This window comes from Macaca nemestrina, chromosome 7 (assembly GCF_043159975.1).
Source record: "Macaca nemestrina isolate mMacNem1 chromosome 7, mMacNem.hap1, whole genome shotgun sequence".
NCBI lineage: Eukaryota > Metazoa > Chordata > Mammalia > Primates > Cercopithecidae > Macaca > Macaca nemestrina.
In genome coordinates, this window is record NC_092131.1 from 31,635,009 (window position 1) to 31,749,390 (window position 114,382).

The 114,382-nt window shown below is 40.9% G+C and overlaps 1 protein-coding gene across 20 annotated transcripts; it reads right to left on the minus strand.

Moving 5' to 3' along the window:
• Positions 1-3,592: 3,592 nt before the first annotated feature.
• Positions 3,593-87,813, minus strand: LOC105495870 (G-patch domain containing 2 like). Of its 20 annotated transcripts, XR_011625707.1 has the most exons (15): positions 87,659-87,813; positions 84,606-85,277; positions 72,323-72,387; positions 66,689-66,865; positions 65,098-65,177; positions 61,995-62,062; positions 60,647-60,701; positions 57,791-57,876; positions 42,622-42,716; positions 23,934-23,984; positions 9,970-12,855; positions 9,569-9,644; positions 8,758-9,440; positions 8,410-8,473; positions 3,593-4,910 (listed from the first exon to the last, which is right to left on the minus strand). XR_011625707.1 is itself a non-coding variant. In XM_011765756.3 (10 exons), the coding sequence occupies exons 2-10, from the start codon at positions 85,265-85,267 to the stop codon at positions 36,674-36,676; spliced, it is 1,449 nt and encodes a 482-aa protein (XP_011764058.1). In that variant the 5' UTR covers positions 85,268-85,277; positions 87,659-87,813; the 3' UTR covers positions 36,482-36,673. The 20 variants fall into 20 exon arrangements, 6 of the variants coding, with proteins under 6 accessions (XP_011764058.1, XP_011764059.1, XP_070955919.1 ...); XR_011625709.1 differs by lacking the exon at positions 9,569-9,644 and having other exon boundaries at positions 8,758-8,848; positions 12,795-12,855; XR_011625708.1 differs by having other exon boundaries at positions 8,758-9,644; positions 12,795-12,855.
• Positions 87,814-114,382: the final 26,569 nt, after the last annotated feature.

Below are 114,382 nucleotides of genomic sequence, written 5' to 3' on the forward strand. Positions count from 1 at the left end.
AAAATTCAACACTGGTCAGTATAGAATGCACATGCTCGTAAAGTCTAAATATTTGCTTCCTCTTGACTCCCATGTGAGTTGCTTAGGTAGATTTCTGGCTTGGGTTCAGAATGAAACTAAAAGTACAAAGAGCATCTTTGCCTGGCTCAGGATGTTCTCAGTTTTTAATGAGATGGGAACTCCCAAATGGACTACAACTGGTTGTCCAACCTAGGATGGTTTAAGGGAAAGGAAAGGAAGTTTCTTTAGAACAGTGGTTCTCAATGATACCGAGACCAACAGCGACAGCACCACCTAGAACCCTGTTAGAAATGTAAATTCTCAGTCCCACCTGGAACTACAAAATCAGCAGCTCCAGGGTGAGGCCCAGCAATCTGTGTTTTAACAAACTTTTCTAAAATATGCTTGAGTTTGAGAAACACTGCTTCAAAAAAAAAACACAGCTCATTGCATGTGATTTAATAATAACTCAGTAAAGTAGCTGGGCTGGATACTTTCACTTATTATTGTTCATGCATAAACACACCAGCACAGAAACTGCACAGAGAGATCAGGACACAGGACACACATAGCACAATGAATGGCATAGACAACCATTCATAGGTTAAGTACCAAAGCCCAAACCCCCTGACCCCTGAGAATGGAAAATGTCTAGTGTCCTTTCAAGAAGGGTAAGGGCTCATGCCTGTAATCCCAGCTCTTTGGGAGGCCAAGGCAGGCAGATCCGTTGAGCCCATGAGTTCGAGACCAGCCTGGGCAACATGGTGAAACCCCATCTCTACAAAAAATACAAAAATTAGCCGGGCATGGTGGCACACTCCTATAGTCCCAGCTACTTGGGAGGCTGAGATGGATCACTTGAACCTGGGAGGTAGAGGCTGCAGTGAGCACCACTGCATTCCAGCCTGGGTGACACAGTGAGTCCCTGTCTCAGAAAAAAAGAAAGAAGGGTAAGGAAGAGAATGGGAAAGGGGAGAGACAGAGTAGAGAAATAGGAGAAGGAGGAGGAAGAAAAATGATAAAATACAGTGTATTTTCAAACACGATTTCATGAGACACACAGTCTTTCTAAAGACAATCAGAATTCAAATGCCAGTGATCTTCACAGGAATCTTAATAAGAAAGTTAAAAATTTTTAATAATTGTATGGCTCATGAAACTCTTCATGACTGAGGGTGTTGCTCACATCCTTAAAAGGATAAACATCCCACTAGAGATGCATCTGGCACTTCAGAACTTTCTCCCAAACAGCTCGTTTGCTTTTATCTCGTGGACACTGTGAAGGGAATTGTTGATTATGTTTCCTTCTTCCAGAAAACGCAGACTCAAATTAGCAAGTGAACATCAATCAGCCTTTGGTATGAGAGCCTCACGTGGCTTTGCCTCATGTTTCCTGCCTTTATTTCCCCTGCCTGGGTGTCCTCCTTTGCTGCACTGTTTTTGTTTTTGTCAGATATTTCCAATCCTTTTAGGAATGAGGCTGACAATAAGGAAATACATTTAAAAGTGGGGGAGAAAAGAGAAAGGCTCTCTCCCCAAGCAAACTCGAAACCTGGGAGGAAGGGCAGTCAAGGCATGACAGCCATGGGTCCAGTTAGGTGGAGAAGCCCAAGGGGGCTGGTCGATGCTGTGGGCCAGTGGGCGCGAGGCAGCTTCTTTGCCTCTGGTGGAAGGTGGATGGGCGAGCCTGAAGGCAGGAGCAGAAAGGGGAAGGACAACTATTAGTGGCTGAAAAGCTCTTTGCTCAAGTTGTTTCCTGGGGTTAGGAAAAGGGAGTATGGAGAAGGAATTTGTGTCTTTTTTCTATTTTTTTTCAAGACGGAGTTTCGCTCTGTCGCCCAGGTTGGAGTGCAGCAGTGCAATCTCAGCTCACTGCAATCTCCACCTCTCGGGTTCAAGAGATTCCCCTGCTTCAGCCTCCCGAGTAACTGGGATTACAGGTGCCCACCACCACAGCTGGCTAATTTTTGTATTTTTAGTAAAGACAGGATTTCACCACATTGGCCAGGCTGGTCTCAAACTCCTGACCTCAGGTGATCTACCTACCTCGGCCTCCCAAAGTACTAGGATTACAGACGTGAGCCACAGCACCCAGTAGAATCTGTATCTTATAGATCGGCTGATCTCTGTCTTCCTTAGCCTTCTCCCTTTGAGACTAAGTCAATATCCATACAGGATTGGTCAGCCTGATGCAGGCACTGCAGATCCAAGCATTCCTCCCTGTTGGTGTAATGCACCAGGTACAGATCCAGACCACCCTGGTTCCACTCTGCTCAGAGTCCCCAGGGAGATGGGCCAATGGCATTAGAGCAGATGATTAGAGCACCTGTTCAGGTCTGGTGCAAAATCTGAGAAAATACTTGGTTTGATTTCCTATCTGGTTTGGAATGGGTAGAAGGGTATTTTCCTTGGATAGCTATGTTGGAGGGACTTATTTCAGCTCTAAGGTGGTCTGGTTGGACAGAACCTGGGAATCAACCACAAGCACGGGCTGTTTGGAGCTGCCCTTTCCACCAGCCAGCAGTGCCTCCCAGGAAAACTTCCATAAGCAGCTCCATCAGGACTGCAGTGCCAACCTTGACCAGTCACTTCTGAGTCCAGTTACATCCATAATGACATTTCTCCACTGCCCCCTTCATCCCCGGAGCATGACAGATGAGGGGCTTCAAGGAACAAGTCCCCGAGCTGTGATGGGAATCTGTCTTGCTCCGCTGCAGAAAGAATATATATCCCTGAACAGCTGTGAGGAATTCTTTTATTAGTCATCTGCATCTTACTGCTAGTCTTCGCTTCCTCTTTTTAGAATAAAAAATGAAAACAGATTAAATGTCATATTCTGACAATGATTGTTTTCAAACACCCAGGCTAGGAAAGGAGAGGTGACAGAGAGAACACTAGAGAGAGCGAACAGAGCCATGGGCCATGGAGACAAAAAGGGAAAACTGTCCCTGCATGGGGCGGGGGGCACAAGGGAGGGTCCCAGGGTGGACGGATCTGCACAGTGACCACATAGGCTCAGCTCAAGGCTGAATGCTTATGTTCTAAAGCTTTTTGTTGGGAGCAATTTACAACCATTCAGAAATCAGACTGGAGAAGCTATGTGGAGAGGAGAAAGTAAATTACACCATAAACAGAAATATTCACAGGGCAAAGAAAGTGCAGACAGACACCCAAAGATCATATACTCAGCGTTGTCCACATTGGAGAAGAAACTGCAGGGTCTGTTGAGAAGGTATACACCCTTTGGCGGGTCTCACATGAAGACGCTTGCCTCTCCAGAAAATCACCCTAAGGCTAGTGTGGGCAGGCTGCAAGGAGATCATGGGGGAAGGTGAGAGGAGGTGAAGCAATTGTCAGAGAATGCCACAATCAGCCTGGCTGGAAGGAGGGCCTGACCACCTCAACTAGTGCTGACGTGGGTCACAAAACCACCTCAGAAGCAAAGGATAGTGAAGTTCAACCATCTGGTCAATGACCAGAGGACTCATTCAGCTAAAAGCACAGTGTCTGATCCGGTCTTAACTAGCCTTCACGTTTGGTCGTTATATTAGTCCATTTTTACACTGTTAATAAAAACATACCCAAGACTGGGTAATTATAAAGAAAAAGAGATTTAATGGATTCACAGTTCCACATGGCTGGGGAAGACTCACAATCATGGCAGAAAGCAAAGGAGAAGCAAAGGCATGTCTTACATGGCAGCAGGCAAGAAAGCTTGTCCAGGTGAACTCCCATTTGTAAAACCATCAGATCTCATGAGACTTATTCGAGTTAAGTCTACCACAAAAATAGTATGGGGAAAACCGTCCCCATGATTCAATTATCTCCACCTGGCCCCACCCTTAACACATGGAAATTATTACAATTCGAGGTGAGATTTGGGTAGGGACACAGCCAAACCATATCAGTCATTCAATTCAATATAGTTTAGTGAATGTCTACTGTATTCATTTTTTTTTCTTTTCTTTTTCTTTTTTTTTTTTCTTTTTTGAGATGGAGTTTCACTCTCGTTGCCCAGGCTGGAGTGCAATGGTGCGATCTTGGCTCACCGTAACTTCCACCTCCCGGGGTTCAAGCATTTCTCCTGCCTCAGCCTCCCAAGTAGCTGGGATTACAGGCATGCACCACCACACCCTGCTAATTTTGTATTTTCAGTAGAGACGCAGTTTCTCCATGTTGGCCAGGCTGGTCTCGAACTCCCGACCTCAGGTGATCTGCCAGCCTCGGCCTCCCAAAGTGCTGGGATTACAGGCATGAGCCATCACTTCCTGCCTACTTTATTCATTTTCTGTGCTGCTTAACTACCCACCACAAACTTAGCAGTTCTAAATAACACACACTCATTATCTATAGTTTCTGCAGGTCAGAAGTTTACACACAGCTTGGCTGGCTTCTCTGCTGAAGGGTTTTACCAGCTGCTATCCAGGTAACAGCTGGGGCTGCAATCTCATCAGAGGCTCAACTGATGAAAGATCTGCTCCAAGCTTCTTCAGGTTGTTGGCAGAATTTATTTCCTTGTGGCCGTCAGACTGAGGGTTTCAGTTTCTTGCTGAAGTCTACCCTCAGCTCTTAGAGACTGCTGACAGTTCCTTGCCACATGGGCTTCTCCAACATGGTCATTTATTTCATGGAAGCTTGTTCCTTCAAAGCCAGCAACAGGGAGAGGGAGAAAGAGAGAGTGATAACAAGACAGACTCCTCTGTAACATAACCATGGGCATGACATCTCATCACCTTTGCCACATCCTATTGGCCAGAAGCAAGCCACAGCCAAGGGGAGGGGATTACACAAAGCTGTAGACTCCAAGAGGCAGCAATCATGGGACATCTTGAAATCTGTCTGCCACACCTGCTGTTTTAGGCACCAGAGGTACAACAGTGAACATTAAGCCATGTCTTACACGAAAGCAGCTGGAGAGAAAGAGACAGAGAAAGAAACCATAGATTAAAGAATTAAGGACATCTATTACATTAAAAGACATATCTATGAATCTCCATGAATCTCAATATCTGGTCCTCATTGGGATCCTAATTTATTTTTTATTTTTTAGAGACAGGTTCTTGCTCTGTTGCCCAGGTTGGAGTGCAGTGGCACAATCAGAGCTCATTGCAGCCTCAAATTCCTGGGCTCAAGTGATCCTCCTGCCTCAGCCTCCTAAGTACCTAGGACCGCAGGTGTGTCCACTGTGCCTGGCTAACTTTTCCTTTTTCTTATTTTTGTAGAGAGGAGGTCTTGCTATGTTGCCTAGACTAGTCTCAAACTCCTGTCCTCAAGTGATCCTCCTGCCTTGGCCTCCCGAAGTGGTGGGATTACAGACATGAGCCACAACACCTGGCCTGGACCCTAATTGTTTTTAATGTAAAAAAAAAAAACCCTGTTATTTACGAAACAATTGGAAATTTAAATACTAACTGGGTCTATGATGACATTAAGGACTTATCATTAATTTTTAAAGTATGATCATTGTGTTTGTGAATGTTTAATGAAGAGTCCGTATCTTTCAGAAATTCATACTGAAATATTACAAATAAAATGATGTGTCCAGGAGATTTTCTTCAAAAACACTATGACAGTGGGAGAAGAAAGTGGGGCTACAGATGAGGTAGAATTCCCAGGAGCTGATCGATGGTTGTGGAGCTGGGATGATGGGCATGTGGGAATTCATCAAACTATTCTATCAGCTTTTATGGGTGTTCAAGATTCTCCACAAGAAAATCTTTAAAGATGGGCAAGTATTTGCCCTCATTTGTAATCAGAAATGCAAATGAAAATTATTTGAAACCACCCCTTTGTATCTATCAAATTGCTAGAATTTTTTAAAAAATGGCAATGCCCATTGCACGTGAGGGAGTGATAAAACGGATGCTCTGATACCTGCTGGGTGGGGGTGGAGAGGAATGGAAGACAAATTGGTCTAGTCTTGGGAAGCATCTTGGCAATATGAATCAACGACCTTTAAAATATTTATGTCCTTTGCTCCAATAATTCCACTTCCGATGATACCCTAAAAATTAACCCTCCAAATGGAAAATGCTTCTGCACAAAGATATTTGTCATAGGCTGTGTAGTAAAGAATCCACCTTACCCAAAAAGCAGTCTGGCCTTTGTTCTCTGCTGCAGGAAGGTGAGCTTTGGGCCCTTGGCATGTCCTGCCTGATAAGAGTGCCTTTGTTTGCCTGGGGCCTTGGCCACTGGACAGTTTCACAGTGATTTATGATGGGGACATTGGGCCATGCAGTATCCATTTTACCTCTGGAGAGGCTGGAGACTAAAGATCAGCTGCACGGGCAGTCAACTGTGGAGCCCCAACAAAATCTCAGGATGCCAAGACTCGAGTGAGCTTCCCTGGTTGCCAATATTCTGTGTGCATTGTTACACATCAGTGCTGGAAAATAACACTGCCCAGCACTCCGTGGGTAAAGGACAACTGGAAACTCCATGCCTGCAACCTTCCTGGACTCTGCCAATTGCACCTCTTTCCTTGGCTGATTTTAATGTGTGCCCTTTAGCTGTAATAACCCATAACTGTGAGTACAACAGCTATCAGTGAGTTCTGTGAGTCTTTCTAGTGAATTATCAAAGCCCACAATGGTTTTTGGAACACCCCCGGACTTGCAATTGGTGTCAGAAGTGAGGGTGGTCTTGTGCACTGTGCTCCCGCTAACTTCGAGCAGAGTTATTTATAAAAGAAAAAAGGGCCGGGGGCAGTGGCGGGCACCTGTAATCCAAACTACTCATGAGGCTGAGGCAGGAGAATTGCTTGAACCCGAGAGGCAGAGGTTGCCGTGAGCTGAGATCGCACCATTGCACTCCAGCCTGGGCGGCAGAGTAAGACTCTGTCTCAAAAAAAAAGAAAAAAAAAAAAAAAAAGGCCTGGGAACAACTGCAATGTTCAATAAGAGGAACACTGTGTGTTTGATACAGCCATTAAATATAGCACTTATAAAAATATATACTAACATGAAAGCCTGGTGCGGTGGCTCATGCCTGTAATCTCAGCATTTTGGGAGGCTGAGGAAGGAGGATCGCTTGAGCCCAAGAGTTCGAGACCAGCCTAGGCAACATGATGAGACCCCATTGCTACAAAAAATACAAAAATTAGCCTAGGGTGGTGGCGCACGCCTATAGTCCCAGCTACTTGGGGGGCTGAAGCAGGAAGATTGCTTGACCTGGGAGGTTGAGGCTGTAGTGAGATGTATTTGCCCCACTGCACTCTATCCTGGGTGACAAAGTGAGACCCTGTTATATATATATTTATGTGGGAGGATGGCTACGTAACACATCAAACACAAAATGTTGGAGGCATAGTATCATTACTATATACATGTAGAATTCAAAACACATGTAGAATAACATCCACAGAAATTATAACAAAATGCAAATGAGTATCTGTTTGGGGGTGGTAATACATATGATTTTATTTTTGCATTTTCTACTTCTGTATATTTTTCAAATGGTCTACAATATGCTGATACACGTAGCTTAGTTTGATAACCAGAGGAGTGTGTGTGTGTGTGTGTGTGTGTGTGTGTGTGTGTGTCTGTGTGTGTGTCTGTAGTTTCTAATTTTAGCCATACTAGGGGCGATTCCATAGCATAAAGAAAGATGGTTCATGACTAGGAACTCCTCAAAACCTCAAATCTGATTCTGTCACTAAAAATGTCACCAAAAGGAAAGAAAGGGAGATGGGATGTAAAGAAATCTAGGCAGCTGCAGAAGGAACTCTGATGGGCACCACTAAAAAGGGGGAAGGACAAATATAAAGGGTCGGAAGAAGAAACAGAAAGCGAGGGCCTACACAGAAGGTCACATGAAGCCCTGAGCCGGGCGCCAGGCAGCTCCAGGAAAGAGAGGGTCATGATGACGGATGATGTGAGTCGATAATGGGGGGCTTCAGCCTGGCAAACCCTTTGAATCACTCCCTGATCAGTACCAACAGTGAGGGCTTCATTCCTTGAATCAGGCAAGGGGGTTTTGAGTTGATACCATGCCCAAAACACTTTCCTAAATATTGCCTCTATTCTCATGGGCTTCTGTTATTGGCAGAGTGGAATGTGAATTAATAAATAAGCTGACTTTGGGTTAAAGAGTGTCAGAAGTCCGAAGCCAGCAATGAGTTGAGACTTGCAAAAAGAGCCCAGGGCATCACAAATGGCTCCTGCTTTTTAAAGTTAAGTTTAGGGCAAGTATAAAAAAAGAAAACACAGGCCACTATTTAGGATCAGTAGTGATTATCAGAAAGAAGGTAGAAGCCCCCCACCCTTAATTTACTTGTCGTTTCTGTCAAATAAAGTCTTTTACCATGAAATGGGTAATACAAATGTTGGTGAGGGAATTAAAGCTCCAAGAGGAGAGGTGATAAAAAGTGCTCCTGCTCTCTAGCCATGCTAATGAATTAAAGCTGCTTACCTCGATGAATTGCTTTCCAGATGCTGATAACCCTTGAAAATGGGACTGGTAAATTGTCAGTGATCTTGGAGGCAACCAAGAGAACAGAAGATTTTAGAAGATGAGGGTTGGTGCTCTTATAACAAACTACAGCCTAGACATAAAGCACTGCATTTTACTAAGTATTTTTACACAAATTCTTGTTTGTTCTTCCCAACAAACAAGTATAGTTGGGCCAAAGTATAGAGGATCAATGTGACTACAAGTGGTAAGGTCCCACCCAGAGGCTTGCAGGTATGATCAGTGGGATCAATAAAATTATTCCATCCATTTTACAGTTGAGGAAGTTGAGGCCCAAGTTAGACTCACCAAAGGTCCCACCGAGAATTCATTCTGCAAATACAGGAGCTACTCATGACTGCCAAGCAAGAATCTCAGATCCTAAATAACCTCTGAGCATCTAGAAAACAAAATGGTGATTACAGTGATGCCGCATGGGTTCATTTACAACACACACACGCTACATCCAATTGACATCATTTCTGTCTTTGCCACATTAGACTCTTGGATGTGGTCCATCTGTATTTCAGCAAAGGTCTTCTTACTCCCCTTCTGTGTCAGCCACAAGGCTAGGCTGTCCCTTAATGGATGGTTGAAGCATGAGGTGCCCACCAGGAAACCAGGAGAGCTGTGTCAGTGAGGCTAACGTGAGTCAAGGCGGGCCGGCCTCAGAGCCTGGTTACTGTTGAAACCTGCACTTTGTTTTACATTGAGAGTTATATTGCTATAGGCAATAGACTATAACTCTCATACATTGAAGGGAAACTGGACTTACCTGGGAAAAGACTGGAGAATTCATAACACTGATGGGAAGGTGGAGGGTCCAGGCAAGGGTGGCCAGAACTGTCTTGTCAGGGCACTCTTGCTGGAATACATGCCTCTGAGTGTTGTCTCAGGGCAGGGGGGCTGTCCTTCTACCACCAAATCAAGATTGAAAGTTCAGGACAGTGAGTCCCACTGCGTAGCTTTAGAAATTGTGCCTACCTATCGAGCTTGGAGAAAGGAGGGAGAGAGATGTCATTAAACCTCATGACATGAGAGTGGAGGAAGGCAGATTCTCCAAAGAAAATTGGGGTTATTGCTGGAAATAAGGCAAGCGAGCCACCTTATTGACACTTACGCAGGGCCATAGAGGGCAGCTTCTTGGGAGAACGCACCTCTGTTTCCAGGGCCCGTGTTAACATGTGGAGGGACTACTGCGAGAAAAACACCAGAAAATAGATTTTGGTAAAGTATAAGAAAACACTTGCTAAGAGTTGAGCTTTCTGACAAACAGATGAGCAATTATAGGAGGCAGCAGTGGTGTTCAGACAATCATTGGGTTTACCAGGAAAGTTGTAGTGAACTCATATATCAGATGGGGAATGGGGCTGGACCGCAGAGCAAAGTCCCTGTCAATTCTGAATTTCTGATTCTATCATGAAACAGTGAATGCATGGCCTGGTTCGACAGCATGAGCAGTATCTAGCATAAGAGGGAATATCAATCCTTTACAAAACTCAGAAATTAAAGTTCACTCACACCACTCCTAAGCTGCCATATTTCATCATCAGCCAAGCTCCTGACACAGGGGTTCAAAGAAATTAAAGTCTTGTTTTTCTTGATGCCCACGGAGAGTTTGCAGTCACCTGGCTGTGGGCTGCAGCCCTGTGGATGGAAAGCACATCTGAGTCAGTGCCTCTGTCAGGAGACAGATGGAAGCGGCCACATGACCCCTGGTCCCACATCCATTCCACCAAATGGAGAGACATGACAAGCCTTTTATTTTCAGGACAGGGCGTCATTGATTATTCCCTGTTAATGCTTCCCTGTCGATGGCGGGCAGGGACTAGAGGGAAATGGAAGGATGTGATATCCGGGCCCCCCAAAGGGAAAATCAATGTGATATGGTTTGATATTTCATCCTAGGATAACCTCTTTCTCTGAGCTCCAACCCACAGGCCACTGTTTCTCTCCCCACCAACTCTACCAGACACTGTCACCCCCTCTCACAGTCATCGAAGGACACAGAGGGAGGAGACAGATGAGGAGTGGGCACCAAAAATGATTAAACTCTGCTTTTGTTTTCTTTTAGGAATGTATAGCAACAAAACAGTCTACGAGCTGTGCTGGGACTTCCTCAGCAGCATCAAATCAGAAGGGAAGAGTCTACTAAGTCAGCTGAAGAAACCCTTGTCTGACTTATTACAGATGCAACCCACAGAACACTAATCTCAAAGGACGACCTTGGAAAACCGACAACCTAGAAACTGCCTGCCCCCTGGCACAATGAGGAAAGTTACAAGTTCAGAGCAAGAGGCAAAGACTTGTAATGCAGGGAAGTGAGAGGGAGAAAGCAACCTCTTTGTGTACACACACGCACACACACACGTGCGCACGCACACATACACACACACACATCAAACACCAAGTATTTATGTTCCCCCTCCCCCAAAAGAATCCAACATTCAAAACAAAACTCTCATGAATCTTGTATGTAACAGAAAGGGGAATTTTTGTTCCTTCTGGGGTTTCAGGGTAAAGAGGAAACACCACCACTTTATTATCTTTTAAATGGGGATGCAAAACAATAATATCCAGATACTTAGAGCTATGCTCACCCTTTGGTTCCAGACAAGGCATCTTGTTAGCATTTAACCTCATCAGCGCTGTAGCCACACAGATCCAGAAACTGTGTTAGTTTATTTTGTGCTGCTTAGTTTATTTTGCAGTGTTGCTTCTGGAAAGCTCCAGGTTGTTCACTGCTTTTTCCCTTTCACGTAGGAGTTGCGCTGGGAGAAATGAATAGTGGTTTTCCCTGCTTTCCTTGCTCCCTGGGGACAGGAATCAGGGACTGAGCCCTCTGCCTGGGAAAGGCTGAACCAGGTGAACTGCAACAGGCTTTTCCAACTCTGATTCTATGTAGGGTTCCTGTGGTACAGACTCATGGGGCTGAGCCAAGGAGTCTGTTTTCTGCCTGTTGGGGGAATTGGGCAACTCATGTTTTACATACCGATGCAGTGTGGATATCAATTCTACTGGAGTTCTTGTAAGTACTACTTTATCCAATGCATTCGTAAATGTATACGATTATATCTGTGTTACTCACAGGAGCTACTGTTTAATATCTTAAACTAAAAGCATGTGTCTTCACAGGAACATGATTCATTTCGGTTATGCAATTCACAAATAACCTGCAAGGATGCTGCCACTGAAGCTGTGGGTTGCAAACATCCTACACAGTGTTGCTGCACATCCCTGGATTCGTCTCTCCACAGGGAATCAACTTCACACTTTGGGTTCTACCCCATCGACTGGTCACAGTCATTCCTGCCTGAGTCACTCTCCCCTGGACTCTGGTACACCATTAGTCTCATTTCCCTGCGGCCTGGGGTCTTTCCTCCACCCCACACTGGCCAGTGAGGGGCTCAGGTCTTTTGAGGTTAGGAGAAGAGGGAGAAACAAACACTGGCAAGCACTTAGTCCCACACCAGTGATATGGTATAGGAGGGTGAGTATCCTAATCAGAACAGATACTGGCCAAAAGACTCAGGGTCAGAATCCCAATGTGTCTGATGCTGTGGAAGTTTCTTTTCAAACAATGTGGAGAATATACATGGCCTGATAGCCTATTTGAAAAGAAAATGCCATGGGCCCTCAAGGATCCCCAAACTGCAGGAGGGTTGGAGCTCGCGGACAGTCCAGGAGGGAAGGACTCTGTGTAATACTTCCTGCTGAGGCTCTGGGCTTAAAGGGGAGCTGGGACTGCACATGCCCTCCCCTCAGCTCTCAGATATCCGCTTACACTCAAAAACACCTTTCCATGCTCATACACTTTTTTAGGCTTTCATTTGCCTTGTTTCATTGAATAAAATACGCTTCGAGAAAAATGCACAATCATAAGTGTACAGCTCCATGTACACTCTCTTTTACAAAGAGAACTGTCTTAGTTTATTTCGTACTGCTGTAACAGAACACCTGAGACTGGATAATTTACAAATAAGAGAAGTTTACTTTTCACAGTTCTGGGGGCTGGGAAGTCCAAGATCAAGGCATCAGAATCTGATGAGAACCTTCTTGCTGCATCCTCACACAGCAGATGGTGGAAGGAGGTGAACCCACACCCATGAGCCCTTTTTATAGCATCATTAATTCATTCACGAGTCTTCAGTGAACTTTAATTTCTGAGGTTTGTAGGGGATTGGTATTCCCTCATATGCTAGATGTTACACTTGCTGTCAAAACCAGGCCATGCATTCACTCTTTCATGATAGACTCGGGATACAGCAAGAACACATCCTCTAAACAAAGACAGAACATGACCACAATTTCCACAGGCCCTTCTTCTCCCTCCAGTGACTACTCACATCTACAGCAAGCACAATCCTGATTTGTAACAGCAAAGTTCCGTTTTGCATCTTCTCAACCCTGTATAAATGGAATCATATAATGCATTCTCATCTTTGACTTCTTTTGCTCAACACTGTAATTCTGAGATTCATACATGTTGCTGCATACAGTTTGTTAATCCTCATTTCTGTACAGTGTTCTGTTCTATGAATATACCACCACTTAGGAATTCATTACCCTATTGATGGGTACTGGTATCATTTCCAGTTTTCACTGTTATATGTAGCACTGTTGTGTACATATGTTTTGATGCATATATGGATGTATATGTATATTTCTATGCGGTTTGTACTTCCCAGTGGAATTTCTGGTAGATTGGGTTTGTGTATATTCAGCTTTAATGAACATTGTCAAATAACTTTCCAAAGTGGTTGTACAAATTTACTCCCTGACAGTAGTTTATGAGGGTGTTCACTGTTCCATATCCTTACTTAGTAGTTGGCGTTATCTTTTTAAATTTAGACTTTCTGTTGAATGTGTAGTAATATCGCATTGGGTTTTCATTTGCATTTCATGGATGACTAATGACATTTAAGCACTTTTTGATGTGTCTATTGGCCATTCGGATATTCTCTTTTGTGATGTTTTCTTCAAGCCATTTGCCCATAATTTCACTGGATCATCTGTTTGTTTTAATTGATTTGTAGTACTTTTAAAAATAGATTCTGAATGCAAGTCTTTGTCAAATATTTGTGTTACAGGTATAATCTCCTTTTTTATGGCTTGCTTTTTTACTAATGGGGTCTTTTGATATATAGAACATTTCAACTTTAATATAATTCAATAATTATAGTAATCATTTTCTTTCTCTTCCTAGATAGTGCTTTTGGTATTTTATTTTTTAAATCTTTACCTACTTCAAGTAAATGAAGATACTTTCCTTTTTTTAACCATAATCTTTACTTTTTTATACTTTGATCTTTTTTTTTTTTTTTTTTTTTTTTTTTTTTTTTTTTTTTTTTTGAGACGGAGTCTCGCTGTGTCTCCTAGGCTGGAGTGCAGTGGCGTGATCTCGGCTCACTGCAAGCTCCGCCTCCCGGGTTCACGCCATTCTCCCGCCTCAGCCTCCCAAGTAGCTGAGACTACAGGCGCCCGCCACCACGCCCAGCTAGTTTTTTGTATTTTTTTTAGTAGAGACGGGGTTTCACCATGTTAGCCAGGATAGTCTCGATCTCCTGACCTCGTGATCCACCCGCCTCGGCCTCCCAAAGTGCTGGGATTACAGGCTTGAGCCACCACGCCCGGCCTATACTTTGATCTTTATGATGCAATCTATATGGACTTGGTTTTTTTCAAGCTGTGAAAACAGGGATCAAGATGTATATTACCTGTGAACATCCAACTAAGTCAGCACCATATATCGAACAGCTCACCCATTCCTTGCTGCACTACATCATTACCTTTGTCCTTAGTTAAGTGACTACGTGTTTGGATCAGCTTCTAGACTCTGTTCTGTTTCACTGTTTTATTTGTTTATTCTTGCACCAATACCACATGGTATTAATTACTGTAACTTTATAAGAAGTCTTGATAGCTAGCAGTGTGTCTTCCAGCTGTGTTCTTTAAACACTCTTCTCTATTCTTGGTCTCTAATGTTTCCATATGTTTCAGAATCAGCTTAATTTCCCCCAAGAAATCTGCTGTGATTTGGACTGGAATTGCATTAACTCTGTAGACCAGTTTGAAAATAACTGACATCTTTACAATACTGAGGCTTTCAATTCATGAACACAGCAGATCTCTCCATTTATTTAGACCTTATTTATTTTTCCTCTGTAATGCTTTCCATATAAAGATTATTTTCTCTCTTTCATTAGATTTATTATCAGTTTATGTCTTTGATGCTATTGTAAATATTTTTAAATTTCATTTTTGAACTGAATATTGCAGATATATAAAAATATCCTTGATTCTTGTATAGTAAACTTGAACCCAGTAGCCTTGCTAAATTTACTTATTTCTAATAAATTTGTTGACCATAGATTCTTTTGAATGTTCTACATAAACAATCATATGCTTTGCAGTCTGTAACTTTTTTTCCTTGCCTTATTGCAATGGTTAAGATCTCTAGTACAATGTTTAATAGAAATAGTATTTGGAAATATTCCTAATCTCAGGGTGAAAGCTTTTAATATTTCACTATTAACTATGATATTTCCTGTAAGATTTTTACTGATGATCTTTACCAATTTAAAGATGTTTCCTTCCAGTCCTAGTGTGTTAAGTGTTAACGATGAATATGTATTTGATTTTATCAAATGCTTTTTCTGCATCATTCTATTGAGATATGTTTTCTGCCTTATGATGCTAATATAGTGAAATACACTAATATTTAAATGGAAACATAATTCATATATCTTAAAAATCATAATTTTAAAGAGTACAATTCAGTGGTTTTTAGTATATTCACAAAGTTGTGACCTATTACCATCATATAACTCCAGAACATTTTCATCACTCCAGAAAGAAACCTCATACCTACTAGCAGTCCTTCCCCATTTCCCTTTTCCCCTTGGCAGCTACTAATCTACTGTCTGTCTCCAATATCTATCTCTATGGATTTGCCTATTCTGAACATTTCATGTGAGTGGAATATGGCCTTTTGTGTCTGGCGGTTTTCAACTAGCATAATATTCTCAAAGTTAATCCATGTTGCCACATGAATCAGTACTTCAGTACTCTTCATGGCAGAATGATGTTTTATTGTACAGATACACTACATTTTGTTTACCATTCATCAGTTGATAGGTACTTGGGTGGTTTTCACTTTTAGTCTATTGTAAATAAAGCTATAATGAACATTTGTGTACAAGCTTTGGGGGGTACATAAGTTTTTAACTGTCTAGGAGTGGGCGTAAAGTGGCATCTTGTAGTTTTAGTATTTCTTCAGTGACTAATGATATTGAGCATCTTTTCATGTGCTTGTTGGCCATGCATACGTCTTCTTTGGAGAAATGCTTACTCAAGTCTTTTTGCCCATTTTTAAATTGGATTGTTTACCTTTTGGTTGTTGAGTCATAAGAGTTCTTTATATATTCTGGATATCAGACCCTTATCTGATATATGATTTGCAAATATTTTCTCCCATTCTGTGGTCATCGTTTCATCTTCTTGACAGTGTCTTTTTGAAGGACAAAATTTTAAATTTTGACAAAGTCTTACTTATCTATTTTTTTTTCAATTGCCTGTGTGTGTGGTGTCATATCTAATAAACCATTACCTCATCCAAGGTCATGAAGATTTATGTGTTTGTTTTCTTCTCAATGTTTTCTAGTTTTAGCTCTTACATGTAGGTCTTTGATATGTTTTGAGTTAATTATGCATATTGTATAAAGAGAGATCCAACTTCATTATTTTGCATGTGGATATCCAGTTGTCCCAGGTAGTTTGTCAAAAATAAATCCAGTTGAATGGGTTGAAAACACTGATTTTGTGATGTTAAGCCAAAATCTTGCATTTCTAAAATAAATAATTCACTTAACTTTACTTTCTAATATTTTCTTTAAAATATTTATAAGTATGTTCATTTGATATAGTGACCTATAATTTTCCTTTCTTGTAATGAACCTGCCACCCTTTGGTATTAAAATTATGGTAGCCTCAAAGTGAATTGGGAATTATGCTTCTTTTTCTATTATTTCAAACAGTTTGTATAAGACTAGTGTCAATTCTTTAAATGTTTAAAAGAATTTGCTGGTGAAGCAAAAATCTGGACTGGGGATTTGTTTATGGGAAAGTTATAGTTATAGATTCAACTTTTTTTTTTTTTTCTTTTTTTTCTGAAACACAGTCTCACTCTGTCATCCAGGCTGGAGTGCAGTGGTGTGATCTCGGCTCACTTCAATCTTCACCTCCCAGGTTCAAGCGATTCTCATGCCTCAGCCTCCTGAGTAGCTAGGATTACAGGAGCATGCCACCACGACCAGCTAATTTTTGTATCTGGTCTCAAGCTCCTGACCTTAAGTGATCCACCTGCCTCAGCCTCCCAAAGTGCTGGGATTACAAGTGTGGGCCACTGTGCCCAGCCCAGATTCAACTTCTTAAATAGATATAGACAATTCAAATTTTCTATTTATTCTTTTGGGTGGTTGTTGTTGTTGTTGTTGTTACAGGGTCTTACTCTGGTTGCCCAGGCTGGAGTGCAGTGGCAGCATCTCAGCTCATTGCAGCCTCGACCTCCTGGGCTCAGGTGATTCTCCCACCTCAGCCTCCTGAGTAGCTGGGTTCACAGGTGCACGCCACCACGCTCAGCTAATTATTTGTATTTTTAGTAGAGATGGGGTTTCACATGTTGGCCAGGCTGGTCTTGAACTCCTGGACTTAAATGAGCCCCCCACTTTGGCTTCCCAAAGAGCTGGGATTACAGGCATAAGCCACCATGCCCAGCCTTCTATTTACTCATGAGCTGGTAAATTGTGTTTTCCTAGAAATTCCATTTCATGTGGATTTTCTGATTTGCTGACATAAAGTTCTTCATATTATATTCTTAGAATACGAAGATTTGGGGTTTTTAAAAACCTCGGGCTTTTTCTAGGGTTTTATATTGGTAATTTGTGCCTTTTTTCTATTTTTAAAATAGAGTTTAGAGTAGTTTTAGATTCACAGCTAAATTGAGCAGAAGGTACAGAGAGTTCCCATATACCTTCTTCCCCCACACATGCACAGCCTTCCTCACCAGAGTGATACATTTGTTACAATCAATACATTATCATAACACAGTGACACATCTTTATCATCCAAAGTCCATAGTTGATACACTAACGTTCACTATTAGTGTTGTACATTCTATGGGTTTTGATAAATGTATAATGGCATTTAGCCATTATTATAGTATCATACAAAGTATTTTCACTGCCCTAAAAATCTTCTGTGCTCTGCTTATTCATCTCTCCTTCCCCTCTAACCCTTGGCAACAATTCATCTTTTTACTGTCCCCGTAATTTTGCCTTTTCATATAGATGAAATCATACTGTATGTCTCCTTTTCAGATTGGCTTCTTTCACTTAGCAATATGCATTTAAATTTCCTCTATGTCTTTTCATGGCTTGATAGATCATTTCTTTTCAGAGTTAAAAATAATATTCCATTGTCTGTATGTACCAGATTGTTTATCCATTTACCTGCTGAAAGACATCGTGGGCAATTACAAATAAGTCTGCTACAAACATCTGTCTGCAGTCTTTCTGTGGACATAAGTGTTCAGCTCATTTGGATAAATACCAGGAAGCATGGTTGCTAGATTGTCTGGTAAGAGTATGCTTAGTTTTGCAAGAGACTGCCAAACTGTCTTTCATCATAAGCTGTGCCATTTTTCATACCCATTAGCTAATTCCCATTAGCGTTCCTGTTGCTCCATGTGCTCACCAGCATTCAGTGTTGTCAGTGTTTTGGAAAATCACCATTGTAATAGGTATGTCATGATATCTCATTATTTTATTCTGCAGTTCCCTAATGACATATGATGAGCATCTTTTCATATGCTTATTTTCCATCTGTATATCTTCTTTGGTGAGGTATCTGTTCAGATCTTTTGTCCACTTTTTAATTAAGTGCTTTTTTTTTTTTTTTTTTTTTCTTATTGTTGAGTTTTAAGAGTTCTTTTTACAGTTTGGATGACAGTCCTTTGTCAGATGTGTCTTTTGTAAACATTTTATCCCAGCCTGGGACTTATGTTCTCATTTTCTTTTTTTTTTTTTAGATCAGTCTTGCTAGGGGTTTATCAATATTATTAGTCTTTTCAGAGAACCAATCTCTGGGTTTGTTGCTATCCTTTTTATACTTTTTGAGACTGCCTTTAGACTTTTTAATGCAAGTTTTGATGTCATTTAAAAATTGCCCTAGTTCAAAATACTGTCTAACATCTATTGTAATTTATTTTTGAACTGTCAGTTATTTAGAAGTATAATGCTTAATTTCTAAATATTTCAGGCTTTTCTGGGGTTTTTAAAAAATTCATTTTTAGAGTAATTTTACTTTGGTCAGAGAACATATTTTAGATGATTTACCCTTTGGAATTCGTTGGGACTTAAAGACCAGCATATGATAAATTTTGGTAAAAATTCCGTGGGTACTTGGAAAGAATACCTCTTCTGACACTGCTGGTTATAGTATTCTACAGACATCAGTTAGGTTAAATTTATTATTCATTTTGTTGTAATCGTCCATATTATTAATGACTACTTGTACTATCAGGTACTTCTAGGTCTGTAATTTTGTTTTCTATATTTTGAAGCTATATTATTAGTTGCATTAAAATACAAACTACATCTTTCTGGTAAATTTATCTTTTTATCTCTATGAAATGTTCCTCTGTGTCCTTAGTAATGCTTCTTGACTTACATTTATCTCAACTGATATTTGTATAGCTATACCAGCCTTTTTTGGTTGGTGTGTTTTTATCGTCCTTTTACTTTCAATCTTTCTCTTAACACTCAAAGTATGCCTCTTGAAAGCCAGATATAGTTAGGTTTTTAAAATATTTACCCATGTGTTAGGCAGCCTCTAACCTCTAATAATGAGGTCATTAAGATGACCTCAAATGACCAACCTCTTGGCATTAAAGCCTTTTGTAATCGCCTTCCTTGTGTGAGGACTGAACCTGACTAACCTCTAGTGAATTCTAATGGTTAGTTTCGCTCATGCAAAGTGGAGTCACTTGTGTCAAACCCTGACAAAATGGAGCCAGGGAAGGCTATGAAAGGAGGGATTTTGTGCACGATTTGCCTGATAACAGAAGCGAATCAAAGCTTACCATTTAAGTCACACAAAGACAGCAGGACAGCTAATCACTTTTGTAAGAACACTTGCCCAACACACTGACTCATATGCAAGGCCAATCGAACAAAATATAATTTTAAGATTACAAATTTCAGCCAACAACTGCGGCCACTGACAAATCACCACTTGCCAGCTCCCAAAAGACACTATCCCCAATGACTTTCTTTCAAAACAACTTGTATAACCTCCTGTTTCCCCAATAAAACCCTAACATTTTCCTTTCCTCTGGACATACTGGAGGACACCTTGGTCTGTATGTATGACCTGGTTTGCAATCCCACATCTTGTGTATTATTCCCCAATAAAACCTTTTTACTTAGAGATTCATCTTTCTATACATTTTTATGTTGACACACATTATTTTGCATGTATAGATACAATTATCTCTGTAGGGCAAATTCCTAGGATTGATGGGTTTAAAAATGTAATGTACCTTTGTAATTTTAATAAGATAGTGTCAACCCTTTATAGTTTGCACTAGTTTATACAATGTATGAGACAATCTAACTACACACTTGCCATTATAGTGTGTTAACACACTTTAGTATTTTTGGTAGGTGAAAAGCTTCTATTATTAAGCATTTTCATATGCTTTAAAGTCATTTGTATTTTCTCTTCTATTAACGTCTCTGTTAATCTCCTTTGCCCATTTTTATATTGGATTGCTAATCTGTTTTTTTATTGATAGGGACTCTTTCTGTTTTAGATAACTTAGTCCCTCATCTTGGCAGAGTTACACATTTCTTGCCCAGGTTCTCATTTGCATTTGCTTATGGTGCTACTGTCACGATGAAATTTTTTATGTCTATGAAGTCTAATCTAGCAGTCTTTTCTTTTATGGCTTCTGGGTTTTGTGTCATACTTAGAAAGGCCTTCCCCACTCTTAGGTTATAAAATAACTTTTCTTTTTTTTTTTTCTACTTTTAGAAGTATTTTTTTAATGTTTAAATCTTCAGACTGTCTGTAATTTGTCCTGGTATAAGAGGTGAAGTATAGATCCAACTTAATTTTTTTCAACAGAGCCCTACCTAGTAGTTCCCACCCCATTTGCTGACTAATCTTTTTTCCACTGATTGAAAAGCCACCTTTATCATCTTCTCAATTCTTGTATTTAGATCTATTTCTGAACTGTTCTGTTCCACTCATCTGTATGACTACTCACAAATTACTACCACTGTTTTAATTGCTGTAGATGTAAACATTTTAATATCTAGTAGTCTCCCTCTATCACTATTGGTTTTGAATATGAACTTTAGAATCAATTTATGTAATTTTTTTCAATTCTATTGATATTTTTATTGAAGATCACATTAGATTTGTAAATGGAGAGAAGTTATATCTTTATGATGCTGTGTATTTCTATGCGAGAACGTGGTATATCTTCCCATTTGTTTGGGCCTTGTTTCATCTCTCATTAGCATTTTAACCTTTTCTACAAATAATATGTCTTGTGTTTATTCCTATGTTATCATTTATGTTTTGTGCTGTTATAAAATGGGTCTTTTCTTCCCTTAGAGCTTGACATTAGACATTGTATCTATAAAAGCTATTGATTTCTGAAAATTAATTTGTTCTTATTTTGCAAGGTCTGGTTAGTCTTTAGTTCCTAAGTAAAAAACTCAGTATCATCTGAAAATTACAATTTTCTCTTCTAATTTCTGTATCTTTCTTTCACTTGTCTAATTGTTTCGCCTACGTCCTACAGAACATTTTTAAATAATAGTGCTAATTAGTGGACATCTTTTTCTTGTTCCTGACTTTAATGAAATTGCTTCTGGTATTCTCAATTAAGCACAACGCAGGCTTTGGATTGAGATAAATATATTTTATCATATTAAGGAAACATCCAGCTATTCCTAATATTAAATGATCCTTGAATTCCTGAAATAAGCCTTATTTAGTCATGGTGAATTAGTCTTTCATCTAGAGCCAGCCTGACTGGGTTCAAATCCCGGCACCATTACTTCTTGGTTTTTGTGTTCAAGCATAATACTTCACAACTTTATGACTCAGTTTCTTTGTCTCTTAAATGGGGATGATAAGAATATCTACTAATTAGGTTGCTGTGAAAATCAATTGACTATATGGAAAGTTGAGCATCTTTTCATATGTTTGAGAGACATTTGCATTTTTTTCAGTGAACCGTCTGCTCATATCTCTTCCACAGTGGTCTACAGGAAATTCTCTATTTTTATGTTATTTATAAATTAGAAGGATTAGCCTTTAATCTGTGATGTAAGTTGCAACCATGTTTCTGGGTTATCACTTGTATTTTAGTTTGCTTACTGTGTATATGCATACAAGATTTTTTTAAAACAGTCAAATATATCTCTTATTGCATCTGAATTTTTAGTAGTATTTAGTGTGGAAGAGTATATTATTGGTTCCAAAACTTTTCAGTTCCCTATATCCCCATCCTTTGCCATGTGGATTTACATTCCCTTCTACCAAAGGAGTGGAGCGTATTTTTGTACTGGTCCAAGGAGATGAGAGACACTTAGAGCAGATATACCCCAGCTGAGTTCAGTGGCATTATTATGCAATAGCTAACCCAGGTTACAAATCAAGGGTCCATAGTCTTTTTTAAATAAAAGTTTGGATAGTGAATATTTTAGAGTTTGCGACCACATAAAGTCTCTGTTCCAAGATCTCCTCTTTTTGTTATTGAACACTTTAAAGGTGGAAGAAAAAACAAAGCAAAACACCATTCTTAGCTTGCAGCAGCCCAAAACTAGGCCTTGGGTCAGTCAGATTTGGCCTACAGGCTATGTAGCTTGCTGACCCCTGTCACAGAGGAATTCATCTTTTTTTTTTTTTTCTAGTAGTTGTATAGTTTAAATTGTACAATTAAATCTCTCTTCAATTTGAAAATTATCCTGGCATAGTGTGAGAAACAGATCCACTTTTTCCTGTATGGTTATATATTTATATGTAGCCACTAAACTATATCCAATTATCTCAACACCATTCATTTTTATAATCCATCTTTCCCCCCTACTGACTTAGGGCACCACCTTTATTGTATCCTGAATTGTCATATGCAATTGGGCCTGTTTCAGAATTTTCTATATTGTTCCATTGACCTATGCATGCACCTCTACCACACTTTCAGAGTTGAGACTTTGTTTTAATACGTAGTGGGACTAGCCCTCCTCCTACCAAGTGCTCTCTTAAAAGGGTTTCCTTGGGCTGCTCTTGTGTACTTGTTCTTCTAAATGAACTTTACAATCAATGTGTCAAGCTCCAGAAAAAAAACTGATGGCATTTTGGGGGTCCCATAACATCTTTTTGCAGAGTACACAGGCCCAGATTTTAAACTACTTACTAAATTTGTTTAATGTTACAGAACTAATCACATTTTCTATTTCCCCTGAATGAGTTTTGAGAAATTATTTTCTCTAGGAATTTTGTCTAAGCTTTCAAATTTATTGGCTTAAGTTGTTTATATTCATAACTTTATCTGTGAGAGTTCTTTGATAACTGAAGGTTCATTCCTCCAGAGAGAATCTGTGGTTGCTTCTAGTAGTTACCTGGGGTTACAATTGGCTTGGGTCTACGGTAAATTAAATTTCCTCATGCAGTATTCTGCACCATACAAGTAGTACAAATTTGAGCCCCAACCCTCTATATAAGGGACAACTTGTTCAACATTTTTAGGTTGGTAGGAGAGAAACAACTTTTCCTTCACCCAGGGCCAAAGTCAGGAAAGTTTTGTCTTACTTGCTTTCCTAGGTTTAAGCTTTCATGTCATTTTTTAATTCTATAGATTTTTTTCATTTCTCATCATTCTTCTGGGTATTTAGAAACAATTTTTGTTTTTTTGTGTTTGTTTGTTTTTCTAGAGGAGCAATGATAAAACTAACTTCAAAAGTAAAAGAATTCTGTAAGGATGCTCAGTACCTCAGCATCACGCAATATACCCAGGTAACAAACCTGCACGTGTACCCCTCGAATCTAAAATAAAAGTTAGAAAAAGAAAAAAAAATCTTTTCCATGCATTTCATGGCTTTAGGGCTTAGATTATACTAAGCTAAGAAGATAAAAATTGACTGACCTTTGGCTGCAAAACAAAAAGAGTTTGCTACTGACTGCTATGGCATAAATGTTTGTGTCCCCCGAAAACAGGTGGAAATCCTAATCCCCAAAGTGTTGGTATTGGAGACAGGGCCTTTGGGAGGTCATTAGATTAGGAGGGTAGAGCCCTACTGATTGGGATTTATGCCCTTATACAAGAGACCCCAGAGAGCTAACTAGTCCCCTTCACCATGTGAGGACACAACTAGAAGGTGACATCTATGAACCAGAAGGCAGGCTCTCACCAGACATTGAATCAGCCAGCACCTTGATCTTGGACTTCCCAGACTGTGAAACTGTAAGAAATAAATTTCTGTTGTTTATTAAAAAAAAAAAAATAAGGCAGCAAGATACATTAGCATACAAAATCAGTAGCTTTTATATATAGAGCAATAACCAGTTAGAAGACATAATGGCAGAGGAAATCTCACTTACTAGCAAATAAATTAAATACTTAGGGATAAGCTTAGCCAGAAACGCACAAAACCTACACAAGGATAATTTTAAAACACTGCTGAAAAGGCAAAAAATAGACTTGAATAAATGGAAATACATCCTCTGTTCTTGGATAGGATGACTCCACATTTTAAAGATGTTAGTTCTCCCTAAATCAGTTAATATCATATAATATCAATAAAATACCAATGTACCTTAAAAAATGAATTTAGACAAGTTGATACTAAAGTTCATATGGAAAAACAAACATGTTTGAATAGCCAGAAGCACAACAAATAGGAAAAATTATAAGGGGGACTAGCCTTGCCAGTCATTAAAACATACTATAAAGTCTCTATAATTAAAACAGTGTGGTACCATGCACAAGTAGACCAGTGGAATAGAATAGAAAACCCAGAAAGACCCAAGTACATATGGATCCTGGATTGAATACCAAACCAGAAAAACAACATTACTGGGAAAACTGCTATAATTCAAATAAAGTAGGTAGTTAATAGGATTGTGCCAATGTTAATTTCCTAGTTTCAATAATTGTACCATTGGTATGTAAGTTAACATTAGGAGAAGCTGAGAGGACACACAGGAAATCTATTTTTGCAGCTTTTCTGTTAAGTCTATTTTTTTTTTTTTTTTTTTTTAAAGGTTTTGGATCAAGAGCCCCTGAGAATGTGGAAAGGGAGCTCTGTGTCAGGCTAACATGGAACACCAGAGGGAATAAATCACCACTGCTCACATTCCCTGAGTTGGTCTCACTTTATCTCTGGCTGGTCAGCTTTTGCTTGGATTCTATAAAATACATGTCTTTTCAATAAATTCCATGTCATGCTTTAAAATGTAAAATTAAAAATTGGTGTTATAAAAAGTTTTTGTTAATCCTCCAAATGCATTTCTTTGTTTTCATTGGTAGGGTCTTTAAAAATACTTAGTCATGCTAATTGAAATACTTACTTCATTTCTTCTACGACAATTGTTATATTAGATTTCTTTTGATGTCATTTTTTGGCAAATTATACCTTCCTAGAAAATTATCCATTTAATCCAAGTTTTTTAATTGTTTGCATACAGTTGAGCAAAGTATATTTTATGGCTCTTATATATTATCTGGTAATTTTTATTTTGTGTTTGTCTTCTCTTGTAATGGTGGCTAAAATGTTACATATTTTACTGCATATTTTAAAAATTAGCTGTTTAATTCTGTTTCTCCATTTTTCTAATTAATTTTTCTGGATTCTTTTAGTCTGCTTTTAAAAGATGCCTTTTCCTAATATTTTGAGTTATACAACATTTATCTTAGTTTTTAATATACAAATTTTAGGGCAATGAATTTTCCTCTGAGCACTGTTTTATGTGTATCTCAGAGGAACAAATTTATAGTCTAGACATGAAATGCTTTTCAATGCTTTGCATTTCCTAATCAACCCAAGAATAGTTGAAGAGCTCAAAAACATTTTAGATTGCAGATGAGCAGTGTTTTCTGGCTTTAATTTATTGCATTCTTTTTTTTTCTGACCACTTATCCTCAAATTCTAAGTTTATTACATTTTTATCAGCAAATGCCATCTGTTGTTCCTTTTCTCTGTTCTGAAAGTTATGTTTTCTGTATGCTCTAATACACAGTCAAATGGGGAAATGTTTTATGGGTACTTTAAAGTGTAGTTACCATTTTTAGGGTAAAGTCCAGTATGTATCAACTAGATCTTATGTATCTTATTTAAATCATCCCATGTCCTAGGTTTTATCCATTGATTTGTCATGAACTGACAGAACTGAATTAAAATATCTGACTAACACTGTATTTCAGTTTCTTCCTGTGTCTCCCATGGCTTCCAATACATAAATGGTTTTCCATTATTTGGTACAGATATTGAGAAACATTATATCTTGTGAGTCACACCCTTTAGCATTATGTAGTGTTTTTATTTTTCTTTCAATTCTTTTTCCCTAAGTTCAACCTTGCCTGATATGCAGACTACAACTCATTTTCTTATTTGTGTTTGCTTGGTTTACTTTTGCTCAACCTTTCTGAATCTTATAACATGAAATTAGTGTTTGCTGCCATTTTTGCCTTTTATCTATGGCTAAGTTTACTTTTATTAATATGACAGGTACATTTGTTCCTATTCTATTGTTTTAGAAATCTTTCATTTTTGTGATTTGTTTAGTTGTGCATACATGTTTTTTCTCATAATTAGCAGTCTGAATTTTTCTTCTAGTGATAATCTCTTTAATCATATTTTCATATGATCCTGATAATCCTCTATTTCATTAGTCAATATACCTTCTCTAGTATGAGCAATGAAAAATTAGTATATTTACCTCTCCTCCCTATACTATTTTAATAATGGAACATAAAAGTCACTTTCTTATTTCTATGTACAAAAGCTAGACTATATCACCTAATTTAAAATGCTGGTCAGTCAGAAGCTGTTCAGGAAAAATGTTGGCCCAGAACTCACAATTATTTCACTTTTATGCAGTTTCAAAAGGTTTAGCTAACTTTATTTATAGCACGGTATTAATGAGACCAAAATCATGGGATCAGAACTTAGTGTGAGCCAGCAGATTGGTTTTATCCCATGGGCACTTTCTGTAGGCTTAAAATATCAAAGATTGCTAAGGTGTTCAGTCCAAAAGGGGTAAACAGATCAACACAAATTTACCGTCACTACTGAGAAACAAAGCCCAAAAAACTTAACTGGCAGTTGAACAACTTCATCGCTGAAGAACAGTACAAGGAACTAAGATCATCACATTGTGCATTAAACTCTACTAAGTCGGTGGTTCAAGGGGAATAACCTCAGACTGGTATCATGCTAGAACATGTAATGGAATCAGTCAGCCATGATTCCAAATAAAGCATTACTTCCAATTCAGTTTAACCTAGTTTTAACATGTCAGTAGCTCCTACCAATAGGTGGGCCTAGCTATATTTCCAACGGAAGGTGACCAAGGCAATGCAAACCTGTTCACATCTCAGTTCCAGCTTTGTATGCACAATGGGCCAGTTGCAGTAGGGTTTCCATGAATACACCCTGAGCTTAGCAGAGGAATACTGCAATAGTTCTCCAACTCAACAAGTAAGCCAGTATACACAGGACCCTTCACTTCCTGTCGCCTGCCTTCCTCTCTCTGTTCCTCTACAAGCTTTACATGTGGGCCATACGAAAACACTTGCAGTGCTCTGAACAAACCATGCTCTTACCCTTGGAGGGCTTGATCCACTCTTCTTAACTCCTGCTCATCCTTCAGGATTTCATTCCGTGTTTTTTTTTTTTTAACTCTTCCACTGCCCAGTTTGAGTTAAAGTGCCCTCTTCCTTGCTGCCAAAATACCCTGTCATTCTAATACTTGCTTTTCTTGTCTCTTCCTCAGAAGACCATGAACATCATGACAGCAGGAATGCCTTCCTTCTCTGTATACCCAGCTCCTAGCAGAGTGCTTGGCATAAAATGTGTTCTATACACATCTACTGAATAAAGGGACATTTCTAAAAGCCAAGACTGTTAAGGCAGCTTTTGCTAACAGTCAAAGAAATGTTTACCAAGGTGTTGAAAAGTCTATCACTAACATTACGATCTCATAACACGTATCTTCCTCACTTAGGAATCAGTTGTGCCTTGGTACACAAAGGACAATACCTTTTTATTGCCATAGGTTTGCAAGATCTGCAAGATTTAATTGACTTTTCTCTCGCTCTGGTCACTCTCAAGAACAAAACTAGGTTGTTATAAGAGGATGTCACAGAAACCAGCTATCTCCATTCAATGATGTACGCACAGAGAAGGGATGAGCCCATTCAGTGGCCTGGTAGAGAAACAGCCCAAGAGAAACAAGTCAATAAAGAGGTCTCATCAGACACTGGCCCAGGGCCCAGTGGCCCACAGCTTATGCATACGTACATGCCCTCTGACAGTTCAGTTTGTCAAAAGAGGCAGCAGAGGTATTGGTTGGGAACAGACACTCTTTAACATCAAACAGACTTGAATCTGAATCTTCACTGATGCTTAATAGATATGTGACTTGAGCAGGTTTGTCTATAACTGTATTTCATTGTTTTAAAATGGAGACAAAAGTACCTACCCTTAGAGTTGTTGAATAAGTGAGATGTTGTTTCCAAATGGCAGACCACTAAGTACATATTTGCCATTATTATTATTAGGTATTCTGGACAGGGGCCTAATAGTCTCAAGGATAGTATATCTAAGGGGCCCAGGGGTATCCTGCTTTAGGGCAGTTATCCTCTTCCCTAAGAGGTCCCTGAGGAGCACTTGGCTTAATCAGTGTTCAGTAAATGTTTGTTGAATGGGGCAATGGCTCTGGTGGACCTTTGTTATTCTTATTGGCTGTCCAGCATCTGAAGTACCTTCCCACATGTGAGGAAGCTCAACTTTCCAGATAACCTCATTCTGACTTCCTAGCCAGGACACAGGCATATGACTACTAATCAGATCCACCTACCCCATATTTTGAATCAGAAACTAGCGAGTCAAAGACATCAGGAACACACAGCATCACTTCTGATGAAAGTGGAACCCATATATCCAGTTCCAGGGGCAGCATGCAATGGTAACAGTAGACTGGGAAATCAAATTTCACTGTATTCAGAGGGCTAGTGGTGATGCCCCAATAAAAAGTTCCTTGATAAAGATCAACATGAAGCTCAAGGTCAAAAAGGGATGAGGCAGCCCAATTAAAAGTCTTAACCAGCAGCAGAAAGCCACAGATTGAAGACAGCATTAGGTGGAGGAGCCTCTTTTGGGCACAGGCCCCCTTACCAGGCCAAGACGCCGAAGAGGAGAAAGCAGAAGAGGGAGCACAGTCCAGGTCATCTTTTCACAAACAGCAACTCATAAGTAAACAGGAGTGATCCACCTTAGAATCTCACTAATCTAATCAGCAATTCCTCCTACCTCACTGGGCTTGGAGGAGGAACAAGGGAGGTAAGAGAAGGACCAGAGTCCTTTAGTATGCTTTCCTAGAAGCCTGCAGTGATTAGTGAATGTGAACGCTCCCCTCTAATCTGTGCTTTTAAGTTGGTGCATTAAGGTGGTATGGCAAAGGAACTCACTGGCACACAGGTGTTCACTTAAGTAACGGAGGTGGTGGCAGAGACCGGCATCCAGTCTGTGCTAGACTGACCTACCAAACAACCCAGAGAAACTGAGAAAGAGCAAAGAAGTGGGAGAAAAATCAGGAAAGCAGGGTCAGGAAAGGGAGCATTCCAAAGAAGGAAGTGGTTATATAGCATCAGTATCATAAAAATCAACCTATGGGCTACATTTTGACAGAAGTCACTGGTGAATCCAGCAAGACCAGTTTTCATGGTAGCAAGGGTAGCAGCCAGGTTTTAGAGCGGTGGTTCTCAGCCTCAGCTACACTTCTTTTTAAAGACTGAAACCCGTCCCACCTCCCCATGCTGACTTAATGGGTCTGTGGTCCAGTCCAGAATTAGGACGTTTTAAAGCTTCCCAGGTGATGCTAACATGCAGCCAGGGTTAAAAACCACTGCCTCAGTGGACTGCAGAATGGACAGAGTGCAGATAAGGGCAGTATACTTTAGTGGTAGTTAGGCTTTCAAAGGGTTGAGGAAAGGTATTTTTGTTTGAAGCAGGAGTATCTGAACATGTTTAAATGCAAAGCTGTATGTGCCAGGAGTGTGAAGCTGTATCTAGATCAAGTCATTTATCAAGGGAGAGGGCTTAGGGCACAGGAAAAGGGATTCGTCTTGGGCAGGACAGGCACGGGCAAGAAGGTAAGGAAGGGTGTGTGTGAGGGTGTCTAAGCGGGAAGTTCTGCCTGAGGCTGTTACGTGGTGGGGGAGGGCTGAGATTAACTGCTGAGATTGAGAGAAGGTGGGGGTAGAAAGGGTTTATAATAGCCAGTTTGCAGTAGCTGCTGACAACAGGAGGGAGTTTGAGATCAATATTGAGAGCAATTCAAATCGTTACCATGGTTTTGGGGTGGCATCAGTTTGCATGGTCATGAGATTTTTTTTCATGGCCCGCTTGAGGAAACAAGGTGTAGGACCTATACATAATGAAATGTGTTGATTTTGAGTCAAAGTCATGAAGGCCATCTTTAAGTTCTCTGATATTTTCTTACCCCTTTCAATTAAAAACATTTGAATGAGGGGTCAGCAAGGGTCAGAACTTTCTGAGAAAGAAAACATTAACTTATATAATTTACATCTTAAAGCCTTCTAACTTTTTAGTCTCACACCTTGATAATATCTAGTAACACTAACATTTGTGGCCAGAGGTAGTTTTAACCGGTCTTTAAGATGGAAAAGAAAAATTGTGTGGTGTTTTAAAAGACTGCAAAAATTGAAATGAGAGCTTAACAGCCTACACACATAAGCATCTGAGGAAATGAGAACTCCTAGTGTACCTTTGCAAACACAATGAACTCTTTAGCTATGCATATTCCCTGAAAAGACAGAACCTGGATTTCTGGGCTCTGGCAACCAGTTAGGACCCAGCCCAATTAACACAAATAAAATATAAAGAAAAAATGGCCACGGTTTTTTTTTTTCAAAGCCTTAAGATTAGAGTACCATATTCTGAAATGCTGAATCCACGAGTCGGACAATAACAACAACAACAAAGCATGAGATTGCTATTGGTCTCCAACCCCTGCAGAATCGCTAGCTGAAATCTAAAAAAAGACAACACGGTGTGATTAAGTGGGATCACAGAAAATTGATTTTTACATGCTCTGAAGTACTGAGATTCAATCCTAGCAAGAGATTATCAATAACTCAACAGCTATTTATTACACACCTATGTACCCAAGGTGGTTTTTTCTTCCAATATTTTTTTTTTCATTTTTATGAGCCATACTTTAAATGATTCATCATTATCATGCTGGAAAATACATGATACTTTCCCTTGAAACTAAGATCTTATGAACAAATGTGGTAAACTCATACCTTACACAAATCACATTTTTACTGCCAATTGTGAAAAATGACTATCATTCATAGACTAACAACTCATTGTTACATTTTTATCCATTTTTATTTGATTATTCATTTTTTGATACAGGATCTCGCTCTGTCACCCTGGCTGGAGTGCAGTGGCCAGATCATGGCTCACGGCACCCTCAACCTCCTGGGCCCCAGTGATCCTCTTGCCTCTGCCTCCCAAGCAGCTGGGACCACAGGCATGCACCACCACAGCCAGCTAATTTTTAAAAGTTTTTGTAGAGACAAGGTCTCACTATGCTGCATAGGCTGGTCTTCACATCCTGCGATAAAGCAATCCTCCTGCCCTGGCCTCCCAAAGTGTTGGGATTATGGGCGTGAGTCACCACACCCAGGCTTTATCCATTTTCAAGGTTATTTCCATCCATCTAAACATAGCCTTTGATAGCATCCTTTGTCAATTTTTCAAAAAGATCTTTCAGGAGCTTGCAAGGGAAAAAAATATGAGAAATAAAGACATTAACAGTTTCTGCAAAGAATTATACAAAAAAAAAATCTCTTTACTTATGGAGGGAATATGAGAGCATCTCAGAGCTTAGAAGGAGACCAGTCCATTAAAACATCTTTTTAACTGTGTCAAAGTCTATGGTTCTCAAACTTGAGCATGCACCAGAGCCCCCTGGAGGGCTTACTGAAAGACTGCTGGGCCTTGCGCTGGCAGTTTCTGATTCAGCAGGTCTGGTGTGGGCAAGGTGTGCTGGTGTTGTTGGCCTAGGGACCACACGCTGAGAATTCCTGCTGGGCAGCTCCCTTTCTCTCCACGTTGCTTCCCACTTCTCCACCTTGCCAAGATTGCTTCTTTGCTGAATGTCTTCAGGATGTGCCCCCATTCTTCAATACTGTACTTGAAAAATTTTTTATTTCCTAAATCTGGCAATTTTACCAAGCATTTATGATGTCTACTTGCAGTGATAGAAAAATGTCTTCTTTCAGCCATAAGTTTTTCTTGCTGGACTTGTTAAAAACCCTATAGTCCATACTCTTCAACAATACTTCTCATCTTCCTTCTTTTTGATGTTGCTGTTTCTGGGCATTTGATGTTCATCTTTTGGAGACATTAACACAGGAGAAAGCATCTCTGTGCCACTTGCATTTAGTTCTGAGTGATGGAATTCACCATTTTCCTCACCCTTTCCCTCTGTACCAGACTTCTTCTAAGGGGAGAAATTGTTGCCAGTGACAGTAACTCTGTAACCTTTCACAACAGGAGTGGGAGATAAGGAAACACTGACAAATAAAATTGGCAGCTCAAGCACTAGCAGAGGGAAGCAGCTGACAAGAGCTAACTGCTTTTACCATCCCTCCAACCATCGCATGAACCATGACGTCCTCCAAGCCATGCCTCCAACTAGACTGCATCCACAGCTGCGAGAGTGAGCCACTCTGCTCTCAGTCCAGCTCAGATAAGCTTCACAAGACATACAGGGCACTGAACACAGCTGCTAATGCTGAGGTTTTTACAGTCTTGTCCCCAGGGGGAGAAACCTGTGTGGCTCAGAACCACAGTAATGAAGCCAAAATGAAACAAAGACCGGAAATGAATCATGCATCACCACCAGGAGCCTACGCCTGGAGCCAAAGTGGAGAACCCATCGCATCAGCAATGACTGTGCCAGCCTAGTTCCTTTGTCTCAACACTCCGTATCTTCTTCAATTCCAAGTGACTTTAATGATAACTCTGCAGCAACAGAACTTTCCAGGCTATATTACAGGTATATAGATACAGCTACAGTGTCTCTAACTCCAAAATGCAAGGCTCTATCAATCTATTTGGAAGTCATAACTAGTTTAGTTACTTGTCCTAGGTGTTGTGCTTTACTTAACAAAGGATGCTCTACAAGCATCACAGACTAAGAAGATTTATTTCAGCTTTTGGCCATTTTGCTACAAAAATAGCCTTGTTAGTAGCCTATTTCATAGCCCAGCAATGTCCTCTAAAATTTCGAATCTCATTTGATTTCTAAACAACTCAAGGCTAATGTGGCCTATTTTCCAATCACATACCACTCAGTAAAAACTATACCCAGCCCCCTCCAAATCCGGTACCAGGTAAACAAGCTACTAATTTCCTTTTATTAGTTCTTACCAAGAGGCAACACAAGGCTGGGCATGGTGGCTCACACCTATTACTACAACACTTAGGGAGGCCGAGGAAGGAAGATTGCTTGAGGTTAGAAGTTCAAGACCAGCATAGGCAACAGAGCAAGACCCCATCTCTACAAAAACTTTAAAAACTAGCCAGGCGTGGTGGCACACTTCTGTAGTTCTCACAACTCAGGAGGCTGAGGCAGGAGGATGGCTTGAGCTTATGAGGTCAAGGTTACAGTGAGCTATGAACACATCACTGCACTCTAGCCTGAGTGACAGATCAAGAACCTGTCTCTAGGAAACAACAACAACAACAACAACAAAAGGCAACACGAGAGTTTTGTTCCTTTCAAATACTGCATCTGAAAAATAAACTAAAATTCCCTTAAACTCGTAATTAAAACCAACTTTTTATTAATGATCCTCACAGAAGCAGATAATGTTTTGACTTCTGCCCATCGTGGAAAACACACAAAATTAGGATTCAGATAGGCCATCTGTGTAGCCAGCTGGGAAAAATCAGAACCCTGAAATAAATAAAAACTGTTTAACTCAGCTTTAGTTATTACTTTTGAGCAGGTCAAATACATGAGCTCAAGGATCATCCTCAAAGTAAGTCGTGTTTCAGAGTTTTTCAACACTGATTACAAAACCTGATTTTTGAAACTAGGTAATTTCTTTGAAAGATAATAGATTTTTCTTAATTTATGACATTATACACTGTACCGCATATAAAGAAACTTTAAGTTTTAAGATTCAAAATACACTCATTTCTAAGGCTATCCTCTGAAACTGGTTAATACAGAAAGCAAGCAGAATACATTGATTAATAATCCTTAAACATGCACATACAGCACCTTAAAATGAGGAGCACAATTTACAACCCTGTGTTGGAAAGTATTTGTGTGCTTAATATTCTATTCTCTCAGGCAACTAACTTTCTCCCCATTTATTACAGGTAGATGTTGCATTCTTGGGTAATCCCTGTTGAAAGTATTCAAAATGGGTAGAAAAGCATGCCCAAGAAGATAATAAATATTCACGGTATACTGTTTCATAAATAAGCATCTCAGACTGACTCAGGTCTATCACTGAAAAACAAGAGATTATAACCCAGGGCAGAGAAAATCTGAAAGTCTGGGATTCTAGTCCTGGCTTAGTTCTGTGATTTGGAGCAAGTCACTCAATTCTGTGACTGTTTTCGTCTCCTTAAAATGGCATGACTTTGTAGAGATGTTTGAAATGTAAATAATGTTGTATATAAAAATTATTTTTAATGATAGGTAGAAAAGTGGACTATCAGGCAACAAGTTATATAGAAAAAATGTGGGAACACCTTGGCCACCTGACCTTTGGAGGTTTTCACTAATAGGCCATGATCATGGGACCAATCACTGCATGAGTCATACAGCTTGACACAAACAAAAAATTATGTCCACAGATTTCTCTCAAACCCAACCAAGTATGTTAAAAATATATGCCACGGGTCACTATGGTGACAATGCACATGACAACAAAATCTAACCTCATCACTAAAACAATTCAGTGGTACCAATTTATATTCAACAGACATATTTTCTATACTTCTGTGGGTGCAGCCCACAGGGAAGGGAAGTGCAGCCTGGGAAATCCCTGTAAGCACACACACTGCTGCAAGAGAGCCACGGGTGACTCAGAGGTCTGCTGGGCCAGTTTCAGCATTCTCCCATCCCATCATCTCCACTCCTGTTAAGCACACATACTGCTGCATGAGAACCAGAGGCAACTCAGAGGCATGCTGGGCCGGCTTCAGCACTCTCCCACACTGCTGCATGACATGAGAACCAAGGGTGGAACACCCCTGTGAGCACACACACTGCTGCATGAGAACCAAGGGCGACTCAGAGGCATGCTGGGCCGGTTTCAGCACTTTCCCGTCCCATCGTCTCCACCTGCTCTCCCTCTACCATATTCCTGATTATGAACAATTGACATGTTCTCAGTCTTAAAGTGCCATGTAAACTTAGCTTCAAATCCCCTTTTCCAATTAGATTCATGCCCACCCACCTCCCCACTTCATCGATAAAGAAATCTGGAGTTTCCATTGATAAGGACTATAATTGTAAAAGGGAGTATGATAAAGCAACCCATCATTACACTTTGTATGGGAAACAGGGGCAATCGCACTTTGGGGGAAGGAGGTGCTGCCCCATCCAGCACCTATTTAAGACAGAAAATAAGCAGGTGCATGAGTGGGAGTCCCTCTACAATGTGACCAGAGCAGGGAGCAATTCACCAAGAGCTTCTGTGTGTTTCAGAGTAAATGCACTCATTGGTATTAAAAAAAAGCCCTTCTGTCAGCCAGGCCCCTGAATGAATGACAGACACTCTTGATAATACTTTTTAGAAAGCGTGGCTTCTCTCCAGCAGCTCCAGGCCATCACTTATTTCTCATTTTGACAAAGTAGCATCCAACTTCAGGCACGACTGTATATATAACTCCACATGCAGCTGAGCCATCATAAACACGCCAAATATAAAGGCATGTCAAAAAGACATTTTACCTCCCCAAAGCATGGCCCCAAGAAGCCATTATTATAATAGAGTATGAATTTCTGCTGCAGGTTATTAACCTATAATACTAACAATAAAGTTCTGCTTAGGACATAAAGGCTTACACTGGGACATGAAGTAGTAAGACACAATTCACTGACTATTTTAAATTTGCTGTACACCTAAACCATCTTCACCATTACACCAAGCTGTGTGTGTGCGTGTGCATGTATACACACGTCCTCTTTCAGTAGAACATAAACTCTGAAGATGAGGTAAAATACAATACAGCTGCTGCTGCTGATGAGCTGTCTGAGTTTCTGCAGACAATCTGCAAAAAAATGGAAGTTCTCAAGGCCCAGTTGCTGGTGTCTCTTTTGAGGCTCCAAAATGAGAACCTCGTTGATTTATCTTATTGGCACTCTGCGTGAATCAAGAGTAGGCTCAAAGGCAAGCCTTATCTCCTGCAAACAATTCCATACAGGCCTCAACTCAGTATTTAAATTTGTTTGGAACTGGCTACAAATTTGGAACTTCCTCAAATGATATTAAAAGCTCTACACAAAACGTATGCAGAAGCAGTTACTGGTTTTTCAAGAACAAAGACAACTGCAAAAAAGCAACAGCTCTGTAAATGGAGCTGTAGTAAATGTTGAGACAGCAATAACAAGGTAACAAATAGAGCAGAGGATGACCTTTTTGTAAAAAATTGCTGCCTCAATATTTTACTATTAAAAAAAAAAAAAAAAGACTCCCACAACATGATCTTCTGAGAGAAAGAGTCCACTGCTGTGTCTGAAAGAGGAGTTGGTTCTGGTGGTGAAAGGACTGGGAATGTCGATTAAGATATGCAAGACTATCTAACACAAAGTCCAACATTTGCTTCAGCAACACCCAGTCAGCTCCTGGAGGGTGAAGTCTTGCTCTCTAGCTGTATCCAGGGCTCTTTTCTTGTGGCATTTTAAAAAATGTAGCAGTAGTTGCATCTGTGGCTTTCTCTGCTGCAGAGGTCCTGACCAACCACTCAGAGCTGGGTGATTTGGGGGCTTGTGATGCTGGTGTGGTTGGCTCCACTGCATCCATGTGAACTAGTAAGGTTACAATAGAGAGGAGCAAAAACATCAAGGGGAGATAAATTAGAACAAGACAAATTAGAATGAGAGACACTTAGAAACAAAATTTTCTTAATCCTTATACTTCATGTCCTAGTAACCTAAGTGGCCACATAAGGTACCTCTTTTTTCTCTACAAAAAAGTAAAGACAAGATTTAAGTAAGATAGTATTTCCTAATCTGAGAAAATGGGTTCAATTGAACAAATAAATAAATTCAGGAGCACGCATTCATAATGTAGTAAAAATCACTTATAAAGTACTTCCGTGCCTATTGCTTAAACAATGAATACTCATGATCTTAATTGTTAATACAAACCCTTACTCATAGATACTCGTAGAGATGACTCATAGTGATCTCCACTTTCTAGATCAGGGAACTGAGGTATAGAGAGATCAGATAAATTGTTCAGGGATAAAACAGAGCTGGTTAAATATCAAGATTCAAACACAGATACTGGACTCTAAACCCCACGCTCTTCCTGCCACAACCCATTCCTCCGACAGGGCAGTGTTACCAATAAATATATACCATACAACAAGGAAAATGGCAGAAAAAGAGCACAATCAGGCCCAATATTTTTCCATAAGATCACTAAAGACATTCTGGACAGGAGACATGGCTTGTGCAGAGCTGTCCTGTATACTTCAGAACACTCACCGATCTGGATCCTATCTGCTGAATGCCAGGAACATTCCCCAGTCATTGTGACAAACAAACATTTACTTCACATTTCCAAATGCCCCTGAGCGGAGTGGCACAAACCATCATCTCCACTCACTCTGCTAAGAACAAATATATACTAAAATATGGCAAAACCTAGGAAAGTTTGGATTTTACCCTGTCACCCAATAATTCCACTCCCAGAAACGTAACCTAGAACAGTAATTTTCAAATTTCGGGTCACAAAATCAATTTAGTGGGTCATGACCATTACTTTTTTTTCTCAGTGAAAAAAATAGAAAGTATCAGCACGCACCCAGGATTTATTTCAGATTTACATGTGCAACCAACACACATATTCAAACATGAATTTCTTATTGTGGGCTAATGTAAAAATATCTTGAAAGCTGTTACTCTAGATACAAGAGTTTCTTGAGGGCAAAAGCTTTCAAACATTTTGGAACTTCACCAGAGCAGCAGGAAATACATTTGACAACTCAAATCTCTCTCTCTCTCTTTTTTTCTCTCATACACACACGCACTCACAACAAACTCAGGCACACATACTCACTCATATTTAACTGGTAATAAATTTCAAGAAACTATACCTACATGGTCACCAAACTGCAGTGAAAAAAGCACTACCCTAGAAAAACTTTTTTTTGTTGTTGTTGCTATTTTTTACTACAGTAAAATACACATAAAATTTGCTATCTTACCCATTTTTAAGTGTACAGTTCAGTTGCATTAAGTACATTCATACTGCTGTGTAACTATCACAACTATTTATCACCAGGACTTTTTCATCATCTCAAATGGAAACTTCGTACCCATTAAACAATAACTCTCCCCATTTCCCTCTTCCCTTGGCCCCTGGCAACCACTATTTGTCTTTCTGTTTCTATGAATTTGACTATTCTAGGCAGCTTATAAAAGTGGAATCATACAATATTTCTCCTTTTATGTCTCACTTATTTCACTTAGCAAATGTCTTCATACAATTTGTAGCATGTAGCAGTTTCATTCTGAATAAGAAAGCCTTTCAAGCTACATAATATTCCATTGTATGTATACAGCACATTTTGTTCATCCAGCAATGGACATGTGAGTTGTTTCCATCTTGACGATTGCAAATAATGTTGCTGTAAACAGAGGTGTGCAAAAATCTATTTTGAGTCTCTGCTTTTCATTCTTTTGGGTATATGCACAGAGACAGAATTGCTGGATCATATGGTAGTTTTATGTTTAATTTTTTGAGGAATTTTTTTTACATACTGTTTTCCACAGCAACGCACAATTTTACCTTCCCACAAGTACTGCACAAGGGTTCCAATTTCTCCACATCCTCACCAACACCTGATGCTCTCTGTTTTTGATACAGCCATCCTAATGAGCGGGAAGTGGCCTCAAAGAATGTTTGCACTTGTTCTCTCAGAGAACAGTGCAGTATTTTCCATAATAGCATAAAACAGGAATATGGTCCAAATGTCCATCAAGAGCATTTAATTACGGTATATTAATCATATTCATACAATGGAATACTATATACATGGCAGCTGAAAAATAGATTTTGGCAGGACAAAGCATGACTGAATCTCAAAAACAGAACCGGGTGAAAGCTGCAACATAAAATATGACATACTTTGATTCCATATACAAGGGTTCAAAAACACAAAACTAGACAATATATTGCTTGAAGATACATATGTCTGCTAAAACTACTTGAAAAAAAAACAAAAGAATGACAAACGATAAAAAACAATCAGAATAACTTTTACCTCTGAGGAGAGCAGGGAGAAGATTTTTAAAGAAGATTTTAACTTTTGAAAAAAGAAAATTTTAACTTTTTCTTAAAGTGAACGGTAGGTACATGGATATTTGCTGTATTTTCTTTACTCCTTACATATCTGCTATAAACGTTCTTTTATACCCATTCAATATTTACTAAGAAACATGTTTAATTTTAAAAAACATTTAAACTTTAAAAAGAGACAGTGGGCAGTAAGAATTTGCCCTATGACTCCCGAGAAAAGGGACATCCTAAAATGGAACTACTGAATCCAACCATGTGGTTAGAGTACATCAGGAATCACTCTGTTTCACCTTTAAGATTCTAATAATTTATTCTTACAACAAATAACTAGTGGGTTTGTTCCACGGGCTAGGTATTCATTTAGATGCTAGGGGTACAGTAGTGAGCAAAACAGATACGCAGTCCTGCTCTTGTGAATGCATCTGACAATCCATTTGACAATTCAAATCTCTCTCTCTCTCTTTCTCTCTCTTATGTCACTGACCTAGTATTTGAAACCTGATGTAACTAATTAGCAGATTAACTATTCGGTATCCTTCTGAATGATACTCTAAGCACACATATCCTATCCCAGAAAGAGAAAGGTCAGAAAAAGTTTTGGGGATAGCTAAAATATACTCACACAAATAGCTGGGATCTCAACAGAATTTCTGATCACCTCAATTCCGCTTTATCAAAAGCCATGTGTTTACTTTTTGAAGGATTGGAATCTGCATGCCGATGGCTCTGATCTACCATTCTGATGAAGAAAATCATTTCAAGAAAACGAAGTCTGGTTTTCATCTGGGTTTATTACGTTTTTTACAGCTACTTAGTCTCAAATTTTGGAGAAGATAATCCATTTTTTTTCTTTTCTGAGTACATTCTTTAAGAGCATATTCAGCTAGTTCACTTCAGCAAGAGGGAGACACTTGCGGGAAAATCCCTGTTCTGGTGTATCAAGTCTCAGAAGCAGGTTAGCATGCTTGCTCACTAGGATCCAGGATGGAGTTCTGTGCAGTAGACACTTGCAGGCTAGAAAGCCATAAGGAGGGGAGAATGAAGATACAAAGAAAATAAAGGTGCTACACTTTCAAAATGGGTCTATTTAACAACCCTATGGTCATTTATGGTCTTTTTCCTTGGCCTTTTGTTACTATTAGTACAAAAAGACAAGGAAGACATACTGTTTCTTCCTGCTCTTCACCTCTCTACCCTTATTAATATCTTTAAATTCAGTCAATTTCAACTCAAAACTTTCTACCAGTGGGGGAGGGGAAAAAAGGGAAAAGATTTGTGGCTGCATGTTTAAGAAAGAAGCTGAATTCATCACAGTGACAGGGGAGAGTGTTGGCAGAGATCTGAGCTATTTATTCTTTTAGGAAAATCCTATAAAGAATGACACAAGGAAGCCTCTATCTGCAGTCTTGTTCATCACACTGGTGAAGAGTCCGATAACAGATGTATGCAGTAGCGTGATTTAGTGCCAGGAGCTGGCCCCTGATGTGTATTAATACAGCGGCAAAGCGGAACGCACCTCTCTTCATCACTCATTCCCATAAAAGAGGTGGAATCCGAGATGGCCCGATGTTAGGCAGAGCAAGCCCATTTGTTCTACTGACTGATGGCACAGACTCAGGCTATGTCCTTCACCTCCATGGGGCACTCAGGTTGTGGGTAGAAAAAAAAGAAAATGCTCAGTGAAGCAGGGCTTAGTCAACAAGTGAGAGAAGAGGAGCTGGGCTCAGGAGGGGAAATGTTTAATGCTCAAGTCTTGTTTAATACCCACCCCTACACACGTACATTTCCCAACCTGAATATGGAATGAGGATTTTAAACTCTTTCCAATGGTTCGTTCCTCTCTTATAAACAATTAAAAGCTAAAACCAGAAGCTAGATATTAAGGAGAAAAAAAAAAAGAACAAAAAGATAAAAGAGGGATGGTTTTCTTTTAATGCTTCCAATACCATAGACTGAATGAGGATCTGAGTTTTGATGCGGGGTCATAGTCTGGACTTGATCCTATTGTATATAAAAAGAAGAACACCTGCAGTGCTCGAGAGGACAGCTCTAGAGTCACAGGGAAACTGGTCTGATCTTGGCTCTGCAATTTATCAACCATGTGGCCTCAGGGAAGTGATTTAAGCCTTGGTTTTCTCATGTGTAAATTGGGAATAAAAACAGCGTCTACCTTACAAGGCTGTTGCAAAGATTAGGTGAAATAATGTTTAAAAAGTGTTCAGCTCAGGGCCTGGCCATGTGGAAAGCACTAAAAAAAAAAAAAAAAAAAAAAAGGTACTATAATCATCAGACCTGTGATGAAGACTGTCCAGTATGAACCACCATCAAGCAGATACCACAAACAGAAGCTCAAAGAGGACAATTTCACAGTTCACCAAAACTTACTAAGTCAAGGTAGAGGATAGGGCTCCCTCCCCATCTGTCTGAGGTTTACTCTCTATTCAGCTATCAACTGCTCTGATCTATATAATAGGTAGCATTTTCTAAAGAAAATAAAATATTCAATGACATATTCAATATCCAGTTTTCTCACAGAAATATTAATAAATACATAACTCTCCCCTTTTTTCCATTGAAGGATAACATACACACAGTGAAGGACATCAATCCTAAGTGCACAGCTCCAGATTCTACCTATGTAAGCAGCCATACACCCCACCAAATTCATCATATGGAGCACTGCCAACAGCCCAGAAGGTTTCCTTGTGCCCTCTCTTGGTCACTGCCAGCCCCACCCCCCACCAAAGATAAGCACTATTTTGGCTTCTACCAATTAGTGTTAGTTTTGTTTAAAAAAAAAAAAAAAAAAAAAAAACCTGAAAAGTTTTAGCCTAAAAAGTTTTTAATTAGGAATGTCATGACCAATAAAATATTAGCATTCCACTTATAAAAGCAGTGAGAATGTACTGTACCATATGCAAAATAAGAAAGTAAATAACCCCGTGTGACTGCCTGACTGCTGACTGAACTGCCACCTCACCTGGACTTTCATTAACATGGACCTAATTTCCTGTCTGTGCTAAAACAAAAGCTCAGATGACTGGAGATTGCGGATAGTGGAATACAGGGTTTCAAACTCTAGATAGTCATGTAACAGCGAAAAAGCACAGACTTCAGAGTCAGCGAGAACCAGGCTAATTATTTCTTGTAGTCTCAGTTTTCCCATGTAAAGTGGGAATAAAATGATCTACACTATCACAAACATTACATGAAAAGGTATACGAAATACATAATTTAGTGCCTGACACACGGTACATGCTCAATGAATGATAACTGCATGTAATCACCTGCACTGGGGCTAGACAAAGATGCTGTGGCCACTGGTTTCCGCTTCCTCTTGATGTCACGTGAACATGGTGGTCCCCAATGTACATTTGCCTGTCTGCAGATGTAAGAAGAGGAAAAAGGTTTGAACTTTTTAATTCTTATTGTAAGACATTACATGTAGCCCAGTTTAAATCCTTAACCCATTACAGACATAAATAAAATGGGCACCGTCTTTTGCCATTAAGCATTGGGACAACATTATTCAGAATTAATAATAACTCACTCTTTATCCACAATACACACCCATTCTAAACTTTTTACCTGATTTCAGTGTAGGAGGCATTCAAGATTAATTTCAATAAATATGTGTTGCATTACATGCTTATTTTTATACAATTATTTTTCATAAAAACTATAACCACAATTGTTCTAAACTCACTAATGAAATACTTACTCCCAAGAGGTAATATATTGAAAAGTTTAATGCTGCAAGAACACAGATATTTGCACAGAATTTTAATAGGAAGTTTAACCTCCTGCCATGTAAATCTGAATTTTTAATACTGTCTACATCACAAGTTAAGTAAGTTTGGCTTCTGTGACTTTTAAAAATACTAATTATGTTTTTTATTTTACAGGCAAAAAAAGAAAATAAAAATATTAATTATGTGACAATATGTTCCTTCATCTGAATATTCAGCTTATTTTAAAAGCAAATGATTCTGTGAAAGACAATGGGCTTAACACTGAACTAGCTGGTATGCTATTTTAGTTCACCACTGTTCCCCAAGAATGTATTGTACTGTATGCAAATTAAGAAGTAATATAAAAATCTTTACGTATGTTACAAAGTATTCAGCTCAGGGCCTGGCCATGTGGAAAGCACTAAAAAAAATCTTTATGTATGTAAAGATTTTGTCCCTCTCAAACTAGACAGATCCTGCCCCTGATTAAAGACCAAGATGAGTCTCATCTTTACACAAAGTGTTCCCTTGAACATTTGGGGCCTCATCTACCATGAAGCAATGTTTAACTGGTGTGCATATATCTTGCTTCTCTGATGAAACAAGAAGGCTTAATCTCTTTGAGATTAAGAACAGGGATCTTGAGAACAAACTTTATTTACACTTCTTTGATAATTTTCCAATGATCTACCAACCTTGGCTCAAGGCACACTGGCGATCCTCATCAGCTGTTGATTAAAACTGCTATGAATGAATAAAAGTTCTAAAAATCAAATGGCCAACTGAATGAACACTTAAAAGTGGTTAAAATAGTAAATTTTATATTATGTACATTTTACAATTTAAAAAAACTAGCCAAAGTAAATAACATATAAAATTATACCAGATAAACTCCTAATCAGTAGTCCCAGCTAAGGATCAAGACCCTTAGTAGTTTTAAAACTGGAACCTCAGACAAACCTAAGAAAACCTGGTTAGCAAGGCAACAAGACAGCTGGTGAACGGACAAATTTTTTGACTCAGAAAGCCCCCAAAAGAACGTGCACAGTTCAAAGGGGTGCATGCATGCATGTGCACGCATGCACACACGCACACACACACACACTTTCAATTCTCTAAATAGCAAAAGCTTAAGAGTCAATTCAATTTATAAATAGGAAAACATAAGAATTTGATTAAAATCCTAAGAAACTAGGAATGTGAAGAATGTTACAGGCTGAGATTTATAATACAAAGCCAGTGGTTTGGAAAATTCCATCCAAAGCACCTTTTATTGATCACTCTGTCCTGTACAGAAAATTAAGTCAAATACCTCATGAATAATTAATTCTGAAAGCCCAAATAGTTAATTCTAAATAGCTAATTATAAATGTGTAAAGTAGAGAAAACACTTCCTTTTTCATACCTTATCCTGGGAATAAGTCTAGGGAGCATGCTGATTTAATAACAAATTAACATAGAGGACAACATCAAAGGTAGACAGGACTTCAGTCTGAATGGAGTGGTGGTAATTCCCTTTGAAGTCCAGACAGAAGCAGAAAATAAAGTTGACATGACAAAATTGTGTTTCTCCTCAAAACAGAAATGTGGAACACATACAGCATCCATCTTTTCCACAAACATGGGACTTGAGTACAGACCCAAACTGAGACTATCCAAGCACTCTGATCTTATTCAATCATCCTTATCCTTAGGCATGATTCAGAAGGAGAAACAAAGTCAAACAAAGGCTAACATAGTCATGTATAGTCATGCTTTTTTCCTCTTTATCTGAAGCTCATTAAAGGAACCTCCAAAGCTTTTCAGAAAAAATGTTGACACCATTGCTTCAAGCTAAACCATGTTACTGTTAGACATCAGGATGGTGGCACTCTACAGCAGTGGCGAGGGGTAAGACAGGCAGAGAAAGAAGCATAGGGAGCTTCTGGGGTTCTTCTGATAATGCTCTTTTTCTTCATCTGGATGCTTGTTACTTGACTGTAACTTTGTGACTATTCATTGAGTGTATATTTCTTTGTACTCTTCCCTGTATGTTTATCCTTCAATAAAAAGTTAATTAAAAACATTGCTTCTTCAAGATCACAGTTTACAATATGCTGAGTTTCATGAGACAGACGCAAAATGAGAAGCATAAGTACTCAAGAAGTATATTAAGATATTAATTCTTGGAGTATCAACTTGAGCTACACAAATACTGCCTTTTATTTGCCCCCATCCATCATTTTCACCATTTTGCATACTTGACATATGTCAGTAACATGGGAAAAGGCCCATATTATCAACTCTTTTATGGATCTAGTCATTACTACTTATCTCACACTTTCAAGGAATGGTAGTGTCATTTTGGAAGTAAAAAAAAAAATTTATGCACTACAATGTTTAAGTTTTTAACAACTTTTAATGGAAATGCTTATTTACTTTAGCAAACTGCGAATAAGTATTACTTACCTATTATTACGCACACAGGTTATTACACTGCAACATCTTAGGGTGTTATTGGGGGTTCAGTGGCTCAGGTGGTCCTTCCACCACCCTGCTCCTCTAGGCGATATTGTTTAGCCTTCAGGTCAATTGTCTCTACATTAATTGATCCTTGACTGTTATGCCTCCAGCATATTACTTCTCTCTGTGGTAAATGGTCTACTTCTACCACCCCATTCCCACCTCTAACTGTTGTCTTGAATATCCTAAATACTTCAGATTTTGTAAATTCCTCTGGTTACAACAGGAAAGAACTGAAGACTTTCTAAGAAATCAAGTAATGAAGTTTGTTAAGTGAATTATTTTATTGTAAAAGTAATGTACTTTTGTGGACTATTTCCTTTCTACTAAGCAGTTTTGTTGCTTCTTTCATTGTTCACTAAATTTTTACTGAGCACCTACTCTTGCCAAGCACTATACTAAACACTAGGAATATAGTGATAAACAAGTGACAATCTCTGCCTTGATGGATCTTATAGTCAAGTTCTACCTGCAGCTGTGCAGCTTTTCAGATTACAGAATATGAATAACAATGAAACAAGGGTATCAATAAAGAGAAGGTATGTTCATTTTTAAAACTCAATTTAAATGATCCTTCCCTCTTAAAACATTTCTCTTAAGACACATTTTGAGGTTGGAGAGCTATTTCATAGGAGGTAGAATAACATCATATCTTAGCAGTCAGTATACGAGGACATTTTTCTCTATGTCCCTTCCTAGACAAGATTTGGGGAGGGAAGAAGAGAAACGATCAAACTGTTATAATAGGACAGTAAGACATTTTGCTTCTGTCTTGATTTTAAGTGAACATTAGTACTGCTAGAGTTTACAGCTTGGGAAAATCTATTTTTCTATGTGAAAGCCCCATCCACTTGGAAAGAACCCTAGAGGACAAAGAAGGAAGAGGACCCAGAACAAGCCTGCTACACAATGGAATACTATTCAGGCATTGAAAAAAAAAAAAAAAGAGTAAATCCTGTCATTCACAGCCACATGGATGGAACCAGAGGACATTAGGTTAAGTGAAAACAAGCCAGGAACAGAAAGTTAAACACCATCAGTTCTCACTCATAAGTGGAAGCTTAAAAAAGTTGATCTCATAGAAGTAAAAAGTAGAACAGAGGATACCTCCGGCTGGGGTATGGGAAGGGAGGGATAGAAAAGGATTTATTAAAAGATATAAACTTAGAGCTAGATAGGAGGAATAAATTCTAGCATTCTACAGTACTGTAGGGTGACTATAGTTAACAATTATATATTACACAGTTTCAAATAGCTAGGAGGATATTGAATGCTTCTAACAAAAAGAAATGATAAATGTTTTGAGCAGATGTATATGCTAATGACCCTGATTTAATCACTACATATTGTATGTATTGAAATGCCACTGTATACCCCATAAATACGTACAACCATTATGTGTCAGTTTTTTAAAATAAAATAAAATTTTAAAAAGAAGAACTAAAAAAAAAGAACAAGCCTGGGGAAAAGAAGAAGGAAGCTGGGTGCTTAGAGCAAGAGGATTCAGAGGCAGGAAACAGAAGCTGTCATGCAGCATGGCACGTCCAGAATATTAGCACAGCCCTGCTCAGGAGTAAAGAATACTACTATGTGTGGGGCTGGCAGGGCTGCCTGTATTATTTTGGGGAACCTTAGCATGTGGGTAAGGCAACTGCTACAGCTTCGGCTTCCTATCGAAGAGGTAGTTCCAGTTTTTTGTTTATCTCCAAATAATTCCAGATCATCAAGGGTTGCAGACAAAAAAAATTAAAGAAGGGAAGGAAAAATAAAGAGGTTGACCACCTCTCCAACCCCATTTTCATTTAGGGGTACTTAACAACCACTTGGCTCCTTTTCTTTTTAACGTGTTATTTATTTAATGTGTGTTATTTTACTTTGAAAGCATCACTGTTTACTCTCAAAATGGAAACTAAAAGAGGGACAAAAGCACAAATGCGGTAACAAAAAGGATAAAAAGAGTCTAAGCTTCTCTTTCTCACCAACACAGAGACCCTTCCGGCAAGTAGAAAGGGTAAAAGATTAATGAGATATTTCAAAACTATTTTTCAAGAGTAGTATATGGTTGTTCTCGGGTTGCAAACCATGTAATATGTTAGGGGAAGTGATCTTTCAATTAGGCATAGTGTATAAAAGGCTAAGTATTAAGTTAAAGTCTCCACCAAGTTAAAACTTAATTCTCAACTGGAGTGGCAAATGGTTATCAGAATTATATAAGGAGCTTTTACTAAATACACATGTCCCTATCAAGATCCTAATTTAGTAGGCTGGGCAGGAGTGGGAGGAGAATCAGTAACATACTTATTTTTAAATTTTTCCCTGGGTAATTCTGATAAGCACCTACCTACTTTGAAAATTACTGAGTTGAAAAAGCTACCAAATTCCCAGAGTCAACCTAGTCAATAATGCAGATCTAACTATTCAACCTAAAGAATAATAGAATGATTAAATTAATATACACTTAGATAAAAATACTATTCCCCAGTATATACGCAATTAGAGAAAAGACAGGCTATGCCTTTTCTGTTTCATCTGATCAGGGCCTCAGGGACAATCTTCACTCAGGCCAGTAAAACCTGGGGCATATGCTTCTTTCACAGTGTTAAGTGTGGGATCAGTACTTCCCCTAAGAGTGTGACAGTTTCCCCACTGTGGTGGCATTTGCCAGGGCAGAGTTGGAAGAAAGAGCACTAAAAGCAAAAAGTACACTCTTTTTAAAAAAATTCTTATCCCAGAAAAAGTCACTAAATTTGTGTGAAGGTGAATGCTGAAGATTAACAATTAATGGAAAGAGGATTCTTTCTATCCAAGCATAAACACAACATTTCTGTTTTCTTTCTTACTGCAGGTAACTGAAAGATCAGGTGAGTTGTTAAAACTGCAGTGTTACTTAGGAAACTGGGCAGATCACTATGTCCTTGGGGCAGGAATGTACTTTTAGGGAAAAAAAAATACTTTGAGAAATACATGCATGTTTAATAGAACCAATGTTGGCAAAAAAATAACTGAAGTGACTGCTTTAGATTTGGAACAAAGATGTTTAGAGTCACTCCTATGGAGAGAAAACAGTCTGTCTGCCAATGGCAAGCTAGTTTAAGGAATAGTTCACCTTCAAAAACCACTCATTTTTAAAGTTAATGAAAAGTTCGTTTTTTTAATATAGAATAAAAATCCTCAAAAAACTGGGTATGGAAGGAACATACCTCAACATAATAAAAGTCATACATGACAGGCCCACAGCTAGTATCATACTGAATGGGGAAAAACTGAAAGCCTCTCTTCTAAGATTAGGAACATGGTAAGGATGCCCGCCTTCACCACTGTTACTCAATTTAGGACTGAAAGTCCTAGCTAGAGTAATTAGACAAGAGAAAGAACTAAAGGGCATCCAAACTGAAAAGGAAGAAGTCAAAGTATCCTTGTTTGTAGATGATACGAATTTATATTTGGAAAAACCTAAAGACTGTACCACAAAACTATTAGTAGTGATAAACAAGTTCAGTAAAGTTGCAAGATACAAAATCAACACAAAAAAACAGTAGCATTTCTATATGCCAAGAGTGAACAATCTGAAAAGGAAATTTAAAAATTAACCCCATTTATAGTAGCCACAAATAAAATTAAATACCTAGGAATTAACTTAAAGAAGTAAAAGATCTCTATAATGAACATATAAAACATGGATAAAAAAATTGAAGACACCAAAAAAATGGAAAGATACTCCATGTTCATGGATTGAAAGAATCAATACTATTAAAATGTCCATACTACCCAAACCAATCTGCAGATTCAATGCAATTCCTATCAAAATACCAATGACATTCTTCACAGAAACAGAAAAAGGAATCCTAAAATTTATATGGAACCACAAGAGACCCAGAAGAGCCAAAGCTATCCTAAACAAAAAGAACAAAACTGAAGGAACCACATTACCTAGCTTCAAATTATCCTACAGAGCTATAGTAACTGAAATAGCATTGTACTGGCATAAAAACAGACACACAGACCAATGGAACAGAACAGAGAACCCAGAAACAAATCCACACATGCAGAGTGAATTCATTTTCAACAAAGGTGCCAAGAACATACACTGGGGAAAAGACAGTCTCTTCAATAAATGGTGCAAGGAAAACTGGATATCCATATGGAGAAGAATGAAACTAGATCCCCTATCTCTCAGCATATACAAAATCAAATCAAGTAGATTAAAGACTTAAATCTGAAATCTCAAACTATGAAACTACTATAAGAAAACACTGGGAAAAATCTCCAGGACATTGGTCTGGGCAAAAATTTTTTTAGTAATATCCCACAATCACAGCAACCAAGCCAAAAATGGACAAATGCGATCACATTGAGTTAAAAATCTTCTGCACAGCAAAGGAAACAATCAACAAAGTGAACAGACAACCCACAGAATGGGAGAAAATACCTGCAAACTACCCATCTGACAAAGTGTTAATTTTTTTTTTTTTTTTTTTGAGACGGAGTCTCGCTCTGTCGCCCAGGCTGGAGTGCAGTGGCGCTATCTCGGCTCACTGCAAGCTCCGCCTCCCGGGTTTACGCCATTCTCCTGCCTCAGCCTCCCGAGTAGCTGGGACTACAGGCGCCCGCCACCTCGCCCGGCTAATTTTTTTGTATTTTTAGTAGAGACGGGGTTTCATTGTGTTAGCCAGGATGGTCTCGATCTCCTGACCTCGTGATCCGCCCATCTCGGCCTCCCAAAGTGCTGGGATTACAGGCTTGAGCCACCGCGCCCGGCCAAGTGTTAATAATGAGAATATATAAGCAGCTCAAACAACTCTATAGAAAAAAAATCTAATAATCCAATCAAAAAATGAGCAAAAGATTTGAACAGATATTTCTCAAAAGACATACAAGTGGCAAACAGGCATATGAAAAGGTGCTCAATATCACTGATCATCAGAGAAATGCAAATCAAAACTACAATGAGATATCATCTCACCCCAGTTAAATTGGCTTACATCCAAAATACAACTAATAATGCTGGTGAGGATGTGGTGAAAAGGTAACCTTCGTACACTGTTGGTGGGAATGTAAATTAGTACAACCACTATGGAGAACAGTTTGGAGGTTCCTCAAAAAAACTAAAAATAGAGTCTTTTTTGACTCTATTTTATGATCCAGCAATCCCATTACTGGGTAAATACCCAAAAGAAAGGAAATCAGTATATCAAAGAGATATCTGTACCCACAAGTTTGCTGCAGCCCTGTTCACAATAGCCAATATTTGGAAGCAACCTAAGTGTCCATCAACTGATGAATGGATAAAGAAAATGTGGTGCATATACACAATGCAGCACTATTCAGCCATAAAAAAGAATGAGATCCTGTTATTTGCAACAACATGGATGAAAATGGAGGTAATTATAATAAGTAAAATAGACCAGGCACAGAAAGTCAAAAATTACATGTTCTCACTTATTTGTGGGATCTAAAAATCAAAACAATTGAGCTAATGGAGATAGAGAGTAGAAGGATGGTTACCAGAGGCTGGGAAGGGTAACGAGGATGGTGGGGAATGCGGATGGTTAACATGTACAAAAAAAATTGAAAGAATGAATAAGATCTACTATTTGATAGCACAACAGGGTGGCTATAGTCAATAATAATCTAACTGTACGTTTTAAAATAAAAGAGTAAAATCGGTTTGTTTGTAACACAAAGGATAAATGCTTGAGGGGATGGATATCCCATTCTCCATGATGTAATTATCATGCATTACATGCCTATATCAAACCGTCTCTTGTACCCCGTAAGTATATACACCTACTATGTACCCACAGAAATTAAAAATTAGAAAGTTAATAAATTTCAATGTAAAAAGGGTATTTGTTTTCTATACTTTTTCTTTAACACAAACAAGTAACATCAGGAAAAAATTTGATGTTTCTAGGGACCAAAGGTCATATATATCATATATTCCAATTATTCTCCTTAATTACTAATCTGTTCACCTCAATTATTTTTAACAAAAATTTATGGAGGCCTACCCAATGTAACATACTATGCTGGATGTGCAGAGGGAGATAAAAGATGACTGAGCTGAAGTCCTGTCCCCAGGAGCTCACAACATAGTAGGAAGGCCAATTTCTAAAGAAAGAATTAATACTCCGAGACACTGAGTTGTAATCAGAGAACAAGTAAGTGCTAGGGTAAAAGGAGAAAAAGGAGGATTAAATCTAGGGATTTAATCCCTAGATTAAATGTGCGACTCCTTTCTCACATGCGATTTTACCTTTAGGGTTTACTGACATTTATTAAGCAGTCAGAACGGGAAATATTTTCACAGACTTGCACCTGGGAAAAGATCTAGGCCTATGGCACTAGGAGCAGCTAGGAAGGAAAAAAAAAAAAAAAAAAAAAAACCACTTCACAATTATCATAGGAAACAGAGGAGGCTTATCTAACAGGAAGTGATCCTAGCAATTCCACTAATGGTTTTCACTTAAATCTAACCCTCAGTAGTCTGTGACAAACTGCTCACCGGCACCTGAAAATTCTCCCTAATCTAATTCCCTTAGCGGGGCTAAAGTAGGCATATCATGAAGCTGTTTCGTGCCACCCATAAGAGTCGAATCATTTCACATCAGTTGGAAAGATGGGTATGTTACAATGGAAAAACAGAGAGACAGAGAAAATGCTTTCATCATTCCACTTAGGCAGTAAGATGCCAGCCAGCTGACAGCCACTGTCAATGAGACCCTCCAATAGATGACAAAAGATTCAAGAACTGTGTACTATACAATGGGCAGTTCCAATAGGCTTGGGCAGCCTTATAGACAATACCACAGCAGAAACATTGCTTCAAACATGGCCCAAACTAAGGCACTAAAGAGGTGAGAAAGCAACACTGTACTTCACAGCATCAACAGATACAGGACTAATAAAAGGTTCCTTCCCCCAAGCCCTGAGGTAAAACCTCAGGCTGTTTATTATGGCTCCAAAGGTCAAAATTAATAGCATGAAGTGAGTCTTCTTCTTACTCTTTGAAACTCCTTGTCAAGTGGCACAGCCAGCTGGGCACACAACTCTGATATGTAGATCATAACGTTTGTGAACACATAAAATGAATTACAAATGAGCTCAGCCTATCCTATTTCAACTTTCTAATGGGCAGGAAGGTCTCTCTGTCTTTTTTTTTTTAACCCCAACTCTGTCCAAATGCCTCCTCTTATAGACCATTTGAGGCCATTTAAGCACCTCAAGAATCTGTATTACATCTAATTAGCAAATGACTCTGGAAGCCAACTCAAAGTTTTTAAAATTGCAGTTATCCTAAGGACGGGGTAGGGCAGTAACTACATAACAAAAATTTACCAGGATGCTAAATATTTACATATATTATTTCATTTTGATCCCCACTCAACCAATTTAAAAAGTATTGATATTTCCATTTTAAAGATGTAGAAATTGAGGTATGGGAAGATTAAGTCATTTGCCTGGGTGAAGCCAGGATTCTCACCCAGGTCTGCCTGACACTAATATCCACACTCTTAATCTCCTACCACCTATGCCAATGGTCTATGAAGAAAGTAGAAGTTATGAAACTTTTCATCCATTCATTAAGAAACATGTATAATATTTGCATACCAGGCTGATATCTGCCATCCTTACTGCAACTAAAAATAAGATTTCCCAAAGAAAAAATAGTTTATTTACAAAGGAAGCTGACCTATATGAAAAGAAGATATCAGTACTTTGCTATTTCAGAGCTTAAAGAAAGAATAAATTAAAATGGAAATGCATGACCAAATTATCTTCCAAAATAAAGGAAAGGTCACTACAAGTTGACCTTTCCTTTGAGTTGGAGAAAACTAAAACACTGCCATGAAAAGTTTTTGCACTCAAAAACTGCAACTGGTGACTTATGCATCACACAGATGCAACTGACCTGTATGTAGCAATTGATAAATCCTACTTATCATTTTCTTTGGTAATAACAGTAAGAAAAGCTATCCTTCACAATCAACAAATCTCTCATTTTGGGAAAAACTGCTTGCAGCACTAGTCTCCTTATTACAAGTTTGTGACTGTGCCCTTAACAATACCACTGCCTCTACCAGAACGCCAATCACACCATCTGCTGTTTGAGCAGCAGCAATTCTTAACACCACTACCAAGTATTACACCTTTAACAGCAAATCCCAATACTAGCAACCAAAACAACCAAACCAAAACAGTTGGTTTATGGATTTCACCCACACGGCCAGCCAACAATCCAACTATCCATACAGCCACCTGACAAAACTCTGCCCCCCCATTTATTAAGAACTATGTGCTGGGCACTGTGCAGATACTAACACTCTTCTTTACCTGCAGTAGGTTCTCCAAAACTAAAAGAAGTCCAGGGGTCTACCTCCCATAAGGAATGGTGCATACCATACCAAAGCACAGAGTTCGTGCCAATTATGAAATGGGAGCCCCTATTAAGCAAATTACAAAGCACCAGTCACAAACCCATATGCATTTAGGACAACAGTTCTTAACCCTGGCTGCACATTAATCACCTAGGGAGCTTTTAAATAATGCCAATGTCTAGGCCTCATTCCAGACCAATTAAATCAGAATCTCTGGAAGTAGGGCCCAGCATGGATATATTTTCTTAAAGCTTCTTAAGTGATTCCAACTTGCAGCCAGGGTTGAAAACCACCAAGTTAACTATTTCCAGAGTGGTATTCCCGAAATCCATAAATCTATTAGATGGTACAAAGACCACAAACCCTCCCATCCACTGCACCTGTCATCTGGGCTGTATTAAAACGATACATCAATAAAATGTTATTTTAAGATTATGGTCCAATTATTTATTTGTTTATAGCAATGAAATACTAAACAAGAGAGGATTTTAGGTCATGCGCCATCCTCCCAATGCCACCTGCCCCCACCTATTCTGAGAACCAGAAAGGCATACGGTTCTAGCAGGGAGGAAACTGTTGAAAATCCCTTCCTCTTGCTTGGGAGAATGGAATTGGCAGTGTCCAGGCAAGAAGCAGCCTCAGCTCAGTAACCTGACAGGAGGGAACCTTCATAGTTCAGGCATGATTATCGAACTCTTTGTGCTCTTAAAGGAGAGTAATTATAGGCATGTGAAAAAAGGGAAGCACTCCCTGAGGAACTCTTCCTCACATGCTTCCCAAGAGGCAATAGGGCCATTAAAAATTCCATGATGAAGAGGAAAAACAGCCTGGGAACAGCCAGGAGGCAATACAGCAAATTAATACACCAGCCCTCCTCGGGGAAAGCTGTGATAAAACAGGAAACACTTCTCTTTGCAAAATAAAATTATACCACTAATGATAACATAGTCGCCACACACACACACACACACACACACACACACACCCCATGCTAATGATGCATGTGAAATTTCCAATGCTGTCCAGATGCTTTCAAATAAATGTTTCCCTACTACAAATAAAATGGGACAGAAAAAGATACAATTTCCATTCGAAACAGTTTTTAGTATAGTCTTTCACCTGCTTCTTCCGCCACTTACTCCTTCACACTCCTCCTTGGTGCCAGGCTTTTGCTAAATGATCCACTCTTTGCAAAGCCTACTGCCCCGTTCTGAATCCAGTCTCATCAGTCTGCCACACTGGACCTAAACGGTTCCATCCTCACTAACCCCCTGCTGGGGAGGAACTATTACAAAGGAGTGACCAGTTGCCCTGAGAGCTCAGTATGTCATCATTCACATTTTCTAAACATTGCATAGAAGTCACTTGCGCTGATCATTTCCTATGGAGCAGTGGTTGCCAAGTTTTATTGCTGTGCACCCTCAAGAGTAAAAAATCTGAAAAAAGATGATATGTGTAGTACATACACATAAAATATAAATACATGCTACTAGACACAAATGTACAATTTAAAACAAAAAAAAATTGAAGGATCAGCTATCAATAAATATAAGTTTAAAAATGTACCTCCCCTGTCCCAAAAAACCTTCATGTATGCAACCCACTTGGTATCTATTGCCCTGGGTATGATGTCTAGAAGTAAGGACAAAGAGGATGTATGATTATCCACATTCTCTCTCCTTTGCTTTCAGCAATGGTCCAAAACAATAAGCAATATTACCCTAAGGCTGAGTACATAGAAGCACAATAGAGACTTCCTTAGGTTTCCAAGTTCAGCCACAAACACTGCCAGGCAAGAGAGTGAAGACAGTGATACAGATAATGAGATACACAAAGAAACAAGAAGCTAATGCCTAGTCCAGCCCCAGGATAAGGCTTTTAAAAGAAACAGGAAGCCTAACAAAAGTACGAATACTGATCTCAGCACAGCACAGCTCTAGGTAGCACAGGTAAAGTGAGGAGGGAAAGTAATCCACTTTCAGCATTCTGACATGGTATCATGCTACTCAAATCATTTTCCCAAACAGTATACACAGACATCATTTTATTTGGTATTAAGACAAACAGCTGAAGGACTGTTTTCCTATGGATTAAAATCTTGTTGTCTTCTCTGACAGCTTGAGCACAACCTCTAAAAAGATCTCCCTGAGCCTCGAAGTTAGGGGCCCCTCCTCTGTGCTTTTTCAAACCTTTATTGTAATTGTCAACTTCCATACCTGACTTTCCCATGAGAACATAAGCTCCTTGAGGGTGGTTTCTAAACAAAGAGGCTGGCTCACAGCAGGATCCCAGCAAACGCTGAATGAATTAATGATGAATAAACATCATGCTACTGAAGGAAACGCCTTACTACTAATAGTTTATATCACTCCACAATTTTCCACATTCTTTTTTTTTTTTTTTTTTTTTGAGACAGGGTCTCACTCTGTCATCCAGGCTAGAGTGCAGTGGCATCATCACAGCTCACTAAAACCTTGACCTCCTGAGCTCAAGCGATCCCACCTCAGCCTCCCAAGTAGCTGAGACTACAGGTATACGTCACCAGACACAACTGATTTTTAAAAAAATTTTCTGTAGAAACAAGGTCTCACAATGTTATAGCCTAGGCTGGTTCCACATTCTTAATAACACCACTTGTGATGGTCTCTCTTTTCAAAAGACATTCTGTACAGAAATACCAATATTTCAGTAGAAAGATCTCGCAGTAGGTTATGGTGCAAAATTTATTATTATAGCCCACAGTAGAAGTTCTAACTGTATCCACAAAAGAGTAACTTCTTTGTTCAGCCTGCACCTCAAAAACTATGAACATAACCATTTAAGAACTTATTAGGGAAAAAAACAGTTATCAGAACCTTGGAAAGAAATTCTTTGTGCCACCAGAAACAATAAAACTTCTAGGGTCCAGCCTATTAGCTACTCTTTTCTGCATAACAGCCCTGTAGGGGCTGCTACCATTAAAACCATATTTACTTCCCACGTCACCTAAAAGAATTTATATTTGTAAGGAGTCATTCATTTGACTAATATATATTAATGCCTAACAAGTCCCAGATACTGTGTTAGGGAGTTATCAGGAACCAGACAACATCCCAGTACTCGGAAGCTTATATTCTCGTGGGAAAGACTGAAGGATAAAGTGAAAAAGAAAAAAAAGAAAAAGAAAAACCAAACCCACTAAAATAAACTAATAAGCAAATTCATTTCAGACTGTGATAGAGCAATAAAGGAAACAAACAGATAATGAGCAGGAAGTGCTGGAGGTGGCCCCTTAAGACGGGATGGTCTGAGTGGTCCTTGACGAGGTGGCACCTGAGCTGAGACAAGCAGCAGCTCAAAGACAGTTTTCCAGTCAAAGGGAAAAAGAGCAAACGTTCAGAGGCAGGAAAGGACTGCTGCAATTTTTGAAGAACAAAACAGAACTCCCTGGTACTGCTGGATCTCTCCCGGACAGAGGGAGAAAATTATACGAAAGGAGGCTGTACATGCAGGAAGAAGTCAGATTATGCAGGGTTTTACAGGGTCATGGCAAGGAACATTAATAATGTTCTTTGAAGATGGGGCTTTTAGCAGCGGAAATAAAATGAAATATGAGCCAGAAGACCTAGGTCAAAGTTGAGACTTAATCACATACTAGCCTTGGACCACAGGAAAGATACTTCACTGCTCTGCCTCAGTTTCTATATCTGTAAAACATCTATCCACCTCAAAAGATTCCTATGGATTAGGAGGATTGTCAGGATCAAATGGGATACTGTACACAAACGTATTTTATAATTTCAGAAGTAACAGAAAGGAATATAGTATTGTCCAGAAGCAAATAACAGCTACTAAAAGACAATTACCTGGCAGAGCAGTGTGCTGGTGAACATCTTCGGTGAGAAGCATCGGCAAGAACGTCCAGTGAGTAAAGGGGAGACAGGGGATTGAACTGCAGGAATGAATAAGACTATTTTAGTAAGGCTTACAAGAAACGGACCTGATCCTAAAGGGTAACCTACACTTTGATTACTTTTCCCCTTTGACTGTCCAACTCTTTTGTCAAACACAGGCACTGTTCAGTAAAGTCACGCATATTTAATAGTGTGCCTGTGAATGTACCCAACCTGATCTAGCATGTCAAAAAAAAAAAAAAAAAAAAAAAACCCTAATCCTTATTAAACAACACTTTTTCAAAAACTTCTGATATACAGTAGTCGCTTAAATGGCAGAAGACAGTTTTTTCCACATGATGTAACAGGAACTTGTGCCTGCTGATTATCAACTATGTATCAGCCCTTGTTCCCAAGATTAGCATGAAATTACCTTTTCATTTCCTTATCCTGGCAAATGTTTCCAAGAATAACTGACTGGTTGGCACATAACAGCAGCATCACATTGTGGAAAGAGAACTAGACTAAGAATTAGAACACCTTTTAGTTCCAATCTACCACTGATGTACTGGGTGTCAAAAATTACATAACCTCTGAGCTTTACTATCCTCATCTGTTAAATGAATATATCACTATCTGTCTTACCTAATTTTTTTTTTTTTTTTTTGAGACAGACAGTCGTCGCTCTATCACCCAGGCTGGAGTGCAGTGGTATGAACTCAGCTCACAGCAGCCTCCCGAGTTCAAGCAATTCTCCTGTCTTAGTCGCCCAAGTAGGTGACATTACAGGCACCCACCACCACGCCTTGGTAATTTTTGTTGTTGTTGTTGTTGTTGTTATTGTATTTTTAGCAGAGACAGAGTTTCGCCATGTTGGCCAGGCTGGTCTCGAACCCCTCACCTCAGGTGATCCACCTGCCTCAGCCTCCCAAAGTGCTGGGCTTACAGGCGTGAGCCACTGCGCCAGGCCTGCCCTACCTATTTTACTTTCATTGCTATCATATTGCTTTTAGAGTATAATTTCAGTTTCTCATCTGCAAAAACATCTATTTGACTTCAAAATGTGGCAGTGAGGATCAAATGAGATCCCTCACTTTATGTTTGCTAGCTTTCTTTGGACTTTTTCCACAACCAATAGTCCTCTCCAAAAAGTTTAGAACTTAATACCTTGTGACATACAAAGACTGGAAGACCCTGGAATGATAACTTCAAACGTGTTTTATGAGAATACAAACTAAGCAACTGTTCTATCTGCCACAGAGGTTCCAATCTTGGTTCTACTAGCTGTATGACTTTGGGCAAATAGTATGAATCTTATAGATCTCCGGTTCATCATTTGCAAATAACAGATCTGGACCAGGTGACTGCCACAGGTCCTCTTCTGCCTTTAGATCCTCTGATGCAAACATGATTAGTGCTCTAGCTTAGTGTTCCCCAAACTGCAGTCTCTCACATACCACCTTCATGATTTTCCTTAGCTGCCTAAAACCTGTACTACTGTTTACTTATTATTTTTCCTCATATCAATTATTTTTGCTCAGCTTTGTCCTTACTACATTTCTGTGAAATAACAAGCTTGATATAATAATTACATCTTTTCCAATGTAAACTGTAATACATAACTTAAAAATTGTGTGTCCACATGCCATCTAAAATCATCTCATACACATACACCAGTTAAGTCTTCTACCACTCTAGTTCATTTTGAAACAGCAGATTCATAATGAAGATTCCAAGTCTAAAATGTGGATCATGTGTATCAACTCAATAAGCTACTAAGTCGTTAAAAAAAAAACACGACAAACAGGAAGACTACAAATTTTCACCTGTCAGTGTTCATCTATTTTACAACTAATCACCAAGATAAAGCAATCCTCCAAAAAAAAAATCACAAAGCTTCACACATAAAGAAACATATCGATAACTACTATGAATTAATTTTTAAATTGTGAGCCCTCCACATGGGCCTAAATATGCCAAGGGCCCCCCTCAGGGGGTTGCTAGGGAAAAGACTAAGAAGGAGAGGCTCTACGGCAGGGGTCCCCAACCCCAGGGCCGCACAGCAAGAGGTGAGCTGTCAGCAAGCAGCTGCTTCCCATCGCTGGCATTACCGCCTGAGCTCTACCTCCTGTCAGATCAACAGCCACATTAGATTCTTATAGGAGTACAAACCCTACTGTGAACTGAGCAAGCAAGGGACCTAGGTTGTGGACTCCTTATGAAAGCCTAATGCCTGATGATCTGTCATTGTTTCCCATCACCCCCAGATGGGACTGTCTAGTTGCAGGAACACAAGCTAAGGGCTCCCATTGATTCTACATTATGGTCAGTTGTATAATTATTTCATTATATATTATAATGTAATAATAATAGAAATATAGTGCACAATAAATGTAATGCACTTGAATCATCCCGAAACCACCCTCCTCACCATGCCCCCAACCCGGGTCCATAGAAAAACTGTCTTCCACAAAACTTGTCCCTGGTGCCATAAGGTTGGGGACCACTGCTCTAAGGCTTTGACCCCACTTCACCCAGAGCAGCTCTACCTTCTGCTTCATACGTTTAGGCTTCAACATAGTACTTCTCAACGCAGGATTCTCATGTTGAACTAAACCATATGCAAATGAGATTCATTCCGCTTTCTTACTGCAAAGTTCAAAACTAAAATAGAAACAGGATTCCTATGAAATATATGCTACAAGAAACTAATGATCACAGTTGAACCTACAAAGAGGAAATAGCTGCAGTTTTTACCAGTAAGTATTGGTTACTCTTAGAAAACAGTTCTCCAAGAAAATCAAAATAACAAGAAAGAGGAAACCTTACCTCATGTGCACAAGCAGAAATGTGAGGAAAATCAGAAGCCAACGCTTTATTCTTTCTAAAGAAAAGGAAACCAAATGATAAAATAAAGATGACAAAGAAAAATGATCTTACCTGATTTCGTTCTCTTTTCCCAGCTGATGGTAACCAGAAACTAAAGAGAGGGAGAGAATAACAGGAAAGAAAACAATAAAAGAAGTGATAGGAAAATTACAGAAGGGAGAAGAAGATAAGATGTTGGAATAATGAAGTAAAGACAAAGCAGGGAATAGAAAAAAGATGCAATCAGAGGAGAAGACATTAAATGCATGTGAAGGTTCTGGAAAAAAAAAAAAAAAAAAAAAACCTCTTCAAAGGAAAAAGCCTTGTAATGGAATGTAAAAGACTGGACAATAGAAATAAACCCAAGATTACGGTGTGACACCAATACTCTCTCAGTTGTGCAGTGACAACAGAAGCCTCAACTCAACAAGGGCATAAACCACACCCACATCTTTATTTTCTATGTTAAAATTAGCCCGGGTTGGATGTGTACAGGATCATAACTGGGTACTGACCGTGATGCATACAAGATATATGAAAGGACCAACCATTTTAGCGGACAAGGCTGTCACGAGAATTTGCAGAATTATTTTCCTGTAGCTACATACAGGCTTCCTACAGCACGCACCACAGTAACTAGAACAAGATATTTCACAGGTTGGGCGCAGTGGCTCACATCTGTAATCCCAACACTTTGGGAGGACAAGGTGTGCAAATCGCTTGAGCCCAGGAGTTCAAGACCAGCCTGAACAACATGGCAAAACCCTGTCTCTACAAAAAATACAAAAATTAGATAGGCGCAGTGGCACATGCCTGTAGTCCCAACTATTCAGGAGGCCAAAGTGGGAGGATTGCTTGAGCCTAGGAGGCATAGGTTGCAGTGAGCCATGACTCCACCACTGCACTCCAGCCTGGGTGACAGAGCCAGACCCTGTCTCAAAAAAAAAAGACATTTCCCTATGAAAAGGTCTAAAAATGGGAAGAGAATATAGAAGGATAGAGGCAATCATCCATTTTGGAAAAAAAATTTAGAGACAGAAAAATTAGTTTAAAATAAACATCTTTACTGGAGGCTACTAATGCAGCATCTGCAGGTATAAAAAAACAATACAATGAAACTAGTCTAGAAAGGAAAAGAAAATCACTGTCACAGGTTTAGGATGTTGCCATCTTTAACTGTTATAAAGTACAAATCTTTAAGATCTCTTTGAGCTCTGAAGCCTGATTTCTAAGTTGCTCCATAAAACTCCCCTCCGCCTCCTCCTCCAAGGAGCAGACTAGCACAGCCAGTAAATACGTAAGCACTTACTCTTTCTGCCGAGGGTCACTAATGATATGGCTTATCCTCTCAGTCCCCAAAGTGTTTATGCTGGTCTCCTAAAAAGACAAGGCAGACAAGAGTATCATCCAACCACAGAAACAAACATATAAAGTACAATATCAACCTTTCCCATAATTGTGCCAGCTAAGGCAACCTCAAAAGGCACATGTTAAAAATCAATCTTAAAATAAAACAGCAACTATATTTCTTTTTATTGGAATTCATCTTAAAAGTATTACATGTTACCCTACATTTATTATTCTCCAGTGATCCAAAAGTCTTTATCAACACTTTATAGACACTATTCACCATATATGGTATTTTAATAAGTACTATACCTCCTGGAACTACTGCAGTATATAGGAGTAAAAATCCTTTTTAGAAAATTCAACAGTAGCCAATTTTTAACAGGGCAGCACACCAAGCTCCCTAGAGCTATGTGATTATAGTTCCAACAGCCTTCATCCTGGGACGTTACTAAATCCTCACTGGTAAAAGTCTCTGCTGACTAAATATAAATACATCAAAAGAGTTTTGTGACTTGCAAAAATTGTTACTCTGTACTTTGTCCCTCAAACATCATCTCAAGAAATAAAAATAGAAATTTGTATAAAACTGATTCCTAAATTCAGGGTTCTCAACATCATTAGTATAAAAGCTTACCCATAACACTACAAATAGTTCAGAAATCAACCATTTCCAAAAAATTGGAAAACGGCAATTCACTCTTCATTTGAGTACATTCCCAATGCTTATCTACCATGGCACCTGGGAAAGCATACCAACACACATCTGAGTAGCTGTTGTGTTGAGATAACACAAGTCACGGGCGTGACTGTCAAGAATGTCAAGGCTGTTCTTTAAACACATTTGTGTCTGGACAAATGTTATTATCTGTATTCATCTATATGTGTGGACTGTCCTAAACATCAGGCTACACATTTCAGCTGAACTGGCTATAGAAAAATTACCCTGAGGTCAGAGTCCGGGCAGTAGTGGAGTTAAATGAGAAGTTTTCATATACTATATTCTTCACATTCTGCATTTCTTATAGCTATGCCTCCTGGTCACAGACACAGACATGGTAGGGGGGCCAAGGGAAAAGATGGTTGAAAAATGAGCTATTTGTTACAGCAGAAAAATTATTAACTTAAAGTGCCGTAATGTTTAAATTTACAGTTTATTACTGTGTAAATTACAAGCAGAACTTTGTGTAATTAGCAGCTCACTGGCAGGGAGCTGTGAATGAAACTCATTATTTACGATGACAATTTAGAAAACCAGAAGCGAGATGGGGGAGGGAAGAAGGGGGCAGAGCGGTGACCTCTGCTAGAAATGATAAATATCGCTGTGAGGTGATGAAGATGAATTAAACAAGTAAATATTATCCTACTCATTTGACATCATTAAAGGCACATCCAATAGGCTCTCATTCCCTTCCAGGCAAACTAAAGGGAAACCTTCAAGACAAAGTGACTTGCCTCCATGGACGTGGATGGCTCTCTTTTTATAAGAGCTGAAAGAAAGTAACATAGGTGGCAGGGGGAACATTATCTGTCAAGCCTAAACAATAAAAGTAAAATCCTCTCCTTCCTCCACCCCATGTGCTGCTATTCTGCTAGCTATCCCTGTTAACAGTAAGCTCCCGGAGCAGCAAAAGCAGCGCTTTGTCTGTAAAATGAGTAATTCGAAAGGTATCAGTCTTCCAATAATCAAATGTCTTCTAATTCAAGATTTGAACTTGAGGCCGGGCACGGTGGCTCATGACTGTAATCCCAGCACTTTGGGAGGCCGAGGCAGGTGGATCACCTGAGGTCAGGGGTTCGAGACCAGCCTGGCCAACATGGTAAAATGTTGTCTGTACTAAAATTACAAAAAAATTAGCCAGGCAAGGTGGTGGGTGCCTGTAATCCCAGCTACTGGGGAGGCTGAGGCAGGAGAATCGCTTGAACCTGGGAGGTGGGAAGTTACAGTGAGCCGAGATAACACCACTGCATTCCAGCCTAGGTCACAGAGCGAGATTTCGTCTCAAGAAAAGAAAAAAGATTTGAACTCAAATTGAAGGATAAAAAGAAATAAGTATCCTGGGCTCGTCTGGAAATAAACAGCCTCATTTTTTTTGCATGCCTAAAACTTCAGAAAACTGTTCCCTAGTCAGGCTATAAAACAGTATCCCCTTAAGGGAAGCCAGACTGTGGCACACATTGTGCCACCTAACAGGCATTCTAAATGCTTACCAAGTTACAACTTGTAACTTACCAAGTTTGTTCTTACCAAGAACAAACAAATTAATGCTTCAATGCCGCTCCTTTCCTTATTCTTTGCCCACTACCATCTTCTCTGAATGAGGATGAGCCCCTGTCTTAATTTATTTCTCAATCTCAAAGTAGAGTAAAAAATAAAATTCAATAAAAATGTAAAAAGACAAAAGTAGACCTGGGTTCAAATCTCTATTCCACCATTCCTATCTGGGTAACATCAGACATTCCTTAACTTCTTCGAACCTAAGTTTTCCTCATCTGCTGAAGGGGCTTGCCCTTTTTCTACAAGGTTGCTGGAAGGATTAAATGAGTTGAGTCCCTGGCATCATCCCTGGCAAAGGCAGAACTGAATAAACAGCAGATAGTTCTCCCTCATGGCTGAGGGGCTCTTGAAACTCAGTAACAGTTTTTTTTTTTTCTTTTTTATGAATTCTAGGATGAAAGACCAAAGTTAGGAAAGAACAAAGATGCATTCATGAATTCAAGAGGAGTCATAAAGAAGCCAAGAATATTTTAACTTACACAATAATAACATAACATTAATCAAAAGTTACAGAAGGCACAGCTCAGGCTTGTAGGTTTATAGGCAACAGACACTGTAATGACAGTGTTTGCTTTGTCAGAACTTCTGTATGAATTACGTTTCATCTTTTATTTGTATATCCATTCACATTCTACATAATGTTCACTCTTGTAAACTCCCAACACATTCCAGTTGGCTCCATTAACTTCAGGGAGTTCTGTAGCACCTCTGATTGTTAACAGGGTACACAACTCCCATAGGGAATATTATCTCCCCACTGAGCCCAGCAAACTGTGAGAGGTATCACCTTCCCAACCAGCCTTCTTCGCCCCTTTCTGAGGCACCGAGCTGCAGCTCCAGGCAGACGATTCAAGCGAGCATGATACCCTAAAAAAAGAAGGAAGGCCTCAAATACCGAATGCAGAAAATCCAAATGCAATCCTATGTTTCTAGAACAGTGAAGGCTTTACCCCCAGGATCTTACTAGATTGACCTTTAAACTCGTATCACAGAGTTATCTGCCGAGGATTTATTATTCCCAGGTCTTTGTCACTAGCAGTATGATCACAGGCATGCCATTTACCTTTGACCTAGGCATCCTCCATCTATAAAAGAGGGATAATCACTCAGTCCTACCTTACTGGGCTGTTTTGAAGACCCAATGAAATAGCAAATAGAAGGGACTTTATAAACTGAAAACACCACACAAACATAAGGTACTATTAACAATTTTTAACTTAAAATTAAATGTTAGTTTCTATGTCAAAAACATTCTAATTCATGACATAATGGGGAAAATAGCACGCATCAGATAACCCAATTTTTCTCACTGCTGCATGTGTTCTACACAAGGAAAGAACAACTAGAGGAAACCCACACCAAAATGTTATTAATGAGATTGTCTCTGGATATGACATTATAGGCCATTTTAAGTTTCTTACTATTCTTGCTTATCTGTATATATTTTAAATGGTCCATTAGAAACTTTTAGAAATGTTCATCAAAATGTTCAATAAAGCAATGTGTGCCTCAGCCAGTCCTTACCAAGAACCAACCGCTGGTTCACCATGACAAAAAAAATTCACCATGACAAAATCCTACATAATACGAGTTTACATCTCATAGTGTGATTCTGATCACCAACCGATGTTCAACAAATTCTTGACAACTGATTAACTGGTTGATTATGGGTTACTGGGAACCCTAGAATCATAAATTTATAGCGCTAAAATAAATGGTTTTGTCCAATGTCACATATCTTAAGTGATGACCCTGTCATCCCAAGAAAATGAAGCGACTATCACAGAGCTTGGTAGACAGTACCAGAGTATTAACACCACATTTCCATCTCTCTGTCCTAGGTTCTTTCCACCCACTTTGCTACATCATAATTGAAGAAAAAGCAAAGGGAAAAGGAAACATATTTGTGTTAAAGTCCCCAATAATAGGGTCATTAAAATAGAACTACTTAAATTATTTTAAAAGCATCCATTTTTAAAACACCATTATATGTGAATACTCTTACTGAAAATAAGAATGTGTAGATGAATGTTCTTATTGAAATCTGTTCTCTTCCAAAACCCGATACTCAATAACCTATCAGTTTCACATCAGGATAAGCAGCTGTCACTAAATCTGGCACAAACGGCAATGGCAAGCTGAAGGAATACCCTGCTAATATATATGTCCCAAGAGTTTCCATGGATTAGTTTAGGAAGGAATGGAGAGAACCTTAAGCTTTGAGACTTACTTTGAATCCTCTAGAAAATCCCTGAGCTAGCTCCAAAATTCAGATAGTTAATGTGTGACTGAAGACATGAGTATGCTTGCTAGGAGATGATTGCTCTGCCCAAGGAGAACCATAAAAGCATTAAGTTCTTGGTCTCCTCAGAACTCACCTCTTTGAGCTGGCCGAGAAGGTAAAAGGAATGTGGAATCTGAAAATTTATCCAATCCAGAATCCATTCTTTCTACTTCAGAACAATGATCAGGAGCCCACTTGGGCAGAAGATTAGCAACAGTGAATCCTGGGACACATTCTCCTTCATAGAACCAATCACTCTGCTCATCGTCACCTAAAGTAAAGAGATCATATCATAAGCTAGAATTTTAAACTAGGTCTGAGAAAAACAAATGAGAGGGATGATTTCTTAGTGCTATAGTTTTGATCATCCTTTTTTTTTCCTTTTTGAGACAGAGTCTTGCTCTGTCACCCAGGCTGGAATGCAGTGGCATAATCACATGTTCAGGCAATCCTACCACCTCAGCCTCCCAAGTGGCTGGAACCACAGGCTCATGCCACTATGCCTGGTTATTATTATTATTATTATTATTATTATTTTTAAGATGAATTCTTGCTCTGTTGCCTAGGCTGGAGTGCAGTGGCATGATCTCAGCTCACTGCTCCCCTCAGCTCTGCCTCCCCTCCCGAGTTCAAGCAATTCTCCCTGACTCAGCCTCCTGAGTAGCTGGCATTACAGGCGCCGCCACCACGCCCGGCTAATTTTTTTAATTTTTAGTAGAGATGGGGTTTTTGCCATGTTGGCCAGGCTGGTCTTGGACTCCTGACCTCAACTGATCCGCCTGCCTCAGCCTCCCAAAGTGCTGGGATTACAGGCATGAGCCACCGCACCCAGCCTTTTTTTTTTTTTTTTTTTTTAATTCTTTGTAGAAACTGGGTCTCCTTATGTTGCCCAGGCTGGTCTTGAACTCCTGGGCTCAAGCAATCCTCCCACCTCAGCCTCCCAAAGTGCTGGAATTACAGGCTGATTATACTTTTAAATAAATCAAGGCACACAAAAAAGAAATTGTTCTGGTTCTTCTCGATTCATATTGCAATGAAAACTGAAACGTCAACCTGATTTCACATAAATGTCATACTGTGTTAAACTGGACTGCTTTAACAGTTAAAAATAAATAAATAAAGCTACCACTTACTAGGCCCTTACAACCTACCAGGATCCATGCTAAAAATCTGTAAATATGCCATCTCTTTCAAGCCCTACACTAACTCCAACTTACAAACAAGGCAACTAATGCCTAGAGAAGTCAAGGTCAATTTAGTAAACAACGAAGCCAGGATCTGAACCCAAAGCCTGACTAACTCAAAAGCCTGAGATCTTCATTACAAAAACAAACTGCCTCCCCTATACCATTCTCAGTGGTATAAACTTGGGAGTTCAAAGCCCATAAATGTTTCTCAATTCAAAGCTAGCTATTCCTGAGGGATTTCTTGCTATATTTGCCTCTCTCATAAAAGGTGAATAAAGAATATATGTCTATACTTCATTTTATCCTTGGTATCTCATTAATGGGACAGAAATCATCTTGACACTAGCAATCCAAGCTACTGGGGGGAAAAAAAAAAACCACAGCAACAAATAACATAATTCCCTAAGACTTTTCAATAAGTTATACCATTTTCCCAAGACCATATTGTTAATTAACAGCAAAGTCACAACCAGATCCATATATCCAGACTGTTGGTACAAACTTCTCTCTACTGGCTGCAATGATAGTATCTCAGTTTCCACTAGAGTTTATTCCTGCCAACAAAGAATAGATAATTTTATGTCTGCCACACCATACTCCTTTCAAAATAGCAAAGTTGAAGGAAACTATTACAAGAATATCTAAAAGAGTTCACAATGTAGTCATTCTCTAATGTACACTGGATTCCAGAGAAGTTGCTCAGAACAAGTCAATCCCATGAAGTATGAGATTCATGGGTCATTAACACCCAGGATAGTAACTCTTAAATCACTGTGGAGATCTCCAAAATGGGCAATGAAAACTGCATTCTGGTAAAAAGCAGCAGATATTACAACTAAGAAAGTTACTCAAAGTGTTCCCTTATGAAAACACACCACAAACAGCTGTCTCTCTGATACAGTAGTTCTCAACTTTGAGCATGCATCAGAAGCACCAGAAGGGCTTGTTTATTTTATTTTTTTTTTGAGACGGAGTGTCGCTCTGTCACCCAGGCTGCAGTGCAGTGGCCAGATCTCAGCTCACTGCAAGCTCCGCCTCTCGGGTTCATGCCATTCTCCGGCCTCAGCCTCCCAAGTAGCTGGGACTACAGGCGCCCGCCACCTCGCCCGGCTAGTTTTTTGTATTTCTTAATAGAGACGGGGTTTCACCGTGTTAGCCAGGATGGTCTCGATCTCCTGACCTCGTGATCCGCCCGTCTCGGCCTCCCAAAGTGCTGGGATTACAGGCTTGAGCCACCGCGCCCGGCCTCAGAAGGGCTTGTTAAAACATGGACCGCTGAGACCTAACTCCAGAGTTTCTGATTATAGCCTAGGCAAGACCAAAATTGTGTATTTCTAACAAGTTCCTTCATGATGCTAAGCTGGCCTGGGGACCACGTTTTGAGAATCACTATTCTAGAAGCATCTCACGAAATCAGATACATAGATGAACTGAAGACAGGCATTAGTGCATAATAATTAGTTTCTCTGTACTTCAATATATTAATTCTTTTCTTATTCATAAGCATTCCTCAGGACATTTATTGAAATAGTATATTTAATTAGGCCATGTTTTCTGATGACAAATGGCAAACTATAATGGATTTTTTTTGGTTCTCAAGCATTCATTCAAGATTTTTAGTAACACAAAAAGGGACTCTCTGAACTAGAAGGAACATTGTGAGATCATGTAGACCAGTAGTCTTCAATCAGGGTTCACTAAGATGCCTGACAGAGGAGCTCCTTAAAAGAGTACTGCCAGGGAATAAGCAAGAAGCTGGATGGATCAGGTTCCTGACCTCTGGCTCCTCTAGAATTTTGCTTTAAACCAAATAGGCTTAGTTGTTTTACAGTCTGAGAATCTATGTATGATTTTGTTTGGGGGAAAAAAAGGAGAGTTTTCCCTTTAATTGGATTATCAATAATTATTTATTAAGCATTTACTATATGCCAGGAACATGCTAGGTACTGCAGTTGCACATAGTAACTCCTGCCTTGAAAAGCTTCAAGGGAAAAGACGTGTACCTACAAACAATAACATTATCTAGTGAGTACTAAAAGAAACAGTAAGTATAATACAAGGAGCCACAGAGAACAAAGGAGAAAGGGCTATTGGCCAGAACCCCCTCAGCAAACACATGGCACATTTAAATGGGGTCATTGCAGAGATGTAATGAAGTGACTATTCACAAAGGTGTAGACAGTACTAACAAGAAACCCCACAAGGGATGGTGAAGCACATCAGGTAGAGCCAGCACAGCAGGAGGCCCTTACCATTCCTAGACCTGGAGTGGCAAGGGAAAGAATGGTTATCAGAGTCCAAAGAACTGCAGTTATAAAAGAAGGCTGCCAAACAAGAGTGGTGGCCCTCAGCAGAGGAACATAACCACTGCCAACCAGCAATCCAACAGAAAGGGTATCAGGGAAAGCAATAATCTAATGTGGTAGACTGCATTAGCGTTTCCAAGTCCTCTCTATAATAGAATCATTCATCCATGCCTTTTGCTCTTTGTCATTGGATTCCACAGTACCTTCCCTTTTAGGAAGAGCACACTTCCTCATCCTACTGACACTGGGCTTGGTCATATGACTTGCTTTACATAGTAGAAAATTAACAGACATGATTCAAGCAAAGGTTTTAAATATGTACACGTGGTCTAGCCTGGTCACCTGGCATTTACATCCTCTGCCACAGGAAGTCCATGCTGCCTATCACCATTGCTCCTCCACCCTAGGTCCCAAAATACAATACACTGAGAAGATGTAAACCTAACTTGAAGCCTGGAGACCAGTGGAGCCCAGACGAGATCAGTGGAACCATAGGCAACCCACAACCCCAAAGCAAAAAATGAGTGTGGTAAACTGTGATAAGCCACTAAAATTTGGGGGCTGTTAAGCAGCATTACCACAATAAATACTTGACTAATATATCCAATATCATTCACCTCCCTCCCTTCGGTCTTCTGTTGATGCCTCCTATAGGCCAACTCCAACAAGAAATTGAAACCAAGAAGACCACCTGATATAGTTCATAAATATGCTCTTGCAGGGGCAAAAGGAAAACTGTGTCTTGGTAGATGACCACTCATTCAAGGAAGATGAGGATGAGATTTCAGGCAGAAAGACCAGCATAAACAAAGGCACAGAGGCAAGAAATTCCATAGCTTTACACTGAGAACGCTAAGCATCAATGTCACCAGAATGTGTGAAGCTGAAGCAGAGAAAGAGAGGAAAGTTGGATCTACAGAATATTCTATAATCTCTCATGATAAACTAAGGAATCCTTATCAGTGAAAAGGCTTTCCAAAGGCCCAAAAACTTAATCTGCTGTAACAGGTCCACACTTTCTTCCATCTCTATAATTATGCATCATAACCTTTAAGAGGTGCATTTTGATATTCCTAGAACTGTAGAAAAGCAAAGAAAAAGAGCAAATACTGGTAACTCTGAATAGTATATATAACTCATTCATGGAAAGACATCAGACTTTCCTGGTATGAGATAATAAAATCAAAAGAGCCTACCTGTACACACATACACATAATCTCTAATGACACCTAATTCCCTCAGAATCTAAAAGACAGAAATGTACTCACAACAACCTCCATTACAGTAGGAAGCTCAACAACTCCAGGAGGATAAACTGCCTTATGCCTACAACTTTGAGGCATGAACAAGATGCTGTCCCCACAGTCCTTCTCCAAAAATCAGGATTTGGATGCTAAGTCTCACAGCCCCAGTATCCCTTCAGTTACTGGGGAAGCTACCTGGATCAACCTAGACATGTAGCCACTACGTCAGTCCTTTAATTGCTTAACCCATGGAGAAAAATTATTGGACTTTGGAGCTAGAAGGGACTTTAGAAATCCCTAAGTCCCCTATTTAGATTAAGAAAACCACAGTCCAAAAAGGCTATATAAAATTTTTATTGGCATGTGGCCCCACACAAGTCTAGAGGACAAACATTTTCTAAAATACCCTGATATACAGGCAAAGTTTTAAATTAGTGTTTAGGTAGTAAAAATAAAGAACTGGTAATTAACATACACCAGCCTTATTCACAGGACTCTATACTCTAGGAGTTTTACTTTGAGGAAGATGATGTTTTATACAATATATTCACCTAGAACACTATAATCATTATAAATAAGGCTATAAAAGTGACAAGATTTTCTCTATATGAAAATAATGTCTTAACACCTAAAAAAAGACAGTAACACATGAAGCTATTTCTTGATTCTAATAAAAAGAAACTTCCCAATGTCCCAGGCTCGACACATTGACCACCTAGACCAACGATTCCCAATGTCTGATCTACCGGCATAAGAATCAGTTCAGGTGCTTGTGAAAAATGCAGATTCCAGGGGCCAACTCTAGATCTATTTATTTCTAGGAGCTCAGGACTGTGCGGTTTTAACAGTTCCCTAGGTGGCTCTCATATGCCTTAAAGTTTAAGAACCACTGCCATAGACAGTCACCATGTTCTCCATGAGTCACTCCTATGATTATTCAAACATTTCCATAAACACGGAACCAATGTCCCAAAGCTGGGATCAACATTACCTTGTCGCCCTTCATCATTGGTAAAGAGCCCAGTGTCACTGCTGCTACACACACTGCTGGTTTCACTGTAAAAAGAGTAAAACACAAGAGAACTCATCAGCTCCAGTCAATAAGCACCGTACGCTTATTATGGTTTTCAAGCTTCCCTGATTTCACTCCAACCTATTAGCCAATCAGATACGTAAATTTCATTGGGAAGGTACAAAATTTTATTTTCCTCCCCAAACAAAAGAAATATAAGAGGAGAATTCTAAAATTTTCACTTATATTTTAAAGTACTAAAAAAAATCTAAAGTCACTTTGTTAGTTAAGGACTAGAAAGCTATTAAAGCTCAAAGACATAATCTCAACCTAGTTTGATATATTCAACAACACAAATTTACAAATTTACCAAACAATTTTATTCTTAAATATTGCCAACTATCAGTCTCCAATGAAGCTATGTAATTTTAAGACGTCTAGCATCTTTAAAGTTTTCCCCCATTTACAAAGAAGTAAACAAAAATCCGTGAACAAGAAAAAAAAATGGCAAAACTTGTTTTCTGAATTTACTGTCCTCCTTCATATTGAGCAGATACACAAAACTCATTCTGAAAAAAGGAACTAAAGTTAAAAACAAAAATATAAAAACAAACTTCATTTGAACTCACTGAAATATAGCTTTTGTCCCATGAAATTCTGCCCAATCTGTTTCATTTTCTGAGCTATTGCTCACAGTTGATTCTGTTTCTTCTGATGGTGCGCTTCTAAATTTGATTTTTCTGGTTCAAGAAAAACTTCTCAATCCTCTACAGTATTAGCTATTTCCTTGATTGGGAGTATTTCCTTCCAAGTTAGTCAAAAAATTTTTTTCACCTACTCTAGAAGATGCAAGAAACCAAAGCGAGGAAGAAGCATTTTCACCATGCTATAGAAAACATAGGCTTGGCAAAATCCCAATCTATATTCCTGGATCAAAAATCTGAAAACATTTTGTATTTTGCAACATTTCCAAACACCCTTCCAACACTAAATCTTTAAAATGCCAATTAAATTAAGGAGCAATGCTTTCCTTACTCAAGCTTGTCCCTGAATATCAGACGCAAAAGATCTGTCACAGAAATAGTCAACAAACAAACCCTATCTTTTTTTTTAAAGTTCTGGGATACATGTGCAGAATGTGCAGGTTTGTTACATGGGTATACGTGTGCCATGGTGGAACAAACCCTATTTCTTCTTTTTTTTTTTTTTGGAGATGAAGTTTCGCGCTTGTTGCCCAGGCTGGAGTGCAGTGGTATGATCTCGGCTCACTGCAACCTCCACCACGCAGGTTCAAGCAATTCTCCCGCCTCAGCCTCCCGAGTAGCTGGGATTACAGGAGCGCACAACCACACCCAGCTAATTTTTGTGTTTTTAGTAGAAACGGGGTTTCACCATGTTGGTCAGGCTGGTCTCGAACTCCTGACCTCGTGATCCGCCCGCCACGGCCTCTCAAAGTGCTGAGCCACTGTACCCAGCCCAAACTCTATTTCTTTATAGATTCTTTCATTTCATTTTCTTATGTACTTAATATAAGCTGGGCCTCCAACTATATTACCCAATTATTATAACATTGCTAGAAAAGCAACTGAACCACATCCAAGTGAAATAACAGTTAGTGTAAAGAAAGTCATCTTAACATGCAGCTCCAAAGGTTTTTGCTCTCAACGTTTTACTAGGAAATTTTTCATCACTTAGATTCTGCAAGTAACATTTTGCTTTCCTTGTTTTTTCACACATCTCTCTATCTAACCTTCCCACCAGAGAGTCTTTGAAAACAGAGGCACCCTAGGTAAGCCAGATGATTGGGCATGGCATCTACTTTCTGACAAGTATATTATCATAGGAATCGAGCCTAATAAAACACTATGGAGCCCTCTTGTCCACTGTTAACACTGTAAACTTGGTACTGACTTGAAAATGCTTTCATCTTAACTGCTTTTCTTTTCAAGTTCTGAAGATGAACTGTTTGCCTTTCAAGGTGCAATTAAAGGGTATGGTTTTCAAACTAGCAAAAATTCTTAGTTTTAAAACTGTAGATCAATAGCTTTTTATTCTATATTTTTTATATTTTTACATTCTATCTATAGATCAGTGTTTTGGTTGTATTATGTTCTATAATTTGAAACTCATACTTATTGGTAAAAGCAGAGTCAATAAAGTAAAAACCCAATCTCAGTACCAGAAACATCAAAAACTATGGATCTCAACTAGAGACAATTTTGCAGCCCCTCTCCCAATTTGGCAATATCCAAAAACATTTTTGATACTCATGACTTGAAGCAGAGGAGGAGGAGTTGGTGAACTACTGACATTTAGTGGGCGGAGGCCAGGGATGCTGCTCAACATCCTGCAATGCACAGCACAGCCCCACAACAGAGAATTATCTGGCCCAAAATGCCAGTAGTGCCTAAGTTGCGAACCCTGATCCACGGTGATGAACAAAGCAGAGGGCTGGAAGAGGTAGGCCGTCCCGTTTAGGGAAACTACTTGAGAAGAGAGGAGCCTGTGCACGTTAGCTGGATGCAGCAGTCAACATCCCATAGAAGCAACAATACCACTTCCTTGCCATGGCTGGGCCAGGGCCTCAAATGATCTGAAGCCTCCAGATCCAGAAACAATCAGAAGGCAGCCGGACCTTCAGACAAACTGGTAGAACTGAAATTACTCACGAGTCATACAGTTCACCCTTCCTTGCCTAACCGGGGCAGAAAGAAGATCCTGTAACCATAGAAGAGAATGATCCATGGATCCAGGGAAAAAAAAATATCTTGCTCATCTCAATGTCCCCAATGCCTAGCATAGCGCCTGGCACATATCAGACATTCAGTAAATGTTACGTAAATGGAACGAACTTGTTCTAGACACCTCTGTTGCCTGCCCTTATACAGCCTTGTGGCATGTCACTTCAACTCTTTAGTCCTATTTCCCTACATGTAAAATGTGGATGGATTATTAAGGATGTGACAGTATGAGGTATGTGACCCTGCTTTGTGAACTCTAAAGCAATACACAAATGCAAAGGATGAAAGATTAGAAAGCTACTTCTAGGGCACCAAGTCTGTGTCTAAGTATTATTTTAGAGGTTAATAGTAGTAATTTCCTCACTGACAATCTTCTCATTAGAACAGTACTCTAAATTTTATCAGATGCAAACCTATTTTCATTTTAAATGGAAAAACAAATATGGCCTATGAAATCTATTATTTTTCCTGCACTGGGTTTCATCCAAAAGAGAGGAGGCACTACTCTCAGCCAAGATCTACAAGTGCCTCAGGAAGGGGTTTGGTACTTGAACTGAGTTTATTCAGAAAATTATTAATATAGAAGGCTACTATTAACGATACCAAAAATATCATTCACTGAGTTCGACTGCAGGCCAGGTAATATACTAAGCACTTTATACTAATTATTCTTCTTCTACCCCCAAACTCTACAAGGTAAATACATCAACCTCATGTTACATATGGAAAGGGGCTTAGAGAAAGTATACAAGTTATCCAAGATCGCACAGCAAGTAAGCATCAGAGCCAGGGCAGTGTATGTCTAAAGCCCATGTGTTCACTGAATGGCCACTACAACACAGAAAGCACAGATACTCATCTCATTTACTAAAGTCAATCAAATGTTTCCCTATTCAGAAGATACCTCTGAATTCCAGTACTTTTCATTCTCCTGAAGATGCAAACAGATTAACTGAGCTAAGGAAGAAGTATTCGTTTGCTTTTAGCTACTTAAAACTTTCAGGCACAGCTGAAACTGCAGCTGTGCCTTGACTACTATCCCTTATCAGCAAATAATACATCATATATGCTGAACCCTAAGAAAACTAATTATAAACTCACTTTGGAAAGAAGCTTTCCTTCTTAATGTTGTATCTTGAATTCAATTAACACTCATTTTCGGCATGCTGACATAAAATACACCAAAACATATTCTCAGGGACCCATACCTCACTTGCCTTTATGGTTCCTGAATGCTCTTCCTTTGAAATCAAAGTAAAAACATTGTCTTAATGAGTTCAGGGGAAATAGCAGAGTCTCAGAATACTATTCCTGACTTTAGCATCACACAAGGCTAGGAAAAAAATGTTTCAGGCCAGTAGTCATCTGTGGTAACCAGACTCCCAAGATGACTCCCAATTACCCAACCTCCTATTAATGCACACCCCGGTGTAGTACTTCTCACACTGCACCAGGTCTGGTCTGTATAACTGATCACACACAGCAGAAGCAATAGGTTGCCACTTCTGAGATTAGGTTACACAAGACCGTGGCTTTCACTGTGGGCTCTCTTTCTGACTCTCCTCATCCCTCTCAGATCACTTACTCAAGGGGAAGCCAACTATCATGTCCTGAGGACGCTGATGGGCATGCGGAGGGGCCCATGTGAAAAGGGACTGAGACTCTAAGTCCAACAGCTTTATGAGGAAATGAGCTCTGCCAACAGCCATGTGAGTGAGCTTGGAAGCAAATCCTTCGGCCCTAGTAGAGCCTTGACAGAACTGAGGTCCCTGCCGACAGTTAGACTATAACCTCGTAAGAAGACTCAACTAGAACCATCCAGCTAAGTCACTCTCAGATTCCAAGTGATAAAATGTTCATTGTTTAGCGCTAGTAATTTTTTTTGTTTGTTTATTTTTTTTGAGATGGAGTCTCCCTCTGTCGCCCAGGGTGGAGTGCAGTGGCGCGATCTTGGCTTACTGCAACCTCCACCTCCCAGGTTCAGGCAATTCTCCTGTCTCAGTCTCCCGAGTAGCTAAGATTACAGGACTATGCTACCACGCCTGGCTAATTTTCATATTTTTAGTAGAAACAAGGTTTCACCATAGTGGTCAGGCTGGTCTCAAACTCCTGATCTTAGGTGATTCACCCGCCTAAGCCTCCCAAAGTGCTGGGATAACAAGCATGAGCCACTGCGCCCAGCCTAGAGCTAATAAGTTGTGGGCAAATTTTTCTGCAGCAACAGATAATACCGAATCTTTGAAACTAATTCCCTTCTTCCTAAACAGTAGCTTCTAGTTTCAAGAAAACAAACCCCCGCTCTGAATTCCCACTATTGCCAGGGGGAGCAGGGGGCAGAAAAAAGCAAGGCACATCCTCTGATCTGAGAGCTTGCTAATTCTTTCATACTCCTAACCACAGAAGACTATAAAGTGAGAACTGAAAGAGTAACTTATACCTGTTCCTATTATAATAAGGAGCTACAGAATTAGTTTATCACCTGTAATCAAAAGTTGGTATTAATAAGTTACCATCTGGGTTTGTTTCTCCCCATTTAAGAGCTTATTAACCAAGTAGCTTAATAAGAGGTGTTTTTTGCATCTAATTAATAGACATCTTAAAATACAGTTTATGGCTTACATCATTTCTAAAAAACTTTTCTTAGTAAATAATAATGCGCTTAACAAAAATAAAAGTTGTTTCAGAATTTAGAAAAACGTGGGAAAAAGTCACTCTTAGATCTACTGCCCAAAGGTATTTTTGCTCTATTATTTTCCAGGGTAGAGGTGGCACATTGTAACCCTTTGTAATCAGACTTCTGAATCTAGTAGTACACAAGACTGAGGGAGAGGTTATTCAGAGAAATATCGCACATCAGTTCCGAAATTATTCCTATAAGTAATGAGAATATATAATAGAAGAATTTGTTTTTCAGTTTCATTCAGACAGTGACATGAAAGGCAGCAACCTCCCCAGGTTGACAGGTTCGATACTGCGACCAGTACAATCAGGTACACTTTCCAGAGATACAATTTTCCTCAGGACTCTGCTATTGAGCTGGGGGCTGTGCCTCAAGACATCCCTTTTCTTAGAGCTAACAGTTATTCACCTTCAGGTAGATGAAATGTCTTCTCAGAGTAAATTTTTAAAGAGCATGGATTCTGGGGCCTGCATATCTAAGAATGTCTTTCTGCTGCCTTTCCATATAAAATATACCTTTACTGTATATAAAATGCAAGGTGAAGTGAGTCACTTTTTCCCTCTCAAAACTCTATGGGCAAATGTAGCCCTTAACACTTACTATTGTAGGGATGAATGTCAGTTTTATTTTCATGTCCCACCCCCAACTTTTTTTTTAAGAGACAGTATCCCTCTCTGCCAACCAAGCTCTGGAGTGCAGTGTTGTAATCATAGCTCAGTGCAGTCTTGAACTCCTGGGCTCAAGGGATCCTCCTGCCTCAGCGTCCCAAAGTGTTAGGAATACAGGTCTGAGCCACTGCACCAAGGCTTCAATCCCTTTTAAGAGTTTTCTTTCCTTAGTCCTGAGCATATGTGAAAAAAAGAAAAACTAAAATAAAATACTTTTTAAAAAGATCCATTTCAGTAGAGGTATCTTCTCATTAATTTTCTCTTCTAAACTTTAGACTTCATTTTTCTTTTCTTTTTTTTTTTTTTTGAGACGGAGTCTTGCTCTGTCGCCCAGGCTGGAGTGCAGTGGCCGGATCTCAGCTCACTGCAAGCTCCGCCTCCCAGGTTTATGCCATTCTCCTGCCTCAGCCTCCCGAGTAGCTGGGACTACCGGCGCCCACCACCTCGCCCGGCTAGTTTTTTGTATTTTTTAGTGGAGACAGGGTTTCACCATGTTAGCCCATGTTGGGATGGTCTCGATCTCCTGACCTCGTGATCCACCCGTCTCGGCCTCCCAAAGTGCTGGGATTACAGGCTTGAGCCACCGCGCCCAGCCTAGACTTCATTTTTCAACTCAAGAACACTTTTTTCTCTTCAGTTGTATCTTCTTCTTCTCCAGCACTTTAGTTTCTTCCTTGGGAATATTTATACACTCACAGATTTGGCCTCTTCAGAGCTACTAAGTTCTACGGCGATTTTTTTCTGTAGCAATAGAGAATACAGATGGCCTATTGCCAAGGTTTCCTCAAACTACAAGGCTGATAGAACTGCACTCGACAATGAAATGGAGGCCCACATGAGAAGTGCTGGGCCTGCCCTGAAGGTAGATAGCAAGCCTCTGCATCCTTTCTCTACAGTCACCTTGAGGTTCAGAAATGCAAGGCCAGTTTCAGTCAGAAAATCAGGCAGCTACAGTTTGAGGCAGGGTGTGGTTCCATCCTTCTCTTCCCATTGAGTATCTTTCAGTTTCTGGTTTTTTTTTTTTTTTTTGAGATGGAGTCTCACTCTGTCACCCAGGCTCCAGGGCAGTGGCGTGATCTTGGCTCATTGCAAGCTCCACCTCCCAGGTTCACACCATTCTCCTGCCTGAGCCTCTCGAGCAGCTGGGATTACAGGCGCCCACCACCACACCCGGCTAACTTTTTTGTATTTTTAGTAGAGTCGGAGTTTCACCATGTTAGCCAGGATGGTCTTGATCTTCTGACCTTGTGATCCACCCGCCTCGGCTTCCCAAAGTGCTGGGATTACAGGCGTGAGCCATCACACCTGGCCTGAGTATCTTTCAGTTTCTATTTGGTGGCTCTAACTCCCAGAATACACTTAGATAGGGAAGCTTAGTGTTTTCTGTGTGTATCTGTGTTTGAGGGTAAGAAGCAATTATAGGGTATTGAGTCCTAGAAAGCACAGTCTTCAAGAATAAAGATTCCAGTTGACATGGGTAGAGAAGTGCATTCTGGAGATAGTACATTCTGGGGACTGTTGTGTTTTCTACACCTTCATTTATGGCACACTCCTGGAATGGGGTTGGAATCAGGCAGTGAGGGTTGGATGATCCTATCTCAGCCCAGCATAGCTGTATGAGATAAAAGCTTCCCAGTAGCACTGGGAGCACTGGGCTAGGGGCTCTGCATATTCTCTTGGCCAGTTGTAGATCTGAGAATGGCATGTTAACTATGTCCATGGGAGTAGAGAATGGGACCAATGGTAATCTATGCACCCTTGCCAGCAAATACCAAGAGGCCTTCGAACAAATTCTGCAAAATAAGAGAAAAGGGAATATCATTCTAAAAGTTCAGAGAAAGAACGAATCTTTGAAGATGACTGCCAGTGGAAACCACAAGAATTCAAGTGGGCAGTTGAGGCTACTTACCAGTTAAGATGTTACAATGTTGGGAGGTAGACTATGACTGAAAAGAATCACGGCATCTCAGTGTTACAAGGGATTTCAGAAGTCTTCCGTTCAACCCTCTCAACTCCACAGCAACTAAGTAAGCAGTCAGAAAGCCCATGTTTGAATCCCCCCCGACTTATCTAGAAGTCATTACGCATTACATGGTGAAACAATTCGCTTCATTTTTACAGAGTCCTAATTTTTAGAATGCTATTTTTTATCCACAGCAACATTTAACACTCTGTACTTTCTATTCCTGAGTTCTGTCCTGTGGAGCCACATGGAATAATCCCAATATTTCTTTTAAGAGGTAGACTCTTTCAAGAGATGGATGTTTCTTTCAAGACATAGACCTTCAAGTACAATAGTATCATATCTACCTCCCAAGGTGTGTTTTTCAGTTGTCCCTAAGGATACTAGCAGAACTGTGAATATATCCATATAAGCACACTATGCTAGATTCGAGAATCTCACATGCAATACTACCAACTGCAACAATAGTAAATACACTCTTGGTCAGCATCCCTACTTACAGAATAGAAATCAGAACACCCCCACCTACCATACATATTCTTTTACACAGCTCCAGGAACCCCTGATTAATGACCTCCACTTGCAAAGGAGGCTACTTACCTTAACCATGAAATAATGAATGCTATTGATCCAACAAGCTACTGCTATAGAGTGTTATTGATCACCCAATCTTTGGTTAAAACGGTCCTCATTTAGCAATTTCACTGTCACAAACACCTGGAGCAAAGCACACTCATAATTAAAGAGTTTGGGGGAGTTAAAGTGAGAGGTGATGGACAGAGATCTCAGCTTTCTCCCATTTATTCTTGCTTCTGAGCTATTGTTTGTGTCAGAAGGGATATTGATTTTCTATAAAAATAAGAAAACAAGAGGCACCAAGGGGCCGCAGAAGGTCAGCCTGGGCTGGAGAAGGAGGGGGTAGGTTTAGCACTCTATCTCTGTCACTTGCCTTCCAAGAGAGGAGAATCTTTTCTTTCCTGTGAGATCAGCCTCTAATACATCACCTTAGGAAGGCTCCTGAATGTGACTTCTGGCCATCACCCAACCAATTCACTTATGAAAAAAAAAGAAGCTATACTATATTCAAGGGGAACAAACAAATGATGTGTTAGTAAAGAATAGAGCAAAATTAGGCTACAGTCACCTAATAGCTAATAGCTATTAATAGCTGCTATATAGACAATTTAAATAAAGATCAGTAGAAAATAATTTTACAGTAATTGTTCTACTTTAGAATACTCATAAATACACATACACAGAAAAATATTAAAATAAGTTTGATCTCTATGCAAGCAGGAAAAAACTATTATACCATAACCATTTTTAGTTCCTCAAAACTTGTGAGGGATTGGCTGGTGTAATATTAAAGGAAGACCAGAAACAGAAAAGCAAACAAATATTGATGAAGTCTATAACTACTCCATGTTTAGTTCACAAACAGTGAGTTTAAGGAAATTAGAAATAGGCTGATTGAGACATACATTTTCAAATCCAAAACACCTAAAACATGCTTTAAAAAAAAACCCAAAAACTCTACCATTGACCAGGCTAAGCTAAGCTTAACAATCAACTTCATCTTAATAATCTTACAACGTGGATCATTACTCTGACAACCCTCAATATCACTGCTAAAAAGTAAAATTCTACATTTTGATCTGTATGTGAACAGTGGCACATCCAAGTAGATTTATGAAAGGGTAACCAAGAAGATTCTTGAAAGTATTTCTTTTAAAAATGCAGGGGAAACAAAAAAGTAGAAAATTATTGACAGAATTAACAAACTGACCAAGACAGTATAATATCCAAATCATAAGCTATTATCTACTTAAACTCTAATGCTAGCCCTTTTTAAAGGTGTGCCTAACAATTAAGGGAGATTTTAGTTCCACTCTCCTCTTGAAGAGAGGCTGAACACCACATGCGGTCAAAGAGTAAGAATCACCCCCTCTCCCACAGAATGGATTTAGGGGAAAAAAAATACAAAGCACTTATGTTTGTAACTACAGATGAATCGAGACAAGTCTAGGGGAATTTAGAACTCCTAAATAACTAGAAGATTTTAAAGAACTTTCCTCATGCCATGTGTGCCACCACTCCGCCCATTATTCCTTCACAGCTACAAGCCCTTTAGCATCTACATATTGAAAGAACTCTCAAGTGAGGGGCCAGGGTAATAGCCCAAATGGGTGAATGAGGTCTCCTCAATTTGAAAAGAGGAAGAATTTCACAAGAATTCCCATCCACTTAATTTTATCCAGACTCTCAGGTAACGAGAATTTATATTATTACATCCTGACTAGAATGTGCAATAGATGTGTCTGGAGTAAGAAGGAACAGAAAAGATGAAGCATCTCATGCTAGATTATAGGCTCTGCATCTGGAGCCACACTTGAGCTGTTATCTCAGAGCAGACAGAGTTAACAGTCTCTCTTTCACATACAGTTATGTCGTAGTTTAATAAGAAATTATGGGGAAGAAACATACACAAAGCTACTATCCCAAAAGGCTACTGTTAAAATCACCATTCTCAATACTAAGAAGAATTCTATTTGGTATATATGCTCAATGTTAAAACAAACTTGAATATCTCAGTAGAGGGTTTCAATAGTGTGAAAGGCTACAAGTTGACTAAGCATTTCTTGTTTGATTAAAAATAGTCTGATGAGGAAAATAAATACCTTTATAATCCAAATATATACATATAAATTCTGTAAATAGACCTTAGAAGGAAGGAGGCATTAGAGGAAAATTAGGAAAGTCAAAATATGAGCCTATCTCAATATAGTCTGCAGACTGGCAAATACAAAGTTAATAAGAAAAAGTTTAAAAGCTGGATTAAAAACCATCCATGAAAGGTACAGGTAAACAGACCTAAGCAGCTTTTCCTGTTACTGACACAGCCTCACCTCAGAGTTCCTAAGATTAATGTCTTTGTTTTTAAGATAAACTTCAGAAAGGTCATCTGTTCTACAGCTGGGAAAGTTAAATTGAGACAGAACAACTCAAAGGGCAGCAGAACGTGGTGGTTACGAATGAGCTTTGGAATCAGGCTTGATTCCCCGTTTTGGCACTGGGTGACCTTAGGCAAATTATCTAAGCTCTTATAACCTCAGCTTCCCTTCTATAAATACAAATAGTGGTATCCACCATATAGTGGAATTGTAAACATTAAATAAGAGTATATGTTAAGTCCATAGTACAGTGCCTGGCCCATAGTTAAGTGCTTAATAAATGTCAACTAATATTAACAATAATAGAATACACTGGTTCTCAACAGGGAGTACTCGATCCACCTAGGGATCACCCCTGGAGGCTTTTGGGTTGATACAATGAAAAGGGGGTGTGAACAATGCAGAGATGCTAAATATTCTGCAATGCACCATAAAGAACTGTCCCATCCAAAACACCAATGGCATCCTCGCTATTAAGTAAAAGATAATCACAGATTAAGATTAATAACATTAAAGTATCAAGCTGGGGGGTATCAATGTTCCTAGGACTATCTGAGATGTAAAAGCTAAAAAATGTCACCAAAACTACACTTACATTTCTAAACACGTACCCATTAGAGACAAATTTTTCTGGCTTGATCACATCTGATGTAAGACTAATGGGACTCGGTACTGTTATTTTCAAAGCCCACCACGTGTTCAGACAATTTGAATGTCAGCCATAAAAAAATAAATTCAATATAGTCAAACCACGAGTAGCAGAAAACAAAATTATAGCCAAAAAGTATCTAAAGCCATGATTCTTAATGAGGACAGGCAACTTAACGGAACATTTATAAACTCCATATGCCTGGTGCTAACATTTTCTCTTTCTCACACACACATGCACACACACGCACACACACACACACACACACACCAGCCTCTGCTGAGACCTGAGTTCTAAAAAACAATATTTATGTACAAACTACATGGCATAATAAGCAACAAATTGTTTTTTAAAATTATTAGCTGTGCATTTGAGGTACGCGTTTTAAACAGTTTTTACAAACAACTGTGTTTCTACAGCCTTCCTGACAGAGGGAAATAGACACTTGAATGGTACCTTAAAAAGCTAAACTACTGACTGATTCAAGGAAGTCTTCAAAGTCAATACCACAGTGGCTGGTTTGAAAGAAGGTGAACCCACTAAGACTGCGGATGTGTACTTTGGGAAACATTAACCAGGAAAATCTTTGACTTAGTAAGGGAGATCTCACCATTCTGACATGTTCTCATCAGAGCCCTGTTTTTGTTCATCTGTTTCACACTCCATCCTTTCTTTCCTTCCTGCTTTGCTTAGGAAAGTCCTGTTTTCTGCTGATTCACACAATCCGTGGCCTGATGAGGTCCAGGGAGTATTCTCCTTCCAGCGGGACAGACGCTGCTTCTTAGCAGATTTGAACCTGCAGCCTCTCTCATAGCTCCAATCTGACACCTTCAGTTTCTGCTGAAGGCTAGCAGCCACCTCTGATGTCACTCGCTTCACCTTCCGCCTGCGCCTGAGTGGTCGACAAGGTGCATTTTCAGTAAAGGAGTCAGATTCATGCCAAGAATGCTGCTTACTCTTAACAATGGCATTGAGAGCTGGGTGTCGTTTGGCCACCATTGTGTCATCAGAGTCACTAAAATTGGTCACGGGAGCCACTTCTCGACAGTCCTTAGTGGCCTCATCCAGACTTGACTCAGAGGCCTCGCTGTAGCAGCAGGTATGCTCTGCCAGGTGAGTGAAGTCAGAACGACGCTTCCGACCTCGGCGTTTCCGAAGCTGCCTCCTCTGCTGCCGGGGGCTCAGGGCCATCTCCTCCCACAGCTCACCAAGCTTATTCTGCTCAGATGTCTGCTCCAAGGCTGAGGCTAAGTCGTGTACCAGCTCATCCATGAGGCCACATCTGCCAAAAGGAAGTTTGGCGGGGGGTGGGGGGGAGAAAGAAAAGAAAAAGAAAAAGAAAGCCTGAAAAGGATCTGTTGTTTCGGAATAATTTGATGAAACAGATCATGGTAGTCCACAGTACTGCCTGTCTAAATGAAATAAGTCACCTTTCATCTGGCTACACTTAGATTCTGTTCCTACCACTTCCTAAAGCCACTAAAAATAGATGTTTTGTCCCTTGTTAAACGCCTGAAGTCAACATATTCTTAAGCACAAAAACCTACTCACCAGATGACAACTGGGACAGGACCCAAAACAAATTCGGGGGACTAGATCCTTCTCACTTTTCCCCAGTTAAACTTGTCACTGAATTACCTAATGATGAGATCCAGAAAGATTAGAGACTGTCTCACTAGACAGGAGTAGAAAAACATACAACTTCAAAATCACACTAGAGTTGCAGAAACACAGAGCAGGACACGGTCTCATCGAGGTATTGAGAATGAATGAAAAACTGTTCTTTGGCCTGGGGTCACTGCTGACAATGACCATGGCAGAAAGAAACAGAAAGACAACTTAGTGATACCCTTTAAGGAAGAATGCAGTTTTCATGATCCAAGAAATTGTAGTGGCCCAGGTTTGAAGTCAGAATGGAGAAGAGACTAAGTTTGCACCCATTCTGGTACCAACTACCACCTGGAAGCTACCAGGTATAGAACCTTATACAGTAGGTCATATATTTTTGAATAATTAACAATTTTTAAGCCCCTCTCCTACTCTTCAGAAAATAAATGTCCGAATGTCCGTCCTAGTTATGTGCTTCAGTGCCACACAATCACACAAAAATAGGATACAACAGCAGCTGAAATGACAGGGATAGGGTGAAGTTTCTAAGATTTCTGGCTGAACTGCTTTCCAAAATTTCTTATTTTTCTGTTTATCCTCAAACCAAACATCACACTTCAGGAGTCACTTCAGAGGCAAACATTTCAACAAATGAGAGTAGTAGGAACAATCTTCAAAATTCCCTCTTAAGGGGAAATGTTTAATTTGTATAGCAGCTAATTAAATACACATTAAACTTTTAGCACTTTTCCCTTGCCTCTATGCCCAAAGTATTTCAATATCATGTTAAAATTCTATGTGGTGCCGCTCTCTCACCATATTCCCATTCATTCAGTTTTCACTTTGCAAAGGGCTTTCTAAAACCTGTTTTCACGCTGTGCCTATGCCAATGAATTTAAAGACAGGAAAACAGTCCTGGGGCTTATCTGCCACACCTGTAGGAGCAATGGTGACATCTACTTCCAACACTACCATACAAACGAAGCTTCTCAAAGTGTCCAAAGGCACATACATTTAAACAAGACCAAGTTCTTTTAAGCATTAAGAAGTGATTTATTAACAGCTGTGAAAAGAAGGGGAAAAAATGGAAAAAAAAAAAAAAGTGGATTAAAATGCCATGATTGAGGTTTGGGAGACACCTGTCCCTAAGACCAAAATAAAGAAACAAGTGGGAACAGCATGCCTAAATCTACTTCCCTAATAAAGAATTACTGCTTTAAAAACTCAGGCAACTAAAATACAAAAAAATAATAATAATAACAAATAAAAACCTCAGGCAGAATAGCACAAACTTGAACACGGAACGAAGTCACCAAACAACTGGTAGTCGAATGCTTGTGCAGAATCCTTTCCTGCCTCAAAGCCTGTAATTCGAACAGTGGGTGACAGAAGAACCCTAGGGCTCCCCCCATCTCCAGTCGCGGGTGCACACTCTCGAGAGGACCCGGCGTCCAGGCACGCACCCGGGTAGAGATGAGGCTGAGTCACGCACAGGAAGGAACGGGTAGGGCAGCTGGTGGACAGCAAGTAAGAAGAGAAACAGGAGCAGGGTGGAAGTGAGGGGCGGAGTAGGAGGTGGGAGAGGCAGGAGGCAACTTCTCATTTGGGCTCACCAGGGGCGGGGGTCGGCTCTTCTAGGGCAAAAACTGAAAAAATGCAAGTCGTGGCGACTGAGCTCCCTCCGGGATCGGGGGTCGCAACACGGCCACATATGTGAGAAAAACTGTGTTTCGAAGGACTCTCCACCTCGCCCCGGCCCGTCCCTGAGGGCTGGGGCGACCATGGCTCGGGACACCAAGCCCTCACGCTGCCGCCAGCCCCAGAGAGGCAGAAAGAAGAAAGAGGAAGAGGGGGCTGTGGCCCCGAAGACGGCCCGACCCACATCCCCAGGGATGGGGACAAGGGCCCTGAAAAGCAAGGCCCCACCACCCTCACCCTCCGGCCAGCTGCCGCAGCCCCAAGACGCCCTTAGCCGCTCAACCGCGGCTTGGCGCTCCGATCCCCTCTGGTACTAGCCCCCAGAACCCCAACACTAAAACCACTCCTCCCCCTCACCAGCTGCCGCAGCCACCTCCAACGGCCGCCGCTTTTTGGGCCGACTCTCACCGCCAGGGCTTCCCTCTCTGACCTCATTTCCGGTCTGGGCCGGAGGGGTGGGGCGGCGGCGAGTGGGAGGGGCTGGCTGCAAGATTGGGCCCCTGACCCATTGCTTCCGCCCGTGGCCACACCCACTTCCGCCCCGTGGTGGGCGGAGCCACAGGAAGCCAGAAGATGGGGTAGGGGACAAGGAGGGGTGCTGAGTAAGGTCTGGCCGGGAAAGGGCGTTTCACGGGTTGAGGTGCCCATGTGGGGAAAGACCCCTGCATGCTGGCCTCATCTTCCTTAGGGGCGTCCAGAAATTGGGCGCTAGGCAGGGGTGTCAGCTTCCGCCTTGCTTTCTGACCTTTTTAATGGGCCTATGAAGTTGAAGAGAAAAGGATCTTAATGACGTCTACCCTGTGAGCTGGTACAAACATTGGGAGGGGTGGTTCTTCACTGAGTTACTCAGAACATTACAAATTGCCTTGAGCAATAAAACAAGTGATATTGGATTATAACTCAAAGTATAAAAGAAATATTCATGAGCCCATACCGATATAAATAAGTGATTGAATAAATTAACTAATGAGGAAGAAGAGATAAATCCCCCACAGAAGAATCTCAAATAACTTATGTAGACAGCCATCCTGGAGCATAACTTCCACCTCCTTAAATGTGGGCTGTGCATAGTGACTTCCTTCCCAAAAGTACAACATCTGTAAAGGGGAAAATGAGTGATTTTACAGTGGGGAAACCTGGCAAACAGTAATTCAGCCAGGTGATCAAGACTATGTGCTAAATCATGTTGATAGTATGTGGACTGATATATGATGAGAATGGCACTTTATGCTACTTTCCTAACAAATCTCATAACCCAGTCTAATTATAAGAAACAAATCAGACAAACCCTAATTGAGGGACATTCTGCAGAGTACATGACCAGTATTCTTCAAAATTGTTAAGATCAGCAAAGGTAAGGGAAGTATAAGAAACTCAGAGCCAGGAGAAGCCTGAGGAGGCATGACAATGTAATACGGTATCCTGGGTGTGACACTGCAATTAAAAAAAGAACATTAGGTAAAAACTAAGGAAATCTGGATAAAGTATCAACTTTAGTTAATAATAACATTATCAGGCCGGGCGAGGCGGCTCATGCCTGTAAACCCAGCACTTTGGGAGGCCAAGTCGGGCAGATCACCTGAGGTCGGGGGATTGAGACCATCCTGGCTAACATGGTGAAAACCCGTCTCTGCTAAAAATGCAAAAATTACACGGGCATGGTGGTGCGTGCCTGTAATCCCAGCTACTCAGGAGGCTGAGGCAGGTGAATCGCTTGAACTCTGGAGGCGGAAGTTGCAGTGAGCCGAGATCCCACTATTGCACTCCAGCCTGGGTCATGAGAGCAAAACTGCGTCTCAAAATAATAATAATAATGTATCAATTTTGGTTGCAATCGTGACGTGTGTTATACTTCTGTAAGAGTGAATAGCCGGGTGCGGTGGCTCACACCTGTAATCCCAGCACTTTGGGAGGTTGAGGTGGGCAGATCACCTGAGGTCAGGAGTTCGAGACCATCCTGGCCAACATGGTGAAACCCTGTCTCTACTAAAAATACAAAAAATTAGCTGGGCATGGTGGCACACGCCTGTAGTCCCAGTCCCTACTCGGGAGGCTAAGGCAAGAGAATCGCCTGAGTCCAGGAGGCAGAGGTTGCAGTGAGCAGAGATCAAGCCACTGCACTCCAGCCTGCGCGACAGAGCAAGACTCCATCCCAAAAAAAAAAAAAAAAAGTGAATAATAGGGGAAATGGTGTGGATTATACAGAAACTGTAGTATCTTTATAATTTTTCTCTAAACCTAAAACTATCCTAAAATAAAAAGTTTATTTAAAAATATGCACATACCTTGGACCCAGAAATTTTGCTCCGAAGAACTGTATTCTAAGGAAAAATTGGAAATGGGCACAAAAATGTCAAATATAGGTAAATCATCTCTGTAGCATTTCTGAGGGAGAGATGAGGAAACTAGAAAAAGCCAGAAGTTCCACAACAGGGGTTAGTTAACTAAATTATGGTACGTCAGTGGGTGAAATACCTTGCAACTTTTTAAAATTGATGTTGCAAAAGAATATTTAATGACATGAAAAGCCATCGACTTATGATTGTGTACATTTCTGCATGACTGTTATACTTCAATAAAAAGATTACTCTGAAAATGTGGAGTATGATTCCCGTACAAAGGAAATTAAATCTATACTCGCATAGGAATATGACCAGAAGAATTTACTACACAATATCGGAAATGATTTCATTATTAATGATTATATCTCCTATCTGTTGTTTTTTTGTGGATTTTCAGAATTTTCTATAGGTGAAAAAAAGTCAATGTAGGAGACAAAGATAGTTGAGGTTTCGAGCTAGGGCAACTAAGACAATGGTCAGTGCCATCTGCATAGCTAGAGAAGTCAAGAAGATAAACGAGTTTAGTGGAAAGATGATTAATTCCATTTTGGACATGCTGAATTTGTGACTCCCACAGGACAGAAATACGGAAATGTTCAACAGGTGTCCACAGCCATCAGGCCTCTTTTCTGCATGAGTGAAAATTCTCTCCCACAAATCACATCTGTTCCCACAGTGTTGGTTGCCTGCATCAGCACTGAAAGCTCCCAAGTTTCTTGAAATCCAACTTATATTTTCATCTTTCTACTAGATATCTCCACTTGTTCACCTCACCAGCATTTCCAATTTAAAATGTCAAAATAGGCCAGGTATAGTGGCTCACGCCTGTAATCCCAGCACTTTGGGAGGCTGAGGCAGGTGGATCACTTGAGTTCAGGAGTTGAGACTAGCCTGGCCAACATGGTGAAACCCTGTCTTTACTAAAAATACAAAAAATTAGGCAGGTGTGGTGGCATGTGCCTGTAATCCCAGCTACTGGGAAGACTGAGGCAGGAGGATCACTTTAGTCCAGGAGGCAGAGGTTGTAGTGAGCTGAGAGCACGCTGTTCCACTCCAGCCTAGTGACAGGAGTGAAACCCTATGTCAAAAATAAATGAATGAATAAATAAAATAAAATGCCAAAAATAAAAATAAAGCTTAGTTTCTTCCATAGTTTCTTCCTTTCTTCCCTCTCTCCATTCCTTTTTTTTTTTTTTTTTCCAGACAGGGTCTCTGTGAAATGGAAGACAGAGTGAGACACTATCTCAAAAAAAAAAAGGAAATGGTCTCAAAAATGTTAAATACAGGTTAAATTATTCTCTACAGCATTTCTGAGGGAGGACTGAGGAAACTAGAAAAAGTCAGAAATTCTACAACAGGGATTAGTTAAGTAAAAGATGATACACCTATGGACGGAACACCGTGACATGATCATTACCTCACTGCAGCCTTGACCTCCTGTGCTCAAGTAATCCTCCCACCTCAGCACCCTAAGTAGCTGGGACTACAGGCACACACCACCACGCCCAGCTAATTTTTAAATGTTTAGTAGAGAGATAGGGTCTCCACTATGTTGCCCAGGCTGGTCTCGAACTCCTACCATCAAGTGATCCTCCTGCCTCAGCCTCCTAGAGTGCTGGGATTACAGGTGTGAGCCATCTTGTCCAGCCTCTTCCATAGTTTCTGTCAAACCTGCCCCTTCTCCACTGTTCACTCTTTGGGAAATATCACCACCATCATGCAGTTACCCAGGTGAGAAGCTTCAAACCCATTTTTAGTTCTTGTTTCTTTCTTTTACCCCTTTATCTAGTAAAGTGCTAAGCCTCGTAGATTGCACTCCTGCAGTAGTCTTGCATCCGTCCTCCCTCACTGGTTTTTGCTCTGCCATTGGCCTCATCTGGGCAGGCAGCCACTCTTCTGGATGATGCAGCAGCTGCTGCCTTACTGGTCTTCCCACTTGCAGTCTGTCCCCCCAAAATGTCATCCTCTACACAGGCACCACAGTGAGTTTCCTAAAACACAATTTTAATCGTGTCACTTCATCCATCTTCCACTACCTCCTGCAACATGCTTGAGCACACCATATCACTTGCTAGTTCTTGAACACCCTTGGGATCTGGGGTGATTTAAACGCTCAATTCCAATGTCACCTCAATAAAGACACTTACCCTTGCTTGCCCACTCCTTTGGCTCTCACGCTCAGTACTTGCCAGTACCTTTATGAACGCACTCTCTTCATTCAACCTGAACTAGAGCCAGTTATGTGCAAGTTTGCCTCCCCAACTAAGTCACTCATTCAACAAATATTTACTAAGCATCTACAGTATGCCTTGCCCTATGCTTATACGTATATAATTGTGTGAACAAAACCAAAGCCCTTTTTGCTTTGCCCTGAAGACCCTGTCCTATTCATTGTATTCTCATCAGTGCCTAGCACAGTGCTTTACACATGGTAGGTGCTCCATAGTTATTGTTGATTAAAAATTAAATGAATACTTGTTTACTAAATGCTGGGTCAGGGACATTAGAAGTGTTTGTCTCAGTCCCATGAGAAAATTGTAATGAAACTTGCACCTTCATGGGATGGTGGAATCCATGGGCAGAATCACATAATGAAAGAGGGTGGCGAGAGAAGTGGCCTGTTGGGGAAGAAGAGGATAGCTCCAAAGAGACTGAGAGCATCTGAAGAGAACCTGTGTCTAAAAGCCAGAGGAGAGAGAGCTTTAAGAAAATGAAGAACAAAAGGAAGTTTGAGGATGAACAGTTCTAAGGAAAGGCCACCACACTTGGCAACTGAGGAGGTCACTGATGGTAATAAGGTTTGAGCAGGCTGCAAGCAGGCAGCAGTGGAGGAGGGGGAAGGAGGTGAAGGGTGAAGCCCTAGCTGCCTGACTGTGTCCAGAGCTAGCAGCTTCACCTCTTTGAGCCTCTGCTTCCCCATCTGCCATATGGAGACAATATTTGTACATACCTGTCTCTTGGTTGGAGACGAAATGAAATAATGAATGTAAAGCATTTAGTATACAGCCCAACACAAATTAACTGCTCCAAAAGTATTAGTAGTTACTGAAAAGAGGGGAGTAGTCAACAAAAGTTTCCCTTTTTTGACCATCAAACGTAGTCAAATGAGGAAATTCCCAGCTGAAAAAGAATCTGCACATGGAAGGAAATAACAGACTTCTCTCCTCTTTCCTCCCCACAAAAATGTATATATATATTTTGAGATAGGGTCTCACTCTGTCACCCAGGCTGGAGTGCAGTGGCATGATCATGGCTCACTGCAGCCTCGACTTCTCTGGGCTCAGGTCATCCTCTCACCGCAGCCTCCTGAGTTGCTGGGACTACAGGTATGCACCACCATGCCCGGTTAATTTTTGTACTTTTTGTTTGTTTACTTGTTTGGGGGTTGTTGTTTGTTTGTTTGTTTTGAGACAGAGTCTCATTCTGTCGCCCAGGCTGGAGTGCAGTGGCGCTATCTCGGCTCACCGCAACCTCCGCCTCCTGGGTTCAAGCGATTCTCGTGCCTCAGCCTCCCTAGTAGCTGGGATTACAGGCACACACCACCACACCCAGCTAATTTTTGTATTTTTCAGTAGAGACAGGGTTTTGCATATTGGTCAGGCTGGTCTCGAACTCCTGACCTCAAGTGATCTGCCCACATTGGCCTCCCACAGTGGTGGGATTATAGGCGTGAGCCACCAAACTTGGCCATTTTTGTACTTTTTGTAGAGACGGGGTTTCACCATGTTACCCAGGCTGGTCTCAAACTCCTGGGTTTAAGAGATTCACCCACCTCAGCTCCCAAAGTGCTAGGATTACAGGCATGAGCCACTGTGACCAGCCCAATATATTTTTTAAACAAATAATTAATAATAAATGAAAATATTCCACTGCTGATTGATTACATTCCCTGCACTTATAATAAAACTAAAGTCCTCACCATGGCCTGCACAACCAGGTGTGATGTGGGCCCTGCCTGCCTCTGGTCTTGACTCTCTTCCCTGTGCCCACAGTACCAAACCACCATCCTCTTTTTCCACTTTCCCCAGGGCCTTGATATGCTGTCCTGCACCTGAGAGCATCATTGAGGCCTTGGCTAAAATATCACCTCCACAGAGAGGCCTTTTCTAATATGATCTAAAGTACTTTCTATCCCATCATCCATTTTGTGCAGCTATAACAAAATACCATAGACTGGGTGATTTATAAAGAATAAAAATTTATTTTCTCATAGTTTCTGGAGTCTAGGAAATCCAAGATCAAGGCGCTGGCAGGTTTGGTGGTCTGATGAGGTTCACTCTTTCCTTCCAAGATGGTTCCCTGTTGCTGCATCCTTTGGAAGGGAGGAATGTTGTGTCCTCACATGATGAAAGGCAGAAGGGCAAGTGAGCCAACACTCTGTAAAACCTCTTTTATCTGAGCCTTAATTCCATTCATGAGGGGAGAAGCCCGCATGACCTAATCACCTCTTAAAGAGTCCACTTCTTAATAAAATCGCATGGGCCATTAAGTTCTAACACCTGAATTTTGGAAAGGACTCATTTAAACCATAGCACCTTGTATATTTCCCTTATGGCACTTATTATTTGGTACTTATTTGTTTGTACTCTGTTGCCTCCCACCAGGACGTAAGTTTCATAAGAATAAGGATGGTATTTGTCCTTTCACCGTTGTATCCCCCTGGAACCTACAACAGTGCCTGTCACATAGTAGGTGCTCAATAAACATTTGATGAATGAATGGATTCCTCATCCTCTCTCCATAATTTATTTCTCTTTTCCCCTTTTCGTGGCTCAGATTTTCTCTGAACAGGTCCAAGACATCCTGGAATCTTTCCAGAAAGTTTTACCAGCAGCCACTGGAGAGATGTTACTAACAGAAACAGTGTCCACCAAGGAGGACAGGAAGTGTTAGCATTTACTTGGAAAATGAGTGACACCTGGCAACTTGCCCTCTTCCCCTACCCCTGATACTCCTGGTGCCTTCTTCGGAGCCTTCCCTGGAGGCAGGAATGCAGGGATGGAGAGATGCTGAGCACTCCTTGGCAGCAGTGATAACAGAAACACATCTCTTATAAAGCACATCAAGAGAGAGGACAGTGAGGGGCTGTGCTGGGACCCACGGCAGCAGCCAAGGAGCAGGTGGCAGTGGACAGAGATTCGCCAACTCCTCCCTTGCCATGCCTCTCATTCTCTCTCACTTACCCTCCTCAACTCTGTTGAATTTGGGGGTTTTGTTGAAGTAACATTTACTAAAATCTTACTGTAGGCCAAGAATCATGCTGAAGACTAGATTCAGTATTTCATTTAATCTTGTCAATAACCATTTTGACATTTGTGGCTATGGCACCTATGATAAAGGACAGATTAACAAAAGCAAAGCATACAAATGTATTTGAGATAAGTTTTACCTGACACAAGAGCATTCAGAAATGAAGACCTCACAAAACAGGGAAAACTGTATTTTTATGGACAGTCATTCAGATGTATGACTGGAGACAAAAGGATATGATCTAATGGTACTAAACTGGGGGAAACTTAGCAAAGCCCATTTATTCAGATTCTTTTTGGTGTCTTTGCATCTTTGAGGATAAGGACATTCTTTTTCTCCGGGTATAGGGAGAATGCCTCTGGAATGAGGGTCCTATGACCTATTTTCAGGGAAGGTCAACTTGGGTTTATGGCCCACCACAGGGGAAAGGAAGTGAGATAAATTCTTGTTAGTTTCTATGGCCTGTTTCTGCTATTTCTTCTATAGCAAAAGTGCTATATTTTGGAGTAGTGTGTCCTGAATGCCACCAGTTTTCATGTTTTGCTTTTACATATGACAGAAATCCTGCAATACATTTATATTTCTTAAACAGTCAATTATTACTGAAAGAGATTTTTTTAAAAGAAAATATATTTTATAGTTTCATAAATACCACTTTTGGTGCTTTTCATTGTTTTGTTATCTTCTGATATCTATTTGGTATGATTTTCCTTCTGTCTGAAATTTTTTTTAACGTTTCATATAGTTCTTGTACATTTGTGATGATTCTGTCAGCTTTGGTTTCTTATAAAGTCTTTATAATTGTCTTCATTTTTGAAAGACGTCTTTGCTGGGTATAGAATTCTATGTTGACAATGTTTTTCTTTCAGGACAGTCATATGCTACATAATGACGTTTTGGTCAACGATGGACTGCATATACAATGGTGGTTTCATAAGATTATAATACTGCATTTTTATTGTATTTTTTCTGTATTTGGACATGGTTAGATACACAAACACCATTTTGTTACAACTGCCTACAGCACAGTAACATGTTATACACGTTTTCAGCCTAGGAGGAGAGGCTATACGTCGATGTGTTGCAGGCTATACCACCTAGGCTTGTATTACTATATTCTATGATGTTTGTATAACAAAATCACCTAATGACGCATTTCTCAGAATCTGTCCCTATTGTTAAGCAACATGTGACTGCACTTTAAAGATGTTGCTCTGCTGTCTTCCGGCTCATATTATTACAAAGATTAAGCCTGTTTTTCTTCTTATCTTTGTTCCTCTATACATATTGTCTTTGTACTCTTGCTGCTGTTAAGATTTCCTCTTTGGCCAGACATGGTGGCTCACACCTGTAACCCCAACACTTTGGGAGGCCGAGGCGGGTGGATCACCTGAGGTCAAGAGTTCAAGACCAGCCTAACCAACATGGTGAAACCCCATCTCTATTAAAAATATGAAAATTAGCTGAGCATGGTGGCACATGCTTGTAATCCCAGCTACTTGGAAGGCTGAGACAGGAGAATTGCTTGAACCCAGGAAGTGGAGGTTGCAGTGAGCCAAGATTGCACCATTGCACTCCAGCCTGGGTGACAGAGCAAGACTCCATCTCAAAAGAAAAAAAAAAAAAAACGATTTCCTCTTTAAGAAAAAAAAAAAAAACGATTTCCTCTTTATCACTAGCTTCAAGCAATTTGTTTATAATGTGTGTTGTCATTTTCATAATGTTTCATTATGATTCTTGTCCTTGGAATCATTGAGCTTTTTAATCTGTGGGTTTATAGCTTTCATACTTTTTGCTATTATTTCTTAAAATATTTTTCTTCTCCCACTTTTTATGTATGGGCATACCTCGTTTTATTGTGCTTCACTCTTTTTTTTTTTTTTTAAACAAATTGAAGGTTTGTGGCAACCCTGTAAACCCTGTATTGAGCAAGTCTATCAGCACTGCTTTTCCAACAGCAGGTGCTCACTTTATGTCTCTGTGTCACATTTTGGTGATTCTCACTATACTGCAAATGTTTCATTATTACATCTGTTGTGGTGATCTTTGATCAGTGGTCTTTGGTGTAACTATTATAACTGTTTTGAGACACCATGAGTTGTGACCATGTAAGATGACAAACTTAATCAATAAATGTTGTTTCGGTTCTGACTGCTCCACTGACTGGCCATTTCCCCTTCTCTCTCCCCTTTCTCAAGCTTCCTGATATGGTTTGTATCTGGTTCTCTACCCAAGCTCATGTTCATTTGTAATCCTCAATGTTGAAAGTGAGCCCTACTTGGGGTGATTGGATCATGGGGGCAGTTTCTCATGATTTAACACCATCCCTTTTGGAGCTGTTGTCATGATAGTGAGTTCTCATGAAATCTGGTTATTTTAAAGTGTATAGTACCTCCCTCCCCTGCCCCTCTCTTTCTCCCTCTTCCTTCTGCTCCAGCCATGTGAAGTGCCTCCCTCCCCCTTTGCCTTCCACCATTGGATGCTTCCTGAGGACCTCCCAGAAGCAGAAGCTGCCTTGCTTCCTGCACAGCCTGCAGAATCATGGGCCAATTAAATCTCTTTTCTTTATAAATTACCCAGTCTCAGGTATTTCTTTATAGCAATGTGAGAACTGACTAATACACCTCCCTATTCTCACAGACACAACGATATTGAAATTTGGCCAATTAATTATCTTACAATGGTCTCTAAGTGTTCAAGTGAAAGGAAGAGTCATACAGCTCTCACCTTAAATCAAAAGCTGGAAATGATTAAGTTTAGTGTGGAAGGCATGTCAAAAGCCAAGACAAAATGAAAGCCAGGCCTCTTGCACCAAACAGCCAATTTTTGAATGCAAAGGAAAAGTTCTTGAAGGAAATTAAAAGTGCTACTCTGGTGAGCAAACGAATGATAAGAAAGCAAAACAGTTTTATTGCTGATAGGGAGAAGGTTTTAGTGTTCTGCCTAGAAGATCAAACTAGCCATAACATTCCTTTAAGACAAAGTCAAATCTAGAGCAAGGCCCTGACTCTCTTCAACTCTCTGAAGGCTGAGAGAGGTGAGGATACTGCAGAAGAAAAGCTGGAAGCCAACAGAGGTAGGTTCATGAGGTTTAGGTAAAGAAGCCATCTCTAGAATGTAAAAATGCAAGGTGAAACAGTGAGTACTGATCTAGAGCAGCAAGTTATTCAGAAGATCTAGCTGAGATAATTGATGAAGGTGGTGCTAAATAATAGATACTCAATGTTAATAAAACAGCCTTCTATTGGAAGAAGATGCCATTAAGGACTTTCATAGCTAGAGAGAAATCAATCCCTGGCTTCAGAACTTCAAAAGACAGGCTGACTCTCTCATGAGGGGCTAATGCAGCTGTTGACTTTCAATGGAAGCCAATGCTCATATACCATTCTAAAAATCCTAGGGCCCTTAAGAATTATGCTAAATCTACTCTGCATGTGCTCTACATGTGGAACAGCAAAGCCTAGATGATAGCACATCTATTTTATAGCATGGTTTATTGAATATTTTAAGCCAACTGTTGAGACCTACTGCTCAGATTTTTAAAAATCCTTTTAAAATACTATTGTTCTGCTCTGACAATGCACCTGATCAACCAAGAGCATTGATGGACATATACAAGAAGATCAATGTTGTTTACATGCCTGCTAACACAACATCTATCCTTCAGCCCATAGATTAAGAAGTGATTTCAAGTAACATTCAAGTATTATTATCTAAGTAGCATATTTTATAAGGCTATAACTGCCTTAGATAGTAATTCCTCTGATGGATCTGGGCAAAGTCAATTGAAGACCTTCTGGAAATGATTCATCATTCTAGATGCCATTAAGAACATTTGTGATTCATGGGGGGAGGTAAAAACATCAACATTAATAGGAGTTTGGAATAATTTTATTCCAACCCTCATAGATGACTTTGAGTGGTTCGAGACTTCAACAGAGGAAGTAATTGCAGATGTGGTGAAAATAGCAAGAGAACTAGCCTGAAAGTGTGACAGAATTGCCGCAATCTCATGAGAAAACATGAATGGGTGAGAAGTTGCTTCTTATGGATGAGCAAAGAAAGTGGTTTCTTGAGATAGAATCTACTACTGGTAACGATGCTGATAACATTTTTGAGATGACAATGAAGGATTTAGAATATTACATAATGCTGATAACATTTTTGAGATGGCAATGAAGGATTTAGAATATTACATAAACTCAGTTGATAAAGTAATGGCAGGGCTTGAGAATTTTGACTCCAATTTTGAAAGAAGTTCTGCTGTGGGTAAAATGCTATCAAATAGCATCACCTCCTGCAGAGAAATTTTTTGTGAAAGGACAAGTTAATTGATGTGGTAAACTTCATTGTTACCTTATTTTAAGAAATTGCCACAGCCATCCCAGTCTTCAGGAACCCTCACCCTGATCAGTCAGCAGCCATCAACATTGAGGCAAGACCCTCCCCCAGCAAAAAGATTACAACTTGCTGAAGGTTCAGCTAATCATTTTAGCAGTAAAGGTTTTGTGGTATTTTTCTGAGACAAGGTCTCACTATGTTGCCCAGGCTGGACTCAAACTCCTGGGTTCAAGTGATCCTCCTGTCTTAGCCTCCTGAGTAGCTGGGATTTTAGGCATGCCCCACCACACCCAGCAGCAATAAAATATTTTATAATTAAGGTATGTACATTGCATTTTTAAATAATGCTGTTGCAAACTTAATAGACTACACTATAGTGTAAACAAAACTTTTTTAGCCAAGGTGCCCAGCCAACAAAACTTTTATATGCATGGCCAGGCACAGTGGCTCACGCCTTTAATCCCAGCACTTTGGTAGGCTGAGGTGAGCAGATTGAGCTCAGGAGTTCAAGACCAGCATGCGCAACATGGTGAAACCCTGCCGCTACAAAACAGAAATATTAGCCAGGCATGCTGGTACATGCCTGTGGCCTTAGCTACTCAGGAGGCTGAGGTGGGAGGATCTCTTGAGCCCGGGAGGCTGAGACTGAGCTGTGACCCTGCCACTGCACTCCAGTCTCAGAGACAGAGCGAGACCCTGTCTCAAAAAAACAAATAAAACAAAACAAAAACAATCAAGCAAACAAACATTTATATGCACGGAGAGATCCAAAAAGCTATGTGACTCTACTGAAATATCAATTTCATTGCAGTCGTCTGGAACTGAAACCACAATATCTCCAATGTATGGCTGTGCTTCTGGAACTCCAATTCCACATATATTAGGTCACTTTAAGTTGTTCATCTGCCCTTCCTTGCTTCTTTCCTTCCTTCCTATTGTCTTTTTTTTTTTTCTTTTTGGTTTTTTAGGGATTTTTCTTTCTCTCTATTTCATTTTAGATAGTTTATACTGCTGTATCTTCAAAATCAAAATCACCAGCCTTTTGTTCCACAGTATATAACCTGTTATTTATCACATCCAATACATTTTTCCATCTCAGACACTGTATTCATATAGAAGGTAGATTTGGAGCTTTTTTTTTTGAGATAGAGTTTCACTCTTGTTGCCCAGGCTGGAGTGCAATGGCATGATCTCGGCTCACCACAACCTCCACCTCCCCAGTTCAAGTGATTCTCCTGCCTCAGCCTCCCGAGTAGCTGGGATTATAGGCAAGTGCCACCAAGCCAGGCTAATTTTGTATTTTTAGTAGAGACAGAGTTTCTCCATGTTGGTCAGGCTGATATTGAACTCCTGACCTCAGATGATCCACCCACCTCAGCCTCCCAAAGTGCTGGGATTATAGGCAGGAGCCACCGTGCCCAGGATTTGGAGCTTTTTTATATCTTCCCTGTCTCTCCTTAGTATGCTCATGGATTTTTCTACCTTATTAAACATATAAAATATAATTGCTATAATTTAATTTTCTACAAGTCAATCATCTACTGTTCCTACTAATAGACTGCTAATCTTGACTACTAGTTCTGTCATCTGTGTGATTTCTGGGTCTGTTTTATTGATTGATTTTTCTGTATAAGTGTATTTTCCTGCTTCTCTGTGTCTCATAATTTTTATTGTTTTCCATATATTATTAATTTTCCTTGTAGGATGTTGGAAATTTTTGTATTCCTTTAATTGTTTACGTGAGAGGGTAAACACAGTCCCTGTTATTCTATTAATGCCTAAAGTGAAAGTACTAGGTCTTGTAGTACATTGAGAGTCTTTTACTGGCTAGAACAACTGGGGATAAAGATTGGGAAATTGGTCCAATTCAGCAAGTTCTGGGCCTTTTATATTCCCTCTAAATTATGTTAACGAACTGGTCATTTTTCTTCTTCAGCTCATCTTTCTCCTAGTACCTTATCAAATTCAGTTAGTAAGAGCCGTTTGATCCTTTCAGCCTTCTACCTGAAAATCTCATTGCTCAAATCCACAAGTTCATTGAGTAATTCTATCTTCTGAATTACCACAGACAACAGTTTTGCCTATTATTTTGTTAGACATAATATGGGTCACCTTCTTTTCTAGCCTACTATAGTAGTTTTCCTTCCTTCCTTCCTCCCTTCCTTCCTTTCTTTCTTCTTTCCTTTTCTTTCTTTCTTTCTTTCTTTCTTTCTTTCTTTCTTTCTTTCTTTCTTTCTTTCTTTCTTTCTTTCTTTCTGAGACAGGGTCTCACTCTATGAGTGGCATGATCACAGTTCACTGCAGCCTTGACCTCCTGGGCTGAAGAGATCCTCCCACCTCAGCCTCCTGAGTAGAGTAGCTGGGACTACAGGTGTATACCATTGTGCCTGGCTGGCTAATTTTTTATTTATTTTAAAGGTGGGGTCTCACTATGTTGTCCAGGCCGGTCTCAAACTCCTGGCCTCAAGCAATCCCCCCACCTCGGCCTCTCAAAGTATTGGGATTACAGGCGTGGGCCCCTGCGCCTAGCCAGTTTCTTTATCATCTTTTCTAGCCTCTACTTGCTTTCTAATCCCAAAGCTAGTACTATATGTGTTAGAGTTGATTTGGTTTTGGTTTGGTTTATAGCAATGCCTGATTTTTAGCATCAATTTAATGTTGCATAACAAGTCACCCTAAAATTTAGTTGCTTAAAACAGCGCTCACTTATGACTTCTCGTAAGTTTATATACTGGCTGGGAAGTTCTGCTTATCTGGCCTAGGCTTGGCTGATCTTAGCTGGGCTTGCTCCTGCATCTGCAGTCAGCTGGGGCCTGGATGTTCTAGGATGTCCTAGTCTGGGACGACTTAACTCTCTTCCTCATGTCTCCCACATACCTGAGATACATGGCATAGTCATTTTCTCATGACCAGAGGGCAGCCCTAGTATATTCTCATAACCGTTGTAGGATTCTAAGAGAGGAGGCAGAAACACACGGCACTTCAAGTCTCTGCTTGAATCAACCTTGTTACTGACATTGGCCAAAGCAAGTCAAGCGGCCAAGCCCAGAGTCAGTATGGAAAGGCAATAGCAAGGGGCGTAGATACAGAGAAGCATGAAAAATCAGGGACATTCACATAGTGTCTACTCCACCTGTGAAGTGGGTATTAGAATTATTATCATCTTCCCCATTTTACAGATGGGAAACTGAGGCACCGCGAAGTTAAATGTCTTGCCCAAGATCTTACCAAAGGGGTAGCTTTGAACCCAGGTGATGTGGCTCTGGAGTCCCTGTGCTTTCAAGCACAGCGCTCTACCTCCCTCTAGGGACGGGCCCAGGGCATTCCAGGAGCCTCCAACCCATCTGGAAAATGGGTCATCCAACCTCCTCTTGGAGCCCTCCAAGAAGGGCAAGCTCACCACCCGCCTGCCTCAGCCATTGACCTCGGAGACAAAAGCCAAAGACCGGCAAAGGCCCCTGCCAGTGCCTGCCTCCCAGCCTTAAGTACCTGTGGCCGAACAGTGAAGCCTTTCAGGGGTTAAAGGCAAGAAAGAGAGAAACAAAAGAAGGAATAAAGTCAAGAAATGTGCCATGAAGCTTTTTGCCGCGCAAAGCAGAGAAAGTCATTTCCAACTTCTTTCATCTCGTAGATGAAGCCACTAAATAAAGGGGCAAAGCGGCGAACACAAGGGCTTTTAATCTGTCTCATCTCCTTCATAATAACTGCAAATTTTCCCTGGGCCCCTGGGAGTGAGCCTCTTCCCTGCGCTCTGCCTTATCTCCCCCTCCACATTTCGCCGGCGCCGCGCCGCCCCCCGCGCGCGCTGCCCGGGCCGTCCCGGCGAGGCCTGGGGGAGCCTGCGCTCCCCGCCGCATTGTTCGGGCCGGCCCGGGGCGCGGAGGAGGGATGAAGGCCAGTCAAAGGGAAGCGGGCGCGCCGCGGCTTCATTAACGCCGGCCTTTCAGCAGCGCGCATATCAGAGCCAGGCCTTTTCACAGGCACTAATTAGCAATTTGGAGCCTTCCCCCCTCTGGAGAGGCGCCTTCAATCTAACAAGTGGGAACGGCGCTGCGCTCCCTTTTTTCTTGCACTTAATATTTATTGTTTTCCATTTTCTCCCTCGCCCTCGCTTCCCCCTCCCACCCCTCCGCATTGTCCAGCTCACCGCCACCAGATAAGGCCTTGGGGAGGGGGCGGAGTGGGGGGTAAGGGCGCATCATTAATCACTCTTTTAATTCTTGTCTAATGATAACTTTCTCGCACCGAGAGAAGTTAATCTTTCCTGGATGTGGAGAGGAAGGGAGAGTTGGGACGGAGCGGGGGTGGGTGAACACAGAAGGGTGGCGATGATGGAAGGGGCGCCTCTAATTCTTCCTCCCCCCACCCCATTCTCCAACTTTCCCCCCTGACCTGTTGGCGTTACAACTAGATAGGTCGTTCTTCCTGCCCCCTACTCAGCAGCAACCTTTCCCCGAAACCTGACTTATCCATCAAAGCTCAGCTCAGATACCACCTCCTCCGTGAAGCCAACCCTGATTGTCCGGGCTGAATCTCCCTAAAATCCCATAGCGCTCTTCACACACTGTGATTACGGCGAATTCTGCCCATGCTATGGTGGCTTATAAGTCAAGTGTAGAGACTATCAAATCTTTAAAACGTCTATATCCTCCCTAGGACCGGTGTACAGTAAATGTTTGTGGAATCAATGGATCAACACATTTCTGACTACCACAAGAGTACAGACTTTTTTAAAAAGGAAAAAAAAAAAAATAGGCTCACACCTGTAATCCCAACACTTTGGGAGGCCGAGGCAGGTGGATCACGAGGTCGGGAGTTCAAGACAAGCCTGGCCCGGATGGTGAAAATCCCTTTCTACTAAAACTACAAAAAAATTAACCGGGGGCGGTGGCAGGCACCTGTAATCCCAGCTACTCAGGAGGCTGAGGCAGGAAAATCGCTCCAACCAGGAGGCAGAGGTTGCAGTAAGCTGAGATCGTGCCACCGCACTCCAGCCTAGGTGACAGAGTGAGACTCTATCTATCTATCTATCTATCTATCTATCTATCTATCTATCTGTCTGTCTGTCTATGTTTGCCAGACGTTTAAATAGCATTTGCCCTTGCTGCATGGCAGATACTGTTCTAAGCACTGAATCCTCATAACAACCCTGCTCGGTAGATGTGGCTCCTGTTTTACTGATGAGGAAACCAAGACACAGAGAGGGTTAGCAACTTGCCTGTGATCACAGAGCTGTGAAGCAGCAGAGCTGCGATTCAAACTCAGGCTTTCGGGCTTCAGAGTCTGCGTTCTTAAGCCCACTTTGCTGGGATACAATCTTGGCTTCCACACAGGACTCTGCTTCTCTACCTGGATGGTGGAGTGGGCTGGGAGGGAGGCCCATGCCAGGAGTGCAGGCTGGTGCTGAAGGGGTGGTAAAGATGGCAGAAAAGCCAGGCCCTCACCTGGAAAGCCCACACAACAGTCAGACCTGACACCTGGTGTTTGGCACTTGGCCACAAAGAGAGCCCTATCAATGGTGGTCTGAGCCCTGGGCCCAGACCATAGCCAAGACCCCCTGCATAACCTGATATCCCTTCTCACCACAGGCCCACGCCACTCATTTCGAGGCAACAGGATCAAAATTCCCAACAAACTCTGGGTTCTGCTATGCAGAAGTGAGTTGAGTGGAGTGCCCTGGAGAGGGAGGGAGGGCAGGAGAGCCCCCGAAAATCCCCTCCGAATTATAAACATATCCTCTTTAAGTACATTTCTAAGGATAACATTTGTATTACTCTGTCCTGTGCCTGCAGATAGAGCCTGCTTATCTCCCGCATCTCGCTCCTTTCTCTTGACTCTGCTGGGAGCCGTCCCTATCTGAAGCCACGCTGGCAATCCGCTTCCCTGCAATTGTTTCGATCGAGGGGAAAAATTAATTTCTGCCTATCGTTAATTGAGAGAATTGTGCGGAGGGCGAGGGAAGGGGAGGGGGAAGGAGAGGAAGGAAGGAGGCGGAGGGGAGCAATCGTGTTATTAACCGTGTCCCTTTCATAAGCAAATATTCTGATTGCCATCAGTGAGATGAGAGGCTCATTAATGCAGGAAGCAGAGAGGTGATTAGAGAACTTTCAAGAGCTATTGAGCTAAGCAGGAGGGAGGGTTGCAGGGATCTGGAGGCTGTGGGAATTTGGGAAGGGTTGGGTTGGGGGAAAAGCCACTGGTCTTGTAGATGGGCTTTCCTGCCCCTTCTCAGCCCCTCTCCCCAGGACTCACTTTCAAACAGTCCCCAACACTAGCAGCTAGAGTTGGGAAGAAGGCAAAAAAGTGAGTGAAAACTTCGCAAAAGTCACTTCTCCTCCAGGTCAAATTTTCTAGACCCTAAATATGTTTGTCTAAGAGACTGCATGTGCGGTTTTTAAAAGTAATTAATTTGATTGATTGATTGATTGATTGATTGATTTGTTAGAAATGGAGTCTCCCTGTGTTGCCCAGATTGGACTCAAACTCCTCCTGGGCTCAAGTCATCCTCCTGCCTCAGCCTCCTGAGGAACTGGAACTACGTGCGTGGGCCACCACCTCTGGCTCAGTGTGTTTATTTGAATTATGTGATTGTACTCCCTGATTTACCAGTCCCCACCAGTTCCTGTTTACTGCCCCCATCCTACCTCACTTGTTTATGTCCCTGCCTGGTCTGTGATATCCTTTGTGTGTGCAGCTCGGTCAGGCTGGGGCTGCAGAGCTCAGAACCGCTGGAGGCGGTTGGGGATTGAGAGGGAGGACACAGTGAGAGGAGATGGGCACGTGGGATGGTACCAAGAGTGGATGTTGTTGGTACCCACCTCACATCCTCCCCACCCACTTGTGATTTCAGCTGTAGCTATGCTGGTCGGTGCCATGGGAACATGTTCCAACCCAATTCACCTCAAGCAAGACCTCATATTTCTCTCAAGCTTTCTGCCCCAGGAACTTCTCCAAGGAGAAGGTGCTCAGCCCTCCAACACAGCCCCTTCCACACACACACCCCAAGCACGGTGCGGAAGTCTGGGTGCACTTATGCCCCCTGAGCCAATCGGGGACAGACGTCTGTGAATAAATACCCTGGAAGGATAATTCTGGGGGCCTTTCTGTGTCCAGCTCAGAGGGCCTGGTGGAGTCGAGCCCCACTGCCTGCAGCAGCTCTCTTGGGAGCACACTGTTTCACTGGCAGCTGTATCAGTGTATCTCGCTTACCCCACCCTCACTCCTGCTACCTGGTATCACCTCTCAAACTATCTGTACCGAAGTCTGCTCAGTTCTGCTTTCAGGGAAACACAAACTGAGACATTGGCCATATGTGTCCCTAGTACAAAGGGCAGGAGATGGTCACAAGGGAGAGTGGCAAGCACTACATCAGAGAATGGCTATGAATGGCTCTGGGCAGCAGCAGGTGCTAGAGACAAAGGCATATACCGGGGCAGAAGAGCCAAGATCAGGCGCCAAGGAGAATGGGGAAGCCACAGGTTGAGCTCAGGTGCTGAGACAAAACCACATGTGAGCCAGAGATGAGGACTCCTGGAAACTGACACTCTGTTGGGGAAACTGACACTCTGTTAGGTGGCCCTGTGGTGGCATAGCCACAGCAGCATGGCCAGCTTCCCGGGATGTGGCCAGACACTGCACCTGGGCTCAGGGTGCTCCAGATACTAAAGGGCCATCTTTAGGTGCTTCCAAATCCTCCTGACCTCCTCGCTCAATTGTGGACCTGAGACATTCTCCAAGACAAACGGAAACCATGCCCAGTTCTTCTTCACACCCGGCTCTTCTAGCTCCCAGAATGCTTCCCAATGTCCATTTTCAAAGTAAGATGCTCCCAGCTAGAGGCACAAAAGAGACAGAAGCAGAGGAATATGAGGGAGAGAGAGCTGGTGTGGGACTCAAGGGAAGGGGGCTGTGGTTATCCTGTCCCCAAACCTCACACCCAAAGGACAACTGAATTCTCCTCCAAGAACCAAATGTTCCCTCCGAATATATCCAGACTCCAAAAATAGGAGAGCCACCAGCAGAGACATCAAGACCAAAAGGAGGCCTGGGAAAAACTGGGAAAGAAGAAAAGAAAGAAAGAAAGAAAGGGAAAAGAGGGAGAGAAAAGAGCGGGAGAGGCACTTGGAGATTTTCAGAACAATCTCCATTCTTTACGGTGCTTTCTGTTTTAAAAAAAATGAAAAAGGAATGATGGAGAAGGGGAGAGAGTCAGACAAGTTTAATGATGTGTGTTCAAAGCTCAGATTGGAAAAATGACAGAGAAAAGCAGCCTGTTTCGGCACTAATAAATTGTTCTCTGCCGTAAGAGGCGCCTGTCGCGGCATTAATACAGGCCCCTAATACACGGGTCAGGGTTAAGTAATTCTCTCCGGCAACTTAAGCGAATAATGAAGCTGGCAGCGGATGGTGGTGCGGTGGGAGAGATGGTCTATGCCGCCGGCACTTTGTCTTCATTTATTATGCCAGCGGCGGCACGGACGGGAAGCCTCCGCCGAGGAGATATCGCTTCATTTCGGCAAGGTAATGAAAGCCGGGTTGGGGGGAGGATAAACCAATTTGCTGGCTGACACTGGGAGAAGTGATTTGCGGACTCAAGAAGGGGAGAGGAGGGCCCATGTACAAGGAGGCACAAGGCTAAGCCATGGTGGGCCAAGGCCCTTCCACAGGCAGAGGCTGGGCTGGGGCACCCCAGTGGGGCGAGTGGAACAAAGCTAGGGGAAGAAGGGGGCAAAGTGAAAGACCCAGGTGAGTGGAAAAATGAACAGAGAACAGAGCAAAGGAAAGAAAGGTCACAGATATATGGTGTCTGGGGGTAACTGATGGCTGAGGCTGGAAAAAGGGGCATTGTGGGAAAGAAAAGAAACTGAGGCAGAAGCTGAGAATACAAGAAAAGGCTAAGGCTAGTGGAACAGAGAAAGTTGGATGGGGATTGCGGGGAGAAAGTATAGGTTGGCTGGTAACAAGCTTGAAATATTTGGAGGTAAATAAACTGTTTTTGAACGGGGAGTCTGAAGTTTGCTGAGAACATTCCAGTGGTCATACAGTTTGGCAATTATATCCTCTATGAACAGCTCTGGCCTGTTGGCCAGGCCATCAGAGCCACCTCTGGCAACTTCTGTTCTCCAGTGATGTCCTCAGGTGGCAACTTGAATTTGGGGGCAGATGGTCTGAGCTTGTGTTACTGGGGGAGCAAATTGGAGGTGCAGTCTCTTCCTTCTGGGCTGATCAGAATCACTCATAGGAGAAGGTCCCCCAGTTATATCTTAAAAGTGGAAGGAAACCCTCTCCTGGGTCACCTGTCCAGGTGAGTCTCCCCTGCAGTTGAGTACCTCCCTCCAGCAGTCTGGCCTAATTAGTTGCCGTTCTTTGTCCCAAGTCAAATTTCTTGTCCCAAGTAACAAGAAATAAGAGCAGGACTGGTGGCTCCTACCAGTCCTCTCAGGATGTTGGTAACCAGGTCTTGTGTGCAACTCAAGGTCACATCTGAACCAGGTGCCACACCCATGGAGGCAGACATAACCCCAGCGAAGTAGGTTAGGTTATGTAACAGCCCTGTTACTTTCTCCAGCACTGGCACCTTTCTTTCTTCCCTTCAGCACCAAGACTTGTGGACAGCTCCACCCAGAGAGCCAGCAAATTAAACAGGATTTCTACCCTTATTATCACGTTTTCAAGTTCCCTAAGACCGATTCCTACCTCTTCCTCCTAAGATTAAGATGAGCAGATTCTCAGCACTCAAAAAATGGAGAACAATCTCGACCTCCCCTTCCCCACCTTTCCCCTGCCAGTGTACTTCTGTCCTTCTTAGTCTACACCCATCCCTGCACACATGTGTTCGTAAGCACATGCACACGCGGGCGCATGCGCGCGCGCACACACACACACACACACTCTCTCATTCCCAAGTAATACTGCCACTTTTCTCCCCTGATGTGGGTTAAGGATTTCCAATAAGGACCAAGTATTTGAAGCTTAACACTGCAGTCTCTAGAGGAGCCAGGCCAATTTCACACTAATCTAACCCATGAAGGGAGAGAGCATCGGAAGCAAAAATTACATCAAAGAGAAGTTAATGCTGAGAAGCAGGCGACATAAAAAGGAGCTGCTTTCAGTTTCAAATGACTACACCAATCTGGATTAAGAGATCAGCCTACCGAATGACTGTATCACCATTGCTGTGTCCAGGCACCAGGCAGAATGAAGTCGAGGCCTCAGGGGCCACTCTGAATGGGGGTCAGAGGAGAAAAATGAGGTTTCCACCCTGACCCCACATTCACTGACATAGTACATGGTCTGAGCTGGGGGCTTTTGAGAAAATAAGTTAAAGAGATATAGGAGAAAAGTCAAGAAGGAAGCACATCAAAATATTAACTTTGTATTTAGGGGATTCCCCCCCCCCATTGCTCCATATTTTCTGGAATGAAGTTTTCTTACTTTCATGGTGACAAAAATAAAATAGATGTTCAAACAGCAATGGGACCTCAATCTGCTTTTCTCCATCTGGAATTTATATCTCTAGGCATTTTCCTTGGCACAACACTTAGCACAGTTATGTTTATAGGTGAAAAAGCACTTTATAAATGACTGTGCAGAGGATTATGATGGTGTGGTCAATGATGGAAAGTGATGGGGGAGCTGCAGTTTCATTCACTAATTCTAAGACAGTGGCAGATGGCAACTTGAGATGTTCTAATTGCTTTAATTCTCCCTCTTTTCAGGATGTGGAGGCTCAGTGCTGCTAAACCCCCAGCCCTCTACTACAGCCCGACTGAATGCCATCTGTTGAATGAGCAAAGAAATGAATGAAAGAAAAAGCCACAATCTTTTCCTTTTCATCTGACCACTGATAGTATTGCTCCAAAGTAGTTTGACTCCATCCTTCCTTTTGCACAAAGCCCCACTGCTCCCTCCCAAACAGATGACCTGGGGACCAGGAAAGAATTCTTGTCAAGCTCTCAGACAAAGGTTTCTCAAACAGCCAATACCCCTTGCCCCAAGAGACCACCAATCTGTCCCTGTCTGCTGACCTCTGGGCTTCTTCCAACTCTTTGAGCCTGAAGTCCACTGACCTGGGGGAATGACCCACAGGACAGAGAGAAGTGGAGGGACATCAAGAGTGATGGGCCCAGCCTGTGGTGCCTCTGGGGAGGAGCCGCTTGTCATCCCATTTTAAGTGAAGCTGAAGTGAGACCGGCCTCCTGCCCACCCCTCCTCTTGCCCACCCGAGGCGGCAGCCTGACAAGTGTAAATCCCAGAATGAATGGAGGCGCCCGGCCCGTGGAGCCGGTGTCTCTGCGGGCATCTCCGTGCTGATTGACTTGTCGCCTCTGCGAGGCTGACTCTATCAGCTCCTCGGCTCCTCCAATTCCAGGTGTGATTTAGTTTGGAGATGAGAGGTGACAGTTAACATTGGTACTCGTCACTGTAGATCAGACGCAGTCACGCTGTCTTCCCCCTCCCCAGCCCGCCCCCTCCCTCCTCCGAGGCGCCATGGTCAGCGCTCCCGCCCAGCCCACCGACGGGCAAGCAAGGCTCCCTTCCACCCTCTACATTCCCCAGGGCTTCCTCAATGCCAACACCTTCCTCCGGCCTGACCCTCCCTGTTTCCCAAAAGCCCAGGCATCCTTGTCTTCCCTGGAATCCCTGGATGGTTTTTCTTTCTATTCTCTCTCCTGGTTAGCCTAGCCTCTGAGCAACTTCAGTCTCTGCTGGCTGCCTGCACAGGATCCCCTGCAGGAGCCAGAGGGATGTTCACTGGGCTAGTGCCTTCCTCAACGATGTTCATTGAGCTAGTGTCTTCCTCAACACCAGGGAACACTTGTTCATTGAGGTATAACCCACACAAAATGCACAATTTTTATGTGTACAGTTCAATGGTGTTTTACATACACACTCTGTGGCCATCACTTGAATCAAGATGTAAAACATTTCTAGCACCTCTAATTGCTTCCCGCATGCCAGGGAGATGTTTAAGAATAAAACCTCTTCTGGGAAGGAGACCTAGACCAGATGTGAGCTAAATCCTTCAGGTCTGAGCTCGGTAGTGAAGTGGCTTCTGATCTTGTGCTCAGTAGTCACACACATATCCTCTGCTTTGGAGTAGTAGGGCCCCAGAAGTGGAGAAGAGTTCAAAAGGCTGCTTGGCCACCACCACCAAGCAAGTCCATAACCTGAAGCACACTGGCCTGGCCTGTTTCTGGAGGGTCACTCTTGTTTCAACAATGTGTGACCTTGTCAGTGGGGCAGTTTATTCTTCCTCCAAACTTACTCTTGCTGGCTACTCTCTCTCTCTCTCTCTCTCTTTTTCAGACAGGATTCTGCTCTGTGGCCCAAGCTGGAATGCAGTGCTGCAATCTCACTGCAGCCTAACCTTGACCTCCCAGGTTCAAACGAGCCTTGACCTTGACCTCACCTCAGTCTCCCAAACTGCTGGAATTACAGGCGTGATTCACTATACACAGCCCACCTGCTACTCTTGAAGCCCATTTCACTCTTTCCACAGGCCTCTGTTCAGGGTCTGATGGATGTAAGCCCCACAGTCCCATCTATGCAGGGATGAATAAAACATGGTCCTTCTTAAACAACCTCTAGTCTTGCAGGGGAAAGAGACATGACCTCCTAACTCTATTAAACATGGCTAAGTGCTCTATAGAGAAACAGGCAAAGAGTTTGAGAGGGAACAGTAGTTAATTCTCTCTATTTTGTGGGTGGGGGGGTGATGGATAGAATTTCAGGTGGTAGAGACTGAAAAAGGAACTAGTGTTCTCCAAATATGGAAGTTTAGTGGGGATAAGAAGCTATGCCAACCTTACAGTTCTAGGCTGCAGAGGCATCAATGGTGCGCACCCCCATGGGCAGCCTAGGCCCTCAGCAGCACAAACCTAGGCATGTCATGAATGAACACACCTTTAGGATGGTCCATGCTTCATTCGCATCACAGGTACTCCTTTTTCATGCAATTGCTAATTATTGGGTAGTGAACGAGGCAGATGAGGCCCCTGCTTTCCCAGAACTGAGGGAAAGAAGGCAGACGATAAATAATTTTAGGTTGTAGCCATGGACCTTGCAGTCTGGAGATCCCAGATCTTTTTATTGAGGTACGATATGCATGCAGAAAAGTATGCAAATATCGGTGCACAGCTTAATGAATAATTATATATGCGTATACTCAGCAGTGTGCTGGTAAATGTTTAACTGGCTCTTTAAGGGGGAGAAAGCCCCAAATGTAACATTTGCCCATTTCCATGGTGTAGGTACTCCCATCATGGCTGATTCCAAACCTCAACATGGCCTCACCAAATGCAGAGTTTAGAAGAGATGTGAGTGGATGAGAGCCAGGGTGAGCTGGATCCAGCACTGCTCTGTACATTGTAGAATAAACTTGTGCAACCACCACTCAGATCAAGATACAGAGCAGTTCCAACAACCCAGAAGTGTCCAGTGTCCAGGTGAGGCTTTTGAGGGTCAAAATCTTGTCAGAGGAAGACCTGGGTGAGATATGAGCAAAACTTCTCAGGCCATGAAGGACCCAGAAGGTTGGTGGGAATGGGGGAGAGTTCCTTGGATAAAGAGCTATTCTTTTCTAGGCTTTTGGAAAGTGCACTGTTGAGTGAGAGGAGGGATTTTAGCCATGCTGCTGTCAGAGGGTTCTCTCGAGATGCTTCAGGGGTCACTGATGAGGGCCTCTAGGAGGTGGAGTGGGCAGCCTCAGTTGTTCCACCTGTGTCTGTGTCGGTCACTGGGCTTCTCTGCAGGATTTTATTTGAAAGAAAAGTTCTGTGGTGGAAATACTCTCTGCTCTCCTTGTTGTGCCACATGGCCTCTGCAGCACTAACATGCGTGGATTGTGTGACCACTCTCTCTCCCTGCAGACCCTTGTTCACTCCTTCCCACTTTCACTGAGCCTCACACTGTGCTGGGAATAAAGCTCTCACCTTCTCAACAGAGCACATTCTCTACTGCCAACCCACACACACTCCAGTTCTGACTCCAGGCCTATCTGCCTTGGAGCTGCTGAGAGGAACCCAAATTCCTGCCCTTTGGGTTCCCTACCTCCTTGAAAAACTGCTGGAGTTTTCCTGGGCACAGATAGAAAAACAGAAGGGAGGGAACCTTGGTTAGGGTCATCCTCTTTGTTACAGTTTGAATGTGTCGCCTCCAAAATTCAGGTGTTGCCAATGTGACATCATTAACTGGTGGGGCCTTTAAGGAGTGATTAGGCCAGGAGGGCTCCTGCCTTGTCAAGGGGATTAGCCGCCTTTATAAAGAGGCTTGGTGAAGGGAGTTGGTTTCTCTCTTGCCCTGCCCATCTGCCTTCTACCATGTGAGGACACAGCATGAAGGCCCTCACCAGACAGATGCTGATGCCTTGATCTGGGCCTTATCCTACAGCACTGTGAGAAATAAATGTCTGGTGTTTAAGGCACCCAGGCCATGGCATTCTGTTATGGTAGCCCAAATGGGCTAAGACATCAGGCTTGTCTAATTTTGAGGTCTACGCTATAGAAAACGACAGTCCCTGATTGATTTTTCCCATTTTAATATTAAAATTTAATTATAAAAGTAATAGTAAAATAAATTATCATTTAAAAAATAAAACATAAACGATAATGTTTGACCAACCTTAAGTCTTGGTTTCCTCCTGTTCTCCCAGAGGTTATCGCTGTGAGCAAGTTGGTGCATAACCTTCCAATGGTTTTTCTATGTCCTTACATACATATGTGCATACCCTTTAGGGAAAGACATATTATTGTGCTGCAGTGTCATTTCATTCTTATGTAAATGACTTTCTATGTGTTGTTTGACTTTTTTTTTTTTTTTTTTTTTTTGAGACGGAGTTTCGCTCTGTTGCCCAGGCTAGAGTGCAGTGACTGCAACGTCTGCCTCCTGGGTTCAAGCAATTCTCCTGCCTCAGCTTCCCAAGTAGCTGGGATTACAGGTGTGTGCCACCACACCCAGCTAATTTTTATATTTTCAGTAGAGACAGGATTTTGCCATGTTGGCTAGGCTAGTCTCAAACTCCTTACCTCAAGTGATCTTCCCTCCTCAGCCTCCCAAAGTGCTGGGATTACTGGCGTGAGCCACCGCACCTGGCCTGCAACTGACTTTCTTCGTTCAGAATTCTGTTTACCACTACATGGTTTTCGCT

What these genes read in the sequence shown, in the direction of transcription:
- LOC105495870 (XM_011765756.3), bottom strand. Translation starts at nt 85,267, where the DNA reads ATGGATGAGCTGGTACACGACTTAGCCTCAGCCTTGGAGCAGACATCT. An exon ending in GAAGAAGGCTGGTTGGGAAG is followed by an intron (nt 62,063 to 65,097) that starts GTGATACCTCTC and finishes TTGTCTTTTTAG; the next exon opens with GAGACCAGCATAAACACTTT. An exon ending in TTTCTGCTTGTGCACATGAG is followed by an intron (nt 57,877 to 60,646) that starts GTAAGGTTTCCT and finishes TCATTCCTGCAG; the next exon opens with TTCAATCCCCTGTCTCCCCT.